We start from the raw sequence: 144,179 nt of genomic DNA, 5'->3' as shown, positions 1-144,179 counted from the left end.
CAACTTTGGCAAGTAATCTTTAGGCACTGGAATAGGCCTCAAGTTCCATGGTACATGTGGCACAGTAAATATGACCATAGGAGAGACAACATTTGGATGCACACAACCTATTTCACTTGGCTGAAATGCAAATGCCTTCCCATGTCTAGCCAACATCCGCATAAAACAGTCTCTCTCAACAGGCAAAAGAAACCCTTCTGCACCAACTTTCAATTTCTGTAATGTCTCAGATGTAAACTGATGACCTATATCTTTAGAATCTCGTAAGCTTGGCTGCCTTGACACTTTTTCATACATACCCTCACTCTGTAGTGGAAGTGGCAAAGCAATTGGTTTCACCTTTTTGTCAACAGTCTTATACTTTGTCTCCACAAGTGCTTCAGCCCATTGTAATCCTTCCTGCTGAGCAAACAATGCTATAATATCATACGTATCCAAAGAACATATTGATAACACTCTGTTTTCAACCTCATTTTCTGCATGTATAGTTGCTAAAATTTCAGCCATAGCGTCAGTAATATTCAGCCCTTAAAAGATGCTTGAAATGCCATCATTTTCAGCTAACAGTCTCAATGCTCTCAGTTTCTTAATAGCCCGTTTCATAGATATGTGTTCATCCCTATACATAGCTTCCATAGGCTTAAACCAACATGAACTGTTTGTTGTAAACTGAGAATTACCAATAGTAAATACATGCTTCATTTCATCAAGAGGCGAGTACACCCTCTAAACATCACTACTGTAGCCCCACATTACAGCAGTGCTTAATGAAAATCCAGGTCTTTGAATTCCCTTCCATTTGGAACCAAAGGAGACTCTCAAAGCATATCATGATTTCTAGGATGATTAACACAAATAGTAAGAAATTGGATTATTTTCTCCCATCCTTGCTTCTGACTCTTGCATAAGGAGAACCATCATCAAGCACCTTTGTTTCCATACGCACACCTCTAATATAGGGCTATCCCAAAATCACTACATATGAGGAATTATCTTACACAAAGAAGTGTTACTCTTCCTATACATCACCAATCGTCACTTTTACATTAGGACATGCAGCATAGAGCTCCCTTGAAGAATTATTTGTAGCCCTCATATGCCAACCATGATCAGTGTCCACAGGCCATGCACCATTTTCATACAATCCCCGCTCAATGACATTTATCTCAGACCCATGGTCAAGTAAAGCAACACAAGGAGTTTCACATTCCCCTATTTTTACTACCGTTTCAGTGGTAACTCTAGCCCAATGATTTCTTGTATACTGACTTCAAGGAATAAATCTTAGAGTCTCTTCACCATATGTTGCATTTGCCTTACTCCACCATGCATATTGCTAAAAGACAATGCATTTTCAGCCACTTTCTTCTCTTTTCCACATGATGCCCATTGATTAGTAGCATCCTTCATAGACAATCCTGTACTTACTTCATGCTCATATTCAGCCCGAATACCTAACAAACCAGTTTTCTCTTCAAATTGTAGCAATGCACTAGTGGTATCACCAAGAAACTAACTCTTCCTTCAAGTTGCAGCAATGCACTAGTGGTATCACCAAGATCCTTGCAGTTGGTCCGATTTTGAGAATAGGACACGTGGTCTGATTTTGGCACTGGGTTCGACTGTTGGAATCGGATCGGATGGGTGGTCCGATTCTCACAGTCGGACGGCCCGATTCTCGCAGTCGGATCCGACTCCAGAAATCAGGTGGTCCGATTCTAGGAATCGGACCTAGACAACTTGGTTCGACTGTGCAGACGACAGCCCGCGGGTTGCGTGCGATGACTCAAGCTCAGTGCCTACTCCATGGAATCATCCAGTGCCTTCTAGATGGGTGCAAAACACTATAAGGAAATGCCAGACAAACCTGGAATCACTGTGGTGCTCGAATCGAATGGCACTTCAAATTTGTGCCCCTATTTCCCTGTTTCCAGCAACAGTAGAACCCTTTCTTTTTTCCTTCTTTTTCCTATCCTAATCTTAACCTGATGCAACAAAAATCAAAAATAGAGATGGAGATGGATGGTCCTACTCTAATATTCAACAACAAATCAAAATACTTACTTGCTCCAAGGATTAAAACCTCCTAAATCTCCTAGCTATCTCGAGCCCTGATTTGGGCTGCAAACCCTACTTCTATGCTCGATTCGATGCGCGCGGCGCTCGAGGCTCAATTCCGTCGGTCCCGGCAATAGAACCAAAATGAAAGGGAGCTACGGAGCTCTACCTTGAGACCAACGGACTACTTATTGATCAAGCATTTCAAGTCGAGTGGCCATGGTTACCTCTCACATAGCCGATGCGTAATGCCTACCTTACGGGTGTAGTGAGCTTACCTTGATGCTCGATCGAGTTCCCTTGTCTCTTTTGCACTCCAGTAGCTCCACGATCCTTGAGGCAAGCTCAAGCAACCTCAAGTCCTCTCCATCAAGCTCCATCCTCCATAGCCTCGCAAGAAAAGAGAAAAGAAGAGAAGAAGAGAAGATGAAGAGAGAAGATGGGGAGCTTCTTCTCCACGATCCCTCACTCTCAAACACTTACTCCCTCACTCCCTCACACTCCCTCAGTCTCTCACTCAAGCACAAGCAAGAAGGTAAGAAATAAGAGAAGAAGAAGAAGAAGCTTTGGCCACACACAAGAATGATCTTCTCATTCACTTTTGAACTTAATATACATGCCCTACTTTTTGGGCGGTCATCCCCACTTTTTACATGGCCAGCCATTAGCCTAGGCCCTCTTTTCCTATTTTCCACCATTCTAACTTATCCCATTTCAACTACTGCATACAATTTGCACAGGAATGAACCTGGCATTCTTTTACAAGGATTCGAGAGTGCTTTCACAATTAATGGTGCGCTTTTACTCTTTTCTTTTCTCGAGGTGACATTGAGGCCTCCTGGAGAGGTCGTCATTCAAAATTTTCAGGGTCTGACTTCCATCTGGGGCGCCTTTTCCTTCCTTTGTCCTGTGCCCTTTCGGTTATCTCCTTTTTCTATTTTCCCGCTCCTTTGTGCTGTGATAAATATTACCCCTCTCCTAGCTGAGTGCTAGTCCCATGGCGCTGTGGTGGGGAGTAGTGGGGTAGTTAGGGTTGTTGCTAAGTGGAACTGGTGGGTAGATGACCACAATCAAAAAGTGTTGTTATGAATGAGAGGTGATAGAGTTTGATTAACGATGACTGGGAGAGATTCCGGCGTGCTTTAGACTTCATGAAGATGCTCGACATTTCTCACACAGTTGTAGCTCCCCTTCTACGACGGTTGATAAAGGTTTTGCATGGGCATCTCTAATCCTTTTCATTGCTAGCCGACTGTTGAGAACCATGAAGCCATGCATCTTATGCTGATCCAAAAGCACTTAATCAATAAGCAATCCGCGGATCTAGGGGTTTGAACATACATTTGGAGAATATGAGGTTCCAAAATCTATGCCAATGGTGGGTCTATCACTGAGTTTTCCTTTTGCTTGATTTGGTTCAATCATGGTAGCCATCAATAGGCAGATGGTCAGCTACATCAAGCATGTTGGTCCTTCCAACCATCGGAGTATGCAAAATCTCCTGAAGCTGCTGTAGTGGTGTCCTGTCCGACTCAGGGAAAAATTATTGGTCATTAGCGAATGTCGTGGATGATCTTCTTTAGCTAGGTAGCCATTCACTGAGTCACAATCATAGCTTGCAAGAGAAAGTTGTGCACTCCCTAAGGGGTGTTTGTCTCACGGTGTGGTGTAAGTGCATGTGTAGTGGAACTGCAAGATGGGTCTAACTTTTGGTAAGCCCTTGGTAATATCTCACACTTGAGGACCTAGTTTGTGTGTTGTTGGAGGTGCAGTGCAAAACTTAAGGTGGCAGGTTTGGAAGTCCTGCCCTTGATGTGCCATATGCGTGAAGTGGGGGAGGGGCTAGGTGTAACCCCTAGGTGTAGTGAGTGAAGTGAGCCCTCGTGCTTTTTTCTTTTCTTTTTTTTTTCATTTTTTTCTCTTTTTTTTGTGGAAGAATTGCATACAAGGAAGATGTCCTGGCTAATGCCTATCACCTTCAGCTGGATTACGAGGCGGTCACAAGCATTGGGATAGGAATGCGCGACTTTGTAGATATTCTTTAATATCGGCCCAGGCCTTCAGAGGTGTGGATGACAAGAAAGGATGATTGCACCTCATGAAGCGGGTATCACTCATATCCTCTAAGATTTCTAGGCAAAAGGAGGGAAGTAGGGTTGCCATCATCATTAGTCTAGTCATGGCTCTACTATCTATCCCTAGGTTGATGTCAAAAAAGAGTGGAGGGAGGTGGGCTTCCTCAGTTGTGGGTCTCTGCATTAGTAGGAACTTGATAAGCTTAAGATAATTACAAGTAGTTAAGAAGGCTAGATCTGGGCAAGAAGAAAAATTTGTGAGGAAGCGGTTGATAAGATGGGAGGAGATCCTCTAACCTAAAGACTAGGCATTCCTCGGGGCTCCGGGCATTAACATTATATATCTTAGGAAAGTCAAAATTCCCATGAATATTTCGATCATAGTCAAATCCATGCCTATGGGGGAAGGGCATGTAGATGGGGTCGTTACGTTCTTCAGGGAGCGAGCTGCAGAAGGCGGGGTCCAGGCGTCAAAATTGGTATCCCAAATCCCCCTCCGCCACTTTGGCTGTGCCTCATAGCCTCGGACAGTTTTGGGAACCCTGTTTACCTTGTCTTGCCACTAGTCTTTAGGCTCTTGCCTCCATCTGATTATTATGAGGCTTCTTTCCTCTATCCACCTGTTTGCAAGATCATTAGCCAGATCCTTGATCTTGGCTAGAATACCTAGAGGCAAAGCACGGTCCAGAGAGCGTGGATAAGCAAATGAAAGTTCAAATGGCCTCATCTGAAACTCCTGTTGACGCCATATGACGAATTCCTGAGGCTAATCGATAGGATGGGGATTCCCCCATAGTGGCACAAGCTCTTTAGGGAATTGTCTTGGCAGTGATCATGCTCTGTGTTGGGCTTCCTCTGCTAGTTCTTGTCTTCTTCTTCTGGCTGCCATAATGCACTCGGGCATATGGGCATCTTCGGGCTCTTCAGGTGGGAGGTCTGGTAGAGGCGAACTAGGCATTCTTTGTTGCTCTTCTTTAGAATCCTGCTTAAAGTCCAAACCCTCTTCGACATTCTACTCGACAACTGATGGAATCGCTTGTGGTGGTAGTGGTGGGTGCTCATGCTCTTCAAACCCAAGTTCCTTAAGCTCAATAGTGGAGAGGCCGGCATGGCATAGGTAGTGAAATTGTTGCTCTTTTGTGATTCTTGTGCCTGTTGGAAGCTCCCGTTCTTGAAGGCCATACTTTAGTGCTCAGGTGGTCAATTCTAGCTTCCTTCTTATCTTCTCCACTGAATCATTACCCTCTGCCTGGGTGACGTGTAGTAATGTGTTGAGGAAAGCTTGCCTTTGTGTGTTGGCACATACATCAGCAGCTTCTGCCCTGGACTCCGCAAGCACTCTCTCGCACTCAGCCTCCGCCAAGTGTTCTGTTAAATCCCTAACTCTTTCAAAATTGTTTCTTTCCCACCCATTGGCTCTCTCGTCCATCTTCTTTCTTCCCTCCTCCATCTCACTTGCCAAGGTTGTCACAACCTACTGCTGCTCATTCGTTAAGAACCAGAGTTGGTTCCTTTCCCTAGATTTTCGAGCCAACTGTTCTTCAGTAGATTTTTTTGCCTGATTTGCAATGCTGAATCTTTTTTCGGCCTCAGCAAATAGCTCTGACTTTTCTTGCACAAGCTGCAAAGTGCAATCTTCTTTGGGTGAATGCCATGGCCATGAGGGCCTCTATGTCTCCTTTGGTAATCTCCAGTGCATCTTGCAGTCGTTGTGCCTCATTCTACAGCCTTTGTGCTTCTACTGCGGGAACTCCCGATCTTTCCTATACTAGGAACTCTATTTCCCTCTCCAATCTGTCTTGTTCTTCAAGTTCATACCATAGCCGAAAAGCTATGGAATCTTCTTGTTGCTCACTTGGCTCACCCTTCTGAGCTTCTATTTGTCTGTACCTATCTAGTTCAGCAATTCTCTATTGCAAGTCAACACACTGTTGCACTAGTAACTTCAAGCTTCGGTGTTCTACCACCAGGTTTTGCTCTTCATCTTCCAGCCTTTGTCTTAGGCGGCTCTCATTATCCTGGGCTTCCTTGGTCTTTGCTTCCAGCTGATCTTATAGAGTTTTCACTTCCCTTCTTCGGTCGGCTCCTTGCTTTGAAACTTCTAGCCTTAAGGCTGCTGAAGTTTCCTTTTCTTTCTCTAACTCCACCATGGCTATCTTCTTTTCTTCTTTTGCCTTGTCCAATTGTGCTAAAAGCTCTGCCACATAAGCATCATAGTCGGCAACACCAGATGGCATGGGAGTAGGGGCTGTAGTGGTTGATGCCTCTAGCTTCTGTCATTTTGGATCTTGCCTAGACTCGGCATCTGCGGCAGTGGGCCTTTTTGCTCCAACTTTTGGTACAATTTCAATCAATTTACTGACAAGTAGCTGCATCATATTCATCAATTGGGCCGTGTCTAGAGATGGCGTGGGTTGCCGGGTGGTTGTGGTTGTGGTGTCGATTGGTACTGGCACAAAGGAGGAAGGCAGGGGTTGCAGCAGGGACTTGCCCTTGCCTATAGCTATTAGGGTCGTTTCCACACTGCCACTTGCTTCAGCTTCATGGCAGGGACTCAAAGGATCGATCTCTCCTCCCCCATGGGTTTCTTCGACAAATCTATGAGTGGCCTCTGCCAACTCAGCAAGTTCTTTCATTCTTAGTTCTTCGGCTTCCTCCTTTGCTCTTCTTTGCCTCTCTTCTTCTGCCCTCTTTGATTCTTCTCTAATTTTTTCAAGTTATTCCTCTTCTTTTTTCCTTCATTCCTCCTCCACCCTTCTTGACTCTCTTTGAGCCCTCTTCATCTCGGCTCGCTCTTCTTTGCTCAGTCTTTCTTTCTTCTCCTTTTGGCTCTTGTCACTCTTCTTTTACTCCTGTGGTTTAGCCGCTTCAGTAGGTGGTACCTCCGACTCTGCTTTGTCGCTTATTGTCCTTTCACTCGAGCCTTCTTCCTTGCATTGAGGTGAGCTTTGATGCACAGCTTGCTCTTCATCTAAACTAGCATCTTTGATAGCGTCATGGATGATTGCCATCAGGACACTGCCATATCTGATTAAGGAGGCTTTCGAGGCAGGCTTTTTCCTTGCAGATTGTGCAGTAGAAGCAGGAGACTCCCCACCAAAGCTGGTGCTACGACTGGAGCCAGGAGCGCGACTGAACTCTTGATAGTTTTCTGCACAAAACCGTTCCAATCCACCTCATCTGGAACTCCTGCAGTGATGATCTCTAGTAATGGCACCCCGATTTTGTTCATTAAAGCATTGTATCTCTGTCCTGAGAAAAGGGCATGGACCATTTTAGCTTGCATCTTTGTTTCAAGGTCTAGAATATCAGCCAAACTGATTCCATCCACTGTGTATATGTCATCTTTTTTGACTCCCATCATGGTATATACATCTCTTCTTGGACGCCTCTCCATTTTGGACACAAGCCCCAAGGCTTTCTCGATGATAGCTGCATTAAGGGGCACTTGCACGCTTCTTTCCTGGTCACCAGTCCTTACTATGACCATGCCACAGCTCCTACCTTCATCAAAGCTCTTTAAAAAGTTAGCACACATGCTGTAATCTACAGCCTGACTGACCTTTTCCACATCCTTTCGAAGGTTGCATTTATCCACCAACTCCTTCACTGCCAGCTCTTCCAAGATGGCATCGTCTAAATTCAGGGTATGTTTGAATGTGAACTGGCTAAATCCACGTGTCTCAACACTAATCCCATACTTTGTCAGCTCCTCTTCAGTGAATGGAAGTTTACCCCCCTTTTCTTGTCCTGCCATGGTAGGTGCCTATCATTACACCATGCCAATATTAGTGTTATGAATTGACTCATCACTAACAAAAACCCAAGAAAGAATGCGTGTGACAATTTGCCGTGCTGCTTCAGATGTATGAAACTTGGAAATTATTCAAAAGCAACATCTATTTCCTCCTTGTATTCTTTCCTATTTAAATTCAGTTGATCATTTTCATCCATCACTACACCTTGCTACATCACTTGGCTCTCACTTTGCTCCACTCCCCCTCCCCTTCCTTAAGTTTTAAAGGAATCCTTCCTAGGATTAGCAAGGGAAGAAGGAGGACTCACATGGACTTTGTGGGGCAAGTTACTTGGCCAACAGCCAAGTATAGAGGTTAGGGTTATATTCAAGCTGGGCATGATGATCAAGTTCACATGGTCGTATGGAAGCTTGGGTGATATATGTCAAGACATCATGAATGATATCCCCAGAGTTGAGGCGGCTAGCAACGTGCAAGGGTAGGCTAACACATGGTCATCTAAGTGTATGTTGCGTGTAATGGCCAAAGCCCTAAATGAAAGAGGTGCCACATAAGTAGGGTCGTGTTCAATTGTTTTGATTGCCCTTCTTTGCTCGGCATTGGTCATGATGCGGCAGCCTTTTTTCTCCCATTGGAGTCACAAGGCATACCACAGTCGTAAGAATGAAGAATCGGAGGTGGCAAGCTACGTGAGCTTCTCCAGTTCCTGTTCAGGTGCAGAGCGAGCGGGCTTGCAGTACGAGGTAATTAGTCTTTTGAGAATGGCTTGCTCCTTTGAGATTTCTCCATTAGAGATTAATTCGGCAGCAATTTTGGGGAATTTGACGGTCATAAATTCATAGTCTTCCCAAGTGCATGGCAATGCACGAACATCAGAAGCAAGGGGTTTATCGAGAAGTCCTAGGTCAAGCCTCTCATAGCCCCTAGCGAATGTGGTGAAGGTGTTATCTAACACCTTGATGCATGTCACTACGTCATCTCCTGAGGTCTCAGCAAGATCCTTGGCCACTGAAAGGAAAGATCATCTTTCATACGAAGGCCTAAGACCTACTGGTGGTGATGGTGCAATTGGGCTGAACAGTGATGACTCCATTGATGGCATCACAGATGGGACTTTGCACTCAGAAGCACTTTGAGATGCTGCATGGGGCTCCGATGGCATAGGAGGTGTGTTGCATTCTATCTGAGCTAGCATAGGGGTGCTCAACTCCTTTGACTTGGATAATTCTGGGGCATCTAATAAATGTGTTGGGATTCATTAATCACAACCGGTGCTGGTCCAGCTTGCTTTGCAGCCTGGGCTCCGTATGTGCAAGCCTCTCTAGCTAGAGTGAGGTTGCTTAGAGTTGAGACTCTTTAATGTCCACTCTTAGGCACCCATATCCAGGGGTTGCCCTCATAGTATCCTTGTGCTCGCAAGAGATCTTTGGGGATCCATTGCGGCATGGTGGTATGCCTATGTCGATAGCATATGAGTTGCCTCATAGGCTGTGACTGATAGTTTTTGCATTTAGAAGCACGTTTATGTGGTTTACAAGGAGGTGGCCCTTGTGGTTTTGTCACCCATATGATCATGGACTCCTTGGCCTTGTGAATGGCCTTGATGGGCTTGGTTTTAGCAGTTTGAGTGTGGGGTGAGATATCACAGCCCTTCTCCCTAGGCTTGGTCATAGGCGTGGTCGTAGGGGTCTCTATCGGTGGCTTTGCAATTGTAGAAGGATCAAGTTAACCCTTGTTGAAAGTAGTCACTATGTGCACATTGCCTATAACAAGATGGATGCGATCTAGATTATAGTCCACATTGCAGTTCGTTTGCTTTTTAAAAGTGCGATCTAGTAGTGACTTATTACCGGCCCCTTTAGTGTTTGGCAACACATAAAAGAAGACTGGCATACTTTCAAACTTGATAGAGACAGCCACTTTGCATTTTCCTAAGAGTGAGTAAGTGTTGCCCCCAAATGGGCTGAGTTTAGCATTTGTGGGCTATAATTTAGGTTGACCAATGCATGTCCAATGGTCATGCGTCAAGATATTATAGTCGGCACCTTTGTCAATCAAAGTCTCAAAAGAATACGTCCATTCTGTAGTGACTGTGATTTGTAGGTAGGCGGGTGCCACTGCTTCTTCATCTTGATCTGTCAATTTGGTAATAGTGGCCACACAGACGTTGATAGGGGCTTCAAGCATAGGTGGCTCGTGCAATGGATGGGAAGGAGGATAGTACTTTTTCATGCGACTGCCATTGAAAAAGCCTATTCCTTCACCTTCGAGCGTCTCCAATTCAACATTGCCTATTCTACTAATTGTACATACTCGAAAAGGTCCTAGTCCTCAAAATTTCATTTTCTGTTTGTGACCGTTCACAGAGTATAGTAGAACCAGGTCCCCCTGATCAAAGTTGCACTGTTTGACATGCTTGTCAAACCACATCTTTCTTCGTGTCTTCTCGCAAATCAAAGCATGGGTGGCTAAGAGTCGAGTCTCCGTGAGACGCTCTAACTCCGCTAAGCGGTTGGCCCAAGCCTCTCTTCCCTCCCAACGCTCTTGGGCTGCTATCCTTAAGCTAGGGACAAATAACTCTAAGGGTAGAATGGCCTCCATTCCATAAGTCATCCTAAAGGGCATCTGTCCTACAGTAGTCTTATAAGTTATACGATAGGCCCACAAGGCCACCATTAATTTGTTATCCCAGTCACTTCATGATGTGGATACCACCTTCATAAGCACGTTGACTAGGATTTTATTCATGGATTCTGCTTGGCCGTTTGCTTGAGGGTAGTAGGGCGAGGACCTTCTATGAATGATTAGGAAGGTCAAGAGCAAGTGGGATATCACTTCATTAATGAAGTGCGTGCCCTAATCACTTACTAGTTCAATTGGACAACCAAAATGTGAAAGGACCTGCTCCCACAAGAACTTTGCAGTGGTTCTAGCGTCGTTCTTTTTAGTGGCTCTTGCCTCCACCCACTTCGTCAAGTAATTAGTTTTGCCACAATGATGTAGCATGCCTGGGAGTACTGTCTCGTAGGTCCAATGAAGTCAATGCCCCATTTTTCGAAGGGCCGTCGTGCTATTACAGGGGTCAACTCCATCTTATCCTTACGCACAGGCACCTTAGTCCTCTGACACTCATCGCAGTGTTTTACAAATTTAGCAGCATCACAGAATAGGGTGGGCCACCATAGTTGGGATTGTAGCACCTTACGGGCTGTTATATCCCCACTAAAGTGTCCTCCAGCTATTCCACCATGCGCTTCTCTCAATACATCGTGCATCTCATTCTCACATACACATCTACACAACAAACTGTCTTGTCCTAGCCTATAGAGTTGGTCAGCGATCAATTGGTGTGGCTGGATCTTTAAGATAAGTCTCCTTAGCCTGGCTTTCTCAATAGGTCTCTCAGATAGACCGTTCTTTAGCACTTGAACTACATCATCGGCCTAATATGCATCAGATCAACTCTAAACAAGTCTCTTTTGCTAGACAGGCCAAAGAGATGAGCATCCGGTAGGTCGTCAGGTATGCCTTGTCTAGCAGCTTCTCCTGTGGGTATGTGGGACATGTGATCAGCCATGTAGTGCTACTTTCCCTTACGTACAACCATAGAGAAATCAAATTCCAATAAGAGAAGTAACCATCTAGCTATGCGACCTGTAGCGCATGGCTTGTTCACGAGATAAAGCAAGGCTTGATGGTCAACGAAAAAGACGAAGGGGGTGGCCAACAAATAATGCCTAAATTTCTTTATAGCAAACACCATGGCTAACCCTTCCCTTTCTGTAGTGGAATAGTTCATCTTCGTTTCAGTGAGCTGCCTGTTGGCAAAACTCATGGGGTAATCTAGGTTATGCTCACCAGACTAGCATAGAATAGCTCCAATAGCAAACTTAGAGGCATCTATGTATACATGAAATGTTATGCTCCAGTCTGGGGCTCGTAAGATTGGTGCAGTGATGAGAGCCTTCTTCAACTCTTCATATGCACGCTAGCATTCCTCAGTCCACTCAAATATGATCAGCAGCTTGTGCAATGGTCTAGCAATCAGTACGTAATTCAGTACAAAGCATCGATAGTATCCCGTATGGCCTAAGAAACACTGAACACCCTTGTAGTTAATGGGTGGTGGTAGGTCGACAATGACCCTGACTTTTGAGAAGTATCCTGTATGGCCTAAGAAACACTGAACACCCTTGTAGTTAATGGGTGGTAGGTCGACAATGACCCTGACTTTTGAGAAGTTAGTGGCAATGCCGTTCCTTGACACTACGTGCCCTAGGATACATCCGTGCTTCACCCAGAATTGGCACTTTAAGGGGTTCAATGAGAGGTTGTATAATCGACACCGTTCAAAGACAGCTCTCAACTTTTCTAAGTGTTTGGCCCAACTAGAGTGTATGCATAAGTCATCTATGAACACCTCTAACTCACGTCTAAGCATATCTTCGAAGATGGTGCACATTAATCATTGAAAGGTCGTAGGCGCATTCATTAGTCCAAAGGGCATAACGATGTAGACGAATACACCCCACTCCATGGCGAAGGCAGTCTTGTGCTTGTCGTCAGGGTGCACTTGCACTTGATTATAGCCATAGAAGCCATCCAGGAAGCTGTAAGCTTCTTTGCCTGCTACCCTGGAGCCCCGAGAGGAACACCAAGGAAAAGGGAATTCTCTTGCAAGAAAATCTATCTTGTAACATCAACAAGCTTGTTTATCATGTTTCATATTATCACAATGAAGAAAAGAACACCAGGCACAACAAATCTTCATGCAGCATCATGTAGATCTCCCACGGTTTTGATAGAATCAACCATATTCTTCAACATCTTCACAAAATCCATCAATAGAACAAAGAAAACAAAGGAATACACCATCTTAGAATGGAAATACATCACATAGTATTCATCTTCAATATCTTCATAGTCTTCCTCTCAGTCTCTCATATACAATCACTTTGTTTGAGTAGAATTGGCTATCTCTGACTCTCTATATCTCACTCTATCAATAATACATCATATCCTTACTACAATCTCTCAAAAATTACCCTCAATAATCACTCTTAGGTCGTGGATACCCCTCCCAAGAGGTATGTCTGATATGAAGAGTCACCAGAGCCACTACAGTGTCTCTTCATAGCTCACTACTGTCACTTCACTCTAGTCTTCTCTTGAGTCTTCAGCAGCTACTTCTTCCACTTCCTTCAGCTCCTTTGCACTTGTATTCACCTCTTTCCAAGGCTAGAAAAATTTCCCAAAATCACACATACATTCCACAGAACACTTACAGAAGCATACAGAACAGTCTACAGAACAGTACTAGAACAGAGACAGAACAGAAACAGAACAGAAACAGAAGCTCTACAGAAGGTTACAGAGGTCATCAAAACTTCATAACTCATTCTCAAATCATTCCAAACTCTCACAAACCATTCAATAAACTTTCACAAGATCTCATTCTTCATCAATCAATACTCCTTCCCTCCTTACAGAAGACAATCAGAACAAAACAGACCAAAACAGAAGGTATACAGAACCAATCAGAACCTATCAGAACATCACAGAACCACCAACAAACATCATGATCTTCCAAAACACAATCAATATCATCCAAAACACTCTCAATCCACTTCCAAATCAACCAATCATCCCATAAAATCAACCATTCAGCTCTCAAAAACAACAAAAATCATCCAAAAAACAAGTCATTTCAACACTCAACATATCCCCACACTTAATAAGGAAGCGTCCTCGCGACCCAGGAAAAAGGGAATACAAGTTCATAGAAAAGCTCAACTTTGATCTTCAATATCTTTTCAAAAAGAATCCATCCACCACGACCCCAACTTATAACCTGTTTCTGATATAAAAATACAAAGAAATGAAAACTCTTTTGAAATTAACACTTCTTATCAAACTAAAAATCACCACAAATTTGTAAAGGATATAAGAGTTTGCTTCTTCGTCTTCAGCATCAGCTTCAACTCTCCAACCACGACCCCAACTTTACAAATCTCCAAAACATCGCTCGTACACAAAATCCAATAGGAAACCACCACGTTCGTTTGACATACATGAACTCACAACACAAACACTAATACACAACACAACCATCTGAATGACTTCTTCAAAAAAAAGAGTTTTGCATTAAAAGCTTCCACCATACATTGGAAAGGTATCAATGAAGATGATCCCTCTTAAAAGATTGATGTTGTCGGAATCGATCCATAGATAAGGATTCATCTACAAAGTTTTTAGGAGGATTTTGAAAAAATTGGAGACAGCACATCCTTTCCAATAGGACCAAGTATCTGCTAGGCAAACAGAGGGCATGAAAATACAGTATCTCCAACTGTTGGGAATCAATGCTAACATTGACATTCATGCACAGCTTTGGAATAGGCTTTGAATCAGTATGAGAGTGCCTATGCATATACGCTAGGTACCAAGCAAAGTGAGCAGTTAATCTCACTGAGGGATCTACAAACTGTGAATATTGTTGGGCAAAATGAACATAGTTTTGATAAGCTTGACTAGAAGCTGTCCATTCTCCTGGAATTACTGGCCAATTAATCTGCGGTCCTGTAAGGCAATCATCCGAACTCCATCCCCTTCTTCTGGAAATCTGATTATCAAAACCGTCACAGTCACTAACCAACTGAGGTGGTTGAGATATGGAAGTGTTAGGAGAGGGTAATGGAATAAGGAAGAGTGGATGAAGGGAAGGATAGGAAAAATCATAAAAGGAAGAAAAGGTTAAAGAAGGAGTGGCAGAAATTTGTAAGGAATCACTAAGGAACGGTGTTAACTGATAAATAGGAAATGTAGAGGGAACATTTATGAGGGGTGAAGGACAGGGTGGAGAAGGGGAAAATACCCTATCCTCAATAAAGGAACAGTAAGTGAAAATAGGAATTTGAGGGAAATTGGAAGGTTGGAAAAGAAGTGGTAAAATTACTGTGAAATTAGTTTGACAAAGGGAAATATATATAGCATAGCTGTGAGCCAATTGTTGGTAATAGAGGAGGGTAGGAACAGAAGGTCCCAAAAGAGATCGTCTATGATAGGCATCAAAGAAGGTAGCATCAAATGGATTATGTTTGGAAAGATAGGTTAAGAGATCCATCCTCAGTTGGTTAGTACTCTGGGTAAAGGTAGGAGCAGTGTGTTGTCTTTGATTGAGGACCACCGAATCAATCATGGGATGCCACGAATTATCCTGACAATCAGCTACTTTGGAGGAATAACTTTGAAACATATCAGCTATGCGCAGCTCCAAATGATTGACATATAGAACAGCCTGTAAGACCACATCCCCCACATACCATGCCATATCTACCTCATATGGGATTAACAAGTCTCCTCGGAGATACATGTATGACATCAACATGGTGTCTGGCATGACAGAATCTTCAAAGACCATTCTAACTACCTCTGTCAACAACTCAGCAGACCAAGCCCCACTCCAGCCATCCTTTGGAAAAGGTAAATCCATCGTGGAAAGCTTCATATAGAAGACCAACTTCTGTAAGTGGTAGTGGACAAAGAAAGAATGGTCTGGTAGGACAAAGTCCTGAAACTGTTCAAAGGTAGACCATAACAAGTCCATTCTGGACTGCAATCTTTCCACTTTGTCTTGGAAGAGAGGGCACAAAGTAGCCTGTCTCTGTAGGGCAGCCAAATCCTGCTGTGAAAGAGAAGGAAATAATGGAACAGGAGGGCTTGGAGGAACAGAGCGGGACTTTGCAAGCTGATCTTGCAACTGCTGGATTTGGGAGGCTTGGTTGGCCACTGTGTCATTAGCCATCTGTAAAGCTGAAAGCTTGTCATCTAAGAGAACTTGGAATTCTTTCGCTTCGCTGGACATCCTCTCCTTCTCTGCTAAAAGGCTAGTAACCTGTGATTGAGCCTCGAATAACTGGGTCTTCAATGAAGAAATCTCATCACTTTGAATGGCAACCAGTTGGGTTTGATGTTCCATTTGCTTAAATAGATCTGCTAGGGTATCCTTAGCAGAAGCTAACTCAGATGTTGCCTTATGCAACTGGTCTTTGGACTGCATAAGCTCCTCATAGAAAGATGCGTACAGCTGTTGAACACAGGCTGTCACTGACAACTCAATGGAACTTTGAATATCCTTGCAGAGGAAAGGAATGGCATCTCCTGAGACGAGACTGTTCAGGGAAGGAACTGATATATCCAAGGATCCTTCTCTATGTGCTCGGAACAGGTTATTGCAAGTGAGATACCCAGGGAGTTCACTGCCAGAAGTAGCAGGGATAGGCACTGAGGGAAGTACAACAGGGGCTTTATCCGCTACCCTCTTCAAGCGTTTGCACTGTATGACCAGGGGAGGCAGAGAATCATCATCCTCAATGTCAATAGGTGCTGACTCTTCTGAAGGTGGAGGAGGAGGTACTGGATCTGATGGAGGAGGCGGAGGCACAGTCTTCTGTAAACCTGAATAGGTCAAGAAGGCAGACAAATATGATCCGTAGGTAACATTGGTAACATTACCCCTCGTGACTTTAACAAAATGCTGATCCATTTTAGTAAGGAGGTATGTGCTCCAATCAATAGCAACTCCTTTTAGCACCATCCTGGAAGCTGTGAAAAGCTCTTTGGACAAATAGTGGGATGGCGTTTTGGCAGGCATGAACCTGTCCTGAAGGAACTGACACATCGTCTTCCATACGGGATCAGTAATCATAGAAAACAAAACTCCTGAAGAGTTTATCACCTTCTTAACATCAAGGACTTCCCTTGTCTGCTTCTGCAACAGCTTGAGAATCTCTTCATTAGAAAAGAGCTGACGAGTGGTCACAAAAGGTTCTCCTTTGGAGGGTAAAGATAGAGCCTTCCCTAAGCCTCGAGACGTCAATGTCATAGACATTCCTTGGACTACGCCTGTCTTCTTGCTGTAAGAGGCCAGGAACTCATCACATAAGGACGGATCCTCTGGAAGTAATGGAAAAGGAGTGGCCACAAAAGCAGCAAGTCCTGCCTTCGTGAGGGGCTCAAAAGTAAGTAGGGAAGAGTAATCCCTACTAACTAATGGGACGTACTGGATAGGGGGAGGAGCATGAGAAGGCGCCATTCAGATGGTTACACACACACCACAAACACAGACAATCAAGGAGAATGCCTGCAAAACCACAGACAAAAACCAAGGATAAGAGAATAACCAAATAAGACGTGACACGACCAACTAACCCCAAGCAAACCACATCCTAGAAAAAATTTGACATGACCTTGAGACAAATGCGACCGAAAGCTTCATGCGATGCATCAGACAAACACCCTGAACCCCGTATCAGGCAAAAAAAAAAAAAAAATTGCATACCGTACCTGTAACCGTAACTAAGACATGAAACCAAAACCATACCATATCCGACACATATCAAAACTACATCTGTGATAAACCAAGACTGGACCATGAAAAATAACACTAATGACTGCGTATACCCATCCCACGAAATGCTTCATTAAAAAGGGAATTAAGTGCAGTGAGGGGGGAATTAATTTAATGAAGGGTTGATTTTAATCAATTATTAAAAATGGGTGAATTTTTATTAGGTGATAAACCTTAATAAGAAAACGGCGGTTCCTTATTATAAATTTAATTACCAATTATTAGGTTAAGTGGTGCAGTTATTCGATTCCCGGACTTCGATTCCCGACTGGGTCTCTAAATGCAATTCATTGATTATAAATTAAGGTGATGTGGAGCGTTTTTTTGCCAGCGCGTGCTCATGTGACGGCTGGTTTATTTTAATTAAAAAATTTGTGTGTTTAGCGCGAATGCGCGTGCCAGAGTGGTAGTTAGGTTTGATTTAGGTTAAATATTGGTTTGTTGGTTTGTGTGTTTTTTTTTTGTTGGTGTTATTTATTTTTTTACTTTTATATTAACCGTGGGTTTTGGAGTAGCATGTGTGTATGTTTTATTTTTATTTTGTTTTTGTTTTAAACGAATAAAAGGGAAATACCTGGTAGTGGGTGTATGAAAATGCAAAGAATGCGCTTCTCCGCTATCCAAAAATATCTGGATTTTTTCTCTAGACGGTTAGTTGGTGTGTTGAAGGAAAAAGGTTTGACTGATTATTGTATTGTATTTTTAAGGAATTTAGGGGGGAAATTAAATATTATGATAGCTAAGAAAAAGATACCAAAAATAAATAAAAATGTGAAGGAAAGTGTTAGGAATTTTTCAGAAATTAATTTGAAATTTTTTTAACATTTTAAATGAATTTTTAGCATATGTTTGGGTATTTTGAAAGATGTTGGAATTTTAAAATAGGCAAAAATATTTTTTACTGAAATTTAAAGGTTGAGAAAAAGAGGGCCATGGATTGCAAAAATAAAAGGAAAGGTTTCTAGATTTTCTGTAATTTTTCAGAATATAAAGTGGTTTTTTAATTATTGATTTATATTTTTCAATGTTTTTGTGTGTTTTTTATTTGTTATTTAAATGGAAAAAAGGATTTACGGGTGTGTTAATTAAAAATGTGGGAAAAATACCCAGCAACAGGCTGCGTGGCAGCTACGTGGTCAGCAACCAACGATCAAAATCTCGCACTCGCGTACAAACAACCGCACGATCAACCACAAGCACGTACACACCCGCACGCATGTCGACAGCTCAAGGGTGGTTGCAGGTGGGACTGGGGTTCATGGAGGGGGTGTGGTGAGCTGCTGCGGGTCTGCAGGGTAGGACGGGGGGCTTGGGTAGGGTAGTGTGTGTTAGGGTGCACGTGGGTAATGGGGGGGAATGAGGGTGGAAAAGGAGGAAAGGGAGTGGGTGGTGGGAATGGGGGGTTAGATGGGGGTGGGTTTAGTGGGTTGCAGTGGGGGGAATGGGGGCTAGGTAGGGGAGTGTGTGGTTGGGTGGGTATTCTTGGGTAGGCAAGGGGAGGGTTCGGTGGGGAATGGGGGAAAGGGGGCCTGCAGAGGGTAATAGGAGGGGGGTTAGGTGTGTAATGGGGGTTGGGAGGTGTGTGTATAGGGGTGGGAAGGAAGGGGTGGGAGGTGGGAAAGGGGATTAGTGGGGGGTTAATGGGGGGTGGGGTTAGGAGGGGTGGGAAGGGGGGTTAGTGGGGGGGTTGGTTTGATGGGTGCAGGGCCACGTGGCTAGCAGGCGGCCAGAAGGACGACAGGAGGACAAGGCGGCTGGGACTGTCAGTAGCGGCACGGCGTCGCCACGGCGTAAAGGGCAGGCCCAGTCGGCGTCAGAGGCGGCTGCTAGAGGGCGAGGCGGCGCACGAAGGCAGGAGGCGACATCCACGGCGGCCAAGGCGAGGAAGCGAATGGCAAAGGGCGGTGGCCGTGCAGGGCTAGAGGTAGCACGGGCGTCGTCGGCAGCAGGCGCTGGCGGGGAGTCGGCGACGACCAGGACGGCAGCGAGGAGAAGAGGGAGGGGAAGGAGGGAGGAAGAAGGACGGGGAGGAGGAAGGAGGGAGGAGAAAAAGAAGGGCAGGGGAGGAGGAAGGAGGGAGGAGAAAAAGAAGGGCAGGGGAGGAGGAGGAGGAGGAAGGAATGGCAGAAAGGAAGGGGAACAAGGGGAAGGAGGAGAGGAAGGGAAGAGGAGGAGGGAGGAAGAAGCTACACAGGGAGAGGGAGGCGGGGAGAGAGAAAGAGGAAGGGAGAGAGAAGAAGGCAGTTGAGAGAGGGGGAGCACGAACGCAAAAAAAAAGGAAAGAGAGAGAGAGGGGGCAGTTGGGAGGGGGAAGGGCCGGGTGGGTAGGGTAGTGGGCGGGAGGGGTAGTGGGCGGGTAGGGGTAGGGGTAGGGGTGGGTAGGGGTAGGTTGGGTAGGGTAGTGGGCGGGTAGGGGTAGGGGTAGGGGTACGTACCCCTGTCCCGCGCACATGCGCGGGGCGGGGTAAAAAAATTTGCCGTGACGGGATTGAAATGGCGCTGGGATGACGGGGCGGGTCATGCGGACACGACCGGGGCGCGTGGAGATACGTAAAATCGAAAAAGGGCGCGTTCACGCGCAAAACAGGCGCGCGAATACATGTAAAAATAAAGAAAAATTAATAACTCCCAATCCGGACGTCAAAACGACATAGCGGAAAAACAAAAAGTGTGCAGGACGGCAGGGGGAAAACAAGGAAAATATGGGATGAAGGTTCCCGGGGGGGGAAGGGCGGTCACGAGCAAAAAACACAAAAAACGAACCAAAAAACGAACCAAAAAACGTAATTAAAAATTAATATCGAAAAATCCGTGCATCGGAATGAGGTACAGAAAAAAGGAAAACTGTGCAAAAAGATGTGCCCCACAATCCTATCACATCAAAACATAATTCTGACGGAGATAAGACGCATTCACATGGGAAAAACCCAAAAAACAAACCTGAAAATGGGATCGGAAATTAATATCGGACGAATCGTTCACCGGAATAACATGCAGTAAGAAGGAAAAATGTCCACAGGAAGGAATGGCATAGGATGGTCATGTTAAACCACAGTTCCGGTGGAAGTAGGAGGGGTTCACATGTGAAAAACTCCAAAAATACTCCCGAAAACTCTTTTAAAAATTAATAAGTAAAAATCCAGAAGTCGAAAAAGGGTGGAGAAAAAAGGAAAAAGGTAGGGGAAGGCACAGGGGACACAGTTGTCAAATCAAATTGGAATTCCGATGCAAATAGGGCAGGTTCACATGGAAAAATGTCAAAAATACACACGAAAAAGTCGTGAAAACCCGGAAAATTAATAACGGACAAACCATGTATCGAAATGATGCGGAATAAAAAGAAAAACTATCAGGAAAAAAGCACTAGTCAGGGCTATGATGTCAGATAACGGTTCCGAAGCAAGAAAAGTGCGTTCACATGGAAAATCGTCTAAATTGCGTAAAATGCTTTAAAAATTAATAACTCAAAAACCGTGCACCAGAACAGGGGTAAGTAAAAAGGAAAAATGGACCGTTCATTGGGAGGAACAGGGCTAAAAGGTTGGATGGGGACTTTGGTGAACATAGGGTGCATTCACATGGAAGGACCTCAAAATTAGGGAATGAAGGAAAACTGCAAGGGAACAGCCCCAAGGGTGGGTGAAACATAACCGAAAGGGTGGAAAGGGATCCCATTAGGGTAAAAGCAAGTCATGGCATACATGCATGAGCAGGGTAAGGCATATGCAGAGGGGTAGACAATACAGACGCGCAGGGACGCATCCCCACACTTAAGACCTTAACGGATAGGGTTAACCGAGCAACAGGGACCTAGGACCACACCACAGACCATCCACTAAATTCCCCACACTTAAAACATGACCATCACTAAGAAACAGAAGTTTGTAGGGTTAGAAAAACTTGGCCCGTTGCGTCAAGAATCAAGGTTGAGTATCGATGGCACGTCCAGTGTTGTTGTCGGCGCTGGAGGGACCAAGGCATCTTCACAGCACACGTTCGTCATGGCAGGGACCATGCCGCAGCACCCAGGGAGGTAGCTGATGGAAGGAATCGCAGGAAATTCGTCGATGATGAGGGATATTGCACTCAACTCACAATCACTCAATTGAAATGAAAGAACAGTCACTCGCCCCATGACTAATATCACTCGAGGAAGCATGATTAAAACCCATATCTCATACCCGGTTGAGGAATCGTCAAAGGGGAATTGGTGCAGAAGGAGTATGCCAGGGTGCACAGTTGATGGTACATTAGTGCGTCCAACCTGTCTGGCATAAGTGCAAGGAGGAAGGCAAGGGAGCCTTACAGTGCAGTGTACAGAACAGGGTGATGTATCTTGTGTTGACGGTAAAGACCCATCCCGTGGGTGCACAGGGAAACGGGAACATACCTGACTCCAAGTGTCGTAACGTCCCTCAATCTCACCTCTCGGTAAATGATTGAAGAAACTCCAGTCACACTCAACCCACCCTCTGTCTCACGCTCTGTGGATAGATACAGGAGGGCAACCATACTCACTTCCCCATCCGGTTAGGATGAAAGCTCAAATCACTCGATTGTTTGTTGATGAAGATCGCGTCATCAGTTGTTGAAGAGGCGTACCCAGGGAGGTAGCCATCAAATCGAACGTTGTATTGGACAGGAACATAGCGTCTGCTAGAGGACAGGTAGTCACTTTGCAGAAAGACCCAGGACACAGCGTACCAAGGGAGGCAGCTTCGGAATTGGATCCTAGGGATATCAATTAATAAATCCACTTTCTGGACTGTTGGGTGTTACCACCTTTTCCACAGCCAGCTTCTCGCCCAAGGGTGTTTATCACCTTTTCTTGGAACGAGGCCTGCTATGACAGGGAATTGCTTCCTTTTCTCTCATAACAGATTTGTTTTTTTTTTTTTCCTTCTTCTTTGTTTTTTCTTGTTTTCCCCTATTCTCGAGGGTGTTTCCACCTTTTCTCGAAGAATAGATCGGCATGACAGGGACCTAAGTCCTTTTCTCCCATGACCGATATGTTTTGTTTTTTTTTTTTCTCTCTCTTTTTTTTTCTATATTGAACAAGGGAATGGTAGAAAGACCATTTGTCAGAACCCACCTCGCCACTGTCGCTGGTGGAAAATAGAGGATAAGATATCAAGGCTGGAAGGGGGTTTTGAGGGGACAAAGGGTTGCGTCCACCTCATCAGAAGTGGCTGAAGAATGGCTATCAGAAGTAGCATCATAAGAAGTACAGTGCTACGCCAACGAGGGAAAGGATCAAGTGTCCATAATTGTCAAGATCCCCAAGGAGGGAAGTACTTCTTCAGGCGATATCCATTGATCAGAAAGGGATCATCAGAGGCATCAACGGTCTGCACTTGGACAGAGCCATTAGGGTTGACTGCAAGTACCTTATAGGGGCCCATCCACCGCTGCTGGAGCTTGCCAGAAAACTTGCCAAAGCGTAAATCATAGGCTAGGACCAAATCACCTTCTTTGAACTCCTTATGCTTGATGAAACTATCATGGTAAGCCTTGCGTCGAGCTTGCGTGGCTTCCATGCACTGTAGAGCCATCCTGCGAAATTCGTCCAAACATTCCAAATGCAGGAGACGGCGTTGCAATGAATCATCATCCCCCAAACGCTCTTTGATCGCCACTCTCAAAGAGGGTAGTTCCAATTCAACAGGAAAAACTGCTTCTGTACCATACACCAACTGGAAAGGTGTCTGTCCCGTTGCTGCTTTATGGGAGGTTCTGTACGCCCAGAGGGCCTCTGTAAGTCGATCGTCCCAATCATGACGATGTGCAGCAATTGTTCTTGTCAGAATCGAGCAGAGGATGCGATTGGTGACTTCGACTTGGCCGTTGGCTCTGGGGTAATAAGGAGTGGACTTGCGATGGCGGATCTTATACAACTCTGTCAACTCTTCCATGACTTTGTTAAGGAAATGAGTGCCTCTATCACTTACCAGCTCTAAGGGACTACCAAAACGGGTGATGATATTCTCATACATGAACAGGGCCACGCTGTTACCATCGTCCCGCTTTAGGGCTTTAGCTTCACACCACTTGGTGACATAATCCGTACATACGAGGATGTATCGGTTCTGTTTCCTTCTGGTAGGAGGATCGATCGGACCTACGAAGTCAATGCCCCACTTCTCAAACGGCTTCAAAGGAAGGATAGGTTGCAATGGCATGGCACTTGTCCTCGTGGGTTTCCCCATTCTTTGACAAGCATCACATCTTTTACAGTAATCATAGGAATCTTTGTGAATGGTAGGCCACCTATATCCTGCTAGCAGAGCCTTCCTGGCTGTAGCTTCTCCTGCGAAGTGACCTCCACATGGCTCGTCGTGGCAAGCCTTCAGAACAATCCCAATCTCATCTCCTGCAATACATCTTCTGAGTACTTCATCTTTGCCTTTCTTGTACAGTGCACCGCCTAGCAGGGTGTATGGGGCTGATTCTAGCATGAGCTTCTGCCTTTCCCGACTAGAAATACCAGGAGGATACTGCTGGGTTGCCAGCAGATTGGCAATGTCTGCATACCAGGGAGTTACAGTTTCTACCAAGAATAGGGAAGCATCAGGGAGGTCTGGATCATCCTGCTCCTCGTCTGCAGTTTGTGGGATACGCGACAGATGATCAGCTAGAACATGGGAACGACTAGGCTTAGTAATCACCTCAAAGTCCAACTCCTGGAATAAAAGGAGCCATCTCATCATTCGTCCTTTCACATTTGCTTTGTTCATCAAGAAGGACAGGGCCTCATGATCCACATAAAATTTAAAGTGGGTGGATAGGAGGTAATGGCGAAACTTTTCCAAGGCAAACACCATTGCCAAGCACTCCAGCTCTGTCACTGTATAGTTTCGTTCCCTATCAGTGACTTTTCGGCTTGCATAATAGATCGGTTGATCCAACTTTGAGGAGCCCTTTTGGCAGAGGACAACACCTAAGCCTTCCATTTATGCATCAGTGTGTACGTGGAACTCTTTCGTCCAATCAGGAGGTTGCAGAATGGGTGCCTCTATCAGACACTGTTTCAGAGTGTGGAAGGCTTTGTCACATTCTTTCGTCCAAGTAAACTCTGCATCTTTTCTCAGAAGCTTGTGCAAGGAAGTTGCCTTTGTTGCAAAATGAGCTATGAACCTTCTGTAGTAACCCACATGGCCTAGGAATCCCCTCAACTGTTTGAGGTTGGTGGGTGCTGTCAGAGCTGCGATCTTTTCGATCTTTGCAGGGTTTGTTGATATCCCTTGTGCTGAGACAATGTGGCCCAACAGAACTCCAGAAGAGACCTCAAAGATGCATTTGTCGGGGTTGAGGGAAATCCCATACTCCCGGCATCGGTCAAAGCATTGTTCCAAATGTCCCCAATGTTCACTGATCAAACTATAGACACAGAAGTCATCCAAATATACCTCAATAAAGTCGTGTAGATGATTTTGAAATGCAGCCATCATGACTCGTTGGAAAGTAGCAGGGGCATTGCAGAGCCCAAATGGCATCACTCGGTAAGCGTAGGTCCCCCATTCTGTGGTGAAGGTTGTTTTTTATTGGTCTTCTTCTGCGATCTGCACTTGGTTGTATCCGCTGAATCCATCCAAAAGAGAATAAAGTTCATGTCCTGCCACTGTGTCCAACAGTTGGTCTGTGAAAGGGATTGGAAAGTGATCCTTCTTTGTCTTGGAATTAAGTTTTTGGAAATCCACACATATTCGCAATTTGCCATTCTTCTTGGGTACAACCACGATGGGTGAAACCCATTCACTATTTGCCACTGGATAAATGAACTCGGCGTCTAGAAGCTTCAGCAGCTCCGCTTTCACCAATGTGGAATAATTCGGGTTCATTCGCCTCTGTCGTTGCCGTACTGGCTTGGCATCAGGCTCCAAGTCAATATGATGTTGACATATTGTGGGATCAATCCCCTTTAGGTCTTTGTAAGACCATGCAAACACGTCCAAATTCTCTTTCAACAAGTTGTACAAAGTTGACAACTCCTCTTCTGGGAGACTGCTACCCACCTTCAAGTGGCGTTCAGTGCCTTCTGCATCCACAAAGGTTAACTTCCTTTCACCTTCTACTTCACGGATAAAGGTCCCGCGGACTGCTTCTGGGTAGAGATCCAACTCCTTCAAGGGAGTGGTATCCTCTTCGGATGTCCCACTAGAACCAACTTCTTCTTTTGGTGGAGACTTAGGTTGCTCCTTAAGATGTTGAAATGGAATAAGCGCCGTTTCGGGTTTGGTTTCAAAATTAATTACCTCTTGGCTTGAAGACTCATCTTCTGATGATGACACATCCAAGAACGTCACATAACAGGGACCCTCTGATGCTTGTTGGGTTTGTGGGATTGGTGATTGTTGGCACGGTGCATCATCATCATCTTTCTTTGGCAAAGATGGGTTAGGACGGCAGGAGCCACTCTCAAAAGACGGCTTGCTCTTCTTAATCCATTTCTTATAAAGGTTTTGCATATGAGAAGATCCATTTACCAGACCAAATGGTACCATCGCCATTCTGTCCCGTAGCATGAGCTCGTCTGCTTCTGATGCTTCTGGAACTTCTTCCTCAAATGTATCCTCTTCAGGTGGGATAGACTCTTCTGTTTCCCTTTCATAACCTTCTTCGTCCATTTCATATCCAACCTCTTCTGTCTCTGTCTCTGCTTCTGCTTCTGCTTCTGTTTCTGCTTCTGTCTCTGTTTCTGCTTCTGTCTCTGTAGGAGCTCTGTAACAGAAGAACAGATTCTCTGTTTCCTCTCCATCCTCTGTCTCTGCTGTGGCCATGTAACAGGGAGAGCAATACATCCATGCTTCTATCTCACTGTCAGAAGTGATTTCAGAAGTCATTCCTGGTTCAGGCAGGAAGTATTCACCCATTGATAATGGCTTTGCCTCTTTTGGAAGTTGGCCTACAGTATCCACTGTTAAGGAATGTGCCACTGTTTTCTTGGGAAGGATCTGTTTGACAACATCTTCGTCTGCTGATGTTCCATCTGTAACCTCATTAGGGGAGTCAGAAGATAATTCCAAGGAGGTGGATCCATGTCCTTTTTGAGAACCATACAGTTTCAGCACCACTCTGTTGGGTCCTCTACCCAAGGTCAAGGTTCCTTTGAACCAATCCGTCCTTGCTCTGGCTTCAAAAAGCCATGGTCTGCCCAGTAACAGAGGATAGGATGTACCATAAGAGTTTGGCTTCACCACCAGATAGGTTAGCCAATAATCTTTTCCAGCCACTGTAGTCTTCACATATGGGAGAATGCCCAAAGGCTTGATTCTACTCTGATCCGCCAGTCTGATGAGCCATTGGGTGGGCTGCACACCTTGTAGGCCTAGATCCTTCATTGTCACATACGTCATAATGTTCACTAATGAACCACCATCAATCAGTGCATTTGAAATAAAGCAACCTTCTATCCATACACCAGTCTCTGGAGTGCCCGTATCTAGGAAAGCATTAGCTACATCCACTTCTTTTACAGGCTCTGGAGCCTTGTTGGGCTTTGTTGCTGTTGAGGGAGCAATCCTTAAGCCACGTCGTCTTGTCAGTATACTTTTGAACATTTTCCGGCAACTGGGGGACAACATCAATAATTGTCGGAATGTGAGGTTTGGTTTAAAGGTATCTAGATCTCTAACCAGATCGTATTCCTTAATAGGATCCACTGGCTTCTCTAATCGGTTAGGGAATGGGGCAACACCCATTTTCATTTTCCCTCTTTCTTCCATTAGAGGAATTACAGGAACTTCTTCTACCACTTGTGGCACTTCCTCCTCTTTTGTATCCTGGACCTCTGGTCCTGCCTCTGTAACTGTCTCTGTAACTCTATGTGGCACTGTAGGGCTCTGTACGGCACTGTTAAGCTCTGTTCTGTTCTGTTCTTCTGGTGGAAGCTTAAACTTCACTGTTCTGGCAGGAAGGTTATTTTCTTTCTGGATAGGTGGTTCCTTCTGCTTTGCATGCGTGATGGCAGCAACTTCCAATTCTACCAAATTGGAGGTAGGCTCTTGGGCCTTGACCGGACTATCAGTAGCACTGTTTTTCACTGGGGCTAGGCTTGGACAGTCTTTTGCAGTGTGGCCTTCTCCTTTGCATCGACTGCATAAGGGCTTGTAATCCACTGACCTTCGAGGATTTGGACAATTTGGTGAGATGTGTCCCTTTTCTCCGCATCTGTAACACTCCACTTCTGATCTCTGACCACCGCCAGATTGTCTTCCTCTGTAACTTTGAGAGGAAAATCTTCTGGGTCCGAAATTAGGACCAAACTCTCTAGGCTTGGGTCCAATATCTTGTGTTGTCATTTTGGATTCCAACAAGTTAAATCTTGCGTCTTCTTCCTTTCTTCTCCTATCATGCATCTCCTTCAGAGAGCAAATGTCCTCTGTATGATTCTTCCGCAAACAGTAGGAACAGAAGGCTCCTGGGATGGTTGGTTTCCGTGTACATTCAGTGGCTAAATGGCCTGCTTGATGACACTTACCACACCAAGTATTTGACCGCATCACATCTCTTCCTGCTCCTGCAACGTTGGATATGCTAGTGGTATTCACTTTCAACGTCTGTAGTTGCTCTGTAATCACATCCATCAACTCCTTCTTAATGTTTGCAACTGAGTTGGATAAATAATCCTTCAAGCTTTCTCCTCCGGACGTACTGGCAGGAGGGTTTTAAGGAGTCTCTGTAATCACTGCATAAACGGGTTGGGCTGGTACAGAGGGGTCTCTGTTCTGGTTCTGATTCAGTGCTCTTGTTTGAACTGTTGGCTGTTGACTCCAGTTGGTAGGGTTCCACTGTTGCTGCTGATTTGGCATTGAGGAAATTGGTTGAGACCATGGTTGTTGTGATTGAGCCATCATTTGAGGCATGGATTGTGGCCACTGTGGATTTGGTGCACTGTACTGTGATACTGAGGGCATCTGTTGGTAGGGATAGGGAACAGTCCCTGGAACTGCATTTGGTGGGTACATCATTCCTGGCATCAGAGGAGGTAGGACTCCTCTTCCTGAATTCATCGCCAATCGAGCTTCCACTTCATCGTACAGTCTTGCACCTTCTGTTGCAGCTTGCAGTGTGGCTGGTCTTTGCAGCTCCACAAACTTACGGACTTCTGGTTGTAATCCTCTGAGAAACACTCCCTTCTGAATGCCATCATCTAGATTATGGTTAGTCCATCTCTTTAGGATGGATTCCATTCGTGAGATATAGGCTTCCACTCTTTCTCCAGAGGACTGACTTAGGTTCATAAATTCATCTCTCATCCGCTCTTCAAAACCTTCACGCCTGAATTTAGTAAGGAAGGCCAACTTCACGTCGTCCCATGTGCCAAAAGTTCCTGCTGCTTGTCTCTCATACCACTGAAACGCCGCGCCCTTGAAAGTGGCGGGGAATATTGCTAACCAATGCTCAGGGGTTCTGGCATTGTTAGCCACACATGCTACCATAAACTCTGCTACATGAAGATCGGGGTCTTCATTGTACTCTCCCTTAAAAACTGGCAATGGGACTACATTCGTTGGTCTGTCATCAATATTTCCAGGACGGATCTGGCTTGGAAGTGGACCTCCAGCAGGAGGAGGAAGGGCTTGATGTGCCATTGAGACTTCTGTAAAGAGTTCCGCAAGGGCGTCAAAGGCAGCTTCTGCTGCGAGCTCGCTCTCGGCTCTGATTCTTGCTTTCTCTCTTCTCACGTACCTCTGGACTCGTTCCAACGCTTGCCTTTTTATTGCGTCATTCATCAGGGGGTTGACTCCACTATGTTGTTAGTGCTCCACAGAGGGTTAACAGAAGGCTTCAGTCTCTGGAGGACTCTCTTGCCAACATTTCTTCTACTTCTTTCCTCTCAACGTCCCTAAATTCTGCTTTCATGCCACTGCACAGAGGAAGGTATTCGGTTCTGAAGGTGTCAAAATGCATACGTCTGAGCATTGTGGTGGTGCCATCATTATAGTAATGCCAGCTTCTGATGGTTTCAATAGTGTATGTTGTGAACAACACTCTGTCTACCAACTTCCAGTGGGTTGCTAATTGAACAAACAGAAGATTATCAGTACACCAAGCATCCCATGTATCTTGCTGTTGAGCATCCACGAACAAATTCCAACTCTTTTCCTTCTTGTCTTTGTGAACCTCTACAGACCAAGACTCCTGAAGCTTCTTCACAATCTCCCACTTGATGTTGTCTGGAAACTTCTCAATGAATGCCAAATCTTCCATGGATGTTCATTCTCTCTGTTTCTGCTCTTCAGTTTGTTCCCAAACAGTTTGCCACCAAGATGCAAGTTTCTGCTACTTCAATAGGAAGAGGAAACTATCCACCACATAGAGCATGCATCATGATGGTGATGTGTTTCCGCCATTGTGGGATGAACTTCTTGTGGAAAGTGGCTTTGATTATGAGAAATTCCAACTCTTCAGTGGAAGAAGGAACTTTACAAACATCCATTGAATTCTTCTCTTCTTGGCAATGCCATTTCCTTCATTTTCAGCCGCTTTTGGTGCTTGTTGATGGCAAGTTTCCCCGGCTGCGCACCAAAAACATGGAGCCCCGAGAGGAACACCAAGGAAAAGGGAATTCTCTTGCAAGAAAATCTATCTTGTAACATCAACAAGCTTGTTTATCATGTTTCATATTATCACAATGAAGAAAAGAACACCAGGCACAACAAATCTTCATGCAGCATCATGTAGATCTCCCACGGTTTTGATAGAATCAACCATATTCTTCAACATCTTCACAAAATCCATCAATAGAACAAAGAAAACAAAGGAATACACCATCTTAGAATGGAAATACATCACATAGTATTCATCTTCAATATCTTCATAGTCTTCTCTCTCAGTCTCTCATATACAATCACTTTGTTTGAGTAGAATTGGCTATCTCTGACTCTCTATATCTCACTCTATCAATAATACATCATATCCTTACTACAATCTCTCAAAAATTACCCTCAATAATCACTCTTAGGTCGTGGATACCCCTCCCAAGAGGTATGTCTGATATGAAGAGTCACCAGAGCCACTACAGTGTCTCTTCATAGCTCACTGCTGTCACTTCACTCTAGTCTTCTCTTGAGTCTTCAGCAGCTACTTCTTCCACTTCCTTCAGCTCCTTTGCACTTGTATTCACCTCTTTCCAAGGCTAGAAAACTTTCCCAAAATCACACATACATTCCACAGAACACTTACAAAAGCATACAGAACAGTCTACAGAACAGTACCAGAACAGAGACAGAACAGAAACAAAACAGAAGCAGAAGCTCTACAGAAGACCTACAGAAGGTTACAGAAGGTCATCAAAACTTCATAACTCATTCTCAAATCATTCCAAACTCTCACAAACCATTCAATAAACTTTCACAAGATCTCATTCTTCATCAATCAATACTCCTTCCCTCCTTACAGAAGACAATCAGAACAAAACAGACCAAAATAGAACAAAACAGAAGGTATACAGAACCAATCAGAACCTATCAGAACATCACAGAACCACCAACAAACATCATGATCTTCCAAAACACAATCAATATCATCCAAAACACTCTCAATCCACTTCCAAATCAACCAATCATCCCATAAAATCAACCATTCAGCTCTCAAAAACAACAAAAATCATCCAAAAAACAAGTCATTTCAACACTCAACATACCCTCACCAGCATGTGCTCGATATACGGTAAGGGATAATTGTCCCTCTTCGTAGCGGCATTAACTTTCTTGTAATTCACGCACACTTGAATTTTACCATTCTTTTTCATAACGATCACTATAGGTGATACCCAATCCGTGTGCTCAATCTCATATATAAATCCAGCCTTCATGAGCTTATCGATTTCCTCCTTCACTGCATAGGCGTGTTTGGGATTCATAGGGTAAGGTCGTTGCTTTGTTGGCACCGCATCTGGAACCATTGGGATATTATGGGTCACAACCCTAGGATTGACTCCTTTAAGTTCCTCCAAGGACCAGGCAAACACGTCGACATACTCTCGTAGGAGAGTAACAAGTTTAGCCTCCTCATCCTTGGTCAAGTCGTCAGCAATGAACACAGGTCGAGGCTTCTCACCTTCCCTTGCCAAGTTGACTTCCTTGACCTTGGCAGGTCCCTCAATTGGCTCACTGGTTTGCCCTTGTCTCTTTGCTCCTAGCAAAATCACCACTCTATCACCTTTCTTAAACTTTGTGAAGTGTTTGGGGAGATCCTGCGGCTCCTTTTGCCTCTCTGCTTCTGAGTCTTTAGTTCACTTCTTGGCCTCCTCCTTTAGCCGTCTGCGCCTTAGGTGGACTGGTAAGTCCCCTTTGGTGCGTCTGATCTTAGAGGGTTGGGGTATTTCGGGATCACTCTCCATACTGACTTCTGACTCTGAGTTAAACTCACATACCTCACTTGAGAAAGGAGTTTCACCAGGGGGTCGTAATTCAGCAGGTGTATCCATCTTAAGCACTGGAACTACCAATGGTTGCACCACTCCTACCTGCTCGTAATCCATGGCTCCTATGTGCTCCAACCAGGATCTATCGCACTCCATCCACATGACTCCTCTTTCATTCCAACCTGTCCTTTCCCTTTGAGGCCTAGAGTCTGCCTTGATCTATTTGATCGTTCTCCCTTCAGTGTCATATTCTATCGTGTCTAACTCTTCTTCGCTCTCATCTCCAATAGAGCGGCAGTCCTTGTACTCCTCATCATTAGAGTCTTGCCCCTTTGACTGCTCGTCATCCCCCAAGCTTTCCTCTCTAATCTCCTTTTCGTCAATGACTAAAGCCCAATTGTATAATAGGTTCATATCGTGAATTTTGGTCCATTTCCACTCAGGCTTAGCCAAAAGATCACTTAGGGGTTTTAGATTGGCAGCCATGTTGCCCTTCAGTTTATCGATTAGGTACTCTATGATTTCCTGAAGCTCGAGCTTGTTGGTGGGGATATGGAACAAGACCGGTTTCCCTGGGTTACATGAGCTTCCTGCCATCATGCAGAGTGGCACGATGGGCTCCCTTGTTGGCATGCTTGGGGATTTAGCAGCTTGCCCATATAGCTCTTCCTCATCTGAGAACGGTAGGTCAATGGTTGCCAAGACGTGCATCCAATCTCTCTCGTCCTCAGGGCAAGGGATGTACTTGGTTAATGACCCATAGGGTTTACTTGCCTGTGCATCACCTTTTAGCATGGTTGAGATAGCATCAAGGTTCGGCTAGGGTAGTCTTCCAGGTATCCATCTCAACCCTTACCGCTTCTGTTCTATTCCCCAAGAATATGACATTGTTACCCCAATCTTTAATAACTCGAGTGTTCCTCTTCCAGGGTCGACCTAGCAGTATGTCGTAGTCCACTCCCTTCATGACAATGAAGTTCATGGAAAATTGCACCCCTGCGACCTTCACTGCCAACTCTTTAGGACCTCGAATGGTCTGACCTTCATTCCGTTGGCCAATGTGACATTGAACCTAGCCGTTTCCATGGGTGGATTTCCCCAAGCCTGTAGAACTGCGTGGCTCAAGACACTGACACTAGCGCCTGTGTCTACGATTCCTTTTCGTGTTACATCCCCCAAGGCTAAGATAGGTAAGACTGCATGCATCTCAGCGCCTTCCCACAAAGCATTGACGTGCAGTGACCTTGGAACTGAGTTTAGCGTTAGGCTTGGAATCTGCGTGACTGCATCCTGCTCTTGCAAGTCAGTGGCAGTGTGCTCCTCTTTTCCCTCCACCCAGTGTTTTAATTATTGCCATAAGGAAGGGCGTTGTCGAAGCAAATCTCCTAGGCTCAAGGTTAGTGGCATGGTTACTAAAGTGGTGAGAAGATTGCTGGATGGTTGCCTTCCTCCTTGATCAGCACTTTTTGGCCATATGTCTTGGTTAGCTTGTTGACATGCTTCTTGCTAGTCTTGCCTCTGTGGCATCTCATGTGGTGTGGGTGCGTTCTCCGATTGAGATCGTGACGGTGAAATGGGTGTACTCACACTAGAGAGATCTTCAATTTGGTTTTCCAGTATGGGCTCTACGTCCTTAAGGTGTTCCTGGGCGTCCTTGACCCACTCATTGACTTTGGCTATAGCCTCGAGTTGCCATTTGGGGTGGGGGTATTCCCTTACCTTGGCACTCCCTAGTTCTGTTGTCTTAGGAGCTGAGATCTCTGCCTCTGCATCAGTGGCCCTCTTCCCTATCACTAGCGTTGTAGCTTCCTCAATCTTAAGGGTAATCTTTGTGTCTGTTCTCTTTCTCCTTCTCCTCCGACTTTTCTTTCCCAACGAGGCTGCATCCAAGTTACTTGGCCCAGGCAATGAGATGCCTACCTGTTTTGTCTGTGCTCGCGTCATGACATGTAGTGGGATGGGCGTATCCTCACTGTCAAAGGTCTCCACACCGAACAGCCCCAAGGACACTGAGGGCATGTTGGTAGAACTAATTGATGGCTTCCGTCTAGGACAATCAAGAAATAGGTGTGTGATTCCACACTCGGTGCATCGAAGGTCAGCTTTGTCCTTGTTTGCCTGTTTTCTTTCTGGGCAGCATGATGAAATATGGCCTAGATGACCGCAAATCTAGCATGAGATTAGATCTTGGCTTGGTTCTCCAAAGCCTCTACCTCTTCCTCTACCTAGTGCCATCACCAGTACTAGTCAGTAGTCCATTAGGGCTGGATTGCCTTCCTCATCATAGGATATGTATGGGTTCACGTAGGTCTCCTCTTCACTAGGTTCTTCCACATAGTGAACGGGAGCGTCACTCGATGGATGGGTTACATAGGGCCCTGATGGTCTGGGTATGCCTATTGAGTTCATCTCTAGCCTAGGAATGGGCGGTCTTGCGTCATTTGGTGCTAGAAGCATCAACTGGGCTCCCCTGCCAAAGAGGTTAGGTGGCCTGTTCCCTAAGTATGGAGGGTTGTATAGCTGTGCATATGGAAATGTCCTTGGCAGTCTATAATGTAATGCGTCATGACTGAACCTACCGCAGTTCGAGCACAGCCTAGATCTAGGATCTTGGCACTCGACTGGGAGGTGGTTACTGCCCCATTGTATACACTGCACATGCGACCGCACAGGTTTCCTCATTTGGTCTTGCAATCGTGCAAGCTCCATTCTCACCTCAGCCAGCTCCTGGCCTTGGTCAACACTCTTTTCGTTATCCTGTATGCTAGAGCTCTCTCTCTCTCCTAAAACTGTTGACCGCTCTGGAGCTCTCTGACTTGTACTGTCCCGACTGGTGTTCCTCATGCTTCACTCCCTAAGCTGATCGTCCACCCTTATTGCCTCTTCAAAGACTCTAGCTAACCCGTCTCAGTGTAGAGTGGAGTTACTAACCAAAGCCTTGTAGAGCTCCTCGCTTTGAATTCCATTTATAAATGCGGTAGACACAGCCTTCTCGTTAGGTCGCTCATTTATAGGGATCCTCTTGAAGATGCTACGCACATGAGTGACATAGTCCCTTACATCTTCCTTTTCCTGTTGACTGACATTCATCAACCGAACGATGAGATTGTTAGAGTACCTTGCTTTAGAGAATCTATTGATAAAGAGGTCCTTAAGACGGGCAAATTTCGTGCGCTTAGCTGCATCTAGACTAGTGTACCAAATTCTCCCCTTATTACCTAAGCACAGATCGAAAGCTTGAGAGCATTGTGCAAGGTCCGTGAGATCGTTTGCTTCGCAAACTTGTCACCATTGTGGGAAAAAGGGCCATATTAGGCCACAATGCCATGAACTGCGCAATGAAAGGTGCAAAAATAAGGAGAAAGACAAAGTGCAGGATAAGTCTTCTGATCTGCAGAATAGTGCCTGCAAAGTCCAGTGTTAAAATTGAAGAGATCAATGTTATGCAGCCTGAGGATGTTGATGATGATTATATCCTTGCAGCTTCTTATAGTGCTTCGCAGATGATAGAGATACACTCTATGTATGCATAGTGTTGGCTCTTGGACTCAGGTGCGTCCTTTCATGTGACACCTTGCCGAGAGTGGTTTCATTCATACCGTACTGTTTCGGGTTCTATGCACTTGGGTGATGACAGCTCTTTTGATATTGTGGGCATTGGTGATGTTAGGCTGTAGTTTCCTTCTAGCAGCAGCTTTGTTATGCAGGATGTACGTCATGTACCTGCTTTGACACACAGTCTCCTGTCAGCATGACAACTTGATGACGATGCAGGTTATCATGTATCTTTTGGAAACTCTGCATTAAAGATCACTTGTGGCAGACTTGTGATTACGAGAGGTGCCAAGGCTAGCAGCCTCTATCCCTTGATTGTATCTACTTCTTCCCTTGATCATGTTTTGTCTGTGGGTTCTATCCCACATGTATCTCTTTGGCATGCCCATTTGGGCCATATGTCTTTGAAGGGAATGAAAATGCTTTCTAGTTTGCAGTACTTACTGCCCCTTGATTATGCATGTTTTGATTCATGTGAGCATTGTCTTTATGGCATGTACACTAGGTCTATACATAAGAAGTCTAGTAGGCCATGCATGAGTGAGCCCTTGGCATTGGTACATTCGGATGTCTGTGGGCCCATGCCTTGTCAGTCTATTGGTGGTGCAAAGTATTTTGTTACTTTCATAGATGATTTTTCATAGAAAGTTTGGGCTTATCCCATTAAGCTAAAATCCGATATCCTGGCTGTGTTTCAAAGATGGCTTGCATTGGTTGAGAACCAGTCTGGGTATAGGCTAAAATGCCTAAGAACAAATAATGGGGCTGAGTATGTCTCACGTGCTTTTGAGCAATTATGTGATGAGAGGGGTATTAAGAATCAGTTGACCGCCCCCTACACCCCCCCCCCCAGAATGGTTTGGCTGAGCAGATGAATAGAACCATACAGGAGCGTATACGCAGTATGCTTAGCCATGCAGGCCTACCACAGAGCTTTTGGGTTGAGGCAGACAATACAACTGTGCATGTCATAAACAGATCATCTTCTAGTGGTTTGGATTTCCAGGTTGGAGAGAAGGTATGGACTGGAAAACCTCCCTCTTATGCGCATCTCCATGTCTTTGGATGTGAGGCATTTTTCCATATGCCCAGGGACAAGAGAAGTAAGCTGGATCCTAAGAGTGTCAAATGCATTTTCCTTGGTTATGGGGATGCAAGCGAGATGGGTTTCATCTCTGGGATCCGCAGGCGCAGAAAGTCATCCGCAGTCATGATGTAGTCTTCCATGAAGACAAGATGCATAGGCAGCTTGAGAGAGTTGTTGAGATCCGCATGGTCATATTTCAGGAGAAGCGGAGAGCTCCCGCACAACCAATTGGATAGCCTACAGTTGCAGCAGATACTCATGGTCAGGGTGTTGGACAGGTAGCTAGGCAGGCAGCAGAGCTTGCCGTGAGACGGTCTACTAGAGACAGACATCTACGTGATAGATTTCAGCCCTCGATAAATTATGTCGTGGTTACAGATGCACGAGAGCCTTTCGCTTATGATGAGGCTATGCGCAGGGGTGACAGTCACTCCTGGGAGAGGGCTATGCAGTCTAAGATAGACTCCTTGCATAAGAATGACACTTGCTCCACAAAGCTATATGGGTCATTGCTAGGTTCATACTTGTCTAGCTGCTTTGCTACAATAGGGATTCTAGATTGCCCCTTGCGTGACCCCTAATCCCGAGAGTAATGCAGTGGCTAAGGTTGTTGCACTCTGCTCAGCGGACGTGTTGTCCATGAGCTGCTTGGCTACGAGTTCACTCAACGATAAGTCAGCCTCTGCTGCTTGTTCTCTCTCAGCATTTGGACCTGCTTTGGCTGCACCAACCAAGGCTAGCACACGCCCCGGGCCTCATACATGTCTACATCTTGTTGGAGTTTCCTAGCTTTCTGATCGTGGTTATAGGCAATTATGCTCTCTAGCACCTTTCTAATCGCCTTTCTTTCCTCTTCTAGGCTTGCTACCACTTCCTCTACTGGTCTGCCTTGAACTACCGTCCTAGTCAACAAGTCATACTCATCGACTAACTCCTACACTAAGACTGGGAATTCTCCCAAGTCCAGTCGGTCCTCTCCTTGTCCGCCTCGTGATCCTGACATTGCTCCCACTTCCAGCTCCACAAGGTCGTCGATCAATTTGAGTAGCTTCGGTAGCGTCTAATCCTTTATGTTGTCGCCTTTTCTGGATCTTCATGTCCTCTTAAGGTCCTACTGATGGGGCTCTCAGGCACCCAACTATGTTTTGGGATCTTCTCCTAATAGTGGGTTCCTTGATGTTATTATATCTCCTGATGAGTTCCTTGTTATTGAAAGCAGTTGTCAATCTTATTCACAAGTTGTGCTTTGTGCTTTCTAGTGCTCAATGCAAAAACAGGCTTTTTCTTTTCTTGTAGTGCACCTTTGGTGATAAATCTCAAAAGTGAGGTGCGGATGCAGGAAATGCTCAATGCAAACTCCACTCTTCCCCTCACGTTCGTAGCCTGATATGGCTCTAAGCACAGGTTCTGGCTAATCTAAGGTCTTATTGAAAGTCCATGCTGCGTTCTCTATTCTGCTTCAGGGTTGGTTAGTTAGTTACTGAAAGTCAAGTCAAGTTCTAAATTTGGTCTGCTCAGTGTCTAGCTGTTTGGGGTGAATCCTCGGTTATCATATCTGGTCTCTGGCTTCTAAGGGCTAAATTGGCTTTCCACAGGGGGTCAAAGATGTGAACAGGGTGGCCAGGACTGTCAGGCAGGTTCAAAAACCCTCTATTTTAAGTTTTAGTGAAGTGGTCCGATTCTCAGAATCCGACCATCCAATTCTGGGAATCGGATGGGCTGGTCCGATTCTGGGAATCGGACAGGCTGGTCCGATTTTGAGACTCGGATAGGGTGGTCTGATTGTGAAAATCGAACAGTCTGATTTTTACTTTAGTCTGATTTCCCTAGTCAGACAAGGGGGTCTGACTCCTGCAATAGGACGAGTAGTGCGATTGTGGCATTAGGACCAATGGTCTGATTCTCACACTAGGAAAAGTGGTCCAATCCTTGCACTTGGTCCAATTTTGAGAATAGGACACGTGATCCGATTTTGGCACTGGGTTCAACTGTTGGAATCGGATCGGATGGGGTGGTCTGATTCTCGCAGTCGGACGGCCCGATTCTCGCAGTTGAACGGTCCGACTCCAGAAATCAGGTGGTTCGATTTTGGGAATCGGACCTAGACAACTTAGTCCGATTGCGCAGACGACAGTCTGCGGGTTATGCACGATGACTCAAGCTCAGCGTCTACTCCATGGAATCATCCAGTGCCTTCCAGATAGGTGCAAAACACTACAAGGAAATGCCAGGCATACCTGGAATCACTGTGGTGCTCGAATCAAACGGCACTCCAAATTTGTGTCCCTATTCCCCTGTTTCCAGCAGCAGCAAAACCCTTTCTCTTTTCCTTCTTTTTCCTATCCTAATCTTAACCTGATGCAACAAAAATAAAAAACAAAGATGGAGATGGATGGTCCTACTCTAATATTCAACAACAAATCAAAATACTTACTTACTCCAAGGATTAAAACCTTCTAAATCTCCTAGCTATCTTGAGCACCGGTTTGGGCTGCAAACCCTACTTCTATGCTCGATTCGATACACGGCACTCGAGGCTCGATTCCATCGGTCCCGGCAACGAAACTAAAATGAAGGGGAGCTACTGAGCTCTACCTCGAGACCTACAGACCGCTTATTGATCAAGCATTTCAAGTTGAGTGGCTATGGCTACCTCTCACATAGCCGACGCGTAATGCTTACGTTATGGGTATAGTGAGCTTACCTTGATGCTCGTTTGAGTTCCCTCCTCTCTCTCACACTCCAGTAGCTCCATGATCCTTGATGCAAGCTCAAGCAACCTCAAGCCCTCTCCGTCAAGCTCCATCCTCCATAGCCTCGCGAGAAAAGAGAAGAGAAGAGAAGAAGAGAAGATGAAGAGAGAACATATGGAGCTTCTTCTCCACAATCCCTCACTCTCACACACTCACTCCCTCACTCCCTCAATCCCTCACTCAAGCACAAGCAAGAAGGCAAGAAACAAGAGAAGAAGAAGAAGAAGCTTTGGCCACGCACAAGAATGATCTTCTCATTCACTTTTGAACTTAATATACATGCCCTACTTTTTGGGCGGTCATCCCCACTTTTTACATGGCCGGCCATTAGCCTAGGCCCTCTTTTCCTATTTTCCACCGTTTTAACTTATCCCATTCCCAACTAGTGCATACAATTTGCATAGGAGTGAACCTGACACTCTTTTACAAGGATTCGGGAGCGCTTTCACAATTAATGGTGCGCTTTTACTCTTTTCTTTTTTTGAGGTGACATTGAGGCCTTCTGGAGAGGTCGTCATTCAAAATTTTCAGGGTCTGACTTCCATCCAGGGTGCCTTTTCCTTCCTTTGTCCTGTGCCCTTTCGATTATCTCCTTTTTCCATTTTCCCGCTCCTCTGTGCTGCGGTAAACACCAACCAGTTATGCCACGAATGTCTTGCCCTGCATGAGACATTTCACTATCAGTGACTTGTCTCTTTTCAGCTGCATGTAAAGCATGTGTCCATATTTTAGCCTTTGGACCAACCATCACTTGGCCATGCATTCTATCCAACTATAGACCAAAAGCAGAAGCATGTACCGCCGCATAAGCATTTCGGACAGCCAAGTCTTCAAACAACTCTGCATATCTCCCTTTTCAAAATTCAAAGCAAGAGGCAATCCCATTTCTTGTGCATAGATCTTGCCATCTTTCCAAAAGATGAGCTGTCATGCCAAGGCCTCCTGATAGGCAACACAATCCTTTCTCTCATGCTACAAACTGTCACACCACATACATCTTTTTTCAAGTTTAGGGGCTGTTGCTCGTTCCCTTTCCTCTTGTCCTTTTTCATCCAATTTTGCAACCTCTAATTGAAGATCTCGCATCCCTTTAACCAATTCATCCAAGACATCTTCCCTAACAGAGGGAACAATAGTAGGTACAGCCATAGGGTTAGCCACAAAAGTAGGTGGCTTACCAAATACATCAATTGTCTTGCCCGTAGCAATGGGCAAGCTAGAGACATGCAATCTTTCTCTTCTTCTATGCTTCTTCACAAGCACAGTAACAGCTTCCTTGACATGTCTCCACTCTGTTTTCAAACCTGTCTCTATAGTCTGATCCTCCAGCAAATCATCAAGCTTCTCTTGAAGCTCAGGATCAGCTGCTTGTAGAAACAATTCAATTTTTTAACTTGCAAGAGCTTGCTATTCTGCAAGATCCAACTGCTCAAATCGACTTTCAAATTCTCTTAACAATTCTGTAGCCAAAAGACCCTTATTGGGTTGTATAACCCGCTCCTAAAAAGTCTTGCGCGTAATCAAACTGGTATCCTCAATGTAAAATTATTCCCTAAGTGTCTTCTTGAAGGCTACCCAGTCTACATCCTACAAGTATAATTCAGTAATCCGTGCTTTGAGTTCATGAACAGTAACACGTACAAAATACCGACTCCATGCAAATTAAGCCACCCCAAAGAATTCCATCTTCTGAGCATAGGTATATACATATGCATATACATTCCTGCCATTGAATAACTTCACCTCACGCTCAACTGCTTGCAAAGCATTCATCACAACACTTTCTGTTTGAGCTGAAGCTTGCATCACCTATTGTTGTTGTTGTGCCTGCATAAGCATATTCATATTTTGCACCAACTATTGCAAAACATCACTGGAGAATGTATTCGAAGGTTCTCCCATCTTATCTTTCCTTCTTCTGTGAGACGACCTTTCACGTCAGGTTCAGCAATGTCGGAGGGGTTTTGTCGAAAGGTCAAATCCACCGGGGATAAGAAGTAGAAGGAAGTAGAGATAGGAGATGGAAGAGAAGATAGAGAATATCCAAGTGGTAAACACTACAAAAACAAATCACAATGAATTGAATCAATATGTATTGAAAGAACCTAGAATCTTTGCACTACTCAGAAGCAATCTCCAGGCATTAGATCTATTGGTGCTTCTTTATAGGACAAAACGTGCATCAAAATTACAGCTTATTCTCTACTACTCGGAACCCAAATCTGATGGCTCCGTTGGCTTCGAAAGGGGGGTAAAACTCTTGGATGCCTGGTCACAGATCTCCCAAATCACTCCTTCTTCTTTCAGTTCAATTTGCAGTTTTCAGTCTGTTTACAGCGATCGCGACACGGCGATTTCGTCAATCTGTCTTTTTTATGAAAAATCTCCTAACTGGCTAAAAAAACAACTTACTTTTTGCATGCCATCCTAATCTAGAAGCTTTTTCTAACTTTTTCGGATTTTTACAATAAATAATATCAAAAATTGGCTAAAATTATCCAAAAATCTAGTATTTTTGGATAATCCATGCAACTCACACTAGTACTAATGGCTCAGATCACATTGACTCTCTAGATCAATAAAGAAATCAAATGATGATGCATTCCATACTTTTTCACACTGTGTCCTCATAACATCACGACAACGTCTATGTACTCTTGTAATGAGACTTTCTTTTTCCTGCTTGCTCAAGTCATCGACAAGGATAAGTAGGGGCATCTCCCCTTCTCCTTAGCCAAGTTAACCTCTTTCACTTTGGCAGGTCCTTCTATAGGCTCACTCACTTGCCCTTGTCATTTGGCTCCTAGCAAGATCACTACCCTATCGCCTTTCTTGAACTTTGTGAATTGTTTCAATAGGTCTTGCGGTTTTCTCTATTCTATAGCTTCTGACTCCCTAGACTATCTCTTCCTTTCCTCCTTCCAATGTTGGCACCTTAGGTGGACCGGTAGGTCTCCCTTGGTGCGTTTTCTAGTATTAGGAGGTCAAGGTATCTCGGGGTCGCTGTCTGAGCTCACTTTCGATTTGGAATCGAACACTTTGTCGCATCACTGGAAGAGGGAGTCTCTCTTAGTGGTCATGGCTCTAACGGTGATTCCATTCTCAATAGAGGCATGGCAAGTGGCTAAACTAACCCTGCTTGCTCATAGTCTATCACCTCTTTATAGCTTTAAGTCTACTCTGATTTGCTCAATTACCCGACCATCCGTGTCATATTCTATTGTGTCGATCTCCTCTTTACTATCTACATTCAGTCTTCATACTCATTATCTGAACTATCCTCATTTGACTACTTGTCATCTCCTAAACCTCAATGCTTTGTTTCTTTCTCATTGGTGACTAAGGCCCAATTGTACATCAAGTTCAAATCATGCACCTTGGTCATGATTTTTGGTTGAGTTATGATATTATCTGCTTTAGTTGGTTTTCTTTTTGTTTGAGAGTTTGAGATTGTGAATGATTGGGTTTGAGTGTGATTATGTATGTTTTGAATGATTTTTCATGAGTGTGAATGGTTGTGGTTGCGAGATTTTATAGTATATTGTTGACCCTCTATGGTGTATCGTTTAGGTCTCGTTTGTCTGTTGTTGTCTTCTGTTTGTTTCTATGAGGATTTTGTGGGATGAATGTTTGTCTTGGAAAAAAATTTCAATATTTGAAAGAGAATTTTATAATCTCAAAATTAGCTAGCTTGAATGAAGATATATCTAATGAAGCTAGAGTAAAGAGTTGAAATGATAGTGTTAGACTATAAAGAGTCATTGTAGTGGCTATAGTGCCTCTTCAAATGAGGTATACCTTTTGGAGGTAAAATCCACAAAAAAGAGAGGAGTTTAGTGATTTATTCTATTGTATTGCAAGTGGCTATGATATATGAGAGATTGAGGGAGTGATTGAGAGAAAAAATAGCCATTTCAATGGGTGAAACTATGTATTTGTAAGAGAAATTGTGAGAGATTGAGAGATGAATAACAATGAATCATGATGAATGAAGCCTATGTGATTAATTCCATTCAAAATTGAGTAGATATTTACATTTTCTTAGTTTTTCTTGCATAATAATGAATATTTGTTGAAGATAAATCCATGTGAGATTCAATTTATGATGTTGGGTAGAGTTATTCCTATTATTCTTATTGTTTCTCTTGTTTGGCCGTATGAAGTGGTGAAAATGTTGCTTATTGATCATACAAGATAGATTTTCTTACAGTATTTTTCCCATTTCCTTGGTGTTCTTTAGAGAGCTCTAGTCTTTCATCTCTATTATAGAGAAAGCAAAAAGAAAGAATATACAATGCTTTGAAGCTTTAAGCCATTGGGAGTGCTTTTGCAAGGTTATAGTTATTTTTCCAATTCAGTTTCATCAAATAGAAGCCAAAATCTTGTCCTTGGTTGATCTTTGCATCCCCATTGGTAATTTTTTTATGAAATAGATGCTTAAAGCCTTAGTCTTCCAGTATAAAGTTAAAATGTTATCTACTAAGACCACATTCACATTGGTGATCGCGAATGAACTAGTTCTTGACCTTTTATGTGCATAGAAGTATTGTTATTCCATCATTTTGGAGGATATATTGCTACATCATGCTCGTATTATAGTGATTGTTGGATATACAAAGGTGTTTATATACATTTGATCTCAAGCAACTGTTTGATCTCCTTGAAAATAAGTCAAAAAAGTTTGAATTTTTTTGTAGAAAATGCATATGCCTTTGGGAGTGCTAAAATATCAATTTTGCTAGTTTGATATTTGCTCACTCAAATTGCATTCAGTTGGTTTTTTTAACTTATAGTTGATCATACTTTAGGAATGTTGAGCTTAAGGATATGGATGCAAATATATGGGAAGAAATGGATGAGCTAACACGTTCTAATATTATGTTGACACTCTCAAAGTTCATGTATTTTACTACAAAAGACACAACAGATGATGCATATAGTGTATGGAAAAAGCTTTGTGACTTGTACAAGAAAGAAAGTGCTACTTTACAAGTGGCTGAAGAAACTCATTGATCTCCGCATAGAGAATGGGATTTCCATGTCTAGCCATCTTAATGAGTTTACTACCATTTTTAGCCTATTGATATCACCTTTTTCATTATTTGTTTAAGGCCATGTTTTTGTTGGTCTCCTTGCCTTAGAGTCAAAATACTTCAGTAGTCATCTTGACTATAGGAGAAAAGATTTTATCAAAGTTAACACCATGCTCCTACTTAAAACCCTTAGCACCAACCTAGCCTTGAAATGAAGGATATGGGCCAAGCCTCACATTCTTGCTATGGGCATTACGCACGATCGTTGTCTGGAGCTCCTTTACCTATCACAATAGACATACATACAAAAGATACTTGAGCAATTCCATAGGTAGAACGTTAAGCCTATTGGTTTTCCTCTTTACCTTTCCATGCGAAGGCTAGTCATGTCGATTGTCCCCAATCAAACGAGTAGAATTCCAAGATGGCCAAGATCCCTTATGCATATGTGGTGGCCAACTTAATGTATACCATGATAGCCACTTGCCCTGAGATAGCATTTGTAATAGGAGTTGTGGCACGCTATATATCTATACCCAGTCATAGACATTGGGACTCCTTGAAGGATATCATGAGGTACTTGAAAGACAATGTATATATGTGTATTTGCTATGGTGGCTAGGATACTACGACAATCATGGGTTACACTAACTCCAACTATGCAAAACATACAAATAGTCGAAAATCCATCTTTAGATATGTCTTCCTCTTTGGTGGAAATGTTGTTTCTTGGATGTCCAAGGTGCAAAAAATGCATAGCCTTATCTACTACTAAGGCAAAGTATATTGCAACCACAATTGAGGCTTGCAAGAAGACCCTATGGTTAGGCCGTTTGGTAATAGACCTTGGTATCTACTACGAAAGGCAAAGTATATTGCAACCACAATTGAGGCTTGCAAGAAGGCCCTATGGTTGGGCCGTTTGGTAATAGACCTTGGTATTACCATTACTCCTACACTACATTCAGATTTTATGAGTGCCATTCAGTTAGCTAAGCCGGTCTTCCATGTGAAGACAAAGCACATTGAGGTGTGCTATCACTTCATCAGGGAGGTGATAGAGGAGAAGTCTATTAAGCTTATCAAGATCTCAATTAATGAGAATCCTATAGATCTACTCTTTAAAAGTCATGCAATAGAACATTTGACCTTCCTTAGGAAGATGATGGTGGGCATAGGATGAGATGACCTCTATTCCTCATCCTCTTGTGCTTTATGCACATTTGTACTTTGTCACTTTTTTCTTATTCTCTCCTCAGTCGTGGTATATTTTCCTTTAAGTGAAAGATTATTGGAGGTAAAGGTGCTTGTATCTTCGTTGCCTTATATTTACTGCACACACCATGACTACACACATGTACACTATAGTTGGCAGACACCTATCACTCTCACTTTATTATTTATTCTTTCTGTGACTATTGAATAAGGGAAGGTTGATTACACATTGTGACTATTAGAGTTCCCATATATGATGTCTTTCTCTCTTGCTCCATCCACCATAGCTCTTGGTTCCGCTTGTATGCTTCCATTCAAGCACTACCTTTCACAGAAAATTATTGGTAAACTCCAATAAGATTAGAGTTTTTATTGGAAATCATCAAGTCTTAAAACACTAGCCATCTAGTGTGTTAGACCTCTTGTGCACCCTTACCAACCTTGTAATCAAGCACCTATAAGAGTGACTCAATGGTGATTGCAAAAAGCAACAGGGTGAATAGGGAGCCTTGTTGCATTCCTAAGGGGTTTGGAAGAACTCGAAGTGATTGGACATGGCACTATCCAACTTGCCACATGTCAAAGTTGGTTCGTTTGAGCTAATGGTGGGTCTTCTTAAGTCTTGGAATCAACTCACATCAAAGTGCTTGGCAAGGGGATACCCATAGCAAGCACAATACCTCTCTTAGTCATTTGGATCAAAGCCCTTTATAGATAGGTGCATGCCCACATGCCTAATAAAGAGGGTTTCAATTTCGTTCTCTTCCAAAAGCTCCATAACAAAGCCATACAAAGATGACATGATTGTTGGGAATTCCAATTGAATGGAAAAGAAATCATGGCTAGAATTAGCCTACACAACTAGTAGGAAACTGGTTGAAAACCCATATGAGGATGGATGCCAAGTCCTTTCAATTTTTGGTTAGCCCCTTTAGTAAACCCTTAAGTGTTTGTAAGGTGTGGAAGGGCCTAAAGTTCTATTGAAGCAACATGTTACTTAAAACACTAGATTCTTGGAGTGCCACCTTCCCACACACAAAACTTAAAACATGAAAGCATAAGCTCAACAAGATCTAGGCATCTGTGCCCTCTCATTGTCTCAATGTCTTACTTTGAAAGGTTATCACAAAGTATCTCACCACCCAATACAAACTCTCCAATACCATGGGTGTCTCACCACTATGTGTCTTTTGCAAAAGCGCTCACAAATCTATTCCACATCTCCCTTGGGAATGCTTAAAGGTCAAGAATATATGTACCTACTAGATAGAGCAAGCCTTGATGGCAATGTCTCTTTGAAGTATGCAGTATTTGGTGATTGTTGGAGGCATAATGAAGAAAATCACAAGGTTTGAAACTCAATCTATAGGGTGACCATTATGAAAATATGAAAGTAAAAAATGATAGAGTCCATAATAGATGCTACATCCTTCCGATTGGATGATTTTGCTATTATGCAAAAAGGAATCATAATGTTTTGTAAAAGAAATCAGCATAAGTCACACATATTTAAGGTGGTGGCTACCAAACTCCCTAGCTCCCTTTAGTTTTTTGCTTAGAGAGTGCATGATCTCAAAGTCATCTACCATATGATGTAAATATTTAAATTATTCAATACATTACACCTTGTTTGAAAAAAGACATTCAAGAATCCATAGAAACCCAAAAAACAACATTGCTCTTTAAATATAAAAGAAGAGATAAACAATAAGTCAATCACATTTTGGACTTTAATAAAACTTATACGCATGAAGATAGAGCAACTACCATTAACATAATCAATGACAACCTTCTTCCTACCATGCCCACCCTACTATGAAGATACAATCATTTTGAACATCATGGTTCATGTGGAGAAGGCCTATTTTCTTGCATATACATGCATAATAACATACTTACAAACATACAAACATCCCACAAAAATAAGCACTTACCACATATACAAAACATTCACACATCCTCTCTCTCTCTCTCTCTCTCTCTCTCTCTCTCTCTCTCTCTCTCTCTCTCTCTCTCTCTCTCTCTCTCTCTCTCTCTCTCTCTCTCTCTCTCTCTCTCTCTCTCTCTCTCTCTCTCTCTCTCTCTCTCTCTCTCTCTCTCTCTCAAAGCTTGTGACATATATATCATCCTTTATATTTGTTGTGCTTATTTTGATATTATGACCATCTCAAAATAATATTTGACTATTGAGCTTTTCTATATTCCAAAAACACATGCTCAAAGCATACGCTCACCATTTGCATGTCAAATGCACACACATTAAACTTGTAGGCTAAATGTCTATTATCTTGGACAAATTACACAATATCCAATATTACTAAATGAACTAGATTTTAAAGAGTCTTAAGGGACATCCTACTTTCTAAGTTCTATAATCTCAAAATTCATAATCTAATTGAAAAGTCTTTGTGTTTATGACTTGATTTGAAACTCTATCAAAGTGTAATATTTTTAACTTAAAATGCGCATCATGTTTACCATGGGCCAAGATGTTTATGCTTACCATGGGCCAAGGTGTTTATGTACCAATTTGCCAATTGTAATAGGTTCTAAAAATACCCTAAGCATGTGAAAGGCGAGTATTGTTGTCAATTTGAAATTCACTTTCATGGATTATTAGCTCATTTCCTTTATCTTAAAACTAGTACTTGAATATATTTGAATGCAAAAGCACTTATTAATATTGCTATTCACAACACTATAAGATGTACATGCAAAAAGCATAAAGTTAGGTGAGAGTGACAAAAGTTCATCAAGTTACTTTTAGCAATTACAAGCAACCTTAAAGCAATATCTTCTATACTGGATTTTGCTTAAAAGGGTAGGTGTGTGATGCTTCAACCTCCCACATCATCAAGGAGAAACTTAAACTTGTTGATCATGCCATAAGCATAGCCATTTCTAAAGTTAAAAATTGTCTTAAAAGTCACATCCTCAAAATCTAACAAAGTCTCGAGGTCTCCACATCCATAAGCCTTGATCACCAATAATTGTTGTCTTGAAGGTATTGTTGCCAAATAAATCAACGTAAGCAACAAATCCCCATATTATTGCCTATATGGTTTGTAGCAATAAAACTCAACCCCAAAACCAAAACACATGCTATACTTGTAGCAGCAACCATGTGGTTATGATGTGCATTAGACAATGGATAAGATCTCTCTCGTTTCAACATATATTGAAATGATCCTTCTAAAATCTAACAAATAGTAACATTTTTAATAGGAAAAAACTTCATATTCGCACTTGTCTAGGCCATAGTTCAAGTTTACATGTTTGTAGATCACTAGGCCATAGTTTAAGTTTACATGTTTGTAGATTACATGATCTCAATGTAGTCTACTTTGAAAATTTTAAACCTCAACTCATCATAAGATTTTGATGTTTTCATTATTTGAAGGAACATTTGAGCTCTAAGAGATGCCAAATCCTTATACACTAAGAGAATCCAATATTTTATTACATTTAGACAATTTGATATTTTTCTTTATTATTCAAGTTTAATGTGTTAATTACAACATCAATGTTGACAAGGTCTAAGAGATGGTCATTACATAAGCATGCCTAGATTTTGGGGTCTTTGTAGAATTGAACTAGACTTGCCACCCTCCACATCCCATCCTTGTGTTCGTTATGCCAAGTGTAGGACAAAGGTGTTGATAATAGGATGTCAAGTGTGATGTTAAGTAATTGGCACATAATCATCAATGCATCCCAACACACTCTCTCACATAATTAATCATGGTCCTAGACTTGTGCTACCAATCTCGTCCACCAAGTATCATGTTCCAATCACGATGATTAGGACTTGAGATTACCCAAGCCTATCTTTCAAGAAATAACATTTTTTCCCCCAATTTGCTAAAGTATTGAGTCTATACATTGAGGTGACTATGAGTACTTCCTTAATAATCACGATTCTTGTTGCTACCATCCACCTTGACCCATCTGTTTGCTTGACATACTTAATGCTTCACCCTCCTAAGGTGCCACCAATAATCCATGTTTCTCAAAGTCATAAGGTCCCTCATATGAGGAAAAACCATGTATGAGCCCAAAGACATTTGTTAGATGAGGTTTCATGTGATCGAATAGTAAAGATGTGATCTATGTGGGTTTAGCCTATTAGTTAGATGGAGCACTTAAGATGATAGTAACTCGACCCACACTGTATTGATTCGCAAGTTGTGGGGATTATTAGGGATCCCCATTTTGGGTCCTAAGAGTTGTGGAGGCAATCCATAGCTAGGGGTCCCAAAAGGACCAATGGCCTCCTCTAGCATGGTTTAGGGGCAATGTCCTCAATCCAACGATAAAGAGCTTTTTTTTGTCCAATTAGTTAAGGTTAATAATATGGTATGTTGATCATGCCGATCAACTAATTATAAAAATGAGACCCTCTCAAAACTATGATCATCTATTTACTTGGTTAGAGTTGTCTCTGAAGCTTTAAGCTCTTCATATAGACTTTGTCTAGATCACCATCTCAACTTTACGGTGAAGGTGCATAGGTGGATAGATCCATCGTTGGATCATCTCAATTATTTAGTAATTTACTTTGTAATCTTTATTAATTGCTTAAATTCTATTCATCATACCATGTCATTTTACACATCTAAGAGTTCCATGAATAGGAATCAAATTATAACCTTGTCCCTAAATTTTGTCATTCAAGAACAATCGGTAACCATGCATAAGGGTGTTGTTGCCTAGCTTAGTCTCTTGCATAACAACAATATCTAATTTGAATTTTTTATACTCTCATGTAATCATTTTGTTTGCTAAATGACTAGAAGCCTTTGATGTTCCAAGTTAGAGCTTCTAATTTCCTTGTTAGCTTATTTGTTGGTAAACTCAGCATCAAAATCATCTCCCTATATGCCTTGAAGAGAAGCATGAATATTGATCTTCACCATGAGAGATTTTTAAGAAAGATTCTTAAGCAATTACATGCCTACTTTCTTGCCATTGCCTTGAATGATCTTTGAACTTACCATACAACTTTTTTTTTTCCTAGTTTGTTTCAATCCTCCTTCCTCTCCTTAGACTAATGCACTTTAGATTTTTCAAACTCCTTAAAGGCGACCTTGGGTCCTTTGTTATGGTAGGATGGGTATTTTTTGGATTGGTTTGCGGTCCCTCCATAGCCATGGAGGCCAAAGGCACTTACTCTTATGTAGACTTAGTGGTCTTAATATTTTGCTTTTTAAAGCCATCTCCCTCAAAATTTTATTAATGAAGCAATCTTGGGAAAAAGGGGCCAACCCTTTGCAAAGGTGTGATTCTTCTATAGGGGGATTCCATATTCACATTTAGGGACGTAGAGTACCCAACCAAGTACAACTACCAATGCCTGACCTTGCTATCCATTCACTTTCATAAGGATGGGAGGGTGGTCTAGATGCGAGAGGAAATGATGCTGGAATATAAGGTCAATTCCTTGAGATTGCAAGAGGGTGAAAGAGAGAGATACACCCATAAGTTTTAGTGGGTACTACTAATAACCCTAATTCCTTGTTATCTTCACATATATGTTAATGTATAGTGTGCACGTATACAAGGAGTACATGCCCACCCTTTGGCCATTTGCTCCAACAACCTTCCACTTAAAGGCCAAATGCACCTCTAAGAGAGAATAAAAAATGAAGATACTATCCAATGCCCATCAATACTCTATAGTGTGAAAAGCACTTAGAAGTTAAACTCTTTGTAAGAAGATCTATAGGGCTATCACTTGTGTGAATCTTGACAAGCTCGATTTGCTTGTCTTCAAGCACCTCCATGATGAAGTGATACTTCACCTCACTATGCTTTGTCATTGCATGAAAGATAGATTACATGCCAACTACATGGCACTTTGACTATCTCTATGCAAAATGGTTTATCCTCTTATCTAAGTTTCAAATACAGATGCAACACGATACTAATCACCTTCCCCCTATCCATATTGAAATGTTCAAGAACCTTCTCAATATACTTCTTTTGAGATAGATAGAGAATTTTCTTGTGTTTGTCTCATGAGATTTGCATTCCAAGAACTTTACACCAAAGGTTTCATGAACCTTTTCTTCAATGTGTCCACATCCAATAGTGATTTCTTGGCAATAAGCATGCCATCTAGATCATAAGGCTACAATCCATAGCCTTCTGTGTGTACATACAATAATTTGTTTCACTTCTTGTATAACCTTGAGACCTCATGAATGCATCAAAATCATGATACCATTCCTTGGGAGCTTGCTTCAATCCAAATGAGCTCTTGTTGAGCTTATATACAAATTATTCCTTGCCTTGTACAAGAAATCCCTCAAGTTTTATCCTCATGTAAACCTCCATGTTAAAAAGTTCTCTTAGCATCCATCTAGACAAGCTCCATGTCCTCCATGGCAACCAATGAAAGAATCATACGAAGAGTGATCATCTTAACTAGTACTAAGAAGATATCATCAAATTTGATACCCTTCTCCTACTCACACCTTCGACTACCAATCTTATATGATACTTGGGCAAAGCATCAAATGTTGGCATTTTTAGCTTATAAATCGATTTGCATGGTGATGCATGCTTGCCCTCAAGCAAAGGAAATAAACCCTGAGTGGCATTCTTAACCAAATAGTCAATCTATGACTACATAGCCTTCTTTTTATCGACCTCTTTTATAAGCAAACTACTCTCAACATTCAAATTAATCAAACCCTCAGCATGTGTAGAATTCATGGTTATAGTCCTAAAGTTGTCCCAACTTTCAAGCAATGTCACTAGCAAAAACATAGCTTTAACTAAATCTTTAAAAGTAATCATTTAGGTTCATAATCAACCAAATACAATGTTAAAATCATTCAAATATGTAGACATGGATGTCCCCTCTTCCATATCAAAGATCAATGGGCTTATTTAACCAATGAACTTGAGATGTAGTGCTTTGCTTTTCCACTGAGGTTGGTTTTTTCCAAACTCCATAGCATGACCACTTGTATCTTTTACATTGAAGTAAATGCAAGCTCATCCACTTCATTCAAGCATCTTTGTCCACATGTTTAGGCTTTACACCTTCCAACTTAACGCGTTTAACATACCCTTTTGCATTAAGATATCATATATCTATTCCTTCCAATATGAGAAGTTGGTGCCATCCAACTTCTCAACATTAAAAGGCTTGTTTTCTAACATAAGCCATAAGCATTGCAATATGTGCAAACTAAGTAATTAAGATAGCATCAACTATACAAATTAAGATAGTATAAGCAGACAAACATAATTACAACTCAAGTGCCACCACAATAACTAAAAAATGGCAAATGCAATGCCAAAATAGCACCCAAATTTGATGCCAAATGGTGCCAAGCACTCTAAACACACACTTTTTTTTGTTGCAATTTTCTAGTAAGTTCTCCAAGCAAAACAACCCTCAAGAGGTTGCATAAAAAATAGCCTTTTATGTCTCCACCCACCCAATTTTTTCTTGTAGTGTGAACACAAAACAACCAAACCAATTCTCAAAAATAGCCAATTTAGACCCTTCATAGTGTGAAAACAATTCTCTACAATTGGTGCAGAAATAATATGTTCTAATGTAGCAATGCGAAGACCTGTTCTTTTGCAAAAGAAGTTCAATTTGAACCAATTTAAATACATTCAAGGTGTGGAGATATAGCTTGTAGTGATCTAATTTTGATCCCTAAATGTGAATGCACTTTCAACATATCTAGTTCACATCAATTGCTAGTGTGAAAACAATTCTAGTAAACTAGTCATGTTTCTAACTAGTCCAAGGAAACCATGCATGAAAGAATTTGATTTTTAAAAGTTCAAGCCTTTAATAATAGTGCTTTATTAACAAGGCTTAAGAGAAGCCTTCTAATTGTGAGCAAGGGTGGCCATTTTTGACAATCTAAATTCTTGTTGGCATGGAGTGGATTTTGGTCACCTTCAAACCTAGAAAATTTGTCTTTTGCTCCTATTCAATTAGATGGAGGCAATAAGCATTGTTACATATCAAGCAATCATCATTTTCTTCTCTTCTTGGTTTTTAAAGGAAAATAAGTAGGCCTTATGCTTGGGCAATAAGAAGCCTTCGCAACCAAGTAGCATCCCTACTAGACATAAGTAGTTTCTTTGCTTGAGTAGCTTACTTGCTTGCATATATCAATACATAAATCAAATATTTTGTCAAGAATCCAAAAACCCATCTATTTTTCCTTATATTTGCTATCCACACATTGGAATCAACACGGATAGAATATTTATGTAATTACTTAAAGTTTTATGTAAATAGGAGGCATAATTACTATATTAACATGTTTACATTAAATTTTGATTACTCTTAAGTAGGTAAAAGGCAATTTGTAAACCAACTAAAAGCTCGTTGGATTTTCCTATATTCTTGGAGGTCCATCAAGATATAAAATTGACCCGTTGGGCCCAATGAAAAGCAAGGTAAGCTTCAAAATATATAAAAGAGAGAATCGAGGGACCTATGGGGCTTCATTTCTAACTGCCTCTAGGTAATCTCTCTCTCTCTTTCTGTGTGTGTGTGTGTGTGTGTGTGGATAGGCCTGCTAATTGACATGCGCTGTGAATTTGACATATGCATGTTATGAGGTAGTCTTGTCATGCCACTTTTTGTGTATGTGTGTGTGCATGCATGTGCACACAAACACACGTGTGTGATAGAAGGAGCCATTTCGACTTGTATGCTTCATGAATTCCATGTATGCATGTCTGAGATTTAATGAGGCAATCCTTTGCTATCACTCATTGTGTGTATGTGTATATGCTTCTCACACACATGCATGGTAGAGGGTGATTGCTATTTCACATGCATAATGCATGTCATGAGGTGATTCTCCCTTGTCATGCATAACATGTATGTGAGAGTTTTTGTGCATGTGTTGTGATGTCACTTATGAGACATGTGGATTGGCACGTGTCATGTATTTGACATATACATGTCATGATATCTTGATCTTGTGATATGTGTGAGTAGGGCCAAAAGGTGCTCGTCAAATAGGCACTCAGTCTCATAAATTCAATAAGTGAGTGTCTTTTGATAAGTATATCTTAGTCAAACTTGGTATAGATATATCATTTTGATTGTGACACTCTTCCTTTCCCCTTGGGTATGGATGGGCACTTGGTCATGAATTCACCTAAATAGTGTCTTGACGAGCTACATATGAATAAACAAAGTGATGGACATTTGGTCATGTATTTGGCTACATAATATCATGTCACGTTAATAGTTTGATATTGTTTGATAGGATGGGCATTTAGGTCATGTATTTAGTTAGAAAGTGTCCTCACTTATATGTTGTTGTCTTCCAATGTTCTTGCACTTTTAAACTCAAGAGTAGATTCATAAAAGTGTATTTTTTAATCGATGAATAAATGCAACTCTAGATTAACTTGAAGTGATATCATATATTTGTGTTTTTGATTGAACATTACATGCAACCATTAATTAACTTAGCATTGTTTCATATAATTGTGCTTCTCAACAAAAAATTGTCATTTTGTGTGTGTGTGTGTGTGTGTGTGTGTGTGATACAACCACACCAACTACATAAGCACTTGATGTCATTCAAATTCAAACGTCTCTATGTATCAAATGACAAAGATTACACGAAACACTTTATTTTGCAAAATTTTGATGTTACATAATTGTGTTGTTCTAATCGAAAATAGAAATATGGTGCTCTCTCTCTCTCTCTCTCTCTCTCTCTCTCTCTCTCTCTCTCTCTCTCTCTCTCTCTCTCTCTCTCTCTCTCTCTCTCTCTCTCTCTCTCTCTCTCTCTCTCGTTTTGTGTTTCTTAACTATGAAAAAACTTAATGTAATTTGTGTGGCATTTCCAACATTTGGTATATCGTGCAATTGTTTTCATTAAAATTTATAATAATTTATTTTTTTGCATGTATGGTTATCAATTGTGAATTGTGTTTATGAGTTTTCATACATGCAATTCTATATTCGAGTGAAGTTGAACTGCAACTTAGAGGTTTAGGGCTTGCTACTATGCTTACACACTTGCTTTCCTTTACTATAAGAAATTATAAGAATTTGTTTGCATACATTTGTGCTTCTCAATTGTGAGTTATTATTTCTTAAACACTTATTTTCCTTCACTATAGAGACTTGAGAGTTTGCGACTTACGAAGATGGCACTCAATGTTGCAAAATTATTACACACATTTGCTTGGTATAGGCTACATTGACTAGCATGAAGGAGCATATATTATTCATCAATAGCAATGAAATCGCCCTTGTGAACTTTTCCAATGGCTCGTGTGTAGTTATGCACACATATTGTAGTAGTAAGGCCTTTCATACTTGGTTGTTGAGAAGAATTTACATCTATGCCACACGCTATTGGAGAAATGTGCTTAAGATGCTAGAGGATCTCAAGGAGTTAGCACTAGTGTTAGCTTCAAAGGAGAAGTTGGCATTATGGAAAACAAAGTGGAAAGAAGAGGTGGCACACTCATAGCGGATGAAAGACCTATTAGGTGCAACCCCAAGTGACAAAAGCTCACCATAGGTGGAAGTGTTAACTCCGGTCCCACAAGGCAACCAGCTGATTCAACGAGGGCATGTACAATTGTGCATACATTGCAAAATTGTCAATCTACCCTAAAAACTACTATCTCATTCAATGTGCTCAAGGTTGGCGAGGTGATAGGCCAAGGTGCCTTTGGAGAGTACGTCGAAGTTACAGTAGGTATGTTTCTTATTCCCTTCAAATTTGATGTATTGCACCAAAATGTGCAAGGGATCTGATAATACTAAGATGCAACAATTCCAGGTTGAATGCAAAGTGTAGAAGGTCAATGCATCAATTGTGCAATGATGCTTCACCTATGAACCCCCTAGGTTATAGTTTTCTCACTCTTCAATGGTGGTAAGTTAAATGACACACATATGTGGGGCCATTTACATCAATGCAAATATGAGAATATTTGAGCACCTCTGCAAGCCTCCATATAGTTTCAATCTTGATCCTGACATGGAGCTTGATGTGAGTATCAAAGCTAGAATCTTGGGAATCATTGACAACATGCTAAATATATTCCATATGCTTGTGGATGGGATGAAAGCCATGCATAGTGTTAGCATCATCCATTCAAACTTGCACACTAGTAATGTAGTATTAGACTTCACTATGATAACATCCCCAAGGTGGGTATCATTGATTGGGATCAAATGCTCATTTCTAACTTGGTGAGGCAACTCTTAGTTGGAACATTGGATTGCCTAATGTAGAGGCACATGTCATAGAAGAGTGAAAGACAGAAAGGAGAGGATAAAGGGAGAAGAAGGCCATGGATTTGGACCCTAGATCTATGAGCCATTGTGCCACTCCACCTATAGCAAGGAATCCAATGTTTATGCAATGACATGGTTCATCATTTGCATTGTTGAGCTTCAGAACCACTGAGGCTAGCACTTATGGTTGCATAAGGAGCGGAAAGATGCACCAAACAAAGTTATGATGCATGCAATAAAATGGAAGACAAGGGATCGTATGGTGCAAGGGGATAGGGCTATGCAAATGTCCTTTGAAGATTTTGAGGACTTCGTGAAGGCAGAGAGCCACGCATATCCTACAAAGGTGCGAAGATCCCTCGTAGAGCTTGGCCCTATCTAGGTTCACCCTCTCTAAATAGCCTTGCCTGTACAATCTCTCTTTGTCCTTTGCAAAAAAATTTATCAAATTTTTGTCTCTACAACTCATGAATCACCTCAAATTGAGGGTTGATTTTTTGTAACACTCTATACTCTATGGAATACAATCTATTAATGGTTCATAGTTTCTAATTTGCAATTTCTAATGATTTATAACTCATTGTGCAAACTTTACCATTTGTTGTGTTACCTTTTCAACCTTTTATATCTCATCGTGTTAACTTGTCACTTGTTATGCTAAGTTATCATCGTGTTAACTTGTTTTCTATCTCTCATCATTAAGAGTTGTGATGCCTCATTTGTAATTTGTTAAAAACTTGAAGTTTGTAATTGTAATTGTCTCTCATTATGGTAACTTATTTCCTATCTCTCATTGTTCTAACATGTCTTTCATTGCGTTACGGATGCAGTTGCTTGTAATCAACTAACTTCTTTCTGTCAATTTGTTAAAGCATGACCCTTAACCTCTATCTGTTCAAGAGACAATGCGGTTGAGCATGAAGACTAGTGATAGGCAAGAAACGATAATGATAACAACAAAAAGAGAGCATACAATGAGCACGTTTGAAAGGCACATGAGTGCTTGAAGAGTTTGATGGTGGTCACATTAGATGGAAAGGAGGCCCAATGCATAACTCAACAACTCTCACAATGGGTAGTGGAAGGAGGTTAACAAGGCGATGCCTACTGAAATGGTCAAGATACATGCACAAGCGCTGAGATTAAAAAGGGTGATGGAAAGTGAGAAATTTTTTTGATGATAGTATTAGGGAGAACATTGAGTGCATACCTCTTGAGATTTTCGGCCAACCTCTTCACAATGTTGACTCCCCCTTATATCTTGCGAAGATGCTATATATGCACTTTGTTGTTCCACTAACTAGTAGACTTCTCATCAAATGAGAGCCCCACCATTCCATTGAGGATATATAGGGGCATACTATGACAGTTACCAATATGATTTGTATTTGGCACTACAAGGCACAACATTGGACTTACATGCAAGAGACGAGGCCATGAAGAACAAGTTAGCCCAAAGGAAACTGGAGTTGTAGCAAGTCTAGTAGTCCCAAACACTACCACAAATGCACGACCAGATTGAGAAGCATGTTGAGACACTCACAAGAACTATTGACCATGTGGAAGACCATGTCATGGGGAGAGCATTTCTCAAGGGGAATTACCACAAGACTAGCTCATGAGCGCTATACTCCATCCCCTTGCCATCATGTAAAATGTAGATGCACCTTGCTTATTTGGTGTGGCAAATGATTCTTAACAACAAGTGTCCTTCTTGTGGCACCCTTTTTCCCAAAGCTTTGTATAATATCTTTAGAATGTCTTATACACAACCTCAAGAGGGAGATCAAAAGAGTACTATTCGTGCTATCCCCAATCTCTTTTGAAATCTACATATAGAACTTTAATGTACAAACATTGAATGAAAAATAATACAACTTTTTGATTCTTGTAAGGAGGTGGTGAAAAGTTGAAATAATAAATACCTTTTTCACAGTATAATTTGAATGTGACACAACAAACTTATTGCTATAAAAACTTTAAATGTTCATGGGTTAATCATTTGTACCATTTAAGGTTTTTTACATCAAAGGAAAAGGAGAGGTGAAGCTTTAAAGCTAATCCATTGCTCTATCATGATGTTCTAGCTTGACAAATGCTGCTTGGGATCGATTCATTGGGTGGGTCATTCATACCCACATACAACATCTTAGTTTTGGCTTTGCTTATGATGGCCCCAGACACCTAAGTATACTCATCATATATTTCCAATAGAATCTCCTAATTCCTCTCCTTAGCTCAAACCATGTTTGAGTTACCATTATCAAAAATCTGGGTACGTAGCTATGACCCATATGGGAGAGAGAACCCATGTAACATATCATTTTCTACCTTGTACTGAATGGCCTTTAGAAGTGGATCTACTACAATGGCAAATAGTAAGGGGGCAAGTGGGCAACCTTGCGTAATAGACCTTTGCAATGTAAAGGCGTGTGACATATACCCATTAACATTGGCACTCACTAAGGCATTGGTAAACAAAGTGGCCACCATTTTGCAAAAGGGCTTCTCAAATCCTATCTTATCCATGATTGCAAGTAGGCAGTCCCACCTCGGTCTATCATAGGCTTTGTCTAAATCCATGTTCACCAATACGAAGCCACCTCCATGCTCTATTGCATGCTCTATAGCAATCACTAGATTCAAGATTGCATCTTGTATCTTTTTGGCAAAAACAAATCCATATTGCGCTTTATGTAAAAGTTTAGCCAAAAGATATGTTACTTGTCAGGCCAATGGTTTAGATACAATCTTGTATTACATTCAAAATTGTGAGAGGCCTCCATTGTAATGGGTTGATCCTAATCACCCATTTGGGTAAGAGTTTAATTCTACCCTGATTAGCAAAATGAGGGATCCAGTCTCTTCTCATGCAAGCATTCACGAAGCATGCAACGTCCTTCCCACATATCACCCATAGAGCTTCATGTACATTAGCAAAAAGCCCATTTGGGCCAAGGGATTGCCCCTTTCTCATCTCCTTCACTACATAGAATAATTCATCTTTAGAGAAGGGCCATGCAAGCATAGTCATTGTCTCCTTATCCAACATCTCCCTACTAACTGGTGTTAAGAAAATTTGCAATTTCAATCCATAGTTTTCCTCTAGCATTGGGGTAGATCCAACAATGCTAGATAATTTTTTCACAAAGACTTGTGAGGGCAATTGCATAAACCACATGGCAAACTCATCTTCTTATGGAATCTTCCCCATAAAGTAAAAATAGAGGTCGCATGTGGTGAAGTCAACATATTTTCTATTGAGAATTTGTAGGGAAAAAGCCATCGGTGGCTTGAGAACCTTGGTGCCCTTCTTTGCAATGACTTTGCACCTTCTTTCAAACGAATTCTATCACAATTGTTTCTCAACTTCTCCGATAGCAATCTTAGGCTGCTTAGCGATAGTAGCAAGGTAGTCCATATCAATGGCTTCCTCATTTCATGATGCTTTCTTGCTCAGAATCTCCCCTCCATCATTCTCTTCGGCATATCTCTTCCTTGCAATAGTTAGTTGCATGTTGTTGCCACTTGAAAAACTTGTTAAATACATGGTTTGGTTTAGGTTTCAAGGCAAGAAACAACATGAAATCTCTTAGTACAATAAAAGAATGTCGTTCAAAAGTTGGTAGGTGAGACAAACATGACACCTTTATTACTAATAAAAGGCATTGAATTTTGTCTCTAGTCATTGGCATGCTCTTGTTTAATGCTTTAGTATGTAGTTTGGTCTCTAGGTACTATACTTGCGATTGTCTTTTGTCTATGGTCATTAGTATGCCCTAATCTTGGTCATCTTACTACTATATTCTTTTCATTATAGGTTTTGAAAGTGTTTGGAAAGCCATGAATCTCCAGAGGGCTTTGTGAACCTACCCCCTTTTCCAAACCTCCTTTTTTCAATTAAAACTCCCTCCCCTCCACTCTCTTTCATGTGTAATCTCTCCTTTTCTCTTCCCCCTCCCCCTTTTAATTAAATGCATCCCCCCCTTCTCTCTCATTGTAGGGTCCTCTCTCTCTCTCTCTCTCTCTCTCTCTCTCTCTCTCTCTCTCTCTCTCTCTCTCATTTTAAAATTAAAATCCCCTCCCCTCTCTCTCACTTATAATCTCTCTCTTTCTTTTCCTCCTCCCCGTTTTAATTAAATTCCTCCCCCCTCCCCCCTCTCTCTCATGTGTAGGACCTAGGTTCTCTCTCTCTCTCTACATTTTTAAAAGATTTTTTTAATAGTTTCACACACTTTGAGAGAGAGAGAGAAAAGAAGAAGAAGAAGAAGAAAGATAAAAAATGAAGAAGAAAGAGAAAAAGACAGAGAGGGAGGAGAAAGAGGAAAGAGAATAGTTGTAATGAACATGGATCACGGGAACATGGCATGGGAACATACCAGTCACACTGACGGTATATTGTAAGAGGGTATTTTGAGGCATCTAGAAATTATCAAGAATTCTCTTTTCATCTTCTCAAGCTTCCATGGCTTCTTCTTCTTCTTCTTCTTCCTTTCTCCCTCTTTCTCTCTCTTCTTCCTGCCTTTCTCTCTCCTCTCCCTCTTCTTCTGCAGTCCTTCTCTCTCTCCTTTCCCTTAGTTAGGATAGTTAGGTCTCTTTCATTACAAGTGGTATCAGAGCTTTGTCCTTGATCCTTCTCTTTTCCCATAGATTTAGGACTCTCATAGTTTCCCATAGTTAGAAAACTCCAGTTACATTTCTTTCGTAGGTACACAGGAGTACTCAGGCAGGTTGTCAGCCCTCTTGAAGACTATGGCAGGCTTTCTTGGAGCTTTCCCAAGATCCATGGACAAATCTAGAGGTGGGTAGACAAATTTGACAGGTTGTCACTAATTTTCATGCAAGTTTTTTTAGGGTTTTGGGCAAAAACGAGGGTAGCACAGTTAGAGAAGGCCAAAAACTCAATTACTTTTCAAGAAGACCTTCTCTCTCCTCTTTCCTCCAAGCTGCCATGGAAGCTCCAGCCCAAGAACCTCAGGAATCTTGCTTCCCCCCCTCTTCCTCAGCAAGAATGGCTTGTCCCAATGCTTTCCCCTCAGCTGGAGCAGCAATAACCCTGATCTACCCTGCCTGTAGCCCCCAGGAGCAGCCCCAAAATTTGCGGCGTAAAAAATGGGCTGCTTCCTGGCCCGCTGAACAGCCCCCCCAGCCCTCCTCTCCTTTTGACCTCGCTCCTAGCTCTTGGCAACCTTCTTGGGCAGCATTAGAAGCTTCCTCCTCAACTCTTGGACTCCCCTTTTCACTTCAAGAAACCCTGGACTAGTGCAGTCCATGGCAACCATGGAACCTTGGCATCAAGCTCAGAAATCTTGAAGATTTTGGTATTTTCTTGGTCCCCGAGAGTCCCTCTTCAAGCCTAGCTCAAGATTTTAGCCATCAAGAAGCACGAGAAGAAGATTACAAGCAAGATTTGAATGCATGCACTTGTGGGCAGCCATGGCTATGGGAGTAGAACTTTAATTTCAACAAGAGCTCTTCATGGGAAGGTCTTGAGCCATCCTGCCCCAAGGTTGACTTTACCCTTTCTTGATGGAGCACAACCATTTTGGAGCTATGGAGCATGCGGGATCAAAGTGGAGCTCTCATGAAGGACTGAGGTGGCATTAGTGGCTGCCTTCTTCTCCAAAAGACTCAAGGTAACCGATTATTGGCTCTCATTCTCTCCGTTTAATCCTCTTGTTGAATCCCATCCACTTGTTTGAGAGAATGTATGAGTCCAAGTAGATAATAGGAGTCCCAGACATTGAATGCATGCTGAGTATTAATCCCAGTCATTTCCCTTTGATCTTATGGTACTGAAATGGATTTTACTCATGCTGAAGCTTCATTGTGATTATATTTTTGCTTACCCATAACCCGCTTGTCTTCTTGTGAATTGGCTGAGCCAAGAAGTGATAAAAAAATTCCATTGTATAACGGTGAGTAGACAGTGAGTCACTACCGGTAAGCTCTCTATCCCTTTTCCCCATTCCAATTCCATGCACTTCATGAAAAGCCTAAATTTTTGATTCCTGAAATGCATCTCATGCTGGGTGTTTAATTAATAAATGTCTGCCATGTATATTCTGGGTGAGCAAAAGCCCGATGCCAAGTGAGGTGGCAAGACAAAAGAGGGGTGACCCCCCCTTGCCATCAAAGACCCTGAAGGGGTGCACAACCTAGCCTGGGGGAAACTTTGCCCACCTCCCAGTGATCTCCAGCCCAAAAAATTATTACAGGTGCATGTACATTTGATGGAATAGCCCGAACCCTGATCATTTGAGTCTACAAGCCCCTACATGCATTGGTAATGTCACGAACCACTTGGTAATGTATGGTGGATGCAATGCAAGAAGGGCAGGGTATGCAGTTATGGAAATGGTCTTAGTAATGAACTATGGATGCAAAGGATGTATGGCTTTATGTGGCATTGAGAGCCACCGTTGAGGCCCTGGATATTTGGGATAAGGCATGCTCCTTGAGGGAGTCTTTGCAGGGTATTGTAGACAGCTAGTCCTACACAGTCAACTTGCAAAAGTTGATTATAGCAAAGCCTTCTTGTGTGATTGAGTGCAGGCTCTATATCTTGTTTCGAAGAGGGCATCTTCCCCTTTGATTTGAACTAAAAACCTCCCCATTTCGCCTTACGGTTTGGGAGATACACTCAGTTTTGTGCTCAGAGGCACTGTGGGATAGGCAGTAGTCCTACACAGTCAACCCACAAAAGTTGATTATAGCAAAGCCTTCTTGTGTGACTGAGCGTGGGTTATATAGGTTGATTCGAAGACGGCATCTTCCCCTTCAATCTGAACTAAAAACCTCCACATTCTGCCCTACAGTTTGGGAGATACACTCAGTTTTGTGCCTAGAGGTACTGTGGGACAGGCAGTAGTCCTACACAGTTAGTCCACAAAAAGTGATTACAGCAAAGCCCTGATCATTTACCGTTAGAGATATTTTTACATAGCCTCGTAGAAGGGATCAAGAACTTTCATTTGAATCATAAATTTTGGCGATCTGAGCTCCCTAGCTCAAGATATCATTATTTCTGTAACAAGGGGTCTGGTGGACTGCACTTGGGATGGCAGGCCACAAGGGTAAAGCAAAGGCCCAGGAGGAATTTTAGCGTGAAATAAGGGACTCCCGTGCCTCAATGAACGATCCTAACTTAGCCCAGGAGGATCGTGAAGACATGTTTGAAGAGGGTGTCCCCGAGATAGACCGCTTATCTCTGCTCAACCAAACCTTATGCCAACATGAGACCCATCATGCTGAACGACATCGAGAGATGGAGCAATGCCACAGGGAGATAGAAACCCGCCAAGATCACCGCCATTCTGAGATGATGGCCAAAATGGACTTACTCATAGAGCGCATGGGCGCCCTCATCCCTGCCATTGCCCCCCCTCAGATCGACCCAAGGAGTATGTCCCTCCCCTGAGGCTAACTGCCCTCCCCCCTTGGAGACCGGGCGTAGCCCACAAGGTCTCGGTGGTACCCATGGCATTCCCCATAGCACTTATGAGACGGGTGAGCCCTCCACTCGACATGATGAGCCCCTCCTTCCCTCTCCCGTTACGAATCCTTCAAGCCCATCCTTGGTACCCCAACTCCCCCGTAACGGAAGCTACTTGCACACTCAAGGGAATGGCTCCAATGTAAACCTTGGGCAGCATGGAATGCACGGACTGCATGGGCAGCATGCACATGGCAATGGGCAGTGTGCACATGGCAATGGGCAGCGTGCATATGGCAATGGGCAGCATGCATATGGTAATGGGCAGCATGGACATTTTGGACAGCAATGTCCTAATGGGCAATTTGGTCCTCATGTAATGCAAGGGCAGCATGGCCCTCATGGAAATTTTGGACAATCGGGGATTGGACAGCAAGGCATGTATGGGCAACAAAGCCCAAATGAGCTACGTGACAAGATTGTGTTTACTAAATTCAATGGGCAGTCCTCATCCCCAATTGAACTAGAGGAATAAACATCTAAATTGGAAGCCTATTTTCTCATCTACCCCTGTACCGATGAGGCAAAGATCATATTTGCCTCCCTTCATTTAGAAGGTTTTGCCCATACATGGTGGAGATTCATTCAAAGAGAAAACCAACAGTTTCGTGATTGGGAAGAGTTCAAGATGCATATGACCCAAGTTTTTGTTTCCCTGGTGGAAAAATAACACTTGGCTAGGCAATGGTATCAGTTTGATCAGCAAAAGCTCACCGTGAGGGAGTACACCAACTAATTTATGAACCTATCCATGTATGTTGAGGCAGTCAGTGATGAGGCCAAAATGCATAAGTACATTTATGGGCTAGATGTGTATCTCTCAGCTGATGTAATGGCTCAAAAGCCAGCCACCCTATTTGCAACCATAGAATTGGCTAAATGCTATGGTTGGAAATACCGTCGCAATGAGGGTATGCAGCCCATTGCAGGACAGCAAAGATACCCTATCAAGCAACCCCCATATGCTAATAAATATCACATCAATAATGCAGGGAACGGCAGCCCCAAAATTCCTACTTACCCCACTTTTAATGCTGAAAGGAAATATGGCAGTTTTGGGACAGCACCACCCTCCAAAAGTGACCCGAAGTATGCTGAAAATAAGACAAGGAATGGCTTTAGTCCTAACGGTCAAAAATTCATTCCTCCTGAAGTTGTCAAGGATAGAAAAGTCAAAGGCTTGTGCTTTAAATGCGGGGATAAGTACACAACTGATCATGCATCCAAATGACCCTTTAAGAAGGCCATTGTCAAGTTTAGTAGCATGTATGTGCTAGAAGATAGTGACAAGTTAGAAGAGGACTTGCATGACAACTCTCCAATGATGACACTTGTTGAAAATGCTGAATATGAGGAGGATCTTGATACCGATCAGTTTTATGACTCACCGGACGGGTTCCCTTTTGACCCTGGTGGCTGCCCCATTGATGATGTGCTTGGGAATGACCCTTGGCACCCCTCATTCACCACTATATCAGCTTGCTCAATCTCCATGGATGCATGGACCGGCTCTAGGAGTCCGAACACCCTACAAGTGCATGGTAACATTGATGGCAAGAGTGCATACATCCTCATAGATAGTGGCAGCATGCACAGTTTTGTGAATAAATCGACTCTTGGCCGTTTGACATGTGTTCCCACTGAATTACAGCAATCTCTTTGGGTTCAAGTGGCCAATGGAAATATGGAAGTGAGCTCCCATGTATGCACACAAGTGTCTCTTATGCTGGCTGAAAATTACACAGCAAAGGTGGACTTAACTACCCTTGATATAGGCCCCGTGGATGTTGTTTTGGGATGTGATTGGCTTCAACAGTTGGGAAAAATCTCTATGGACTTCTCTCAGCTGTATATGAAGTTTGTAATGCATGGGCAGCTTGTACACTTGGAGGAAATCAAAGAAAATGCAGTTTTTCAGCTTATAACAACAAGACAACTCAAAAAAGAATTCAAGAAACGCTCCCAAATCTTTGTCTTGCATTTGCATAAGGATAATGATGATCAACACACCTCAGGGAAGCAAAATGGAGCACTAAAAGCGCTTTTGGCTGAATATAAGGACCTATTTCAGCCCCCCACTACCCTTCCCCCTCAGAGATCAGTGGATCACCCAATTGACTTGGAGCCCCATGCCAAGCCCATCAATAAACCCCCATATCGACTCTCTAAATGTGAAAAAGAGGAAGTAGCAAAGCAAGTCAAGGAGCTCACTAAGATGGGATTCATAGAGCCTAGCTCTTCCCCTTATGCCTCCTCGGTTCTATTGGTTAAGAAAAATGAGAGACTTTCCGGTTGTGCATTGACTACCGTAATCTCAATAAGATCATCGTAAAAAATAGATACCCCATCCCTTGAATTGATGACTTGCTTGATAAACTCAAGGGAGCACGCTACTTCACCAAGATTGATTTGCGATCCGGTTACCACCAAATCAGAATGAGGGTGGGTGATGAAGTCAAAACAGCCTTTCAGACTAACCGTGGCTTGTACCATTTCCTTGTCATACCATTTGGGCAGTCTGAACCCGCCACATTTCAGAGCTTAATGAACAAAATATTGCAGCCATGGTTTTTCCAATTTGTGTTGGTATTCTTTGATGATATACTCATTTACAACAAGAGCCGAAAATTGGATGATAAAGAGAGAGAGTTGCATGTCTTTGATCAAGAGATGTTGGTAGTCATTCATGCTATCAAAAAGTGGCATCACTACTTGTATGGTAGTAGATTCAAGGTGAAAAGTGACCACCGTGTGCTCAAATACTTCTTGACTCAGCCCAACCTCACTCCCAAATAACGTAGATGGGTGGCTACCCTACAAAACTATGACTTTGAGATTACCCACACCCATGGCAAGGAGAATGTAGTGGCTGATGCACTCTCTCATATGTGGGTATGCAAGGTTTCATCCATCACTGAACTCCACCATGATTGGATTGAAGAGCTCCAAGAGGCATACTTGCTTGATGCTGAATTCAGCTCTCTTTTCCAGAAATTACAGCAAGGTGTCACGTATGACAATTCCCAATATCAGCTCCACAATGGCCTCATTTGGATCCATGGCCGTATTATGATTCCCCATGCCTCTCCCTTCACCCAAAGGATCCTTGAAGAGATGCATTCTTCATCGATTACTGGCCACTTAGGGGTCTTCAAAACATATGATCGAGTTTCAAAAAGCTTTCATTGGAAAGGCCTATGGCGGGATGTGAAAGACTTTGTGTCTAGATGTGTGCCTTGCCAACAAAATAAAGATAGCACTCTTAAACCGAGTGGATTGTTGCAGCCTTTACCTATCCTCGAAGGAAAATGGACCCACATTACCATGGATTTCATCATTGGTTTACCTATAACCAACAAGGGTTGGGATAGCATATATGTGGTAGTTGACCGACTCACTAAAGCAGCCCATTTCATCCCTACAAAATCCCAGTTTACAGCATCTCAAGCTGCCACTCAGTTTATGGAGCATGTTTTTAAGTTGCATGGCTTACCTCACGTCATAGTACATGACGGGGACACTAAATTTATGAGTCAATTTTGGCAGACAATTTTCAGCTCCATGGGGACCAAATTGGCTTTGTCTACAGCCTATCATCCCCAAACGGATGGGCAGACCGAGAGAGTCAATAAGTGGCTTGAAACTTATTTGCGACATTTTTGTCATGATGTGCAGAATTTGTGGGACGTATGGCTGCACTTGGCTGAATTTTCTTACAACAACTCCACTCATTCGAGCATTGGAGTCTCTCCCTTCGAAGCATTGTATGGTTATCGGGTGCCCCTTCCTACCGTGATCTTCAATGAAAAGCTCAACCCCCTTGGAAAAGAAGAGTTGGACCGCATGCAAGCTTTACTTCAACAATGCAAGGTAAACCTCAAAAGGGCTCAAGAGCACATGAAGCTCCATGCTGATGCAAAAAGAAGACCCCTTGACTTTCAAGAGAGTGAATTGGTACTCCTCAAGGTCCCCAAGTCTCGTTATGCCACACTCAAGGACGGTTCTTGCAACAAGTTGGCACACTGTTACTATGGGCCCTACAAAATCATTAAGAAGGTCGAGGACTTGGCTTACTGTCTCCAACTCCCTCCCACTACTAAGATCCATGATGTCTTCCATGTGAGCCAATTGAAACCTTTCATTGGCACTCCCAAAGATCATGTAGAGGAGCTACCACCCATAGATGAGGAAGACCTTATTCAGTACATTCCTAAAGTGGTCATTGGGCAACGTGAAAAGCAACTCCGCACCCCTTCCATACATGAATACCTGATCAAATGGCAAGGCCTACCAATAGAGGAAGCCTCTTAGCGCCCAACATCTATATTGGATGAATTTCCACATCTCAAGGAGGCCGTATTGGCTGGAACTTAAGCATGACACTTATTTTGGGTTGTAGTTTGCATCTGGACAGTCACCTGTTTTGTACCAGTTTTGGTCCTGATCCATTTTCAACCCCATCCTTCATACATGGACTGAAAGTACACCTCGAGGGCTCCATGTCAACACCTTACTTGCCCTGATCGGAGTTCCCTAGTGGAAGTTATGGCTGTTTTTCTCTAGCCATACCATCTAGGACAACATACTAGTAATTCCTGAACAACCCTTTATTTTGTAATAGCTTTGGTCCTGACCTGATTGCAACCCTGCCCCACCCACATGGGCTGAAAGTACATCTCATGGGCTCCGTAATGACACCTCAACTGTCCCATTCGGAGTTTCCCACACAAAGTTATGGCTGATTTCCTACAGCACACCCTTACAGTCCATGACTACATCCCTTGTTTTTTAGGACAAAAACTTTATGAGACAGGATGGTTTGTAATGAAGGGGATCACGGGAACATGGCATAGGAACATACCAGTCACATTGACGGTATATAAGGTGTAAGAGGGTATTTTGAGGCATCCAAAAATTATCAAGAAACTCTCTTTTCACCTTCTCAAGCTTCCATGGCTTCTTCTTCTTCCTTTCTCTCTCTTCTTCCTGCCTTTCTCTCTCCTCTTCCTCTTCTTCTGCAGTCCTTCTCTCTCTCCTTTTCCTTAGTTAGGATAGTTAGGTCTCTTTCATTACAATAGTCTTTTTTAAATTAAACATTTTTTTCCCCTCATCCCCCTCTGTCTCTCATATGTAGGGCCTAGGTTCTCTCTCTCTCTCTCTCTCTCTCTCTCTCTCTCTTTAAATCAAAAGTTTCACACTCACTCACTCTCAGTTAGATTAAATATTTTAATTTAAGCTTTCTTTTAATTGAATATTTTTAAAAGTTTTTTTAAATATAAAGTTTTTGGACATAGTTTTTCACACACTTTGAGAGGGAGATAGAAGAAGAAGAAAAGAGAAGTCTTTTTTAAATTAAACAATATTTGATAAAGTTTTTGATTGAGAGAGAGAGAGAGAGAGAGAGAGAGAGAGAGAGAGAAGAGAGAGAGAGAGAGGAAAAGAAAAATAAGGAGAGAAGAGAGAGAGAGAGAGAGCAAAAAAGAAAGAAGAGGAGAGAGAAGGGGAACATAGAGAGAATTATAGAGAGAGAAAATATAAATTTTAAGAGAGAGAAAAAGAAAAAAAGAAAAGAAATGAGAGAGGGGGAGAGAGATGGAGAGAAGAAAAGGTGAGAGAGAAAAGAAGAAGAGAGAGAATTTGAACACAGAGAGAGAATTATAGAGAGATGAAAGATAAAATTTAAAAGAAAGAGAAGAAAAAAATTGAAGAGAGAAGAAGAAAAAAAAGAGGAGAGAGAAAAAGAGAGAAAAGAAGAAGAAGAAAGAGGAAAAAAGAGGAAAGAGAAAAACCTTTTTGAAATTTCAATATTTTGAGAGGGGGGAAGATAGAGAGAGAAAAAATAACATTTAAGAGAGAAGAAAAAAATGAAAATTAGGAGCGAGGGGATGAGAAGAAAAGGAGGCGGAGAGAGAGGGGATGAGAAGAAAAGGAGAGAGAGAGAGAGAGGAGAAGAATAGAGAGAATATGAATATAAAGTGAGAGAATTATATATAGGGAAAATATAAAATTTACATACTTTAAGAGAGACTGAGGGGAGGAAAGAAGAAGAAGAAGAGAGAGAGAGAAAACATAAAATTTAAGAGAGAGAGGGAGAAAAAAAAAGAGAATAAAAAGGGACGGAGAGAGAGAGACAGGAGAAAAAGAGAGAATATGAACATAAAGAGAAAATTATATATGGAAAAAAATAAAATTTATATACTTTGAGAGAGAATAAAAAATAAACTAAAATAAAAGGTAAAGAGAGAAGAATTGGGAGGAAAGAGAAAGAGAAAGTAAAGAAAAAAAAATAGAAATAGAAATGAAAAAGAGGAGAGAGAAAGATGAAAAATGGATTGTTGAGCAAAGTTTCACAGCTACAAAATGACTTAGCAGAAGTTAGTTCTCATTAATATATTACTTCATTTAATACGTGTCCTCTTATCTTTGGGAAGGCCCTGTGATTGCAGCACCTTCAGAACTCGTGAATAAAAATCTTGGTTCTTTGCGTAATACGGCACGAAATATATATTATATACTAATAAAAATACATTGGTTGTTCAGCTAAAGCCTATGGTGTCTGATCACGTCCGACATAAGCTCCATAGAAACGCAATTTAAGGGGATTCCAGGGACTTGTGCTTTGTTTAAGTTCTGTAAACCCTACGGCGTGTGGCTTCAGCAGGATCGACACCGATCGGCTCTACGACAGAGAGAAAGAGAGAGAGACAAGAGACAGATATGTTGGTGTTGAGGGCCAGAGTAGGTTTTCAAGGCGCAGCTGCGTGCAGGTAGCCCTATTCAGACGATTGGGTGCTGCAATTGAGAGCTCAACCGTTTCCTCTGGTTCTTCGTCTACTTCACCTTCGAATGCGATCAGCAGTGGCGCGTCAGCAGCAAGCGGAGGTTATCACCATCAGCTCTTTCCAAAAGCGCACTACGTGTATCTACACAGCAGCTAGTGTTGATAATAGAAAGAAGCTAATAAGAAGACGAAGAAGAAGAGAACAGAAGCCGTTGATAGCTCTGGGTTGTATTCTCTTTCTCATTATAGGTAAGCTGGTATCAACATCCTTTTCCTAGGTATTCTTCTTCATTGTCGTCTTTCCTCTTCCGCACTTCGATCTCACTCACAGTGGTCATACACACTGGACTTTACGAAAGCTTTTTCTTTTTCTTTATCTCTGAGTGAAGTGTTGGGTCTTTGTCCACACATGCTCGTGCCAAGCGTTGTGTATTGGGCTTATTTTATGGGAGGGTTATGTGTGTCCTGGTGGCAAAATATGGTATAAAGGCGGCCGTTTGCTCCTAGACATAACTATGAAGTTATCATTCCAATAGACAAAGGCTGATACGGTATCTCTTAGCAGCGGCTCCAAATGGATAGAAGAAGCTCGTAAAGTGGTACTAAGCGTTTGTGCTTATTTTCACGATAATCCAAACATTAATGTTGCAACTATCAACAGTTTGGCTGTAATGAGGAAGCGTATTGTAGCACCGATTCTAATAATAATGCAGACTCTAGTGTACGCATCTGTATATAAAACAATTGTATTTACAGTGGTAATCACTTTATGCTTATAATTATTACCCAGTCATCCCTTCTAAGCTCTAGACTTTATTATTCAGTGTCATGAGTAGCAGGGCTCGCTTAGACATCACAAGAGAACCAGTCATGGCAGCTAGAGGTAGGTGCACTTGAAGTTGGCCTTGGGGGTGAGCTTGTGCTGGCAATGTGCAAGGAGTAACCTGGCCTGCTCCTGATAATCAGAGCTGCATGATGGGTTCAGGACACTGAGCTTGTGCTGGCAATGTGCGAAGAGCTCCTTGGCCACCTCCTTTTACTTAGAGCTGCATATTGTCATGGTGTTTACACGTGTGTTGTTCCACATGCCAAGCACCTCCTTATATGCTTGTTGGCAATGTCCTGCTCTGTCACGGTTCACCGCCTTTTCCATCAACTCCACATAATGAGGCCATCCACTAGGTGATTCATGAACTCGAGATACGCCAGCACATGCAGAGTGTCTGAGAGATGGCTCTCATAGGCTGTTAGGTTTCTAAACAGCCTCTCTATGTCATACTGCACTCTCACTTTGTGGACATGCAATGTGGTCTTCTTCCTTTGAAATGTACCCCACAATCATGAAGCTCCATCACTCTTCAATAATGGGTAGGCTTTTCTACTAGAGCTCGCCTCTCACTAGTTGAGCCTTCCTTGAATGTCAACATGTTGTAGAGGTAGTCCATCAAAAGCTTTCTCTTCTCCAATTTTTACTTACCGTTTGAAAAGGGGCCACCAACTAAGAGATTGTGAAAGGGAAAGAGCTCATCTACCTCTCTTTTAATCCATGATCCCAGAATCCCTTCTTCTAAATGACTTGTCCATGTTGATGATTTGGGCGAGCAAGGAGAGAGAGATTTTTCTTCTCTAGCATGACAAAGTCTTAGCATGGACTTGTGAAGTGGGACTAGGAGGAGTGCCACTCTTTTAATCCATGATCCCAAAATCTTTTCTTCTAATGATGTGTCCATGCTAATGATTTGGGTGAGCAAGGAGGGAAGGATTTGATTCTTCATCATTTGACAAAGTCTTAGCATGGCCTTGTGAAGGAGGAGTAGGAGGAGAAATGGAAGATGTGATGGAGGCTATTTGCTTGAGTCGTGGTATTGATTTGAGGCCTTTAGCAAGTATTACTGGTCTTCGAACGTGTATTGTAGAAAACGAGGATCTATAGGATGGCTTGTCAAATGAGGAACTCTAGCCCTTGATAAGAGCAGGAATTGCAAAAACGTAGGCGTTTGAGGTAGCAAGTGCATGTTGGAGCCATTGCGGATGTTAGGGAGGTATGAGACTGTGAAACATAGCCTAAGAGGTTGGCATTAGGTGGAGAGCACTGTCCCTAGGTAGAAAGAGGTGATTTGGCAACAAAAGCGGAGGTGCTTGTTGATGCCAAATGGAGGTGATGGTCAATAGGTGGAGGGAAGAGGATTTATAGCAAAAAATGCTAGTGCAATTTGACACTAGATGGTGGAGATGGTTGGCAAGTGGAGGAAGAGAAATTGCAATCCAAAACATAGCCCAGAAGGTGTGGAAAATAGGGCGCTTGTTGCAAGGAGAAATGTAAACCATGAACTGCAATGTCCTTTGGGTGGAATGTTAGTAGTGGAGAGATGGAAGAGAGTGATAGGATGTCAAAAGGATTGCATGTGGGATGGATGGAATGGGTGAAGTTAGTACAAAAAACGCAAGTGCCGTCTGACACCAAATGGAGGAAGAGAATTTGTAGTCCAAAACAGAGCTTGGAAGGTGTGGAAGATATGGTGCTTGGTGCAAGGAGATGTAAACCATGAACTGCAATATCCTTTGGATGGGGTGAGTAGCAGTGGAGAGATGGGAGAGAGTGACAGAACATCGGAAGGGATGAATGTGGGTTGGATGGGATGGGTGAAGTTAGTGCCATACATATAGGCATAGATTGTCTAGAGTGTTGCCTATCGAAGTCTCTTGAGCTGTGCCTTGACTCTCTCAAAAGGTGCTCAAAAAGACTTTTTGGGGTTGTAAATGGAAATAAAAAATAGAAATAAAGGAGGGAAACATTGTTGAAAGATATGGTTTCTCAACATTTCCTCTCAAGCCCAAAAAAGAGCACAAAAGAGAGAGAGAGAGAGAGAGAGAGAGAGAGAGAGAGAGAGAGAGAGAGAGAGAGAGAGAGAGAGAGAGAGAGAGAGAGAGAGAGAGAGAGAGAGAGAGAGAGAGAGAAGAAGATGATGATGATGATGCTGATTAACCTAGAAATCCTAGCATTCCATACGTAAGGGAACCTATGGTAAAGAACAGTAGACATGATAAGTTGATAGGACCTGAAACTCAAACTCGGGAGTGAAGTCGCAAGCTTTGTTACTCCATGTTGCAAGGCATATGTTGCTAGAGAGAGATAGGGAATTTAGAAACTCCTGGATTATGGCTTTCGAAACATCTAAAGATGAAGGAAATGCTGTCGATGATGTTGAAGGTATTTGGGGGTCCATTAGAATAGAGGTTGGTTAGCTCTTAGAGGTGGGCTCTCGAACTTGAGTAGAAGAGGGAGTGGAAGAAAATGCAGCCCTTGGAGTAAGAACTGCAAAAACGCAAGTGTTTTAGGTAGTAGGTGCTTGATGGAGTGGTCATCAATGCCAAGGAGGTGTCAAATTGCAAAACACAGCTTGAGAGGTTGATGCCAGGTGGAGAGCATTACCACAAGGTAGAGAGAGGTGATATGGCTGCAAAAACATAGGTGCCTGTTGATTGCAGATGGAGGTGATGGTCACCAAGTGAAGGAAGAGAATTTTTAGCCAAAACCACAGGTACAATCGAGTGCCAAATGATGGAGATGGTGGGCAAGTGGAGAGAGCGTATACAACCCAAAATGCAGCTTGGAAGGTGTGGAAGATAGGGTGCTTGGTGTAAGGAGAGATGTAGACCATGAACTACAATGTCCTTTGGGTGGGGTGAGTAGTAGTGGAGAGACGGGAGTGACAAAATGTTGGAAGGAATGAATGTGGGATGGATGGAATGGGTGAGTCAGTGCCATATATATGGGCATATAGACTGTTTAGAATGTTGCCCATTGAAGTCTCTTGGTTGGCGGCTTGACCCTCTCAGAAGGTGCCCAGAAAGCCTTTTTGGGGCTGTAAATGGAACCAAAAATAGAAATGGAGGAGGAAAACAATATTGAATGGTATGGTTTCTCAATAGACATGTGGTTCTATTGGGCCTTATGGTTGTCTATGTGAGAGATTTGACAATAAAGCTTAAATGAGTGAGTTGAGTGACAACTTGTAGGGGGAAGAGAAGGCGATGTCATGGTTAGGCCAATCTTTTGCATTGACATGATAAATGGTTGCTTGCTTCTCTTGGACTACTTGCTCATCTGACTTTGGGATTCATAGAGCTGATTGACTTACTAGTTGGATCATAACATGGTGTATGGTCATTGTACACAAAATATCTTGCAATGAATGTGTGCACTAACCTTTGTCCATTCATATGGCATAATGCATGACATCATTGGCACCAGTGCGGCAATGGGAATCGGTTTGGTGATAGCAATTTGTGGATGTAATACTCAAAGGGGGGACTACTCAATTGGTAATGTGTTGGTCATGACTAACAAGCCACTTAGAAAAATTTCCACTTGGACTTGCGAAGGCTATAATCAAGAAGGGGTAGAACAACTAACTTGGTGATGGGGACAATGACAATTGGAGGATGCTGGGAGTGGCATTGTTAGCCTTCCATGCAACAATGTTTGTTCCTAACTACCTAGCGACTATGAAGATATTCTAGGGTTTACTTTGAGAAAACATAGAATGTACGAACACGACTAGGACACGATAACTCAAATAGTAATGTGATAAATGCAAAAACCCTAAATGCAAACCACAAAATCACAAACACAAATAGAGGAAGAAAGAGATCTCTGAAGTGAATGAATCAATGCAGTGAAAGATAGAAAGATTGTACAAGATGCTCAAAGGTAGAGTAATGAATGTAGTCGGAGTGTGACATCCATTGGAGATGGATCCCGAGCGCTGTAACTATTAGTCGGAGCTGAAAGAGTGTTGAATGTGGAGGGGTAGTAGGTCGCTCATCAAGACGTAGTAGTTTGGAGGCTGAATTTGGCAAATGCAATAGTGTACCACCCACCATTGGAGGTTGGAAACTTGTTCACCAAGGCTGTGCTGTAAACAACAGGCAATAGCAGGTTGAAGGTGTGTCGATGCAAGGTGGCTTACACAACAATAAAAATTCAGGATGAACCAGAGAGGAACTGATGTCAGCTGTTAGCGATGATTAGTTGGCGGCAAATGCAAGAGTCTGGCACCTCTCAACAATTAGGGCGATAGTTGAGAAATAGGCTTTTGGGGATGGAACAGAGTAAAGGGAGAATAAAGAGCGGGAGAGAAAAATAGGAAAGAAAAGGGCAAGGAAAGATAGGGAGAGAAACCTAGGAAGAGAGAGAATGATCTTAAATCTACCCTCCCACATACAAACACACTTCAATGCATCCCTTGAAGCCTTAATGGCTCCCCTAGATGTTAGCCTTCCCGGCCTCCAAACCAATTTACAAAAACGGTGCAGATGTGTTTGAATGGGCCAAGATAAAATTCTAATGCCCCCCACTTATCCCTTAAAAAAGGCTACATGCAAACACATCTTAATGCATTAATGCTTAATGATTCTTCTAAATCTTGGTGGTTCCATTAAGCCTTAATGCCTCTCCACTCCTCCAAGGATTCATCTACAAACATACCTTAATGGTCTACCCCTTGAAACCTAAATGGTCTCTGACCTCCACTAAACTTTAATGCCTCACCTTGAAAAACCACATGCATGTGTCTACACATAGATACACACTTCTAGGGTCTTGTAATGGCCCTCTCTAGATCTTAATGCATCCCTTGCACTTATTGCAATCTCATCCATCCATCCATCCTTCATCCATCATCATTCCTTTCCTCCCTTGGGTGTATGAAGTGTAGTTTAGTGTGAGTAATATAAAAAGAGCACAATAGTGAACTGAGTTTAGTGTGAGAACACGAACACCAACATAGGCATAGGAGTACCCTCTCTAAAGTTGAGAATTAAAATGAAATCAACATGAGGTTATATCATCACAAAACATAGACTCCCTATAGTGTTGTAGGTCAAAATGCAGTTGCTACAAGAGCTAGAGCAGCAAAATGACATGATATTGTAAAGAAAACACATTCAAAAGGATAGAGGCAAGCTCAAATGATGCTTAATTCCATTAAGTAATGACCATTTACAAGTTGAGGGTTTATGTTGCATCATGGAAGATTGAAAAATCAAAATTTACTAGCTTTTATGAGAATAGAATGTTAGGGTGAACACAAAAAACACGAATTATATGACAACATGGAGAACATTGTCTAGAGTACAAAAACCAGCCCAGGAGTAGCCTCTTTTGTGCTAATAATCAAAACATAAGTGACATGAGGTTATATCAACACGAAATGTAGATTGTCTAGAGTATAGGAGGTCAAAATGCAGGTGTTACAAAAGTTAAGAGCAATAAAATGATAGGTCATTGTAAAGAAATCACATGGCAAACACAAAAAATACAAAGTGTGCGACATTGCCATCAACACACACACACACACACACACACACAGGATTGTAGTGACGTGGTTGAAGCTTAGAGAGTTGAGATGAGTAGATGAGATGGTAGGCATGTTAGCCTGCTCTTTTATCATTCTCAGTCTGTCATCTCCTGGTTGTGAGCTCCTGTTAGAGTCTGACAGGAGACAGAGGAGCTCTGTCAGTCCTTTAGTGGCTGTTTTCATCAGTCTACAGCCTGCGGGAGACACACAGCCCATACTGGGCTGTTTTTGTGCAGTCGGCCCAGTTTTCTGGGCAGGTCGACCAGATCTGGCCAAAGTCGGCCAGATCTGGCTGGTCGGCCAAATCTGGCCAGGTCGGCCAGATTTGGCAGGTCGGCCAGTTTACTGGCCTGGGGCTATATATAGCAGCCCCCCCAGTCATTCCCAGCATTGTATTCTGCAGGTACAGCACTGTCTCCGTCGTCTCCCGCTCCGGCATTGGTGCTGCCATTGCTTCCAGTCTGTTCTGGTGCCCTCACTGACGCTCCGGGCTGCGTGCAGGGACTGCTCTGTCCATTTCAGTGTATTCAGCATTCATCTCAGTCAGTGCAGACTTTCTTCCTTCATTCCCTGCTTTCTCTCTCCTCTCCTCCGTGTTCGTGTTCTTCTTCCGTTGCGCACTCTCACATGGTATCATCGCCTGATTGAGAGCACGGAGGACATACCTTCTAGAGAGATATACCTTACTGCTGCTGCCATCTGATCAACAACTGCCCAGGCGACTTCTTCTGGAGGCTTTTCAGCCTGCGTTTTCTGTCCACGCTGTCTACAGAGGCTGCCACGTCATCCAGCGACCCAACAACCCTGCGTTTTCCACCAGGCTGTCCCTCCTGCTGGGTGACTCATCTACAGCCTGCGTTTTGCTGTTCTGCTGGTCGCTTCCACTCCAGGCGGCACATTTCCTGCTGGCGACTTCTTTCCTGGCTGTTTCTTGGTGCTGGTGGTCTCTTTTCTGGTGATCGTCATCAATTATCTTTGCGTTTTGCAGATCCAGGTGTTTGTAGGCATTCTCAGCCTGCGTCTTGGTGGTTAGTGACCACACTGCTGGTCATATTTCGACATCGGCACAACTTTCTTTGGTATTTTGCAGATTGGAAGATGTGTTACCAGTTTTCAGGCTTTGATGACTCAGAGGATGAACTTCTTTCTCATCATTACTCTGAGCGGAGGCGGGATTATCATGAGGTTCGACGTCGGGAAGAACCTCCTCACACTCGTCCTTCTTCAATCCATGCATCTCAGAGGGTTCCATCTACCCCAAAGGTATCTTCCGTGAAGACTGCTTCAGATGTGCAGATGCCTTCCTTGATTCCCTCTATTCAGGTGCCGATTCTCCCTTCCTTTCCGAAGGAAGATAAGTTGGATGGTTCCAACTACTCCCTTTGGTCGTGCAAGGTGGTGGCCTGCATCTTAGATACATTTGACCTTTGGGAGCTTGTTTCTTCACCCATAGACCGTCCCCCCGCGGATTCGTCCGATGGCACCTCTCTGGACCGTGCAGCCTTATGGGATAGGCTCAACTCTCGAGCCCGTTCCTTTCTTTTTATGAGTCTACATGATTCCATTCTTGTACATGTTCATAGGTTACAGACCGCGGCGGAAGTGTGGAAGAAGCTTGTGTCTTTGTACCAACACAAGACATTTGCCCACAAGATTTCCTTGGAGAAGAAGTTGCGGATGCTCAGTCTTGATGATTCTCCTTCCATGAAGGAGCACATCACGAAGATGGAGGATATGCGAGGCGAGTTAGCCTCTCTTGGTCGTATGATATCGTCTGAGGATGTGGCGATGATTCTGTTGACTCAGCTGCCATCACCCCGTTATGATGTCTTCTATACCAGCCTCATCACCTCGAGGACCCGTGAGACACTCCTATGGGAGGAGCTTTCCCTGCTTGTCTTGGAGCATGACGAGCGACTCAAAGAGGTGGGAGCCAGTGGCTCCACCAAGGCATTTACGGCCGGCACAGGTGGCGGCAAGAAGAAGAAACAAAAGAAGGAGAAGGCCAAGGACAAGAAGGAGGAGAACAAGAAGGATGCGAAGGAGAAGAAGCCCAAATGTCCCCATTGTGGAAAGGGCACTCATCCCGAGGAGAAGTGTTGGCAGAAGTATCCCCATTTGAAGCCTAAGGAGAAGGACTCGAAGGCGGCCCCAGCCACAACAGAATTTGCGTTTGTGCATGTCTTTGTTGAGGAGGATACAACCCTAGCTTCTACCACACTGGAGAAGCCTTGGCTTGTCGACAGTGGAGCATCTTCACATATGACCTTCCGTCAGGATTGGCTTCAGGATCTTCGTTCCAGAGGGGGTACCGTCACCATTGGTGACAATTCTACAGTCCCTGTTCGAGGCGTGGGGACTTTACCTATGTTTTCTGATAGGCGATCTTCCTCCGCCAAAGTTCTCTATGTTCCTGATTTGGGTTTTAACCTATTATCTGTGCATGGCCTTACTCAGCTAGGTACCCAAGTCATTTTTACACAGGATGCAGTCACAGTGGAGGATGCTTCTACAGGTGATGCTCTTTGGACATGTACACAGGAGGGTGGGCTTTATACGCTCACAGCCTTGGCTGCGAGGACTTCCCATGAGCTTGGGCTGCTTTGGCATGCTCGGTATGGTCATTTGAACCTCGATTCTCTTCGGCGGGCTTCTAGGAGGAAGATGGTGGAGGGACTTCCAAATTTCCCTCCTCTTCACACTTTGTGTCCTAGCTGCTTGAGGGGCAAGCAGCACAGGCAGCCTCACCCTCAGGTTGCTTCTAGGAGGGCTACTTCTCCGCTTGAGTTGGTTCACACTGAACTTTGCGGACCTATGGGCACGGCCTCCCTTGGGAAGGCCAGGTATTTGATGCTGATTGTGGACGACTTTAGTCGTTATGTGTGGCCTTATTTCTTGGAGTACAAGAGCGAGGCGTACTCCCGTTTCTATGAGTGGCAGGTGTTTGTGGAGACCCAAACAACTTCCAAGGTTCGTGGTGTTCGAGCTGATCACGGTGGCGAGTTCACTTCTCACCTTTTCTCTCAGTTTCGCAGGGATCATGGTATTCGGGTGGAGTATTTCCATCCAAACACACCATCAGAGAATGGTGTGGTGGAGCGTGCGAATCGGACCATGGTGGAGATAGCCCGATCTATGCTGGAGCATAGGAGTCTTCCTCATTTCCTTTTGGGGTGAGGCGGTGGCTACAGCGGTGCATATTCGCAACCGCTCTCCGACTTCGGCTTTACAGGACATGACTCCTTATGAGGCTTTCTTTGGCAAGAAGCCTTCCGTGTCCTATTTTCGCATCTTTGGGTGCGATGCTTTTGTCCATGTGGACAAGAAGAAGAGAAAGACAAAGTTCGACTCTAAGTCGAGAAAGCTTATCTTCGTGGATTATAGTACGACCACGAAGGGATATCGGCTCTACGACCCGACGACGTGGCAGGTTGAGGTGAGCAGGGATGTGATCTTTGATGAGGCTTCGGCCTCTGAGGATCCGATTGATGGTTCCATTAGAGATGTTTCTTCGTCATCGACGGACACCACCACCACCCCCCCTCCCCCTCCCCCCCCCCCCCCCCCCCCACCCCCTCCCTCTCCAAACCTTCTCTTCCTTCCAGGATACCCCTTAGCACCCCCCCTATTCCTCCTCCTTCGGCTTTCCTTTCCCCTTTGGTGGATCTGCCTCCGTCTTCTACGAGCTCTTCCACCTCCACTTCGGGATCTTCACGGGATACACAGCCTTCTTCTGATGCGGAGGATCTACCTTCACTCGGTGAGGGGGAGTCCCTCTCCGATTTGGGTGCTTTGCAGGTTCTGGAGACCTCCCGGTCTCCCTCACAGCAGCAGGAGTCTCTCAGGATTCCTTTATGGTATCGCCGGCTCATGCAGGATTCAGATGTTACTCACTTTCCTACTTCTTCTACAGGTCCACGTCGATCAGCACGTTTACAGGCCCAGTGGGATAGTTCACTATGTGTGAACTATGCTCTTATGTCACAGATTCTTCAGGATTCCGAGCCTTCCACTGTGGAGGAGGCTCTTGCACAGGATATTTGGAGACAGGCTATGCAGGCCGAGCTCGATTCCATGAAGCAAAACCATACTTGGGAGCTTGTTCCGCGTCCCGCGAAACGGAAGGTGATAGGTGTGAAATGGGTCTTTAAGACCAAGTATCTTGTAGATGGCTCCTTGGACAAGCATAAGGCTAGGCTTGTTGCCAAGGGTTTTGCACAGCGCGCAGGCTTGGACTACTTCGAGACTTTTGCTCCTACAGCCAGGATGTCCACCATTCGAGTTCTTTTGGCTCTTTTTGCTCACCACCATTGGCCTATTTATCAGATGGACGTCAAGTTTGCTTTTCTGAATGGCGTTCTTGAGGAGGAGATTTATGTTTCACAGCCTCCTGGTTTTCTTGTGCAAGGGAAGGAGGATCGTGTCTACAGGCTGCGGAAGGCTCTTTATGGCCTGAAGCAGGCTCCTCGTGCTTGGTACCAGCGGATTGACCGCTTCTTTCTACAGAGTGGCTTTGCGCGCTCCGCTTATGATCCCAATCTCTACTTACGGGTTGTGGATTCTCTTTCTGTGTTCCTTATCTTGTATGTGGATGATCTTATCATTACAGGGAGCGACACTCAGCAGGTGGAGCATACTCGGTCCATTCTTCAGTAGGAGTTTGACATGACGGATCTAGGGATCCTTCACTTCTTTCTAGGCCTGGAGATCTATCAGATGGCACAGGGCATTTTTATCCCGCAGCACAGGTATATCTCCGAGCTTCTTTCGGAGTTTGATATGGCTGCGTGTCCGCCTATCTCATGCCCCATGGACCCAGAGTCCAAGCTTTTGACAGATGGAGTTCCCCTTACTGATGCCACTCGTTACAGGTGCCTTGTCGGCTCTCTCATCTGGCTGCTTCACACTAGGCTGGATATCTCTTTTGTGGTGGCTTTATTGTCTTCTTTTATGAAGACTTCTACACAGGATCACTGGCAGGCAGCCTTGCGGGTTCTTCGCTATTTATAGGGGACTCGATCCTTCGGGATCATGTATGGCGATGGGATTACCCTTTCTGGATGGAGTGATTCTGATTGGGCAGGTGATGTGGTTTCGAGACGATCCACTACAGGTTATGCTTTCACCCTTGGAACCGGTGCTGTCTCTTGGAGCAGCAAGAAGCAGCCTACTGTGGCACTTTCTTCTACGGAGGCTGAGTATCGGGCTCTATGTTCGACTGCTATGGAGGCAGTTTGGCTCCGTCGCTTACTAGCGGAGATTGGCTTTTCCTAGACCGGACCTACGGAGCTGCGCGTGGATAACCAAAGTGCTCTTGCTCTGGCCAAGAACCCGGTGTTTCATGCTGGCACGAAGCACATTGAGGCTTAGTATCACTATGTTCGAGAGCGGATCGTGGATTCGGAGCTAGTGGTGGTCTATTGTCCTACGGCGGCCAATGCAGCTGATCTCTTTACGAAGCCTTTGCCTCAGGCCTCTTTGCTTCATCATATGCGGTCCTTGGGTCTTCAGACCCTCCCAGGATCTGAGAGGGGGTGTTAGCCTGCTCTTTTATCATTCTCAGTCTGTTATCTCCTGGTTGTGAGCTCCTGTCAAAGTCTGACACGAGACAGAGGAGCTCTGTCAGCCCTTTAGTGGCTGTTTTCATCAGTCTACAGCCTGCGGGAGACACACAGCCCATACTGGGCTGTTTTTGTGCAGTCGGCCCAGTTTTGTGGGCAGGTCGGCCAGATCTGGCCAAAGTCGGCCAGATCTGGCTGGTCGGCCAAATCTGGCCAGGTCGGCCAGATTTGGCAGGTCGGCCAGTTTACTGGCCTGGGGCTATATATAGCAGCCCCCCTAGTCATTCCCAACATTGTATTCTGCAGGTACAGCACTGTCTCCGTCGTCTCCCGCTCCAGCATTGGTGCTGCCATTGCTTCCAGTCTGTTTTGGTGCCCTCATTGACGCTCCGGGCTGCGTGCAGGGACTGCTCTGTCCATTTCAGTGTATTCAGCATTCATCTCAGTCAGTGCAGACTTTCTTCCTTCATTCCCTGCTTTCTCTCTCCTCTCCTCTGTGTTCGTGTTCTTCTTCCGTCGCGCACTCTCACAAGGCAAAAGTAGCAAATAGGAAGGGGACAAAGGTGGATTGCAACAAAGGCACAAATGAAGAAACTTAGATACAAAGTTAGGCCTTGTAGGCCAAAATTGTGCAGTTTTGTTGGGGGCCCCTTGTCATAGTTTAGGATGTTACATAAACTGTTCCATGTGTCACCTTGTGAGTAACCTATGATGTAACATCTAGGATCTTTGTGATGGTGGGCCCTTTTAATGGAAGGGATGAAGGAATGAAATAATGAAGTGAATTTGATACAAGGGTGTCGTAGCACAAAAGATGCCTTGGAGCAGGGAGATTGCTGTCGAAGAGTGAGAAGCCTCTGAATTTGTAAATGCAAGCTTGATGTGTTGACATGAGCAGCTGGATGTGACGCCAGGGGTGAGGATGAGCGAAATGCAAATGAAGATAGCCTCTGATGATGATGACACTAGCTGGAGCTGTGATGCCTAATGGAAGGGGAGCAGCCAGGATGCAAAACGCTAACTTAAGCTGTCTTTGATGATGATGCCTAATGATAGATGACCTCCAAGCAGCCAAATGCTAATGAAGGAGTGACGCTTGAAGAGTGGAAGCCAATGCTAGGCAGGTGAAAGTTGACCCTAAAAGGATCAAAGTGTCACCAAGATGAAGAATATGACACTAGCTAATGAGGAGCATCAGACGCCTGGGGGAAGGGATCAAGGAAGTTGTTGCTTGTGTGTGGGAAGGAGTGCCAATAGAGAAGGAAGCTGTTGCCACAATAAACACATCCCAAGGAAGTCGGGGGACTGGCTTTTGGCAATAGGGATGGAGATGGTGGAAGGAGAGGAGAGAGAGAGATGATGGTCTCATGAAAAGAAGTGAGTGAGTGGTGAGTGAATGGGTGGTGCCGAATATATAGAGACACAAGTAGTCTCGAGTCGTGCCCATTGAAGTCTCTTGAGAGGCACTACAACTCTCTTGGAAGGCCCTAGAAAGCCTTTTTGGGGTTGGAAACGGAAACCAAAAATGGAAATGAAGAAGGGAAGCTCTTTGGAATAATGTGGTTTCTCAACACCCCCTTTGAGGCCCAAAAAGGAGCACAAAAAGAGGAGTCATGTGTGAAGGGAAGAAGATTCACATGGTACTTCGAGAATGCCATTGGAAAGGAGACTTGTGAAGAGAGTTAGGAGATTGGATGATCAGCAAAACTCGAAACATAACCTCGAGTTAGAGGCCACTAGCTTCGTTACACCATTTGTAAAAGTTGTTGAAAATCCAAGGGCTGTGATCGAAGATAGATCCTCTAGGTGTTGGGCTGAAATGGAGGTAGAATTGTTGGAAAGAGAGCCAAACGTTGGAAGTAAAAGATGGTATGGGAAGAACTTCGAGAGTAGTAGGGTCCCCCTTTGAAACTAGAGGAGTAGGAGCCCCCCTTTGAAGCGAAAGAAAAAGGAGATGCCCCTCTAAGGGCGAAGGAAAAGGATCCCCCTCTGTATCCCCCTTTGAGAGAGATAGGGACGCCAACTCATGGATCATGGAGCTTGAAACATCTGATGATGAAAGAAGTGCCATCGGTTGTGCCGAAGAAGGTATTTGGGGATTCGAAGGGGTAGAAGCTAGAGAGTGTCGAAAGGTGTCTTCTAAAACTTGAGTAGAAAACTTGAGTAGAAGAGGGTGGGATAGGAGGCCTAGGGTGAGCCAAGGGTGGAAAATAGTCATGCACTCTCAATGGAGTGGAATGTGGAGGAGATGTGGGTTGTGGAGTCCACTGGACTTGAAAATGGGTGGGGAAAACCGCCGCACAAGGTGGTGGTCGTCAAGAGGACTGATTGCCTTGCGAGGTCTTAGAGCCTCGTTTGCTCACGAGGACTTAGTGTGTGTGGGATGCGTCTTATTGCCTTGAGCGTAGTAGGCTAAGAGTCTAGATAGAACAATTTGTGTGGTCCAGAAAGGAGAGGCAGCACAAGGAGTGCATGGTGGAAGACGCATATACTCCGGTGGGGTAGGGAGTAAAGGTTGATTTTGACAAATCTTCGGGGGTGTGACTGTTCTTGCTGCAATAGAAGAAGCCAGGGGAGAGACCATCTGTTGGTGGAGATGCCATGGTATTGGAGTGGCAACTTGTAAAAGGGAGGGTAGGAAGGAGAAGAAGGATATCTCCTACGTAGCAGAAGTAGAGTAATAATCAGATGTTGATATCGAACCTGCAACATGTCTTTGCCTTCTCTGATGCAAAGGATCTTCGCAGCTCATTGAGCACCTTTGGCTTTGATACCATGTCAAGAAATGATTGAGCAACCTGAGAGACAATAGCATTCGTAGGAAGAAACATAGAGTGTGTATGGCAAACATTGAGAAGGGTGCCCTGGAGCAGGGAGATTGCCGAAGAACCCTGTGAGTCTGCAAATGCAGGGATGATGAGGTGTTGCGTGGAGTAGGGAGACTGCCGTGGAAGGGTGAGGAACCTCTACATTTGCAAACGCAGGCCCTTATGAGTTGACGCCAACAATTGGATGTACACCAAGGGGTGAGGATGAGCTAGAAGCTGAAAATGCAAATGAAGACAGCCTGTGATGATAATGACGTTGGATGGAGGTGTGACGCCTAATGGAAGGGGAGTACCTAGGATGCAAAACACAAACTCCAGCTGTCTCCTTTGACTCTCTGAGAAGGCCCTAGAAAGCCTTTTTGGGGTTGGAAACGGAAACTAAAAACGGAAATGAAGAAGACTATGCACCTGGTCCAAGTCAATACAACAAGTCTTTACCTCTCAAGATCTTTGGAACCGAGTACAATGGTTAGAGCCAGAACATGATCCATGTATTATCCACCTTGAGTTTGTACATCTATTGAAAGTTCATAATGTTACAACTATTATTGAAGAAATGCCCCTTGAGCCTCCATTCTGTCGCAGCTATTAACTTGTTAAACTTTGTGTCAATACTTTGATCGAATTGTTGGATCCCTTCAATGCACTCAATTGCATTTAACCACCGCTGATTGACATTGTGTCAATGCTTTGATTGAATCGTTGGATCCCTTCATTCATGCACTCAATTGCATTTAACCACCGCTGATTGACATTGGAACCATGGGATACACTGTTGGACATTTTGTACATTTGACATGTTAACTCTTACATATCCTTGCTCAATGCTGGTGGCAACATTGGAAAGATCTTGTCCATTTTGAAAGGCCGATATGCCTTAATTGATGGCATCCATTATCTGATCTTTTCTCTTTTCTTTGCCATATTCTCTTTTCTTTGCCATATAGACTAGTATGCTGTCTACTCGACCAATTGACAGTATTTCAGCAATCTCTCTTGATTCCCGTGTCCAAATGATGAGATTTTTTAATTCAAAACGGAGGGTATGATGTCCTCTACAAGCTGGCGACTTTCTCCATTAGAACCACTGCACAATTCTGAAACCAATTTTCTAAAACCGTCCAGAAAAAGACAGCACCCTGTTTTGGCCCTGTTTTACACCTGCAACAACCTATAACTCATGTTTAACACCTATAAACTCTTGGGTAATAGTGTGGGCACCTATGAGGTCTGTTGGGGCACTTTTAGGGACAATTTTCGAACATGTAGGGAAAGAATGCTGGAATTTCTTTGCACTAATTTCTGTAACTCTTGTAAACACTTGTAAGCCTCTGTAGATATGTGTAGGCTTGTAATAACCTGTCTAGAGCCCTGTAACAGATTTGTAATTGTTGAATACTGCCCTCGACTATTGTAGATCATCAAGAAGTCTTCAAACTCCACTGAGCACCTGTGGTGAGGGATATAGTGGTAGTTGAGGCTCCTTAAATGGGCTCGGGACTACTAGGGGGTGGGCAAAGTTCCGCCTCAGGCATGGATGTTCACCCCTTTGGAGTCTTTAGTAGTAGGGGAAGGTCACCTCACTATTGTCCAACTACCTCGTCCAACATCCGACTTTTTCCTCGTCAGGTATTGAACATGGCCGATTCAATGCAAGGCTAATCAAGCATGTCTGAAATGCAGTGATTGAAAATAGTCATTTACTCTTATGAGATGCAATAAGGATGAAATTGAAGAGATCAAATGATTGGGAATAAGAGGGATTACTCGGCCAATTAGTGACTTAGCGATTTGCCACCAGTCTCTTCCACAATGGATTAATTCTCTTCAATGCTCGAGCCAACCAATCAAGATTAGGAATAAAATGAATTGTTCAATGGTAGAGAATTTTCAAACAAGCTAATGCACAATAGAACCTTAGAAAGCCATATTAGGTAATGATATTTATGAATCAAGCATTCTAGCCATGGAAATGGCTTGCATACATTGGGGAATTAAATTCTTGACTCTCCAAACAAGTGGAATAAGGCTTAGCAATTGGATAAGATGGGGGCATCAAGAACTAGTAAGCTATCTTTTCAATGATTTGTTGATGACTTGATGCCTCAATTTCAATTTACTCTCATACCATCGATGATTAAGAACTTATGAAGATCCCTTCTCAGATGTTCCTCAAGCTATCTCCATGCTCAAACTAAAGGAATTTAGCCTCAAGACTTGAAATCCCCAAATTAGGGTACCATTGAAGCTTCAAACTTCCAATAGTGCTCCTGGGATTAATCCTTGCCCAATACTTGCATGAAATTGCTACAGGAGACTCCTTTGCCCAAGATTGAAAGCTTTACTTCAAAATTTCTCAAGATTCAAGCAAATTTTGAAGTATTGTGCTGTTCATAGAGCTTGATGAAGAAAATGGCTTCAAATGAGAGGGCAAGCATATCAATCCATGCTTAATGGCCAACCTTGAGTGTGATAGAGTTGAAATAGAGCCAAAGACTAAAGAAATCTTCAAGAATCTGTAAGCTTTGAGCCAACTTCCATGGCTGCCTTGCTTATCCTGTAAGGAAGAGAGTAATAGGTGGCTCAATGGAAGAGAATGGCCCAATCTTGGTCCCATGATTTGCCACAAGTGAAAAGAATAGGCTCTGAAGCTTTGGAATGATAAATCCCCTTCAAACATGAAATATTCTAGTCATGAATCACTATTGTTAATTGTTGTTTGTATCATGAGGACGTGGAATTTTTGGATGCTTTGCTTTTGGTAGGAATATTTGATAAATTTAATAATCAAATGTGCAATGTTGTGATGCACATAGCAAATGTTTCACGTTAAGAAGCCAAGGACCTCGAGGAAAATTTGAGTGTCAGAGGCAAAAGTTATTACTAACAAGTTATGCTAGCTGGGCTCTAGGTGACAGTTGGTGTCAGTTTGGCCCTAGGACAATTAATGGGCCTATAAGTAAGAGTGGTATCACAAGGGACTAGGCATTAATTAATTAAGTAATACTTGTCCATGGGTCAATTAAGGCTTGGGACTACTTGGGGTTGCAAATGGCCTAGCCAACTAAATTGTGGATGGGCACATCGAATTTTGGGTAGGGTCAACAAGGGTTGAATTAATTAATTCTGAAATCTAACTAAATGGCTGAAAATTGCTGAAAATTTGAACAAAAAGATTGCCCACTTGGCAAAAATTCCCATGCAATGGGGAAGAAGGCTGTTGAGGGGTTGTAGAGGCTCATTTAGGGCATTGGGGTTGAGAGAGAGAGAGGGAGGGAGGGAGGGAGGGAGGGAGAGAGAGAGAGAGAGAGAACACAGGTTGGTGGTTGCATTTTCGTGTTGTGGAGACCATTTGGAGGCTGCCAACGGCAGGAAACACCTTCTAGGAGCAAGTGACAACATTTATGAGGGTTATAGGAATTGGTGATAGCATTTAATGCAGGTGATAGCCATATTTGGTCAATTTGGCTGCATGTGACACCTTTTGGCGGATTCAGACAAGGGTAGGAGCCATTTCTTGGGGTTTCTTGTGAGGAAATTCAGAAATTTCTCTCTACAGCATTTTCTCAATGTCTTTAGCCTATTCTCTAACATTTTCAGCACATCTCAGCCATTTGGAGCAGATCTCAGCCGGATTTGGTGGATAGCAAAGGAATTTCTGCTGTAAACCCTAATTTACAGTAGAAATTAGGGTTTAGCAGAGCCACATTGGGACCCTTGCTAGCAATTAGAGGCATTGAAGCTTGGAATCAATAGCTGGAATTTAAAGAATTGCCAAGGATATTAGATGCCAGCCCATCCCAATTGATTTGGGGCAGCATTTGGCCAATTAAGGTTCAAGAGTTGATAAGTCTTGGGTGAAGATCAAGGGGCAATTTTCTTAAAAGGCTTATTGATCATTTATGACAGCAAGGGGCATTTGGATCAGCAAAGGAGATTGAAGGATCTAAGTTGTACTTCTTCCAATTGCAATATATGTTAAAGCAATATTGTAAGGGGCGCTAGTTTTGGGGCCAATAAGGTGTCCAATATCCAAGATTATATGGTAAAGTGTGCATTTCAATTTGGTGAATTTTGTTTGTTGCGGTAATTAAGTGCTAAATCAAGTCATTACCACCCTATCTGAGGAGGAAGGTTGGTTTCATGGTTCCATTGTCGGGATACCATCAAATCTCTTGACTTGGTGGACTTGAGGCACTTGAGTGCAAGCGAGAAGCTTTGTGCTATTGCCGAATTTGTTCTCAATTGAGTAATTACATCTATATGTCATCATATAATGAGATGTAGTCAAGTAGGGATGATACTTTTCAGTATGAACACTTGTATGGGAAAGAAGAAAATGCAATCCTGATATTGGACAAGGCTCATAGCATGGACAACAAGCTGAAAATGTTGTTGTTGGTCAAGATGCAGGGCCTTCAAGGCAAAATGATGCGGATGAACAGCACGGGGAAGAGAAATTTGATGATTAGTTTAAAGATCAAATGAAGAAGGCAACAAATCTCTTTGCTGAATTGGCAAATGATTCTCAATTCACTCGATTTTTGAAAGCTCCAACGAAGAAGAATAAGGGCAGGAAGAAGAAGTAATCTTCTACACCTTCGAAACAACAAGATGCATCGAAGAGAATGCCAAAGCCTTCTCATGAAGCTTTTAATGATGCTAATGAAGAAAAGCCATTGGTACTAACAAGACAAGGAATGCAAATGCAAGGCTATCATGGAAGTGCCAATCTTATAGATTTTGGACAGCTAGGTATGTATGCAATGATGGGGCAGTCAACATACTTTGGTGGTGACACTAGTTTCCATGCAATGGTTGGTGAGGGACCGCATATGGGAACCTATGGCACAACTTCTTATGGTATGCAGCCACCTATGCATAGTGTGTAAGGCCCAATTTGGGAATGGTTGGTACCATGCATAACCCGATGTATGGAAGCATTGGTTTGATGCCTAAGACAGAAAGTGGCATATTTGGTAATGCATCTGCATCCTCAAATGTCTATGGGGCTTAAGGAATGAGTGCTGGTTATGCAAATGCTTCTTTTTGTGCTGGACATGATGCAAATACAACAAATGCACCCCTTTTGTAAGAGCCAATGTATGACAACTTGACTTCCAAAGGGGCAGCAAAAAACTATGATAAGGGTGAAAAATGGGTGAAGTTTGAGTCCTTCAGTGGTGCCTAAGATAGGCTGAAAGTTGTGTCTTTTATTCAACAGTTTGATGTTGTCTATTTGGGGAAAAACTTCACCGAATCCTCTAAGATTCAGAAGGAAGCCACTTTCTTGAAGGGGAATGCATTGCAGGGGAATGCATTGTAGTGGTGGTCCATGCTCTTAATGCAAGGTAGAGCACTATCAACATGGGTATTATTTAAGCAAATGTTTGCATTGAATTGATTGGCTAGTACCTTTGAGGTGGACATCATGATAGCTTTGAATAAGCTAGATGCAAAGGAATTGAATGCAAGACCTTGGTGCTATAAAAAGAAGTTTTGGGATGCTTTGTTGCCAGTATCTTCTTATTGTTTAATTCCTCCTTATGAGCAGGTGAAAAAGTATATATGTGGGTTGCCTAAAGGAATCAAGGATTTTTGCATTAAATCCACCATGTCTAGCATGTCTTAGCTGATAGAGATTGATGCTATAGTTGATGCATTGTTGCATGGCAAAGATTCAAACTTCTAAGAAAGTGGGGAGAAGCCGAATAAGAAGTTGTCAAAGGTTGATAAAAGGGGCAAATTTGAAAATCAACTTGAAAAGAGGTCGAAATAGCAAGGTAAGGACTAGAAATCACTTGCACAACATAGGGAATTAATGGCTGCAAATAAATGCTTTGTTTGTGAATATTAGGGTCATATAGCTAAGGATTGCCCCAAAGGCAGCAAGCTGGAAAATCAGATAATCAGGGAAATCCTAAGGGGAAGAAGCCAAAAATATCAGATGGATTGGTGTCGGATGTTGTCAATGATCTGCCCGATGATGATGTCACCAAGGTATGCAAAGTGCGGGGCAAAATTAGATATCAACATATTTTGATTTTCTTTGATGATGGAGCACGATCCAACTTAATCTCTATGGATATGGTAGCTTGTCTAGGCATCAAAGAGGATGAGAAGGGATCCATGGGGGGAGTTGATTTGGCATGCAAGGGCCATGCAAAGCCAATCACACCGCTCATTGGAAAGCTTCATCTCCACATCCAAGGATATGTGGACAACGAAGAGTTTTTTATTGCTTCACTTGAGGATTGTGATGTCTTGCTTGGAATGCCATGGTGGCATCTTATGTATGCAATGATTGATTCACATGGAAAGTGATCACTATTCAGTATAAGGGCAAGACCTATACTTTGGATGTAAAGTTGAAAGGGGAATTTGTATTTGTTGTATCGGCTACTATCATTTCCAAAGGAATGAAAAATCACCTTTTAGTGTATTTAGTTTTTACTAATGATAAGGTTGATAATGAAAATGTTGGGAATATGTCAAAGTTAGAGAAGGATCGCATTTTATTTTTGAAAATGTATGTTGATGCTTTTCTGAGTCACTTTGGGGGTAGCTATTGTGTGAAAAGCCAGAGGATCATGGTATAGATCTTATCCCTGGAAGTAGCCCACCTAATAGGCCACCCTACAAGGTAAGTAGAGCCCAACAGGAGGAGATAATGAGTCAGGTGAATGAGCTGTTGGAAAAAGGGTGATTTAGCCTAGCTCATCTGATCCCTTGGATTGATAATGTTATGGATAGATTGCAGGGGTAAGGCATATCTAGCTGCATAGATTTGAAAGGTGGGTATCACCAAATATACATTAGAATAGAGGATGTACCCAAGATAGCTTTTAGAATATCTTTTGGATTGTATAAGTCTCTTGTCATGCCTTTTGGATTTATGAATGCTCGTGCCACTTCTAATCAGATAATGGATCGCATCTTCGGGCTACATAGGGATTTGTGGACACCTTCTTTGATGACATGATTGTCTACTCAATGAATGAGGCAGAGCATAGAAAGCATTTGGATATTGTGTTTGATGAGCTACGTAAGCACAGGCTGGTCATTAATGATAAAAAAAGTGAATTCTTTTTGCATGAAATCCACTTTTTGGGGCACATTGTGTACTAGTCACTGTGAGATGTATGCATATAAGTATGGTTTTTATCACGTCATTGAATCTGTACTTTTGCATAATTTTGGGATCTCATTTGCAGTCAATTTGAGCTGAGTTTGTGATTAGTTTTGTGATCAACATATGATCAGTTTATGCTTAATTATGAATGGTTTTGAGCTTGATTCTATGGACAACATGTTTAGTAAATGCCATTGACAGTTCAACCATGGTTTATGCATAGTTTATGCTTTACTATGGTTCTTTAGATAGAACAATTGAGAAATATGAAAAATAGATACTTCCGATGAGTTTTTGGTGACGACTGTAGAATTTTTTTTAGTTTTATGTTATGTTTATATTGGTAGGAAATTTTCAACAAGTCTTGGGAATGTGGCATGGTTAAACAACAATGGCCAATGTCGTGAAAATTGTGATGCCTTATGAAAATTCAAATGTAGTATACTTTTGCTTGCAACTGTAGTGCAATTGAGGATGATTGCAAGGATTTTAAGGGAAAGGTTTGTCACGAGGACGTGAAAGTTTTGGATGCTTTGCTTTTGCTAGAGACATTTGATTAATTTAATAATCAAATGTGCAATGTCGGGATGTACATAATAGATATTTCACAGTGATAGCCCAAGGACCCCAAGGACCCCAAGGAAATAGTGGGTGGCAAAGGCAAAAGCTGTAACAAGTTATACCAGCTAGGTTCTAGGTGACAATTGGTGTCAATTTGGCCCTAGGACAATTGATTGGTCTGTAATATAAGTGTTATGGTGGTGACACTAGGGTGGGTCTAGGCATTGATTAATTAATTAATGCTTGTCTATGGGACAATTAAGGCTTGGGACCACTTGGGGTTGCAAATGGCCTAGCCAATTAAATTGTGATAGGCACATCTAATTTTAGCCAGGGTCAAGAAGGGTTGAATTAATTTTCACAAGTAATTAATTCTAAAGATTAGTTGAATGGCTGAAAATTATTGGAAAACGGAAAAAGAAGCACTTGGTAATAATTTCCATGCAATGGGGAAGAAGGCTGTTGGAGGGCTATAGAGGCTCATTCTGGGCATTGGGGTTGAGAGAGAGAGAGAGAGAGAGAGAGAGAGAGAGAGAGAGAGAGAGAGAGAGAACATGCTGCTGGTTGTATTTTCCTGCTATGGAGACTATTTGGAGGCTTCCAACCCCATGAAACACTTTCCCAAGAGCATGCGAAAGCATTTATGAGCTCTACAGGAGCTGGTGACAACATTTAATGTAGGCAACAACAATATTTGGCTAGTTTGTGTGAGAATGCGTAGTGGAAAGGAAACAAGAACATAGAGATAAAGAAACAAAGAGAGTTTGTAAGAAAAGAAGAACGAAATTTGCATTGAACAAGGAACAAATGTTGAATATAGAAGGAGGACTAATCAATCCTTGCACTGAGTCCACAACATCAGTGAGAGCATCAGATTAGGTTGATGATGATGGCAACAATAAAGACGGAGGAAGGTGACGGAGTTGGAGTGTGCACCTGCCAAGGAAGAAGGAAGATCTGCTAAGTGAGTGGGGGTGGCTATAAACAACCAAATACCCCAAATTTGGCCAACCTACAATCTAGGACTTGAAAATGGGCAGACCAACATTCAATGCTAGAAAAATGTCAGATATGCATGGAAAAATCTTGACAAATGTGGACAATGTTCGGCAAGTTAAGGCAGATGGGTGGATGTAGAAACTACGCAAGAAATGCTCGCAAAATTGCGATTGGAGAAGAAAATGCGTTGAAAGGCAATAAAATGGCTGCTCTAGAATGAGCTACCTCCTTCGTCAAAATAAGTGATAGACATGTCAAGGCTCTTAAAGTCCTTGGTCGTATTGAGATTGAAGCTCACAAGCAAGAGATGACAAGGCATGACAATCATGATTGCGAACACCTCCTCTTAGATACTCGATGTGGTGGAAGGCCAAGGGGGAAATGGACCTTGGGATGGCAAGAGGAATGCCAATGTTAATGGAGTCCATCAATGTAGACCGTTGATGGAGAAGCTCCTCATGATCTTGAGAAACCCCTTTTAAACACTAGGAGCTAGGAAGTCCACAGCCACATCATTGAGATCACCCCCCCTTTGAAAGGGATGAGACTCCAAGGGTACGAGGGAACCATCGAAGGAGAGGATGGGGGATGGGAAGGAACCTATGGACTAGATGGTGTACAAGCAAAAATGGATGTAGCAATAGATAAGTGCATCGAAGGACCGTGCATAAGAGGAGGGGAATGGAGCCTATAGAGCCTGCTCTCTTACCAATTTATCGCAATAATAACTCCTATAGAAAAATCCTCAATACAAACGGTTTGCTCAGTGAAGACGACTTGGGTACCAAGTCTGGCAAGGCTATAAACTGAGAGGAGTGAAAAGGCAAGTTCGGAACATAAAGAACTTGTGAAAGAGAGCACGATGCGTTGTTGGGAATAAAGGTAAAGTATCAATACAACTAATAGGTAGTGATGTAATGTCTTCAATAGTGACCGAATCCTCAAAAGGGCATATCTCCTGCAATAAATCACATCATGGAGTCATATGACTAGAAGCTCCACTATCAACCAGCCAAGGCCTCCCAGAAGATGAGGCAACCACTAAAGAAGGCTCTTCTGACTGAACAATATGAAGGAACAATGACTCATGAGTAACTATTGGAGTAGAGGTACAATGCTCGGATGTTTTAGTGCCATCCTTCGCTCTCAGACAAAGGTGAGGGTACTTCTTCTAACATTTCTCCTTTGGACATGTCCCTTTCTCACATTATGGGCATTTAGGCTTCTTCGAGTAGGAGTCAGAGCTTGAAGATTTCTCCTATTGTTTAACCTTTGACTTTCCTTTCTTCTTCTTTCCCCCTCCTGAACTTGCAACAAAATCTTTGGTGGAGGTGGATCCACTAGTAATCTCTTTGGCGTGCTCGTCATGCTCCAAAATAAGTGAGACCAGCTTTTCCCCATAGAAGCTTCGCACGGGTCCTTGATGTCAAACTATGGAGATGGTAGTTGAGTCAAGAGAATCATGGCTATATCCTTTGAAGATATTATCCTACTGAGGGATGCAAGCTCATTCCTCGTATCCTCCAACGTATTGATGTGGTCCTTTAGCATGGAAGAGTCATCAACAACGAGTATTCATAATTTCTTCTCGAGAGTAATCCGGTGGGTAGATGCCTTTTGATGGTCTAAAGAAGCAAGCTTCTTCCACACCTTTGCAGCTTTCCACAACTTGTATACATGCATGATACATTAGGACAGAATCCTATAAGCTCACGAAGATGAAAGATCGGGCTCTACAATTGAGCTGAGTTCATAGGGCTGCACGATCCATTGATGATTCTATTATGGGATTCTCTACTGGACAGGGATTAGGATGGGTAACAACCTCCCAAAGATCAAGGGTATCAAGGAGACACTCCACCTTACATGACTAAAGCGAGTTGTTTGAACTATCAAGCTGGTCTTCTTTTGGCAAAGAAGGGAGTATGAGCACTTGTATAGAGGGCGCCACGGATGGCCTTTGAGGCCAATAGAACGAGCCTTTTGTGAAACATGGAGAGAACGGTGAGGAGAGGGATCTCGTACAAATGGGCTAGGCAACCTTCGTTCTTCACAATCTGTGTGAAAATTGTCGTAATAATCTCACCGCCATTTGGAGGAGTGATGAGAATGCTCCTCATTTGTATCATCAAAGTTGCAAAATTGGCTATAAAAACATCTTTGATATCTTGCAAGACACCCACAAGAAACTTACGTTTTGGTTGTAGACAGCCCCAAAATAGAAGGAAACGACCACATGATCACAAGGAAGTCGATGTAGAGGGCCCACGTGTGGCTGGGGGGAGATATATTGTTGCCTACACAAAGAATGGTGCGTTTGCTGAGGAGAGTTATCACTTGGCCAAGAGAGAGGTGCATTTGCTATAAAGGATTGTCACATGTATGAGGAAGCTTGTCGCCTTTGGCAAAAGAGTGGGTTGGCAGCAAAACTGGTACTTGGAACAAGAAAAGCTGATGCCTCCAAAAAGTAGAAAGCTGCGTTTTCAGCAAAATGCTGATGTGGAAGGGTGGCCACTTGGTAGTTTGGGGTGGTCTCCTTTATGATAGATCAGTGTTGTGTCCCTCTTAGGCGATGATACTATGTGTGTGTGTGTGTAGCGGAAAGGAAACATGAACATAGAGACAAGGAAACACCGAAAGATTGCAAGAAAAGAAGAAAGAAATCTGCCTTAAACTAGGAACACTTGTTGAATATAGGAGGGCTGATCAGTCCTTGCATGCAGCCCACAACATCAGTGAGGGTATCGGAACAGGTTATGACGGCAACATTTGGAGATGGAGGAAGGCGATGGATTTGGAGTGTGCATGTGCCAAGGAAGAAGGAAGATGATCTGCCAAGTGAGTGGGGGCAGCTATAAATAGCAAAATACCCACAAATTGGCTGACTTGCTATCTGTGCCCCAAAAATGGGCTGACCACCATTTAATACTGGAAAAATGTTAGATGTGCATGGAAAAATCTTGGCAAATGTGGACAATGTCCAGTAGGTGAAGGCAGATTGGTGAATGCAGAAATTGCTCAGGAAATGCACACAAAATCGCGACTAGAGGAGGGAATGTAATGAAAGGCAATGAAATGGCTGTGGAAGATTGAAGAATCTTAGTTGTACTCCGCCCAATTGCAATATAAGTTAAAGAAATACTAGAAAGGAGCGCCATTTTTGGGCCAACAGGGTGTCCAATGTCCAAGATTGTATGGTGAAGTGTGCATTTCAATTTTGTGAATTTTGTTTGTTGCTGTAATTAAGTGCTAAATCAGGTCACTACCACCGTGTTTGAGGAGGAAGGTTGGTTTCAGTTCACTTCTAGGGTTTTAAAGAAAAGATGGAATGTCCAAAGAAGAAGTATGCCTTCAATACTTGTCAATGAAGCTTCCAAATGCAATGGCAAAGCATAAGAGCTCAATGGCTCAATGAAATAGGCAAAATATGTTGTTGTGTTACCAATCATAGGTGTGTTGATGAGGGGAATCTGTGCGTGTCGCAAACATGGATTAATCGACTTCAATACTAGCAAAGAAACTACTCCATTTTGAAGTTTATGGAGTAAGTGATACTCCTATAACATCTCTTTTGTTCATGAAGGCTTCTATGGTGAGAAAGAAGTAGATTCCTCTGTGGATCCTTGTTGAAAAGCTCGAGGAAGAAGAGAGAAAAGATTGTACTCTTTTGTTCATGAAGGCTTCTATGGTGAGAAAGAAGTAGATTTCTCCGTGGATCCTTGTTGAAAAGCTCAAGGAAGAAGAGAGAAAAGATTGTACTCTAAAAAGTAACTAAAGACTTAGTTGTTTGTAGCCCTTGTGAACACCAATTTGTCCAACTATATTAAAAATTAGCTTGTAAAGTGGCCACGACTTGCTAAACTGGCAAGAAGACCACCATTTTGTTGCAGATCTTGGCCCAAAGCTTGAAGTTAACCATGGTTTATTGTAGTAGAGCTTGCCTAGTCATGGTTACAAGAAATAACTAGGCAGTGACCAAAGCTTCAATGAGGGCAACCAATATTTCTTGCTTGGAACCACAAAAAGCTTGAAAATGACGTCTTAGTTGGATCAAAAACGTGGTTTTGATACCAATGTATTGGGAGGAGCCTCTAACTAGAGCCTTCTAATGAGAAAATAGATTGAACTCTTGCAAGAAATCAAGAAAATGATAAAGCCATAGCTAAATCACCTTATGCATATGATTGAGAATAGCCATAGCCACGAAACACAACGGTGGACATGAAATTGCGCAAGAAACTCACCTCTTGCAATTGTGGACATGGACACTCACCTTCATGAAAGGTGGGAGGATGGAAATCTCAAAGCTCCACAAAGGAGAACAATTATTAACGATCCAAAGTTACAAAAGATTACAAAAGATACCAAAATGTTACCTCTCTCTCCTTTTATACCTAACACCATTATTATGGCAGTCAAATATGTGGAGAATTGATAGAGTTAAATGCCATCAACTTGGCCACAACAGCTATGAATTGGAAGTCATACGTGAAGATTTTTATGCATGAATGTTCTTGAAAGGAGACTATCAAAAGAAACAAAATTCCTTAGAATCTCTCCAGTATTCCTACATCAAAGCAGTTCACAAAGTAGCTCATCAATGTCACTTGTGGAGCTGGAAAAAGATAGTTTGGTTTCATTTTGGGAGATCTTTCAATTCATGTTGACTGTGACATCCTGTCAACCAATGTCTGATTCTATTTACTTCTTGGGGTTCCTAAAGAGAAGCACAAGTTGTTGCAATGGCACCTGTGAAATTTCTCTAGCATCACACAACCACCTTTTCCCAAAGAATATCATCAATAGAAAATATACAATTTGGCTTAGTTATGCCCATCTAGACATCATGCATTTTAGAAAAGCTCATCGAGGATGAAATTTCTAGCATTGAAGAGGTCATACAACTAGTAAAGCAAAGATGGAGCTTGTTTGTGTACTACTACCAAGGGATGGAGTGAAACCATTCTTTAAGTAGTGTACTACCAAGGGATGGAGTGAAACCATTCTTTAAGTAGTGTGCTTCCATCTTGTCTCTGTGAAAGCACTCTATATGGAGTCCACTTAGTGCAGGCCTTGACAAAGACAACTCTTGTATTATATGATATTTGGAGTAAAACTGTGGAACATGTGAATCAACAAAACATTGTTTGGATTGTATTTAATGGAGACTTCAAATAGGGCAGCAGGAGGCTTGTTGTATGCAAATGTCATATGGAGTCCATGCATGGTACATTGCCTCAACAATTTGCTGGAGTGCGTTGGTTCATTACCATGGTTTAAAAGTATCAACTTCTTATAAAGAGATGGTGTATTCTACTCATCACTGTTTCTTTGCCTTTGTACATGAACTTTGCCAAAAAGGATCTGTTGAGAAATGTGGAGACTAGATTTGTGTACTTCTTGATACTTTGCTATTTGTGCAAACATGAGATTAGCAATAAAATAATTTGGTTGAATGTCCACAGTGAGAGCTCGGTCTATTTCTAGCATAGGAATGACACAAGTATGCTACCACTATCATCTGAATTGGGATGATCGAGCTAAATTGCTAGAGGTTGAAGAGTTTGCAGTGATGCAAGGGTACATGGTGCAGAGGTTGTTCTAAGTTAGAATTCCACATTGCAAAAGCTGGGTCCTACTCCCAAGCCCTACTCTTACGCAAACATCAATCGGTGAAAGACCAACTTGTCAGCTGCTACAATAATTTGGAGATGTTTAGATGTTCTCAATAACTTGGGCCATCAGAATTCTCACCCAATTTTGCTTATCATCAGCATTAAATGGCCTCGAGCGGCCAGCCACATTTCCACAGAGATAATGAGTTGTCTAGGGTGCACCTAGCTTGTTTTTGCTAGCAGCAACTTGTTTGCTGACATCTGAGTCTCCTTGAGACATATATGGTAGCTTTTATAGAATATAAGAGGATGCATTCGGTGTGGGATGCAAGGGATGAGGAGGAAGAAAACCATGCCGGTGTGAGATGCAAGGGATGCAGAGGAAGAATGCGATGAGATTTGGCTTACAACTAAAGACTGATGATGATGTTCATGAGGAGAAAGGAGGGGAGAGACGCCAAGAGCCAATATTAATTATTTATCCAAACACTCTTGTCTAGATTTGGCACTTCTTTGTAATTCTTAGCAATAATCATTTTTTATTAACTTTCTAAATCATAAGTCCATCATCACAACACTTATGCCTTCTGTAGTATTGCTTGATGTTTTGGGTATCTGTTACATGCGACGGTGATTCATATTTAGCTCTATTACTGAAGCAAAGAGGAAGACTGCAAGCTAGATAATGGTGGAGTTCTGGTGTATTGTGTTCACCCTGCATGATAATCAGTGGATTGTTTGCTGTACTCTCCAGAAGAGAGTGGTGACAGGAGCGATGTACATTGGGCTGTGACAGCAAGCTATATACCGTCATTGAAATAAAAATTCTATTGGGTTTACTTGTGCTGTGCAGGCACAATCTACTAAAATTCAATGGATGAGAAACTGTAATCAAATAAGTCTAAATTTAGACAGTCAATAAAGGAAAAGGGATGTTTGGCAAAAACTGTAATATATATTTTACAAGTATCATAAGTAGATTTTTAGTAGATAAAATATGTAAATATTCGCTATGTTTCCTCTTGTAGCCTAAATCAATTTGGTTGTATCATTGATTCACTGCATATTTTCACTGTCAAGATCACTGTGTTTTAGTGTTAGACACAAAAGTATGTCCTATTACGCTTATGCTTGCAATTGATATACTTCTTAGGTTGCTTATCAAGTTTTGTGACGTTTCCTGTACTCTCTTGGCACGTTTGTAAACATTTATTATTGTTTTGGAATCTGCAGACACCTCAGTTACTTCAAGCATCAAAGACAAGGTGGAATGTGGGACTGATAAATTGCCACATAGGGCAGTTGAGCAGACGACCTTCTCCTCATGATACTAAAGCTATAGATCCACAGGCTGGAGTCACATACACGGGGTTGTACGGTTGAGTAGATTTGGTAGCAAAGTGCATCAGGTCTGCATTCAAGGTCACCATACAGATATGAAGCTTCGCTTTGCAATGGTTTGTGCTTCCAATCAGAACCGAAGTATGGAAGCACATCTTCAGCTGTTGAGGCAAGGGTTGGATGTTTGCTCATACGGAACTGGTGCGCGTGTTAAGCTACCTGGACCATCTATCAGAGAACCAAATATATACGAGTTTGGTACACCATATCGGGTCATGTTTGAGGATCTTAAGCGCAAAGACCCTTATTTGTATCCTACAAACAATCGCCCCATTAAGTGAGGTTTCAAGAAAAGAACTTGTATGTCATTATAGAACAGAAGAATTAAGGTTGTATGTCTCAAGACAGCATCCTTCTGTCTAAGCTTCTACACATGGACTCTGTCACTTCCTTATTGGCATATTTCAACCTGTACAGCATGTTATTCCTAGTTTGTACATTTTGTGCCAGTAATACTGTATTCCACTTCTTGTGTCCCATTTCTGTTGATTACTCTTGAAGTGCTTATTGATCTCTTTTGATGATGTTTACATTTTTAACTGGTGGCCCTAGGGAAATGTGGATGGAGGGTCTCTAAACAGTATGCTTCATTGAGCTAGACAAGGATAAACTATTATAACAGTGGCTTATATTTTCACTCAGAATGGATAGATGAAGTATGGACACCTTTGTGTTGCATGATATAGTAAAGTGATTGTGTCCCCCTTGAAAAACAAACTTTGAGGGAAGACCTCTTTAGAAAGAATATGCTATCTTATGCCCCAACAAAAATTGTAGCACTCAAATCTAGAAATTAAAGGAACACCTAAAGCACAGATGCACCATGCCTTTTGGGTGGAGTGATTCAGGGTAGCAATATATTGTCAATATGCCGTGTGCTCTGCTGTTGTCTTGTACATGCGGTAGCCATGAGTAAAGTACTGAGCTCTGTTAGGTACGAGGGCTGCTGAACTTGATGTCCTTTGCTGCACGCACATGGATAAGCCCTTGATTACTGAAGCCCTTGATTACTGCTGTGCTTTGGGCATCCTGATCTTCTTGATTCTTACCTAGATAAGTGTGTCTATAATCATCTGTATCCAGGTAAGTTGTTGGAAGTATGTAAGCTATCGGATCTTTAATGTCTGGGGAAAGAGAATGTATGATAAGGGAAAGAAGATGAGGTGGCTAGACTATGTTTCTGATGAGTTGGACTATGCAGGTGGCACTTTCTGAACCCAATTATGGGTGGTAGCCAAACTGATTTGGCTTAACTGAACTCTGGGTGGTATGCATAAGGAAAATTGGTACAATTTGAGGCATTTCCATCTCTCTGAAAAATAGGGGCTAGCACCTAGTAGATGTGTGACACATGGGTGCACACTTGGTGCCGTACGAAAAATTGAGCACATAATCTAGTCATTATCATCCTACGAGTTTAAAGTAGTATGAAATTCTATTGCTGTCTCAAGTTATTTGGGAATGAAACATGTTTGTCATTCTGAAATGGCATGTCTGGCACAATTCGCTACAGGTTGTAAATGCAAGCACATGGCCAGAGTTGTTGAAAATGTATGCGAGAGTTCATAGTATCTGCTTGGTTATTTTTGTTGGTTTTCCACTCATAAAAAGAGCATATGTTTGCAGCAGGCCATTCTAGGGTTTCCCTTTTTATTACTCTTTTCCTCATTCTGTGACGTGTGAAAGAGGGGTTTTGCTTATAACGGCATCAAACAGCATCAAACCTTTTCTCATATTGTGACATGCGATAGATGGGTTTTGCTCATAACAGCATCAAACAATGCCAAACAGAGTTTCTTCTTGCGTCAAATTCTGAGATTCATTAGTATGCTGGTAACAGCATCACTTATTACACCTTTTTTGCCAGGAGTATTGAAACTTTTATTCTCAAGAAGTATAGAAACAGAAAAGAATGTGAGAAGCTCCTGCAGCCGGCCGTCGAATAAGGCCATCATCTACAAACTTCACCCCTTTTGGTTAACAAGGCTTCTTTTCTGCAAAACATGCAAAATGTGACTAAAAGATGAGTGCGAATGTACTAACTACTCTCTAGACCACAAAATGAAGCCTCAAGCAAAATGCTTCAGAACTTTAATATTTGATAAAAGCAACTATTTTGAGAAGCATTTAATTGATTGAGAGGGTTCAGTTTGTGGTCATATGAACATGCTGTACCCACTACTCTGACACACGGCTTGATGATACCAAGGCCTGAGAGTGACGTCTCCTGAACCATGTTCTCTCTGTCCAACAGTTCCAGGGGTTTGCCTGCTGATCTTACCCAAGCTAGTCAGCTCTAAATCTTTGTGTAGAGGGATAGCTCTATCTGACAAGTTACTTTGAGAGGGTTCAGTTTGTGGTCATATGAACATGCTGTACCCACTACTCTGACACATGGCTTGATGATACCAAGGCCTGAGAGTGACGTCTCCTGAACCATGTTCTCTCTGTCCAACAGTTCCAGGGGTTTGCCTGCTGATCTTACCCAAGCTAGTCAGCTCTAAATCTTTGTGTAGAGGGATAGCTCTATCTGAACAAGTTACTTTGAGAGGGTTCAGTTTGTGGTCATATGAACATGCTGTACCCACTACTCTGACACACGGCTTGATGATACCAAGGCCTGAGAGTGACGTCTCCTGAACCATGTTCTCTCTGTCCAACAGTTCCAGGGGTTTGCCTGCTGATCTTACCCAAGCTAGTCAGCTCTAAATCTTTGTGTAGAGGGATAGCTCTATCTGAACAAGTTACTTTGAGAGGGTTCAGTTTGTGGTCATATGAACATGCTGTACCCACTACTCTGACACACGGCTTGATGATACCAAGGCCTGAGAGTGACGTCTCCTGAACCATGTTCTCTCTGTCCAACAGTTCCAGGGGTTTGCCTGCTGATCTTCCCCAAGCTAGTCAGCTTTAAAGCTTTGTGTAGAGGGATAGCTCTTATCTGAACAAGTTACTTTGTATCTGTGACTTGTGTATCTAGAGCTGGATGGAGCAAAGAAACAAATGTCTGTGATTGCTGGGTTGGAAGTTGTGTGCTGTTTGATCCCCACTTAATGTGCTACCACTCTTTGCAGGAGTGCTGAAACATATCGATTGCCTGCTGGCTGCACCCTGCTCCCATCTATAACCAGTCACAGCAAGGGACATCCTGTATGGAGTTGGTTTTAAGGTGTGCCAAAGCCTCATGGCCTTGGTTTGAGACCCTTAAAAGTCCTAGACTTATGTTTAGAGCAGGGAGGAGGAAAGGGGCCTCTAATACTCACAAATCACTGTGTATACTGCCCGTTTCTTGCAGCCCAAACACTGTCGGGGATGGGCAGTATCCTGCTGAACCGATTTCTATGCCAGCTGTCCACTGATGCAGGAGCCTAGCCATGAACTATCTTTAGCCTCGCGATCAATGGAGCCTACGAAATTATATAAATAGATGTTGTGTGCACTGCTTGAGTTGCTGCTTCATTCTTTGATTGCTTGCCTCAGAAAGGTGGTCTGTTTCGAGTATTTCAGCCTATATGGAAGTACGGTTAATCCTTTGCATTAGCAGCAGAGCCGATTTCATGCTGATTTTGGGTGTAGTCTAAGAGTCCTGATCAGTTACTAGCTAGACTGATTCTGTGAGGCTAGTTTGTTTTGCTGTTTTTGCATTAGACAGGACACTTCCTGTGCCATGGTGAAATGCATGTTTTCTACATTATATGATTTCCCTTTGTCTGAGCTATGATGGGCGTGGGGTTGGGTTTAAATGGATGCAAATGTGTTGTGCATGCCTGCTGCAAGTTCTGCCTTAGGTTGCTATTTAATTTGTGTGGGGCATTAAAGGATTGACACAACAGGAAGCCACCAAATAAGTTAATATAATTTATTTAAACGGTTTAGACAAGATTTGAGCCTTGACTACTAATTTAGATACAAAAAGAATGGGCTTCTGCAAATGCTCAAGCGGAACCTGAGTGTTAAAGAAGCTCCACAACGGTGGCAAGATAATGCTGCTGATGGTGCTTTTGATGTGGTGTTCACATTTGAAGAGAAGGTGTTTGATTCAGTGATTGAAGGTAAGAAAACCTGAAGTTTTTAACGAAATTTTGTCGAAACTAGCTCTTCCAAGCCAGTACAGAATGCTCAAGGGACTGGTGGAATTGTCTTGTAGACCTCCAGAATCGGGAGCAGAGCTTGATGAAGAGTGCTTTGGTGGTCAATCTTGATGTCAAGGATAATCATGATGGAGCTGCAATAGGAGCCAAGCTGGCCCTCAAGCTATGTCAAATGGTGAGTTGTGAAATCTGATTGAGAGTGTACTCAAGCCTGCTGTTGTTTTAAGAGCCTACTCAAGTTTTCTGTTAATTCTTTTGGCTGTTTCTTTCATGCAGCTTGAAATGTCGGAGTCATGGGAGGATGAGATTGAGAGCATCATACAGAGATTTGAAAAGGAAAACAAAAGAAAACTTATTTATGCAATTTGCTTTTACTGATCGGAGTATTGTACTTCGAATAACGTTGTATCATATTATTGAAAGTTGATGGCAAGTTTCTGCAAGAGAATTTTTGTGCAGAAAGAAATGGGCTTCTCTAAAAGGGAAATACACAAATCGGATGAAAACCAGTAATTGAAATTGCTCTTACCATAGGATCCTGACTCGTGCAACCAAGCACTAGGAGATTGTTCAGGCCAATGCTGCTTGGAAGTGTGGACATTTTTGAATGAAGGCCAAGATCTGCACCACTATGCTTGCACGCTTTCTCCCTCTCATATGCTTTTACATGGAATCGATGGAAGCTCTTGTTGAAGTGGCACTTAATTTGTCTAAAGGGAGTTGATGGCATCTTATATATGCACCATGCGTTAAGGCAAGCCCATATTGGTAACAGTGCTTGTAGAGCCTTCAACAGTGATGGAGATTGCTCTGTTATGACTAATCATGTGTAGCTCTTCCATTGACAGTTGTTTTTCTCAATGTGTATAGTCTTACGCCATCTAAATTGAGACTGAAGTCTAAAATTTATTCAAATTTCAAGCTGGAATGTATTCATATAATTTCTTTTGACCATAACTTGTGATTTCAACTGCTCTACCTATATTGTGGCTATTATTGCAAGATGTCAACAATTGATTACAGTTTAACTCTGTTTTTGATGGTATATCAAAGTATTTTTTGCTAGAAGTGCTTTTGTGGGCGGAATAGTTAAGGGTTTGTGTGGCTTTGCTTACAGCTTTCTCTCTTTTTGATTGTGTTTTTGTTTCTTGTCGAGCAGTTGGAGTGCCCACATTCATGCATTGTGGGTTCTTAATTCAACCAGCAATTTTGTCTTCTCTAGGTGCATTTTCTCATTTTTGCTCTTGATTCACTGTTGACAGACCCAGCGATGTAACAATCTTCTCTCTCTCTCTCTCTCTCTCTCTCTCTCTCTGTGTGTGTGCGCGCGTGTGTGCGTGCATGCATGCGAGGCACTTCCCCGCAGATGACAGAAGATGGCAAATTGCCTGCAGAAGACACAAAGATAATCATTTCTTAGATTCTGGCCTGGAAATTCCTTGTGCATCCCTCTTCCCACCAATTCTTGGATAGAGGAAGCTCTCAGATATGTTTAGACCTTTTCATTATCTTTTTTTCTAACTCGCAAAAAACAACCAAGAGAGCAGGCAAGCGCAAGGCTTGGAGGGGCGTGGGGACTCTAGCTGCATGGTTCCTGAGATGCAGGTCTGGATGAAGTTTAAATCATGGGAATCCTTCCGACCTTGGTCATGTGGCCATGGTGCAAAAGGTGTTGAAGCTCAACCATCACATTTTGGAAATCCAGATCTGCATGTTTTGACTTGTGTTGGTGTCGTGCTATTGGAGATGTAAACATTGTAGAAGATTGGGTTGGATGCAGCCAATTTGAAGTACAGCATGCTCTGGCCAGCCATTCACATTTGTCAAGGAAGTATGGCTGACTTTGCAAGGGACAACCTATTTTAAATAATGGAGGGAAATGCAGCTGCAGTGAAGTGCAACATCCATCAATTGTCATGTCTGAGCTGCCTTCTGGAAATGCATCTCAAAGGAAGAGGTATGGAGCTGCAAGAAAAAACTTGCCTTGAAGGCAGGAGAGGATAACTTTTCACAGATTCACGAATCAGGAGTGCTACTGCACACTCTTTCAAGGGAAGGTAAAGAAGGCTGAAGCCAACACTGGGACCATGAATCAAGGAATGGAGCAAGAAAAGGGCCAGGGATGGAAAACAGATTTGGGACTAGGACAGGGCGAAACAAACATGCAGAGAATCAAGTAGGGACCCGGGTGTATCCTGTTCAGGAAGCTGAAGGTTTATCAGTGTGACCATCAATGTCAGCAGCGCTACCATCAGCTCTTCCTTACCCTCCTCTTGGAAGTGGGAGCAGACACCATGAGGTTTTAATCGAGGAGGAGGAAGACAGATGATAAGCCAGAGAGAGTCTGATAAGGTAAGACAGGAAGCCACTGTAATGTGTGGAGGAGGGTTTGCTGAAGCTAATATCTCTGGACTGTCTAGCAACTTCACAGAACAATTTTGCAATCAAAGTTCTTTGAATCTCTCCTAAATGGTTGGAGAAAGACGGACAGGTTCTCACGAGGGTTGAGGAAAGTCAGGATGCAGAAAAAGAGGCAGAGAAGTACAAAAGGTAATGAACAAAAAGAATGGTGGTAAGGATTCAGTAGAGAGTCTCAAAGTTTAGCTACACATAATGAAAATATCATGCCTATAACTACAGTGGATGGACTTAGTAATGATGCAAGTTTTGAAGAACAAGGAATCCTGTCAGCATGCGAGAAGACAATTCTTGCAGAGCTATAGTTGCTATAGACAGAGATCCAGCAGATGCACAACCTACTATAAATCAAAGAAGTTGTGCACTTTGTGAATGGCGTTTGGCTGCTGCAAGTGATGGAGTTCATGGCAAAATACAGTTCTCACCAGAGTGGCATCGGTTCTAGTGCTGCTCCCTGTGGTGATGTTGAATTTATTGAAGAATAGAAATCATACCGCCCATATGCATCCTTATCACCTAAGTTAAAGCAAATCAATGTTGATGGTAAACCTCAAATATTGGCCCTACCAATTTTTGGCTCATATTGGGTTATGCCTTGCACAGACAAGCTTGCAGACTTCTATGACCTGGTGATCAATGCAGGAGTGCTTCGTGGGCTTTGGATTGCCTTCAGAGGTAGTGTTGGCAGTTTGGGCAGGGATACAAGCAGAGTTACCTGCCCATTGAGAGTACATCCATATGATTTGCAGGTTCATAAACTGGGTCAGCCTGTTTATGGGAAAGGCATCATACACATACGGGCTTTACTGTACCACTGTCTAATCTGTAAAAACCTGGAAAGCCTGATCTTCCGAAGGGTCAAGGCAAAGGTAGAATATCTCCAAGGCCGTTACTAAGGTCCTAAAGTTACGCTCATCCCTATCTAAATAGACTTGTGTTGTCGGCAAACTTCACACCAAAAAGCTTTTGGAACTCATGGATGGATAACCTAATGCCTTGAATATTTTGCAACTCTCTCTCAAGAAGAAACTCATGGCCTTCGCTATGAATAAGAACAAGAAGCGGGCTAATAGGACAACCTTGTCTCACTTGGATGTTGAATCTCTCTTTACTAGCTCTATTGGTCATAACTTGGCTATGTATTGAGGAATAAATAGCCACTACTACCTTGACCCATTGCCTTGAAAATCCTATCCCTATGTATTGTGTACTAAGAACTCTCAATCCACGTAGTCATTAGCTATCTTGAAGTCAAGGTGTACAATAAGATCCTCGTTCTTGGAATGAGCAAGAGCGATGGGCTCCTAAAGATGTGCCAAATGTTGTCTTGGACAACGTATCTAGGTGGGTTGGATAATGTTTGGTACCAATGGGACTAGTTTGAGATTGATCTCTTTCACAAGGAACTTGTAAGCAAAATATCTTTAAGGCCGTTACAAAGCTCCTAAAGTTACTCTCATCCCTATCTATATGAACTTGTGTTGTCACCAAACTTCACATTAAAAAGCTTTTGGAACTCCAGGATGAATTACCCAATGCCTTTAATATTTCGCATCTCTCTCTCAAGAAGAAGCTCATGGCCTGTGCTACAAATAAGAACAAGGGGGCTATTGGGATAATTGTGTCTCACTTGGATGTTGAATCTCTATTTAGTGGTCCCATCAGTCATAACTTTGCTATGTATTGATGAATTAATATCCGCTACTACCTTGATCCATTGCCTTGAGAATCCCATCCGTGGTATCATGTACTCTTTAGGACTCCTAATAAAGTCAAGGAGTACAATAAGATCCTCATTCCTAGAATAAGCAAGAGCAATGGACTCTCAAAAGGTAAAGATGATGTGTTAGATGTTGTCTCGAACAAAACCTATCTAGGTGGGGTGGATAATGTTTGGTATCAATGGGACTAGTTTGAGACCAACCCCCTTTGTAAGGATCCTATAAGCAATTTTAAGCAAAGTGATCGGCCTTCATCGTGTGATATTCAATTTATCCCCACATCCCTTAGAATGAGGTGAATTAGTCCCTTGGAAAGTCTTCGTGGCATAACCCTTGATATGAATCTCTTGGAAACTTGAGATGAGGTATGTATTGATAAGTTCTCAATACCTCAAAAAACACTTGTCCAATTCTTCTTTGGACACTTGGTTGAGGGTAGTATCAAAAGTGTCTTCTTGAGCTGCTCCTCTATAAATAGGGACATTAGATGTTTGCTCATCCTATTCATAATCACCCTCTTGGTGGTTTGCCATACTCTCTTTGTCCCTCTCATAGCTTGGGAGTTTAATTGTACATCTTAGCAAAGCTATATAGAATCATGTAGCCACTTGTCCCAACTCCAAGGAGCCTTGTGCAATGGATCCATCAGCTCTCGAGTCTCTATACACCTTGAGTATTTTAGCTTTGTGGTATAGAAAATGTATCATTGTTAATCTTGTTCGAGATCGAGTCCAAAAGGAAACATGTATTGTGATTTGGATTCTTTTACGGCTTTAATCTTTGCTTTGAAATGTGCATCTTGTTACTTATCCATTTGCACCTTGGATGTCTCTCCTCTTGTAGTGTCGTTAGTGATGCTTTAACAATCCTCTCCTCTAGAAGGCTAAGGGGAGAAAAGTCCTCATGATATGCATCTAAGTCTTCCATATCTCGCTCACTCTCTTGGATTGTTTGAACTTTCCCCACCTGTTGGGTGTTAAAGACTCGTGATAGAATTGGTGATCATAGAGTGCTAGACATTGTGGTGAATTTGTGGCTTGTGGCATCTCCTAGGGTATCGTTGGTGCATTGCCTCTAAATCGCTACATTATGGCCACTACAAATTATGGAGCTATTGCTATTTGGGACTATTGAATCTTTGGCTCCACATCACAAAGGATGGGATGATGTTTCATTGTCAAATTTCTTCACTTTGTATGACATGGCTAAAAGTGGTATCAATCTTGGATTGGTATGAGGTGGATAACTCATTCAAGCTAGGAAAAGAGAGTGTGATGGGGGTGCCATCCTTGAGTGATGAGTAGTCTTGGTTGTCAATCCATCTCTCAAAATCCACTACTAAGGACTTGAAGTCAAATGAATTGGTGGTATGTGATGCCTCCATTTTCTCAGGTGAGCTAAAGTGAAGCATAAAGCATCCCCTTTCTAGGGGTACCACTCATGTGCTTAGATTGGGGTACTTGTGTGAGCTGCTTGGATGGATTGCTTTAGGATGTGGAACTATAGGTGAAAGAGTATGCCTTGAGGGCTATCACTTTTTTCCCCAAGTGCAAACTTTATGTTTGGAATAAAGAAAATTTGTATGAAGGTGGTGGTTGTACAAGTGCCCTAGGGGAGGGGGTGTTGTTGTCAAGGGGATTAGTTGTGCACATGTGAGGTGCACATATGAAGTGCAAGTTAGTTAAGTTATGGTGAAAACCTAAGTGTCCTAGATGTGTAGTAGGTAACATTGGAAAATTTTGTATCAAGTTATGTTGGATTAGGTATCTATGGGTGCATGGTGATAGTTTGGGCCTAGGACATTGAATTGGCCTATAAATGTCCATGGGTATCATTGGCAAAAGTTGCATTAAGCTATGTTGGATAGGTACTTATAGATGCTTGGTGTCATTCTTAACCTAGGACATTAAATAGGCCTTTGAATGTCTTGTGGTGACATTAAGAATAGGCATTAATTAAGTAATTGCTAGTCTAATGTCATTAAATGTTTGGAACAAAAGGTCCCACTAAATGTGGATGGGCACTAGCCAAGTAATAAAAGGTCAAATGGATAATTACTTAACTTTTAAAATTTTACTTTTGAATTTTAATTTAATTAATATTAAAAATTACTTTTGGAAGATTGGCACTTGGTGAACTTGCACATGCAAGCTAACAGGTGGAGGGTGGTTGTAGCCATTCTAGAGGCTGAGAAAGGATGACATTATGGGAAATTTGAGGTCTTGAAAATGCCATCTAAGGAAATTTGACCAAAATATTCCCTCAAAACATCAATATAGTAAGAGTTGGTCACTCATCCTAAACTAGTTGTAATCTTCTATTGTGTTTAGGGAGCATCAAATTCAAAGCGAGTGCTCATTCTGTGAATGCATTATGCATCCATGCTCATAAGTGTGTGGTCATAGTTGATAAATGTAATGGAGTAGCCTCTATGGCCTTGTGGTGACACTTTATGGTCTATATTTCAAGGTTCATGGCAGGGGGTCCCTCCTATGGAAGGTGCATAAGATATTAGGTTCACCACGTAGCTCTTAGTGAGCTAGGCAAGATGGAGACTCAAATGCAATCTATAATACCATGCATGCCCTTCCAAAGATTGGTTTGAAAAATATGTGATTGCTAGGCCATAGACATGCGATGAACCTTCTTGGTAATTCTCACACTTCAATAGTTTGTCAAAAACTTTCTCATCAAAATTTTAAAGATGCATATTTTCTTGCAGTCCATGCCCAAAGCTTTTGATATTGTGCCACTTGCAACACTAGTATGACAGGCTTCTAAATCGTGCCAAGATGTCATATCATCGCATGTTAGACATTCTTACTATCTTGTCTCTTCACCAATGATGAACTAGGCTAAGATCCCTCCATTCACCACGAGAGGGACACATGATTACAAAGAGCACGAATAGCTTGAGCCCAAGATAGAGCTCGCCAAACCCTGTTGATGCTTACAAAGAGCATCAGCAACACCCTAGCCCACAACCCCTAGAGAGTGGGTGGCAAGTGGTGGATAGTGGGCCACAATGGGGTAGAGAGGAGGAAGCCAAGATTGGAAGCTTTGTGGGGTGACATGGATGATGTGACGCATAAATCCTCTCAATCCTAACCAAAACCTCATTGCCAACCAACCTTGCTTCCGATCCAAATCATAACCTTGCCACGCAAGCAACTGCCCTTGGGCCCATTATTTTGGCCTCTCTCTCAAGGGAACTCTTGGCCCTAGCCTTCATGGTCTTTACATTGTAATTTTGCAATTTCTCATTCATTCATCACTTTGTATGCAACACATGGGGAAATGAAAATGCAAACAAAAAAGTTCTAATTCATATGGCTAAACTTGTTGATGGCAATTTTTGGGCAGTTCTTGTGTGCAAAACACTCATGAAATGTTTGTCTTTCTTATGTGGAAAATGCCTATGTAATAGTCTCCATTAATACATACGTATAAGTCAAACTAATGGCTTTCTAAAGCAAATGATAAGCATTGTTTGTTATCTCTTTACACGTAAATATGTTTTCCTTTTTCATTAGAACTTGACAGACTTCAAGAGAGCGTAAATAGAAATAAAGTGATTAAAAAAATCTTTGATAATGTGAATGAAACAAACAATGCAAATAACAATATACATTTTTATCATCAATATAGAAGTTAAATGAAGTAGAAAGTTGGATGTTTTCATTGTATAGGTCCCTCATCCATTATTGTAATGTGCATGTTGATCCTAGCTTCATAATGACCAAAAGTTCACATTTCAGTCCCAAACATCAATGTCTTGTATTGAATTTCCAAAAAATTCCCTCATGTCTTGGTCTAGTAGCATCAACTTCCCACAGACACAGTGTTGTCTTTTGTACAACAATGTCATGATGAGGTTTTGAGTGGCAATCATATACTTGCAAACAATAGAATTTAGTTGCATCTTGTAGGAGATTCCATCTTGTATATTTGTGTCCTAGCTTGCATCCACAAAATCTAGGATACTATCTACATCTGGGTAGTGGGAACATGGTTCTTGAGGTTTGGACTTCAATGCTAGAGAAGAAGTCCACAAAAATGGCTATAGGCATAAAAGTAGATATTTTTCTTTGCCTACTTGAAATGTTGGGATTTAGACATTTCTACACCTTGTGAAAAATTTTGCACCTATGCCACTACAGTGCAATCAAGGATGATTGCAAGGATTTTAAGGGTGAGGTTTGTTTTAAGGATGTGTATTTTTAATGCCTAGCTTTGAATTATTAAGTTTACATGTGAGGTGCCTAAAGGGGTTAGCAAATTAATTGTGGATGGGTAGGGTCAAATGGATAATTAATTAATTTTTAAAACTTTAATTTTAAAAGGTAAAATTAATTTTGGAATGTTGCCACTTGGTTAACTTGTTTATGTAATTCGAGACAAGGCTTTTAGGGTTGACTCGGGGTGGTGGTAGCCATTCTAAAGGTTGAGAGGGGGCAGAGAGTAGCTAAGATAGAGAAAATAACCATCAAGGAAGAACACCCATCATTATGTGATAGTTGATTGATCAGTGTCGCAGTATAGGCTCCCTTCTTAGTTTAATGAGAGAAGGGCTTGCTTGTCACACCAAAGTTTTACCCCCCTTCTATGCTGATAAGCAAGGAGGGATTGCTACTTGCACTAAATTTTTTTCAAAGCTGTTGGTGCCATCAAAATCTTCATTAGAGCTACCATTCAACAACTCCTCTCTCCATCTAATTTTTTCTCTTTTTCTCTAGTAATCCCTTAGCAATTCATAGTTGATTCTATCCACCACTGGTAAAGAGCATCACTAATTCTTGTTTTGCTGAAACCCTAAGTTAGAGCAACAATTAGGTTTCTTAGCTACCTCACTATCTATATCTAAAAATTGAAGACTCCATACTTAAAGTAATAGTTATGAATTGAGAATTTATAGCTTATCGAAGTAGTTGGTCCATTTCCATTTAATTTGCCCCACATACAAGAGCCCAATGATCAATTTGTACCCAATCTCCAACCAAGACATGGGACAAATTAATCATTGTTGTTGTCAGTAATTTATGATAGCCATTTGTATTGAAGATTGAAGGGGATCAACCAATACCTTAGTATACTTCATGTCACTAAATTGATTGCTTATTACGCATTCTCTATTTAATAAATTCATGTCAATAAATTAATGACTCACTTTTCTTTAAGTATGGATGATGATCTAGCATGGCCATGAGACCATTTAAAGACCAATATTCCTAGTGCATCACTTAATGGGGTGATCAGAGCACTGTGACAGGGATATTTGGTACACGCAATACAAGTTATGAAGGGGGAAAGAAGTGTCTACCAAGTGTAAGAGTGTACACAAGAACCAAGGAGTTATACATAAATGAAGATGGATTGAGTTCTAAGAAGAGGAAGTGCATTAGCGTTGTGTATATGTATATATGTGTGCATCCATGGACGTCTGGGAATGTTTACTTGTGTGTAATAGGCATTGCATTCATTTGGGGTCATCCTCTCCCATACAAGTCAAGGTTTAGGGTCTTTCCTTTCATTAAGAAAGACAAGAGAGGGAATTCTCTCACTAAGGAAGATGAGAGATGTGATCATCTGGAAGTGAGGAGAGAAGTGCTTTTCTCTTTCTAAGGTCTAAAATGACACAAGATTTTGTGTGGAATTCAATCTTAAGGTTGAGGCCCAAGGCAATCTAACGAACTCTCCTTATCTATGACTCAAGGTGGTTGCATGGACCACAAGTTAAGAGTACAATTTAAAAAGCTGTTTTTTTGGAAAATCCATTTTTAAAATATCTTGCAATAGAAAAATGATCTCTAAAAAAGGGCCACCAAGGTTATCGGAAACAACGAGAACTACAACTTTTGTGTTGGACGTTTTTTCATCCAAACAATGCACAAAGAGATATCTCGAAATTAGTGTTGTAGAGTGGAACAACCACAACTTGCATGAAGATCAACTCAACTCTCTCTCCAAGAAGAGAAGCTCTTGAAAGCCTATAAAAGAGGAGGCTTTCCTTGGGTGTAAGGGAGAGGTGAAGGAAGCATCACTTTGCATGTATCCTTGGGTGTAAGGGAGAGGAGAAGAGCATCACTTTGCAAGTGCTGCGGAAGTCCTGTTGAAATCAAGTGATGTGGAAGCTCTGTTGAAATCAAGTGCTGTGGAAGCTTTGCTGAAATCAAGTTCCAAGAGGAGAAGAGAAGGTGCAAGTACCGCGGAAGCTCTGTCGAAATCAAGTTCCAAGAGGAGAAGAGAAGGTGCAAGGGCTGTGGAAGCTCTACTAAAATCAAGTGCCAAGAGGAGAGCCCTACACATATTGTGTAGGAGAGAAGGAGACTCAATAAGGATCAAAAGGTGCCAACTTCCAAGTTGTGCAAGTGTTAGCTGGTTGTATACCATGCAAGGAACCGTGATCCTATTTTTGAGATCTACAAGTAAGAACTGGCTTATGTTTAACGAAGGAGCTTGCTCCTTGTCAATAATATAACTCCACAAGGGGGGGGGGGGGGGGGATTGGCCCATCTTCCAGTCCTTAGTGTGTTGCCAATTTCTCTACCTCTCTCTCTATATCTTTCTTTTCTCTCATCTATTCTCCCTTTGTGCCAACATAATATTCGCCATATATATCTTAAGTATATAAGAAAGTCGAGCGTGTATCTCAGATTCTATAACACTTCATCCTAGAGCAATATAAGATAAAGAAATACCACAAGGGGCACCAATTGTTGGGCCAATTTGGTGTTGGTTATCTAAGATTGATTTGTAAACTTTGAATTTTAGTTATGTGAATTTTATTGCCTGCTCTAATTTTTGTTAAATCATGTCATCTACTGGTGACCATGCTTTCCAAGAAGAAAGGATGGTTTTTGTTGCATTGGATCCCCTTGGTGGTGGTGAAGGACCGGCTCTAATCTTGTGCAAATCATTACCTCCATGCGTTTTTGTGGTGTCAGTGCTACTTGGTCTATTGGTCTCGAGCTTTGATGTAGTGATTTGTGTGTAGGGGGTTTTCTAATAATTGGGGCAATGGAAGTAGCTTGGGTGAGAAATCAAACAAAAGTTGGAGGGGGTGGGGGGAGAAGTTGAAGCTGCTTGCATGGTTGGAATCGGAGAGAAAGAAGCACTTAGGACAATAGAGGTTGGGGGAAAGGGTTGTAGGTTGAACTGGAGTAGGTGGGGTAGTTGGTGCCAGGTAGGTAAGCGCCAATGTTCAATAGAGGCTGTGGTGGTGCTGGTATAGAGGAGACAATGGTGGCAACTAAGAAGGGTTGGGAGGGGAGTGGGAATTAGGGGGAGAAGGTGGTCCTATGAGTAGAGGGATAGCAATCACAAGAGCTAAGAATGGGGGGCATAAGTTGCACCTATGCTTAAACTAAATAGAAAATTGGATGTTCTTTGGATGACTAACTAGAAATATAAAATGCCAAGCTCCAACTCATTATCCAAGTGTATGCATCAATCTAAAGTTTTTTATGATTCTTTTGTGCTCTAAGGGCTTAAGGGGTCCCTTGCATTTATCTAATGTGAAATGCATAAGTTTTTGGGGTTTTCAAGATTTCAAATAATACCCCCTTCTCCAACGCAAGCCATGGAGTCTATTAATAGTTCATGGCCTTCATGTGTAGTAAGATGTGGAGTATAGTAGGATGGGCTATGATGGGCAATTGCTTCAATCCTGGGTCTGAATTCACTATTTTTAGGGAGTGCAATACCAAGTTGTATTTGGAAAATGTTTTAAAGGGGAAAAAAGAGTATACCAAAGCCAATACATGTTCACATTGTTATCAACAGATAGCAAGTTATAACAACAGCTTAGGATTAGAGGGATTATTACTTTTGCTAATGTTAGTGTGTGGTGGGCCTAGGTGTCATGATGTGGAGAGTGGTTGTAGCTTTGTGCTTGAGTGCTTTTGAATGTATAATGAGGAAAAGATCTAGTCGAATATGTTTAGCAAGGTTGTGTGTTGAGTTCTTAATTCAACATTGGGCCTTACCTTAGCTCTTGGGTTGAAAACTTTCTTGCATGACGATGGGTTTGAATTGTACTTGTTGGCTACCTTTAAGTCACATTGGTCTCATCTATCCAACTAGGATACCAATACACATTACTCTAATAAAAACCATTTTAAGCCCTTGGAAGTGGGAGGCTAAAATTCAAAATGTGTTGGTGTACACATATTAGTCCTTCCTAGTTGAGTGATTATAATTTTAAAGAAGGGTTGTTTAAAAATTTTGTCATTCCACTTGCCTAGAAAGTTTTTTATATTTGAAAAACCGCTTATCTTTTCAAGAAAACCACCCAACCTTCCACCAAACTAGATAATAAGTGCACAACACACCATCTCTCATTTATCCACACCTCAAATCCTTTATGATTAAAAGGGTGATTAAATGCTATGCTAAATGGCTCTTTTGTAGTCCACATTTCCCTCATAACACATGAAGGAAAACGAGTGTCTTAGTGGTGTGTCTAAAACACTTGTATGCAAAGAGCTTGTAGAGGAAATTTCCCACAATTGAGAATGATGTTTCAATAACCTAATTCAATACTTAGATGTTTGCTTCCCAATAGGAGGAGCTCCACAATGTCACTAATATGCCTAACTTCCTTCAAAATGAAACATAGGTTTCATGTTGTTGAAAGGATTACCATCATTTCTTTGTAATTTGTGATAAACCTTTAAAAATGAACATATTTTTATAGTGTAGTGGTTATGTAGATACTCAATTTCTTTTCTTGTTTTTCATTAGCACACTTTCTTGTTTTTCATTAGCACACTGTACAATAGTGAAAAAGTTATAGCATATTGGCTATTCTCGTGGCTTAGAAGTATTTGACATTAGCCATTAAGGCCTTATTTTGGTCTTGCAATAGTGGGATTTGTCCAAGAGTTTCTTTAACTTTGGTGTGAGATCTTGCTCTTTGAGCTTATTTTGCATCATTTGGAGTTGGGTTTCATGAATTTTTGTCTCCTCAATAGAATAAAATTCATAGGCCCATCATCTTGATAAAAATCAAAATCAAACCATTTCAAGGGGTTGGACATGTAGTTTGTGGATGGCCTTTACTAACCTTCACCATGTTCAAGATATATGCATTATGTAACATGGTCATTTCCATTTTCCTCTTGCACTTGAACTAGAATTAAGACTTTAGCATGGTTTGCCATAACTTTCCATTATCTAAAGACTTATGCTATAGTGTGAATTTCCCATTTCCTCCTTCACAATCATTAGTATAGAAAAGAGTAAGTATATACTGTAGCATCCATGCATAGCCAAGGTAGCATGCCAAGTAACCTTCCAATGTTAGTAAGATCATTGCCATCAAGTCAACACACCTAGCCTTTTAGTACATGGTAGTCACATTTTTCCATCAAAGCATTACCAATGAGTGATTATTCTTAATTTCCCAACATAAAGGGCATCAAATTCAATTTGTCTCATTACTTTTCCTCTTATGATCTATCTTTGTTGTTGTTTTGTACATTCAAGGTTGGGCCCTCAAGTTGGTTAACATTAGCATTGCCCATAAGGTTATACTAATGGTTAAGGAGATTTTGCTTGTCCTTGAGGTGAAAATTTACACCTAGTCAATTATAACTTTGTAGAATTTTTATTTTTATTTTTTAAAGAACTTGTTATTTTTCTTATCAGCCATCAAAATCAAAATGAACAAAAAAGACTAGTACATGGCATGCTTTAATGTATGCTATGTGTTCTTGTTGGAGCATGAAGCAAAGGGAATACTAAATGAGAAAATATAATTAAAAAATGAGTGAATGTTGTTTATGTTGATAGTAAGTTGTTATAATAGCAATCATTTTCTCATTGCACTCTCTTATGAGCTTCTTTGCACTTGACTAGTACATTTTATTTTGCACTTAGTAAAATATTTGCAAATCACTAGCACACATGAGTCATGAATATTAACAGTTCCTTTGAAACATATAATAATATGAGCCAACTAGCATGCATTTGCTTCACCAAGTTAGTCATTGTTGGCATATGGGATATGTCATCTACATCCTATGCAAATACAATTGACCATAACTGTCATTGTTCTAGACTAAGGATTTTACGGAAGATAATTAGTGCTTTTTACATTATGTTTTTACTAGGTGTTCTTGTCATCATGGGTACTAAACATGCTACTAGTTGAGTCAACAATTTATGGCATTGTTGTAATCTCAGATCTTCCAATGGATTAACTATGTTTAGATGAGCTTGTATTATGTCATACCTCCTCCATTGCTAGAGATCTAATATAAGATGTGCACTCATGCTTGTCTTTGAAGCTCCTATGCATGGATAAAAAAGTGTGATATGTAAGCTAAGCTCCTAGTGGAAAAGCAGTATCTCTTTCTATCAACATTGTTTAGTCTATTGTAAAACATGATGAATTGGGGGAGTGGCCACAATTCCCACCACCTCATTCAGCTTGGTCCAAAATAATATTTGGGCCTTGGTGGCTTCTTTATTCATCTTGCACACTACCACCACCATCAACTCTTATATGCTAAAACAATTGCATAATTAACCCATGCTTCTTTAATACCTTCACTACAAATACATGACCAAGCAAGAGAGAATAAGAGAAGGGAATTATATTCAAGAGAGCAAGAGGAGAATCTCTCACACTCTCAAGATCAAGTTCACTTTCACACATAAGCAGGTAGCCTTATTCTTGTTCGAGCTTCTCAAGGTTGCATGCACAAGGTCTAACCTTTGATCATGTGTTTTCACATATATCTACAAGTTTGGATAGGGACAAAGTTTCTACCTCTTTTGTTTAACCTTTTGAGCCTTGTTTCAATGTTATAATGCCCAATCTTTGGCCATATTCCTTTGAAGCATGTCTACAAGATTTCATAGTTTGCAAGGGATTAAACCCTACACATAGGGAAGATTTCTTTAGGGGATATTGTCAAAGAAGTAAATGTGGCATTGTCATGGGCCCAGTCTCAAAGTTGATCTTACAAAAAGATTGGACTTTTTGGAATGAACGATCATCCATCTCAACTGCCACCACATGTACATCGGGAATCCACTCATAGTTCTTGTGAAAAATGAGTCATGTGAGAGCTTGAAGGGCATCATGGATCATGCAAGCATTATGGAGTACATCAAATCTAGTAGTGGTTGACATTAAGCACTACACCAACTACTCCAAATGTTCAATGCCATAGAGTGGTGGAAAGTCCACTAATGTGCAATGGAGATGTGGCTAATGAGCGATCTCCTATGATGAATACTGCAAGCCCAATAGAGGGCATAGGTGGTCATTCCCGGAGCAACACAACAAAGGTGATGTGGGTCTAGAGTGTCCAAAAAAACTTTGCTCTAGTCACATAATTAAATATATGCCATGCCAAATCGTGCAGAATGGGCTAATTGGTACCTTGTTTGAATTTCATACCATTCTTGATGGAAATGTGTTCTCTACCACTTTCAGGTCCCTAATTGCCTTTTTGAAAAAGTTGGGAGACTAAATAGCATCTTCCTAGCAATTGGGATGCTAGTTGAAAGGGTAGGAAGCTTGATGTGTTTCTATTGCAAGATGTTTTGTGTTCACTAATGCTTATGTGGCCACTTTGTATATTATGTAAAGTCTAGCTAGGGGTTGAACAAGTTGTTTATGAATGTAGCAACACAGACATATGAGTTGGAGTGTAAAGGTGCACTTTCAAAGCCCATGTAAAGGCAATCTGAAAGACCATAGAAGAGATGGTGATGAACTTATGATGCAAATGACAAAGCGAAAGTGGCTTATGACATTATTTTGAGAGAATGGAGTGGAGTCTTTCAATGACACTCATTTGTTCATAATACTCATAAGGAAATCGAACCCATCATCTAACAAAATCAATATAAATAATGTAGAGATCATACAAGTCAATTTTACATGCACATTCTCCTACTTTTTGTCCTTGTAAGTGCCATGTTGGATCAATGGTTAACTAGGTTCAAGAACATGGTTTGTGCAACTCATGCAAAAATTGACTAGGGCATGTAGTCTCAAATATTGAAGCTTAAAAAACCTTGCATATACTAATACTCTGTGAAAGTCTCTTTTCCAATGAAGGCATTGATGGCAACAACATGTGCGTCATCTTTAAAATGTCAACAACAACACCAACATTGAGTGTAGACTTGGTGAACCGCATATGAAAAAATAGGCCACAATAGTTTTTTTTTTGTTTTGACCATACATAGTGCATATCTTGTTGGACAACTATACAACACTTACATCATGGATGAGGATAATTGGGTGGAGCTTCTCTATAACTTGTCTGGATTACAACAATACTGATTGAGGTACTAGAGAATGCTCATTGAGCTCTTGAGCTTTCTTCTTCTTCTTACTTGCTTACTTACATTCTTGGAGTCAAATTGAAGGCGATGAAGAGGGATCGAGAGAAGTGAGCATAGAGTAACCTAAGTGAGATTTGGTAGCACATGAGCGTGGAAGCCTCTAAAAGAATAGGTGGTTTTTTCAAATCTTAAACCTTGAGCTTATGTGCCTCAACATTTTGGTTCCATTTTTAGATTACATAAAATGACGTATGTCATATGTGCTCTCTTCATTTTTACCACAATAGTGGACTATGTTGTCCAATTATTCTAGTCTATGGTTCAATTTGTTTTTTTTTCTAATAAGCACTTTAAGGTCAATATAGATGGTTTATGATAATGATACGGTCATTATGTTGTGGCTTAGCTAGAAACTTTGGTGTAAGTGAAGTAATAAAATTTATCTTCAAGTTTTATTGTCATCCCATTCATCACTTTCCATTTAAAGCAAGTAGAAGGTCACTTGGTTTGATTACTTTTAGCAATATAATTTTTTTTCTATTCATCACAATGAAAATCAATCCAACTCATCATGATCATTGTGAAAATTCCCAAACTTCTATTTCAATCAAACTTTCAACTCTAAATTAAAATATATCTATGTGGGAAGGCTAAATGATATAAAAGATGTTGATTAACACTTGTGTGTTAAGAATTGTAAGATTTATTTTTAACCTTGTCAAAAGTGCACACTTACTAATATTAGCTTAATTATATTTTAATCCATGATTAAATCACAAGCATGAATATAACTATGGATTAACACTAGTTATAAATTTATTTATCGTGATATTACAATGAAAATCCCTACACCTACTTGCCAACTTGGATTTATCCCAATGGGTATTTACCCAGTGATTTTTGTGTAAAGCTTATGGGTTCTAAACTCTAGGGTCCCCACCAATAATGGGATCATAGCAATGACTTTTCAAAGCAACACAATGGTGCAAATTCAAACAATTTTATTTTAATGTGATATTTTAGTGACATAATGGTGCAAATTCATACAATTTTATTTTATTAAGGACTTTTTTATAACAACATAATGTTGCAAATTCATGCAATTTTATTTTAGTGTGATATTTGAGTTCGAACTTGAAACACGGTCATGTTATAATCAAGAAAATTTGGAAAACATGGTTAGGAAAGCCCTTGCAAGAAGAATGGGTGATTATTTCTTCCATTCTTGCCACATTGAAGTTATACAAGTCAAACATGTTGAATCTTATGTGCAATATAGAGAAGTAAGAAACACACTTAACCTTTCATGTCTTCTAGTCCATACATGCATTCTAAGAGAGTACGCACATACAAACACATCTTGCACCCACAAGTTTAAACATTATCCTATATTGGTGCCTCAATATTCTCCAACAAAAGCCAATCCTTTATCATGGGCACATAAAGGAGAGAGTGCATAGTTATGCCTGATGATAGACAAGGACAAACATGTGTAGGTCTTCGAAGTCCATGTACTTAAATATCTCTGTACTTAACCATGTGGGTGCATCAAGTACTTAGACATTAGGGCATCCGGTACAAATACACTATTTTGTATAGTGATATACAAGGTAGCAACAATGTTCTTGACATACACACAACAAAGTATTATGCACAACTACATGGGCTAAAAGCAATGCATCAATCACTTTTGTGTGCATATGTGTGAGGATCTAGACATCATTAACATTGAATGGAAAATGTCTAATTGCTTGATGCAACATGCTAGTGACGACCCCATCAATGGTCCAACAAATTCATGACATGACATTGTTGTTGTGCCAATCATCCAACTCACCTAGTCTACCCTCATGAGTGGTGGCCCAATGGTGCAATTCTTTTATAGTCTCCTCCACCACCATCTTGTAGGCACATTTCTCTGCATTGCTTGTCAAAGGCTCTAATGGAAGATATACTTGCTAATGCAAAGGACCAATATCTAAGATTGTCTATCATTACCTCTTGTGTGTGACACACAAGAGGTAACAATATGTAAGATTATCTATCATAACCCCTCGTGTGTGACATGGTGTTATTTGTAGACATCAAAACATTTTTGCTTCTTGGCAAGATAAGCAACCATGACCTTCTTGCTAGGCTCCACAAGCGTTGAACAATGGGGCATTGGATGGAGACTCCTATTGTTTCAAGAGCTCAACTCACCTATGGCTCCTTTAAGTTTATTGAGCATATCATCAACTCTAGGAATTGGATATCAATTTTTAACTATAAATTTATTTAAAGTTTGATAATCAATGCACATACTATATGTTTTATTTTTCTTTTTAACCAACAAACCTAGAGTACCAAAATGAGAAGAACTAGGACAAATGAAACATTTATCCAACAATTCAGTCACTTATCTTTGAATTTCTTTTTAATGCAAAGGATTGTGTCTATACGGAGCTTTGTGCAGTGGAGTAACACTAGGAAACGATTCAATTTTGTGATCTAATTATCCTAGTGATGGTGGCAAGTCAGGTGGGTAATCATTCACAAAACAATGTTTATATGAATCCAAAAAAAAATTCTGTATGGATGTCAGTGTAGATGACTCTGACTTTTCAACTTCAGCAACAAAAATCATGTATACCTTCTACTGCTTTCTAAGTGCTCACTTAGCCTGTGTATGGCGAATCAATGGAAACAATTCAATGTTAGGGTTGCTAGTTTAAAAGTTTGTTTGTTTTGAAAATTCAAAAGTTATTGTGTGAATATGATCATCAATATCAAGTTGTCTAAAACCCATACCAAAGATAATGTCTGATGATTGAAGATGTACAACTAAGAAATCATGTTTATCATGCACAAAACCTTTCATCTTCAATAAAATATGTAAAGAAATAGGGGTACCTGATTTTTCTTCAATTGTTGCTTCTTGCTATAATGAGTCGGTAGTCCAATCAAGTACAAAGTCAAGTTCCCCTTTGATGTTGTGCAATTGAGCTTTACTTTGGTTATTGTTGGGGTGGTGGTAATGGAACTTAGCAATCTGCGCAATAGTATCCAAATCTTTCAAAGCCATATTAAATAAGATTGGCCTTTTTATTTTGAATATTAAGATTTGTGGTTTGACATTTTACCTTGTTTTTCAAATTATTGTTTGTTTACCTTTGCATATGTCCATTTCGTGGTTGGAAATTGAAAAACTTATTAGATAGAAAAGAGTTAGGGTGATAAGGTAAAAATGGTCACTTTGGATTGCAGTTGATGTTGAAGGAATGAGGTGTATTGGATTGTTCACTGCAAAGCATCTGGGCAATAGATTGGAATTCTTTCTCGGCATCATGTGTATAAGAGTTGCTTTGTGATTGAAGAATAGCGTGTTTAAGAGAATTCAGTTTAGCTTGGATGCCAAATTGAATACTATCTTTGTATTTGTATTGCAACATGCTCTATGAAACTTCCTCAAGCATGTGCAATAGCAAAAGCCTTTGCCAAAATCTTTTGGTGTAGATAGAGACATTATCACTTTCTCGCCAATGTAAATTAGACCAATTACACCTTACTTGAACATGAAATTGGGATGCAAGAAAAGATTCTTTAACTTTTTCTTGAAAATTGGACCCACGTCCTCGAATAATTGTGCTATGGTGTAGGACATTCCATCAAAGTGAAGCTCTATCTACCAAATAATTGTTTGTGCAGTTGATTTTATCCTTCTTAAGAAAAACTTCTTCGTCGAAATAATTATCAAACTAGCTCAACCAAGATAAAATAAAACTTTCATCATTTTTTCCATCAAATTTAGAAAACTTGAAAGACTTACAACTTATTTTCTAATCCTTTTTAATTTGTTCAATATCAAATACACCGTTCAAGATCCAAGTAATATGATCATCTTCTTCTTGAGCTGCAAAACTTTGTTGACATTCAAGCTCATAAAGCTCTTGTGTGATGGCATTCAAATCATGTTGAAGAAGGTTGTTTTGTTATTAAGAGTAAATTTTTGAAAGAGGTGATTCCATATACACCATATTAACTTTGTTAATGTTGGAAGGACCCAACATGGTAGAAGAAACTTAGTGCACAAGGAATCTCGCTACATGTAAATAAGTCTTTAAAGAATCCAAAGAATAAAATACCCTCCATGTAAAAGATCTCTTAGGAAGCTTGTAGGATAAAATTTATTTGTTGCATGTGAACAAACAATTGTCTAGAGCTTGTCTACACAAGCTTGAAAGGGACACCACATACAAATAGAGTCATATGGGCCTTGAAAAATATGAAGGTGTCAATGTGGAGGGGTCTTTTATATTGAAAGTATCCTTTTTGTATCTTTTACTTTCTTTCACTTTGCACGACTACTTGCTTTTGTGCAAATAAATCAAAACACACTCTATTCTAATAACTTTATAAAAATACTATTTTATTTTTCTATAAATATATCAAAATAAATGTATTGTGCTTGTGCACATACAAAGTCCTTCCGTTAATAGGAATATATAAAATATAATTCTTCCGATAATATCTTTTCGCACTAGGAAGCACATAAATTCTACACATTAAATTATACACTCCAAAATAATAATTACACTTAAATTTATCTAATTATTTGCTCACCACAACACAACACAACACACGTTAGTATCCTTCCATCTATCTAGTAAGCATAATGCGACTAGTACTATACACATGCATTCGAATGATAAGACACATTATGTGGCAAATAGAAAATAATTTACAATAATAAAAACTAGCATTCCACACGTACTTTACATACGTGGAATGCTAGGTTGCTTTGTAGCAACTTTGCACACATGTCTTGCTCATTGAGTGCCTTTTATAAGGAACAATGGACTCAATGGAAGCATTAGGTTTTTTACATTGAGAAGACACCTCCATGGTGGTGTAGGACAATGGAGAGCAAAAATATACAATGAAGTGAGAGAAAACAAAGAGAAAATCCAAGGGCTATGGAGTGAAGGGAAGAGAGGAGGAAATAAACAATGAAAGGTTTCAACAAACAAGAGGGTTCCACCACATTTTTCCCCTCGATAAGAGAAATGGCTGAAATACGATGGAGAAACATTACCATTGGAAAATGATAATCACCCTAACCCATCTTAACGAAACTAACAATTAATCCACTTTACTACCAAAAAGTGATAATTACTCGAGTTATTTCAAGGAAATTAACCATTTAAAATACCAAAATTATTTTTCAAAAATTTTAAAATATTTTTTAAAGAAGTTCTATAATGGAAGCCTTCTCATTGGTGGAGCGTAGTCTCTCTCCATATGCAAAAAGGCCAAAAGGCGACCTCAAACTCTCACTAATGATAATGAAGGCAAAAAGGAGAAGTCATCTTCTAGGGCTTTAGGATAGTAGGAAGTTCCAAAAGAAGAGTCACCACATCCACAAGATGCACATAATGTTGGTAATTACCAAAATCAAATGATGCTAGTGGGGCAAGTATCACAAATGCTAGTTGAGCAAGTACTACAAATGCCAATTGGGCAAGTCCTCTCCCTCTCTCTCTTCGCTCCTTTTTCTCTCTCCTCTTTCCCCCTTCTCTCTCTCCTTTTTTGTCCTTTCTCTCCCCTCTTTTCCCATTTGTCTCCCACCTCTTTTTTCTTTTTTTTTCTTTCTTCTCTTCTACTTTCCTCCTCTCTCTCTCTCTCTCCAATTTTTTTCATTTTTCTCTCTTCTCACCCCCTCTCTCTCTTTCCACTTTCTCTCAACCATTTTTCTCCCTCTCTCTCTTCCCTCTTTTCTCTCTCCTCTTTTCCCTATCTCAAATTTTTTTCTCCATGTCTCTCTTTCCTCTTTTTTTACTCTCCTCTCTCTCTCTCATTTTTTTCTCCCTCTCTCTCTTCTTTTTTCTTTTCTTCTTTTTTTTTTCTTCTTCTTCTTCTCCTCTCTCTCTCTCTTCCCTTCTCTTCTCTCCTTGCCTTTTTAAATTTTTCTCTTTTTTTCTTCTCTCATCTTTCATCATTGCTTTTCCCTCTCCTCTCTTCTCTCTCTCTCTCTCTCTCTCTCTCTCTCTCTCTCTCTCTCTCTCTCTCTCTCTTATTCCTTCTTTCTTTGCTTATCTCTCTTCTCTTTTTATTCTCTCTCTTCTTCTCTCATCCCTCTCTCCCTATCTTTTTTTCTCTTCCTCTTCTATTTTTTCTTTTTTCTCCCTCTTCATTTTATTTCCTCTCTCTCTTTCCTATGTCTTCTCTTTCCTCTTTCCTCTTTCCCCCCTCTTCTTTTTTTTCTTCTCTTTATATCTTTTTCTTAGTTTTTTTTGTTCTCTTTTTTCTCCTCTTTCTCTTTCTCTCTCCTAATTTTTCTTTTTCTCTCTGTTTCTCTCCCCCTCTTTTTTTTCTTTTCTCCTCTCTCTATATATTTCTCTAATTATTGCTCTCTCTCTCTCTATTTTTCTCTTTCCTCTCTTCCCATGTATCTCCCCCTACTCTCTCTCTCTCTCTCTCTCTCTCTCTCTCTCTCTCTCTCTCTCTCTCTCTCTCTCTCTCTCTCTCTCTCTCTCTCTCTCTCTCTCTCTCTCTCTCTCTCTCTCTCTCTCTCTCTCTCTCTCATAAAAAGTGACGATGATATGTAGTGGCCAAAGAAAGTGAAGATGCTAGGGAGTTTGAGAAATGTCCAAGGCAAGCATGGAGAAAATTGCAAACCAAACGGTCAAGTGTTATGGGGGATTTTACATATGCTAACATGCTATCGTATGTTACAAAACTTTACATGCATAAAGGGGTACAGCCCATCAAATGTGATGTACATACACAGCCATTTAATGCTCTGTTCACTTTAGAAACATTGGAGGTATCCTCAACAAGATGGCTAATGGCAAAACATGTGATACTTTGCAATTGAATGCGGAGATGTTGAAATGGACAACAAAGGAGATAAGATTGTTTATGTTGCATGTGATACATCATGCTTTTGCATATGGTTTTTCCCAAGAATGGCACGAGAATTGGATACAACCGTTGTATAAGGGAGGAGATCGCAATTTGCTCACAAACTACTGTACGATTATGGTCAGTTCAGCCATGGCAAAGCTATTCAACACTATCCTAGAAATGCAATTGAGTAAATGGGCAGAAAGTAATAACAAACGAGCTTATGGACAAGCAGGCTTTCGCCCTGGTCATAACACCATAAACCATTTGGTTACTTTACGTGTGCTTATGGATGAGAGTCAACTTGAGGGAGCAACCTTGTATTGATGTTTTGCAGATTTTTAAGACAGCTTTTGACACAGTACCAAGGGTGGGCTTATGGCAACGAATGCAAGAATTAGGGTTCGCAAATTATCTATGCATGGGAATTTACAGGATATATCAACGAGTGGTGTGCCGCCTCAGAGGTTGCAATGGCCTGTCACAAGTATTTGAGAGTAATATGGGAGTCAAACAAGGTTGCCCGCTCTCCCCTACATTATTTGGTTTATGCATTGATAAGCTAGAGGAAATACTTCTTACGGCTATGAATCAAGAGGAAGCCAAAATCCTGCATATTGGTATGTTTGCCATCTTGCTCTTGCTTTATGCAGATGATGTGGTCTTCTTTACATATACTAGGCAATGTATGCAGCAGTTCATGGGGATTCTTGAACGGTTTTGTCAAGATAGTGGTTTGACAGTGAATATAACAAAAACAAAGCTAATGGCTATGTGCATCAAACAATCAAAGACCCCACCAAATGTACATTATGCGGGCGTGGGAGCTTTCGCTCAACCACCAAGACCCACGAGAACCGCTTATTGTTTCAAGCGTTCCAAGCTAAGCACTAATGGCTCCCTCTTACATAGCCAATGCGCCATCCATATCTATGGCTGTAGTGATCTTACCTCCATGCCGATTGAGTTACCTCCTCTCCCGCACACTCTAGTAGCTCCACGATCCAAGTGCAAGCTTCAAGTGAGCTCCATCCTCAAGCTCCACGCTCAAAGCTCCATCGTCGCAAGCAAAACAAGAGAAGAGAAGAGAAGAGAAGAAGAGAGGAGAAGATGGAGAGCTTCTCCTCCCCGGTCCCTCACCCTCACACACTCACTCCCTCACTCCCTCACACTCTCACACTCCCTCTCTCAAGCACAAGCTCAAGCAAGCAAGAAGAAGAACAAGAAGAAGAGAAGAGCCACTTTTGGCCACACACAAGAATGAGCTTCTCATTTACTTTTTAACTTTATATACAAAACCCTAAATCCCTTTTGGGCAGTCATCCCCTTATCCCTTTTTTTACATGGTTGGCTATGGTCTAGGCTCTTTTTTCCATTGTCATTCTATCTTCCTAGCTTTCTTTCCACCACCCATCTACATTTACAAAGGGGGATTTAAAAAAGCAAGCTCTCGATTTGGAGTTTTTTCACAAAATTTTCCAACACTTGGAGTTTTTCAATGTATTTGCAAGACTTGGAGTTTTTTCACAAAATTTGCAACTTTATGAGAGATAATCTTGTTACCCATATTGAAAATTTGTATTAAACAAGATATTCAAGGAACCATGTTTTTCAAACTCTCAAAATATACCGAAGAAGAGAGGAAAATGAACAAAATTGGGATGCTACCATACATCTCAAAAAGTACCCTTATCAATCAAACTAATCTCTAAAATACTGAGTCAATCTAAACAAAACACAAAAAGAACTCAATATAGGAAAATATAATTATTTCTCTTGCAACTATTTAGGTAAATTATGAAAGCCACTTATATATAACTATTATATAGTATCGATATGTGGACTTGGCAGCACTTGGCAGCAATAAAGGTCAATATCTTCCTCATCTTCTTCACTAATCACTCCAAAGCTTCTCATATATGCAATGGTTGTAGGGAACTTTAACTCTAACATATTTAGAAGGGATATAGACAACCCTCTAAGGGGAATTAAAAAAGTGATCAACAAGCTTTATGGAACAAAATCGAGATTACCTTGAGAAAAAAATTATCACAACTAACAAAAATGAACTTGGAGATCAAAACTAAGAAAAAAAAAATCTTTGTACACAAAATAAGCATAATTTATAATGAGATCCATCACCTACATATAGGTAGCCCCCTCAATGAATACCAAGCTTTATGGTTGTATTTTTCATAGCAAAAGGCAAAGAATAAACTTGCATACTTTTCATAATAGGAGCAGAGGAGTAAGATCTAGATTACCTTGAAAAAAAATTAGCTCAAACAAAAATGAAGTTGGAGCATCAAAGTTAGGAAAAATGAAATTACTTTGCATACTAAATAAGCATAGTTTATAAAGAGATCGCTAACCTATAAATAGATGGCCCCCTCAATGAATCAAAAAAGAATGATCAATAATTCCACTTTTAGATCCTCGTCCAATCACGTCAACAAATGGACAACTGGTCCATGATTAATAATGTCTACTTTTACTAGAGTTCTCATTATGCTCAAAAAGAAAAATACCAAATATGTGGTCCCTTCCCATCATGTATCCAAAATGAACGTCCACCTCCACTTCTTCATATGCCCTTTAAATCTTCCATTCACTAGTGCATGATTCCCATCTCATTGAACAATACCCAAAATAAAACTCTCAAGTCTTTGATTTGCATTTTATGCGTTGAGAAAGGGCAAGCATAAAATTTAAATCAGTTTGCTTAAGGGAAGATTGATGATTCATCATATGTTGATTTTTGTCCATCCCAAGCACATGAATATAGACATAATACATGTGCTTGCACGCCATGAAGGGTTTACTTTCCAACTCTCTCTTTTGAAAATCAGGACATGTGCAAAAGGGCTCGGGATTGACATGCACCTCATACAAATGCTCTAACATAACATAAAATATAACTTTCTCATTTTTCACCACTACTTTCTCTTCCATGAAAACTACATCCAATGCCTCATCCAATGCAATTTTTCTTTCTGCATCCTTTGAAATACCATGTCTCCATTTTTTGCTCCGCTTGCCACTTGAAGAGGTTAGTGGTCCTGTCCCATGGGTTGTAGCATTTTTGGGGGTAAGTGGAATGTCATCATGCTTAAATGCAAAACCTCATTTTATAAGAATTGAAATCTCCTCTACAGAAGCATTGGTGCCCTTGTCAATAGACCAAATCCTTGGTTGCAAGGGCACATGATTAACTTGTTTATCAGCATCCCATGTATGCTCCACATCATGACTGCAAAACCAAAACCATTGTGCAATAGGCTTACCTTGAAATTTCCTCTCTGACCAAAATGAAGGGCATAGTAACCTAGGTGATCTACTTTCTATCACATTGCAACACTTCTTTCTATTTATAATACCAAAACATATCGTTTGCAATGAATGGGCATTCTTCGAATGGCCTACAAACTTCTATGCATTTCCTCCTCTAAGACAATATTAGTTGGGAGATCCATTTCAATTGGCACTGCATGCACCTCATGGTCCAAGCCTACTTCAGTAGCTTGGTCATTTCTATTTTGAAAACTTATATTGCGTGGTCGTCCTTTTTGTTTTCTATCCCTTGACTCCATTGCATAGCCAGGTTTATGAGAACTAGAACCATCTAGAGCTCTTCTTTTCCTTTGAACTGTTTCTTTGTTCCGAGAAATGAAAGGCTCTCCATACATGGGGGTGCCAAGAACTGCTCCTTGACCTATTCGAGCTATGAATGCATGTGAAGGGGTGTTTCTTGCAACCACCCTATTAATAAGAGCATCCATGTTGGAACCACTTCCAGAGTATCTTCCAGTTGTGAAGGCCAGTTGCCTTGAACATTGAATATATGAGTTGATCAAGTCAGTGATGCATGCATCATATAAACCAATTTTCTTCTTTCTATCCTCCCCTGCCAACCAACTTGCATGCACGCCCTCAGAAAGATTTTGTGTTGGGAATACAAGCCCTCTCCCAAGGACTCAAGGAAGCCTGCAACCCAAAAAAAAAAGTCAACAATTCCTCTTACATGTCTATTTTGTTCTCCTACTTGGGTATTCCCACCCCAATGATATTAGTACATGTGCATGTAACAAATAGAAATGAATAAAAACATTTACATGTGTAGTACTACCCCAATGGTCTATCCTATTCTCCCACCATTTGATCCATCTCTTCAATGCTACTGCACTATCTCGAGGTAGTCCTACTTACTGCCACCAATTTTGTATAGCTATGGCATTCCTCTTGCCCTCTTCAATGGAATTTGAAAGGCACCACCTCTCACATAAATTCAAGTGATGCTTCCGAAGGTTTGAAGGCACATATTTTGTTATGTGCTTTTGTAAGCTTTGTTCCCAGTGAAACAAACATGATCTCAGGTCCCCCATTGAAAACAGTGCGGATCGCCATCCAATTTGCACCTACTTCATCTGCCATAAAACCTGCAAAGTTTGCAGGAGGGTGTCCACACTCGAGCATCACACTATTAAGGCATCTCCAAAAGAGAATTTGTGTTTCGATATCCTCTTCCTTTGTATCACAAATAGCAATCACCATGATCCCCTTCAAACTATAATAAAAAATGTAGTGATTAGCAATTAAAATATGTCAACGAAAATTAATAACAAGTAAGGTTCCCGAATGAACCATCAATCGTACACAGAACAAGACATTTATGTCCAGTCATCTTTTCTATGTGTAAAGTCAAAGTGAACCCAAAACTTGCAAAGGTCTCCAATTCCTGAGCATCGCATTCGATTTACCAATTCCACTCCAGAGCCAAGTCCTTTAGTAGACATCTTGAAAATGTAACTTTTTTCACGCACCCCTCCTTGCCCTGAAAATCTACTGCCATGAAAAAAAGGAAACATGCATCTTTTTTTCAACTCCAAAATGTTATCAAAGCCATCTCCAACAATACACGTTTCCTTCTTTTTCTGGCATGTCACGATACTATTGAACCTGTAACTTCAACAAAAGGAAGTTTGTTAAACCAATAGCAATGCTACAAACCATAGTTTGCAGACTTGAATAACCAAAACTAACCTTTGATTTTGAACTAATGGCATCAACTCCTCCAAAAAATTTATAAGCTCTTGTTCTCCCTCCACCTTTGAACCATTAGTTGTCAAAGATTCAATGATAATTTGTTTTGCTACAATCATTTGAATCTTCCTAGCACCACATTGTCGATTCACTTGCAAAACCGAGTGAACTAGAGATCTAATTTTTATAATTGCAGCCATTGAAGTCCCTGGTTGCACATTGTGTGTGTAAGTGCCTACATGAAGCATCAATCTCTCCATGCTTGTGCCCTTTGGCAAAATATAATAAACTTTGCAATTACAAGTTGAATAACAAGTGACAACTTTAGTACAATAGTGACAAGTGATGGAATGTTTTTCTTCACTTGCAAGTAGCCCCTTCTTGCTCTCATAGTAAGGACAATTGACTCGATGACATTGCAAATCTCCAAGGCAATGGCTAATTCTTGAAGTAGCATCAGGGAAGATATTAGTTGAATGGGGTCTTGTTCAAACATAACCATCAAAACCATCATACTGTTGTTGCATTCCTTCCATGTTTGAAGATGTGCCATATGTAGGCAGAAGAACGAAAGCAACAAAACCATTGTACTCTCTTGGAATCTCACTAACAAAAAAAGGGCCTTCACTCGCCTGCTAAAGCCTTCAACTTCTTTCCTCTGGGTTTATTTGCAATCCAAGGTAAAATCTCTTTCTTTATTGGTGGAAATGAATGAGAACTATCAAGTCCATCATCCAACTCTAAGTCAATAGCCGGAGTTGATACGGGTGCACAAAAAGCATTTGTTATAAGTGGCGAAGAAGTTTGAGATGGCGTCTCTACGAAGAAATCGGATGAAATGTCTACCATAGGTCCCGAAAGTGAATGAGCTTGTTTGTTATTTTCTACAATGTATAGTCCTTCATCGTGGTCCATTGTGAAAGTGGTATCACAATGTACAATTTTATACTAACATGAAAGAGAATAATCAAGCAAAAATTGCTCTGCACCATTGATATCTAGCTAGCCATGAACTGTGATCTCTTCACTGTAAGCGTCAAGTTGGAAAATAGCATGCAAACCTACCAGCTTCCGATCAAGGGGTAGAATTGATTAAAGAAAAAAAGAGCTCACAAGAATATTTCCATCCCTCAAGGGAACAATACGTTCTAGTGATTAGGAGCCGATTGACCATTGAAGAGTAACTTCTGCCATCGTCTCTCACAAAAGCCGATTTGAAACTCAGCAAACAATGGAGCTGCGAATGCAAAATATTATATCTAATAGCATACCTATTATTTATCAATTTCTTTAAACCTAGAAATAATAGTCTGTTACCCCCACCAAATATGGATTAAATGAGCTCTTACTCCATGGGCAAGTTCTTAGTGACGGTTGAAGTTGCGAATCAATCTGTTAATGAACTAAATCATTACAAAAGGCTACATATTGAAAAATCATAACAATTAGTTAAAATATTTTTTTAAAAAATCATGTCTTTCCAAAAATAAATTTAGCAAGTATTTATAAATTATTTTCGAAGTCATGATGTAGCACAAATTTTTATAAGCACGTTTTATTTTGTTAGATGTCAAGCACTGTCATCATTTACATATTTTAGTAAATAAGTTTTCCGTGTTTGAGAGAAAAATTCTCTCATGATGGATGTTCAATATGCACCTATCTCTTACATTGGAAGTTGTGTGTAATAGTTTAAACATATCTTCTTTTTTGTCTTAGGTTTTATTACTTCCTCCTCCTCCTTCTTCTTCTTCTTTTTATTCTTCTTATTCTTATTATTATTTTTCTTCTTTTTCCTTTTCTCTTTTGTTTCCCTCTTCTTCTCTCCCATTACAAGTTGAAAGGCAAAAAGAAGAAGCAAGAAGGAGAGCAGCCGCTACAACAAGCTCAAACAAGACCAACATTCTCCATCAAACTCACCGGGTAAGCTCCACACTACATCTCCATGACTGAAAATCTATATTTCAAGTTTTGTTTTTCTCCATGGCTAAAAAAATGGAAGAGGAGGTAGACAATGAGAGGACAAAAATGGGAGGGGAGAGAAGGAAAGGGGAGGTAGAGAAGGAGATAGCAAACTGAAAAGATGGGAGGGAAGGAGACCTTTGGGACACCCAGGGCTATCTGCGTTGACGCAGACAACTATCCGGGATTGGGCACGACACCCTTTGGAGGGAGGAGCAGGAGGGGGAGAAGGTGGGGAGGGGGAACCCTCAACACCTCCCAGTTGTCTGTTCACAGGGCGTTGTTGGTGCGATTTGGGCAGTTCTTGGTTGCAATGTTCTCTATCTCTACCACTCCCCTCTCAGCCTCTCCTCCGTAAACTACTGCACCAAGTTACATACAATTTTTGACTTTAGGGGCACTACCCCCAAACCCCTGCCAAGGGGGGCCTCAATGGCTGTCGTCGGTCCCCCCTTGGAACCCCCCCGCGACAATAGTAGGGGGGCTAATGCCCCCCCTACACCCCCCCTCCATATAGAGTCGATGAAGATTGTTGAAGTCCAAGGCATAAAAAACTAAAACATTTTTAAATTGTACAAAAATAATTCTAAAGAAATAAATGTGACATGATTTGATTTTTATGGATTAGGAATTGTCAAACACTTAGCATTGTCTGCATCAATGCGGACAGAAACAAGGTGTTGGGAGTATCCCCTCTTTGGGGATGTGGGGATGAAACTGTTATAAGGAGGTTCAAATGAGTAGAAAACTTTAATACATTTATTAAAACCAAATAATAAATTATATAAAATTGTGTTGTCTACATTAAAAGGTCATATTTTGGTAGAGATTAATTAATACAACACGTGATTTAGTTAAGTTGTTTTCATTTTTAAAATCATTTATGATTTATTTTAGTGCTTTTGAGTATGGCCAGAGGTCGACATGGTGGTGGTAGGAGGGGTCAAAGCAAAAGGGGCCATCCAGGTAAGTCATTCAATCACTATTTTAAATTTTCATATTCTATTCTTAATGGTTAAGCAACTCTTTTAATATTCCATATAAATAGTATATTCTGTTTTCAAATTCTTTTTGTAGATACTCCAATTACAATGTTAAGATATGGTCTGTGCAATAGACTAGTAAGTATCGATCAAGAAGCATCCTCCCATGCATTCTCTGAATATCCAAATAAAAAGGGTGTAAAACCAAGGAAAAAATGTCCTTTCATTGATGATGAAGCACTTGAGGATAGCATGGATGAAGCAAGCAATGATATTCATGCTCATCCTATGAGCACCCACACTACCACTACAGAGTGTGGTGAAACGTCACAAGGGAGGTCTTTCGATTTGCAAATTGTACATGAGGAAAATGAAGAGGTGAATGAGGATGTTGCTAATGAAGAAAAGAATGAGGTGAGTGAGCATGATAGACACATTGGAGAGAATGTCAAGTTTGGGCTTATGTCAGATGTGTTGACCTCATTTTTTGTAAGGAGGTCTACTTTTCCTCCTTCTATCCCTTTGTGTAGACTTGTGCCCTATGAGGCTAAAGGCTTGCATCTAGTTTTGCTACATGGTTGATTTCATATTTCGATAATGCTTCATATATGGAAACAATAGGCAAATTTTTGGTTTCTTTGAGAAGGCCCACTGGTGAGCTAATGGATGTATCTCCCCAAATTTTGGAAGAGTGGGGTCCCCTTTGGAGAGAAGTTAACCAAAGGTTTGAAGATGAATTGACTAATGAGTGGGCTGATTTAAGAGGGCACAAGTTTTTGGTATGGGACGGTAATCATAGATTGAAGACATGGATGAAGAGGATAAAGGAAGGTAACTATGCATTGTCATGTTTTCTCTTGTTTATTGTGATGACACTTCATTTTTTGACTAATTATTTATTTTATTCTTTGATGTATGTAGTTTATAGTGAAGATATTTCACGACATGTTAGAGTTCTATGTCAATTCATTCAAGTGGAGAATAAGAAAGAAGGAGAACTATTGTTAGCATTGGATACATCAAATGTTAAGTATACTTATCACTATTAACTTTTTCGAATGGGTTAATAGATTATCAATTATGTATGAATGACAATAGTTTTTATTCATGTGTGAGTCTCAAAATATAAAAATAATTTATGTGTGAATTTCAAGAGATTTTATTTATACCAATAGGTTTCATTTACGTGTGGATGCCAATAGGTTTCATTTATTAGTTATGTGAATGTGAATAGGTTTAATTTATGTGTGAATCTTAAAATTTAAAGACAATTTTCAATGTTGTAGTGTAACAAGAGCACATGTAAAACCCAACCTAGGCCATGAAATTTTCATGTTCCAAAAGTTTGGCATTGCCGATAAACAAAGCATTTTGGAAAGGATGAGCCCTTCTCAAAGACGGTGAGCTCAAATAGAGTATGAAATTGAAGGCAAAAGTAACCATGGCAATGATCCATGGTACAAGAACCCATGTTTGCTAATATCGCTTTTGGTATGGAAGGTAAAAAATTTGGTATAGTATTTTAGTTTTCAACATAACAAATTGTGGTATCTTGAATTTAACCATAACTAAGACTAGTGTATTGGTTTTTTGTTTAGGATGACTATAACTCTGCCATACTCAAAGAGGAGGCCCGCCTAAGGAGCTTACATTGCCAAAGGCAATTTATGAGGTAAAAAGAAAACAATTCATAAACAAAGAGCAAGATAAATTAAGGCACAAATGATACAAGTACCTTGGAATAGCTAATCCTACGCATGGAGAGGATTTTTTTTCTGTTTTGTTTGCATTGAATTGGGATGAAAAGAACATGATGGCTATTACCAAGGACAAATTGTATGCCATTTGTAGTGCTAATATTGCTACGGAGAGGTATGTTTTCCTCATGGACTAATGTTCTCTTATTTTTTGGAATTGAACTTAATTTGGCTCAACAATATTGAAGTTATTTTTTGTTCAATAAACAATATATTAGGAAAATGGAGATTTTACTTCTCATGATAGTCACAAAGGCAAAGGACTCCACTATGTCACACTTTGTGGATGTAAGGAGATTTCGCAGCTACATGAAGCAAGAGGTGTATTGGTTTCATATGATTGGAGAATGCTCCTTATTGATCAAGAGCTTACAAGTTGATGGCCACAAATATTTTTGGTGAGATGAAGAATGTTGGAGACTCTAACAAGGTTCCAAAGCTCACACAATCAAGCAAGAGGGTGGTGTACATGTATTTCTAATATAAAGAAATCATATTTTCTAAATAGCATATGTACAAATGTATTCTAACTTAAGAGTGCTTTTGTTGTTTGTTCTTATGTTTTTGGAAAATATGGTTGCATAGTCTACAAGAAAGTGGAGTGCTAGAAAGCCTCCCTCCTCTAATGGAGGAGTGGATGGACTTGGGATATGAAAATTGAATGTTCTCAAAATCACTGGTTGAGAGGGGTCTGTCGGAATGGAAAATGTGTGTTTGTCCATGGTGGATAGACTATCCATTGGTTGACATTCCACAGCAAGAGATTGAATTAAGAGAGAGTAAGTACTTTGAGAGTCAAACATAGTAAATATGTGGTAACTTTTGCTCTTAGCTATTTGTTTTAGTAATATTTGCCTTATATACAGGGTTCCTGGAACAAAATAGAGTAATTTCTATGCACAAAGAAGAGGATGAAGGAAATGGTACTTTCTAAAAATTTATTTGTTTAACATGAAAGTTATCATAACTTTTTAGACTTGTGTGTTTTCTTAACTTTGTTGTTTTTGCAAATTAGAAATGTCCAATACAATAGACATGGTCCCTCCTCATGTTGTAGGGATAAAGGCGACTTGTGGTGGTAGCATGGTAAAGGGTATATTGGATGGAGTGCAAAGTTTTAGTTTGATCCAAGTAGCTTTGTTTCTAATTTGCATGAATATAACATTGTATTTTGTTGACTTCACACTACTTAGGTACCATTAGTGATCCAATTGTTGATACTATAGTGAAGAAAAAGTCCATAAGAAAACGAAAGGATATCCCCACGATAGATGATACGATAGAGCATGGCAAGGATAAGCCAATTTGCATGAATAATAGAGTTTAGGGTTTTCATTTGACGAGTCAATTTATTAAATTATTATTTTATTGGTTGTACATTGCCTAGGTAATATAAGTGAATCAAATGATGTTGGTACAACGAAGCGAAGGTCTGAACACAAAGACAAAGTTATTTCATTGGATGAAGAAATAGAAGGTGAATCAAGTATCATTTTTTGGATTATTGGAGTCATGTTAAAAGTATATTTTTTCTATTTTTTATAAAGATAATATAAATTTTAAACGTTAGACACTAAATAATTTGCTTTCTTTCAAAGACTCTTGTATAGCATTTGAAAAGAAATGGTAAAAAGTTAGGGTCACTTTGAGGGATCTTTGCGACATACTACACCTTCTTGGGGTATGTCATTCATGACTCAGTCACATCAGAGCCTATACAAGAGTCTTATAGACGTCCCGCTATACGCAAGACAGGTATGTATGTTTCTAGCTTTACATTCTATGCTTAACATTTAGCCAACATCAACATTTGTAAGTAAACTTTATTTTGATAATAGGATTTCAATACCAAACTATCGTAGATGCTTTGTTGGTAGATGTGACATCGATCGACGATTTTGCATTGGATGGGTATATTTTTTACCATCCTCTATATACATATCTATTGTAATGGTTGCTTATGCTTTCTTATTATGTTTTCAATTTTAGCATTCAGTGCTTCATGGAGGGAAATACCATCAACTCTTACCAGCGTGATGGTGTCCCATCATATGAGGTTGCTAAGTTGTTGTTTGCGGATTTTCCTACATCTTTGCTTGTTGTTGGCCTTTAGGCAGAAGGTATATGTGCTTGCATTATTTTAGTTTATAAACTCATGTGATATTGCATGGTCTTATATATCTCTGCATTTGAAAGGGATTCCTGAATGGAATACATTTTCTAGTACACTTGTCAAAGGTGTCATGGACCTAGCCCATAGATTCTTGGTAGATGAGGGGTTCTTGGTGACTTTGGGACTTACACAACACTTTGGAACTTGGTGACTTTGGGACTTGCAGATGAGGGGTTCTTGGTGACTTTGGGACTTGCAAATGAGGGGTTTTTGGTGACTTTGGGACTTTCACAACACTTTGGAAAAGTTCTTAGAGGAGCTCATGCCATTGGATTGAAGCTCCATCGCACATGGACTCTCGTGTGTGAGGGTGGATATAGACACCCTGATACTCGAGAGGAGGTAAGTGTGTTAAAGACAAACCTGTAACTTTTTAAAATAAAAGTTTAAATAGGTAACAAGATGATTGTGTATTGCTAGGTCATGGACCTTACTATTGGCTTATTTTATCAAGAGATATGTGTCCCTTCGTATGATAGAGAGGCTGGCGAGAGGGTTAGCCCATACAGGTTTCCCACCTCTCGTAGCTTCCTCTTCAAGACAAACCTCCAAGGCACATTATTTGAGCACACTTATGTGGATGGTGTAGAGCTTCGAGGGGGTGCAGAAAAATCACTAGCTTTTTATAGGTGCATTATACACTCTTAGACTGGTTTATACTTTGCATTGATATATATCATGCTTTTGTTATGGATGTTAATATGTTTTCTTTTGTAGGTGGCTCCTTGCTACATTCACAAAGGATTTCGACTGTGTGCTAGACATTTTTTCAGGTTGTGGCAGCCTTGGTAGAGCATGCACAGATATGCATCGTTTTTGCATGTGCCTTGAGGGTGATTTTAGCCTCTACAACCAGTGCTTGGTTGATGTGGCATGCAGACTGCCATCTCTTCACCCTAGTGATGATGATGTGGTATGTAGACTGTACCCTAGTGATGATGATGATTTCACATGATTTGTAGTTGCATTATTTTTAATATGATACCTTGTATTGGTAGTGCATGCCACGGGGCTTGATGATGCTTTGGGAATGATGTATGACTCTATGGATTTTTTATCTCACTTAAATTGGGATTACTTCATAAACTTATAAAATGATGCTAAAATTTTATGCTTTAGAAGTAGTTGCATATCTATTTTTTGTTGGAGATCAAAGCATTCAAGAGTTTACGATTAGTTTGCAATTCCACATCCTAACATAATTGATCTAATTAGTTTGCAATTACAAAATAATTAAACTTAAAGAGATAATATAATCAAACAAAAAGCTTCATAAAATAACCAAAAAAATCCAAGTGATGACTCAAAAAGCTTCAAGAAGCACTTACAAAGCTCCAAATGAAGAACTTGCTAAATAATAGTACTCATTTACAAATTGCACGGGTGAGAGCCCCGCGCTCCTTAAATTAAATCATGATGCACTTACACTCTTTTACAAAAGTATTGAATTGCACTTTTCCTTGTGCGTCTTTTTCCCTTATTTAGGACTTTTTTGCACTTCTTGTGTTTCTACATTTTTATTAGCACGCCTTCGTCTTCCGTTTCACTTTGCCTTGGCCTTTGTCTTCTGCTTTAGCTTTTCTTGATTTGTCACCTTATTCTTCTGATGGTTAACATTACCACCCTCCTAGACGAGTGCCGATCCCATGGCACTCACCATCGTAGGTAGCAAGCTTTGGCATGCACTGAAGACGTGGGTGGAAGGGACATTGGTGGTTGTTGTGGAGGAGTGTTGGTGGTGGTGTGGAGGAAGGTCGTTGGGGGCACGTTGGTGGCCTAAGTGGCTGGTGGTAGGGCTGTTCTTTGTTGGGGATTCCACTGATGGCCAGCACAAGTGTTGGTTTGTTAGGGATTCCGCACAGGACGATTCTTAGCGAGCTTGCAGGATGATAAAGGATAAGAATTCAAAGTTGGGTGTTGATAAAGAGCGAACGACACTTTCATTGTAGTTTTCAATACCTGCACTTGAAAACCTCTCATAGGTGGTCTCTCCCTAGGGGTAGTGCTAGTCTTCTCTATCGTGCACAAGACATAGTTCAATTAGTTTAGGAGACAGGTCGTGAAAGGGAGCGATGGATCGAAGGTTGGACTCGAGAGCTATGGCAAGAGAGCAAGAGCAAGAAAGGGAGAGACTAGAACGGGAACTCCAACAGTCACAATGTGTGACCATGCCTTCCTTTATTCAAACTGCCACTAAAAGAATAAAGAATAAAGTGACGGTGACGGGCGCCCACCACCTGTAGTGTGCAATGGCGGTGAGTGCCAGTGTAATAATACACGGGTAGGTAGGCAGAGGCGCCTTTACCCCCAACAACCTCCCACTTAAAGGCGAATCTGTCCTAGTGAGGAGTGAAAAGAAAAATAAAAAAGACGGTACAACATGTACACATGTACAACAGGATGAGGAAAGACGTCATCTCATCCCACGCCCATCAACCTCCTGAGGAAGGCAAAGCGCTCTGTAGAGAGGCTTTTCATGAGCAGATCTGCAGGATTTTGGTTAGTCGAGATCTTGACAAGATCAACAGACCTGTCCTCAATGACCCCACGTATGAAGTGATACCTCACCTCAATGTGTTTCGTCTTCGCATGGAAGTTCAGATTCCTGGCTAACTAAATAGCAATCATAGAATCCGAATGCAGTGTAGGGATAGCATCAATACCAAGGTTAACAACTAAACGACCCAACCAAATGGCCTCCTTGAAAGCCTCAGTGGCTGCAACATACTCGGCCTCTATAGTAGAATGGGCTGTGCACTTCTGCACCCTGGACATCCAAGAAACAACACCTCCAGCATAGGTGAATACATAGCCGAAAGTGGACTTCCTACTATATGCATGTCCTGCATAATCAGAGTCAGTGTACCCCATGACTCCTGTATCCTGGCTGCCATAGCATATGCACATATCTGCAATGCCCTTCAGGTACCTCATGATACCCTTCACGGCATCCCAATGCTTCTTGCCAGGTGTAGCCATATAGCGTGCCACAACACCAACTGCAAAGGCAATATCTGGACGAGTGGCTATCATGGCGTACATAAGACTGCCCATTGCGGATGCATAGGGAATCTTGACCACCTTAGCCCTCTGCTCATCTGTCTGCGGACAATCAACCTATGATACCTTCACATAAGAAGGCAATGGACAGCTAATAGGCTTTACGTCCTGCATGCAAAAGCGCTCAGGGACTTTATGAATGTACTCCCCTTGTGACAAGTAGAGGAGTCCCTGATGCCTGTCGCGTCTAATGTGCATACCAAGTATGTGAGCAACCTGTCCTAGATCTTTCATCTCAAAGCTCTTCTTGAGCTTTCTTTTTTCTTTCTTTCTTTTTTCTTTTTCTTTTTTTGACTTGCCTGAGTACAACCATTGCAATATGTTGAGGCTATCAGCCTTTCAATGGGTTGGGAAATGTCAAGCTTCGAAGGCTCAGGAAATGGATATTATAGCGATGTTTGTGCCCTAGCCTCGTTGTTAGAGAAGTAGTTGTTGAGATGGGGAGATACACTTGAGATATTGCAACCCTCTTTGGAA

General features: G+C 41.5%; 1 protein-coding gene across 1 annotated transcript; it reads left to right on the top strand.

The window, feature by feature from the left end:
• The first annotated feature begins 70,588 nt into the window (after positions 1-70,588).
• On the top strand, positions 70,589-106,648 carry LOC148018479 (uncharacterized). The gene is made up of 5 exons (XM_087661624.1): positions 70,589-71,096; positions 101,139-101,556; positions 105,213-105,358; positions 105,454-105,572; positions 105,674-106,648. The coding sequence occupies exons 2-5, from the start codon at positions 101,342-101,344 to the stop codon at positions 105,773-105,775; spliced, it is 582 nt and encodes a 193-aa protein (XP_087517750.1). The 5' UTR covers positions 70,589-71,096; positions 101,139-101,341; the 3' UTR covers positions 105,776-106,648.
• Positions 106,649-144,179: the final 37,531 nt, after the last annotated feature.

The sequence above is a fragment of the Lygodium microphyllum genome, chromosome 21, assembly GCF_053477565.2.
Source record: "Lygodium microphyllum isolate KBCC chromosome 21, Lygodium_microphyllum_v1.1.10, whole genome shotgun sequence".
In the NCBI taxonomy this organism is placed as follows: domain Eukaryota; kingdom Viridiplantae; phylum Streptophyta; class Polypodiopsida; order Schizaeales; family Lygodiaceae; genus Lygodium; species Lygodium microphyllum.
The sequence above is the reverse complement of the archived record's forward strand: the minus strand, read 5'-3'. Positions and strand labels throughout refer to the sequence as shown.

Bases quoted from the DNA above. Each gene is read 5' to 3' on its own strand.
- LOC148018479 (XM_087661624.1), top strand. From the start codon at position 101,342: ATGAAGCTTCGCTTTGCAATGGTTTGTGCTTCCAATCAGAACCGAAGT. The intron at 101,557-105,212 runs GTATCCTACAAA...CTACTAATTTAG, and splicing joins AAGCGCAAAGACCCTTATTT to ATACAAAAAGAATGGGCTTC. The intron at 105,573-105,673 runs GTGAGTTGTGAA...TCTTTCATGCAG, and splicing joins CCCTCAAGCTATGTCAAATG to CTTGAAATGTCGGAGTCATG.